Genomic DNA, 140,125 nt, shown 5'->3' on the forward strand with positions numbered 1-140,125 from the left:
GCCGTACCCGTCATCCAGGCCCCCTGGGGCACCATCCAGGGGTTGGAGGTGGAGGGGGACGCGGGGAGGAAGATGAACGGGTACCTGGGTATCCGCTACGCCCTGCCCCCTGTCGGGAAGCTGAGGTGGGAGAAGCCACAGCCCCACCCCGGCCCTGGGGAAGGCAAGGTCTTTAAGGCAGACACCGAAATCCCCGCCTGCATGCAGGTGAGACATGTTGTTTTTTGTTTGTTTGGTGTGACTTTGTCCCTGTTTTTGAAAGTCCCTCCTGTATACAGAGTTCAGCTCCCCGTCTCAAATTTGGCCAGTCAGGCTTGCGCATAGAATAAGATCATCGTTTGGTCACTTAAAAAAAAAAAAATAAATTACAGCCCGGGCTGTGTGTTCTTTTGGGGTTTTGTTATCAATAAATTAATTTCGTAAAAGCCACTAGTGAGCAGTCAATGTGTTGAGTTTTGGTATGTGACCAAGTGGAGGGGTGGTCTTATCCCTTGCAGAAGCCTTGACAGATCTGAGACGCTTAGCCGAACAGTTCACATGTGAAGAAGTGTGCAATTCACGATCCTAACCCTCGTCATTGTGAGCTCTGATATGTATTATTATCGAAAGAAAAAGACGTCATACCGAGCAGACACCTGACCTGACCTGACCTGACCTGACCTGACCTGACCTGACCTGACCTGACCTGACCTGACCTGTCCTTATACGTGTCAATAGCACAGACCAGGGCTGATTGAATCCACGCGAGAAATGGGCGAGGACTGTCTGATGCTGAACGTCTACGTGCCGACAGGGGCACAGAACTCGGCCAGTCTCTATCCTGTCATGTTCTTCATTCACGGAGGTGGACTGACCATGGGGGACACGACGTTCTACAGGTATTAATCCTGCATACTTCAGAGAGACCACTCATTAGATAACTAAAGCATATATACCCACACGTGTGTATATCATGTAAATGAGGTCGTGATGTCACGGAGGTGGACTGATCATGGGGGACACGACGTTCTACATGTATTTATCCTGCATACTTCAGAGAGACCACCCATTAGATAACTAAACAATATATTTTCACACGTGTGTATATCATGTAAATGAGGTTATGAGGTCACGGAGGTGGATTGACCATGGAGGACACGACGTTCTACAGGTATTTATCCTTTATTCCCCCCTCTGCTTCTTTACCTCTGTAAACTTGTAGAGCTAGTTATTTTTCGATAATGACCCAGCAACCAAACAAATAACGAGCCAGCAACAGCCTGAATCCTCGATAGTGCAATGGGTTGAGAAGCTGTTCTGTTTCGGTACTACTTTTGCGACTGAAAAGTTCCGAACGCTCTATACGTACGAAGTATACATCTCTGGAGCAAACAATACAAACATACCGCATTTAAATTAACAACTACAGACCTGAACACATGAATATCCATATAAAATCCATGAGTTCGGTTGTTTTCTGAATCTAGATCTGCCGTGCACAACCCGTTCATCACAAGCAAATTCCCAAGGCAAGTAACTCATACTCTAGCGACAAGAGTAGTTCCCCTTCTTTTAACTCAGTTTCTTCGACAACACTGACTGCAATCCGACGGTCAGTTTTCCACAATATTTCATTTTATAAACAGATCACACGCAACCAAATGCACACATCTCATCAATTTAAACAACATAAAGCGGTTTCATACACTATTTTCCACAGAAAAATGAACTTCATACAGTAATTAACGTTGGAACACGGGTGCAAAAGTTCGTCTGCTAGTCCCATTTGACGAAAGAACATTATCTTAAGCGATACTAAAACATAAACAGAACACACAATACCTGCCTTTACCGCCACAGCAGAATAACAGCATATCTGTGTACTTGATTTTAGTCCAAAACAAGGAAACTGACAAGAAGTGTTAACAGAATGGAATGATTTGCACGGAACTATACAACCGCGCATCAATCGATCGCCTGCGCAGGTTGACTGGTTGAGTGAGTCGGATTCGATGAAACTTTCGCACAAAAACTCCTGTTTTCTTTGAATAACTGAAGAAAGGAGGAATAAAGAGGTTACACACCTCGTCTCAGTGATTATTAAAAATAATGGTCTCAGTTCGCGGTCATGAAAAAGCTCGCTGAAGCTCGCATTTTTCATGATCCGCTAACTTCGACCATTATTTTTAATAATCACTGAGACTCGGCATGTAACCTCTACGTATACTTCAGAGAGATAACCCATTAGATAACTAAACCACATATACTCACACTACTCACATCATGTAAATGAGGTGACTGACCATGGGGGACACTACGTTCTACATGTATTTATCCTGCATACTTGCCGAGAGACCACCCCATGAGATAACTAAACTTTATATACTCACACGTGTTTATATCATGTAAATGAGGTCGTTTCAAACTAGTCTGGCGGGGACCTAATCTTATGGTAAAACTTTGGACGCGATTTTAAGGGCCTTTCTTTCTTTTGTTCTTTTAATTGTCTGTCTCTCTTTTTAGCAGAGGTCGCGTCAACATAGTCTGGCGGTGACCAGATCTTATGGTATAACTTTGGACGCGATTTGGGGGCCTATTTTTCTATTGTTCTTTTAAAAAGTATCTCTTTGAGCGTGCAGAAACATTAATTTTCTCCCATTTTCAGACCATCTAAACTTGTGGTGGACGCTAAAGTGATCATGGTCACCGTCCAGTACCGTCTCGGATCCTTCGGGTTCTTCTATTCCGGCGATGGCGTGCTTCCGGGAAACCAAGGATTCTGGGATCAGAACCTCGCCCTTCACTGGGTCAAAGACAACATCCGGGCGTTCGGTGGTGACCCTGACCTCATTACTGTCTTTGGCGAATCAGCGGGGAGCTGGAGCACGGGCGTTCAGATGATGAGCCCCCACTCTAAAGGACTGATTAAGAGAGCTATCTTGCAGAGCGGCGCTCCACATACTGTTTCCGACTCCAAATTCTATCAAAAAAATAAAGTGTTGGAGTGGACGGCCGAACAGTTTGGTTGTCAGCGAGAAACTACCGCTGAGCTGGTGAAGTGTTTTAGGAACGTACCAGCTGATGAGTTCTTCAACAAGACCATGCAGTTATCCCCAGGGTCACCGGCTGGTAGTTTCTTCGTTCCTTTAGTTGATGGTAAGAAAAAGTCTTGATCCTATTAAATAGTAAGCGTATTTTGAAACGACACTGTTAAACTTGCCAAGCGCAACATCCTTCCCCCCCCCCCCCTATTTTTATGAATGATAGCACGGTGGTTTACAAGATCGTCATGGAAGCCTACGTGTAGGAAGGCACATCATATGACTATTTTAGCTGACGTTAAAACCAGACATGACTCTGTTCTCTATAGAGTAGTAAGAAGACACTTTGTCGTACATACATGAGAGAGAGCACTTGTCATAACTAAACCATATACTCACTCGTGTGTATATTATTTAAATGAGGTCGTATGAACTACAGTCTGCCAGGACCCTTTTTTGTCGCTGCTCATGATTACCCAGTCACCGAGACAAATGTCATTCTCGAAACACTTTTGCGTCTGCTTTTTCCTCTTCAAGAATGTACGAGTGACTCTTTAATCTCTTGGGTGACGACTTTTTGCTTTGTCGTCAAAGATTTCAGAAGACTTTGGAAAAGGTCGAGGTACCGTTAGACGCGTGTTCAATTTGGACGTTTGGAGCAGAAGGAACGCAAGTACAGAATCTAGGATACAAAATAAATTGCATGGCTTGCTGTGTGCTGTCGTGTATATCTGGTATCATACAGCAAGCCATGTTGTATTCTATATAAAACCATACACAATCTTGACATCCACAGGCGAGTTCATCCCACGAGCCCTGACGGAGCTGATCATGGACGAGCAGTACGTGCAAGAGAACGGCATCGGGGACATTGACGTCATCATGGGCTTCAACAATAGGGAGGGTGCCCTGGCGCAGTTGATGCTCATGTTCTTCCAGCAGCCCAAGGAGAACTTGTACACCCCGCAGTTCTTTCGCTCCTGCATGAACATGTGTTTTGTCTTTCTCGGGCTGACGCCGAACGAAGTTTTGAAAAAGGTGAGTAGATGTTTAGTCTGCAGCAGTGTGCTGATTGCAGTAAGTGAGGCGGAACATGTTCAGACTTTGAAAAACAAACAAACACACGCGCGCACGCACGCACGCACGCACGCACGCACGCACGCACATACGAGCGCAAACACGCGCGTACGCACGCACGTAAAAATGCACGCACACCCACACCCACACGCACGCACGCACACACGCAATCACACGCGCACGCACGCACGCACGCACACACTTACTCACACGCACACACTTACTCACACGCACGAACAAACAAACACACACGCACGCACACACGCACGCATTCACACACACACGCACGCACGCACGCACGCACGCACAAGCACACACACACACCGTCCACACACACATGCACACAAACACACACACACACACACACATTCTCTACCCATCCACCAGGCCACCCCTCTTTTCAAGGTATCCCAAATCTCACTATTCATAAAGAAAAATCATTCTTTGCTCTGTCGCAGTCAGTGGAGTTTTTCTACCGAGGCGCGGACATGGACGCCAACCAGACCATGACTGCGGACACGGTGGCCGACATGTACGGTGACTGCCTCATGAACGCTCCCATCTTGGAGTGGTCAAGGTATCTGGCCGCCTCCCCCCATACCTCCAACAGGTATCTCTACGTTCTGGACCACCCGTTTGCATTCAATGCTCAAAGTGGGTACAACTCTGTGTGTGTGTGTGTGTGTGTGTGTGTGTGTGTGTGTGTGTGTGTGTGTGTGTGTGTGTGTGTGTGTGTGTGTGTGTGTGTGTGTGTGTGTGTGTGTGTGTGTGTGTTTGTTAATGTGTTAGTATAGTGTGTGTGTGTGTGTGTGTGTGTGTTAGTGTGTGTGTGTGTGTGTGTGTGTGTGTGTGTGTGTGTGTGTGTGTGTGTGTGTGTGTGTGTGTGTGTGTAAACGTCCATGTAACTGCTTATCGTGTAAATGACAATAGATCTGGCCAGGCTCTGACCTAATAATGGCGTCACGGGATAATTCTGTAACTTGTTCTACATGTCCCCCAAGAAACTACCAAACAAACAAAAAACAAAAGTCGCGTAAGGCGAAAATACAATATTTAGTCAAGTAGCTGTCGAACTCACAGAATGAAACTGAACGCAATGCCATTTTTCAGCAAGACCGTATACTCGTAGCATCGTCAGTCCACCGCTCATGGCAAAGGCAGTGAAATTGACAAGAAGAGCGGGGTAGTAGTTGCGCTAAGAAGGATAGCACGCTTTTCTGTACCTCTCTTTGTTTTAACTTTCTGAGCGTGTTTTTAATCCAAACATATCATATCTATATGTTTTTGGAATCAGGAACCGACAAGGAATAAGATGAAAGTATTTTTAAATTGATTTGGACAATTTAATTTTGATAATAATTTTTATATATTTAATTTTCAGAGCTTGTTTTTAATCCGAATATAACATATTTATATGTTTTTGGAATCAGAAAATGATGGAGAATAAGATGAACGTAAATTTGGATCGTTTTATAAAAAAATTGGTTTTTTTATAATTTTCAGATTTTTAATGACCAAAGTCATGAATTAATTTTTAAGCCACCAAGCTGAAATGCAATACCGAAGTCCGGGCTTCGTCGAAGATTACTTGACCAAACTTTCAACCAATTTGGTTGAAAAATGATGGCGTGACAGTGCCGCCTCAACTTTCACGAAAAGCCGGATATGACGTCATCAAAGACATTTATCAAAAAAATGAAAAAAATGTATGGGGATTTCATACCCAGGAACTCTCATGTCAAATTTCATAAAGATCGGTCCAGTAGTACAATCGAGATCAACGGCGACTTCTCAAAGCAGCAGTAAAACATTACTATACTCCTTAGGTCACCACCAGGCTGATCAAGATTCAATAACGCTGTTGGTGTCACGTGCAGGTGTATATCCCGGATCACACCACGCGGACGAGCTGCTCCTGGAGTTTGACAACGAGCGAGAGTTCGAGGACAACTTTCTCCTGAAGAAGTTCAACACAACCGCACTGGCGGCGGATGAGGTACCCTTGGCCAAAAAGTTTATCCAGATCATCACCACCTTCGCCAAAACTGGGTAAGTTCATTAAGTGGATGTTGTGGACATAGTTTCTTTTTTCCTTCCTTTCCTCCTTCTCCTGTTCTGGTTTCTTCGTTTGTTCGGTTAGTTTGTGTTCTACGTGAGTGAACCAGGCGTCCACCAGGCTTCAAGCCTGCTCCCTGCTTTTCTGCTTGTCATGTATTATAATTTTGTATAATAAAGATGCAAGGACAGGTTGTAAGAAAAGGCGTAGCCTTATTAAACCTCTATCCTTGTAAAATAAAGTTTGATCCCTCCTTTTCATGTTTGTGCTTCTCTTCTTTCTCTTCCTCTGCGTTGACGTAAGACGTTCGTGGTTTTTTTTGTCTAGACTTCGCAGAGCTAACCTTCGTTTATATAAATATACATATTTGACAGTATAGGGACAAAGGAACTATTGAATATGTATTTGTTATATCGGCATTCGCTTGAGTACGTATCCATGGTGTCACCTCTGTACATGATACTGCAGTTGAGTTTCCTTCAACCCTATTTGAAATTAATACATAATAATGATATTCGCCGTGTGGTCGTTTTCCGAACTTTTCCATTGTCATACATCTGTTGTGCAGAAATCCCAGCGCACCTGTTCGAGATGACCTCGGGGGTGACTGGCCAGAGTTCACAGTCGAAAACCAAGCCTACCTGTCCATCTCAAATACTCCTCGCGTTGTATTAAACGCCGGACCTTACAGAGACAGCGCAGCGCTGTGGAACAATCTGCTACCAGCGCTGGACACTCTGACGTCACAGAGGGCGACAGACGCCGAGGACGAAGAAGAAGCAAAAGGAAAGGACGAGTTATAGAGCCGGATACATGGTCGCCATTACTGCTATTACACTCACCATTCCATTTGTTGGAGCCGGATACATGGTCGCCATTACTGCTATTACACTCACCAGTGAAATTGTAAAGGCATACACGCCGTATAGGCGGGGCTTCGGGTAGCGTTTGCTGTACATAATTCTGTACATGATTTTATCCTTATTTGTCAACCTCGTAGCCCCGGAAAGTCATAAATAGACCACAGCTTTAATCAATAGTTGCCAGTCGCGTTGCTGTTCATTTGACCGCGTTGACCCGAGGTCAGTTATGACGCCGTTTAAGCCACAGAGTTAGTAGCCTGCACTGCTAGGGGGAACATCGATATAAATATATTGTTTTGGTAATCAATATAAATATTGCCAACAAAGTTAATATGCTCATTATGTATTGTGCCAATTAATTGTTGAATACGATAACCTAGAACGACACGAGGATGAAATAAGATAACACTCAACGCTGGCGGCTGACAAGAATTAGTGAGAACATTTTCTATCAAATGCTCGGCTGAGTCGCTGTCACCGGTTCAAGTGTGCCCTTGTCTATATTTTCTCATGTGATGCCAGACTTCTAAACGAGAGCTTTAAGCCAATTTTGATGTTACACCGTGAATCCATTTTAACTTTGACAAAGATAGCCTAAACAGGAACCGTTACAGAAACTAACAAAAGAAATAGGTAGGTAGGCAGGTAGGTAGGTTGGTAGGTAGGTAGCAACTAGGTAGGTATGTAGATGTTCAAGTGGTCATAAAGTGAACCTACCCGGATTAGCGTAGAAAGCGTTAGAACCAGGGCCCAATGGTATCACGGGGAACTGAGTCACTGTCATGTCTAAAATCCTTTATCGCATTCATTAAGTTTTTGCGTGTGCTCCTTCATGTCTTCAACATCAAAAACAACAGTAACAACCACCCACCAACTCACACGGAATCACACACACACACACACACACACACACACACACACACACACACACACACACACACACACACACACACACACACACACACACACACACATGTATACATACACTTAAACACTCACACACACACTTAAACACTGACACATGCACACACACACACACTTAAACACGCACACACACACACACACACACACACACACACACACTTAAACACACACACACACACACCTCCTTCCTCTCTCTATAGCACCCTCCTCCCCCAACAATTCAACCCAGACAGAAAACCCAAATGACAAAGACTTATTACCTTGTCCATATGTGTCAACCTGTGGAACAAACATGTTGTTGTTGGTCTGACCCATATCCAGCTGCCTACCAACTGCCGAATTGTCAGCAGACTCTCATCTTCGTCTTCGTTTCCCTTGCCATTTCCTCCCATAAAATGAAAGAGACTTGCTGGCCGTGTCCAAGCCATCGTCACCTGTGTCACAATAAGGGAAAACATTTATGTTAACGGCATCAACTTGATTAACACTGTTAACTCCTATAAATGTGGGGTTTTTTTACACCCAGAACACTCTCATTAAATAACAGAAACAACTTTGGGCTGAGTCGTAAAGTACAATTCACAGTTGTGCCCTTTTCTTATTTTCTTATTTATTTGTTTGTTTGGTTTACTTGTTTGCTTGTTTTCTATCAAAGAGAATTTATTTCAAGATAAGTCAGCACAGTGAATTACTGACTTTCTCACCAATCGACTAAACAATCGATTTGGCTGCCATTATATTATCAACTGGCTCAATGGCAGAACGTTGATTGGGTGGCCGAGTGGTAACGCACTTGCGCTCGGAAGCGAGAGGTTGCGAGTTCGACCCTGGGTCAGGGCGTTAGCAATTTTCTCCCCCCTTTCCTAACCTAGGTGGTGGGTTCAAGTGCTAGTCTTTCGGATGAGACGAAAAACCGAGGTCCCTTCGTGTACACTACATTGGGGTGTGCACGTTAAAGATCCCACGATTGACAAAAGGGTCTTTCCTGGCAAAATTGTATAGGCATAGATAAAAATGTCCACCAAAATACCCGTGTGACTTGGAATAATAGGCCGTGAAAAGTAGGATATGCGCCAAAATGGCTGCGATCTGCTGGCCGATGTGAATGCGTGATGTATTGTGTAAAAAAAAAAAATCTCACACGGCATAAATAAATTCCCGCGCCTTGAATATGTGCGCGATATAAATTGCATAAAATAAAAAAATAAAAAAATAAATCCCTGCGCTTGGAACTGTACCCACGGAATACGCGCGATATAAGCCTCATATTGATTGATTGATTGATTGGTTGATTGATTCATTGATTCATTGATTGATTCATTGATTGATTCATTGAGTGAGTGAGTGCTTGACTGAATAATTGATTGATTGAGTGAGTGAGAAAATGATTGATTGATTCAACATTATAGTAGTGCTGCCATCTGCCATACAGTCAAGGAAAGAGTTCAAGGCATGGTTCTGTTTTACTTTGACCTTGGCCTTGAACTTGGTTTTGACCTCCCTGACCGCTCCCAAACTGCAATGGCGGAAACTGCACTCCTCCAACACCGTTGTTTCCCGTCTGTTGATGCCCCTGACTGTAGAACCCAGTGCCCGATCCACTGTTCAATGACCCGAAGCTTTGCTGTCGTAAAGCGTCATAGTTTTGCCAGGGAAAAGCTGGATTTGGGGCGAGTCCAGCAGAAGAAGTGTCAACTGGGGAAGAAAGTTGTGCCGTGTTGCCGCGATTGCTGTCTTGCGGTGATGACATCGTGACTTGTGGTTTAGGTTGCACCATCATTCCTAGAGAAAACAGCAATCAAGGACAGACAAGGGATTTGACCTGCTTGATCAACAGTGTACATAAATATGCACCACTAATCTTGCACTTGCGTGACTAATCTCTGACGGAAGTTATCCGTATGTTCTGTATTAAACGTTTTATGCTCAGTCGTCAAAAATGAAGAACAAGTCGCGTAAGGCGAAATTACTAGATTTAGTCAAGCTGTGGAACTCACAGAATGAAACTGAACGCACTGCATTTTTTCACAATGACCATAGTCCGCCGCTCGTGCAAAACGCAGTGAAACTGACGAGACTGTTTAGCGCGGTAGTGGTTTCGCTGTGCTGCACTTATAGCACGCTTTTCTGTACCTCTCTTCGTTTTAACTTTCTGAGCGTGTTTTTAATCCAAACATATCATATCTATATGTTTTTGGAATCAGGAACCAACAAGGAATAAGATGGAATTGTTTTTAAATCAATTTCTGAAATTTAATTTTGATCATAATTTTTATATTTTTAATTTTCAGAGCTTGTTTTTAATCCGAATATAACATATTTATATGTTTTTGGAATCAGAAAATGATGAAAAATAAGATGAACGTAATTTTGGATCGTTTTGTAAAAACAATTTTTTAATTACAATTTTTAGATTTTTAATGACCAAAGTCATTAATTAATTTTTAAGCCACCAAACTGAAATGCAATACCGAAGTCCGGCCTTCGTCGAAGATTGCTTGGCCAAAATTTCTATCAATTTGATTGAAAAATGAGGGTGTGACAGTGCCGCCTCAATTTTTACAAAAAGCCGGATATGACGTCATGAAAGACATTTATCCAAAAAAAGAAAAACTGTCCGGGGATATCACACCTAGGAACTCTTATGTAAAATTTCATTAAGATCGGTCCAGTATACTCGTAGCATCGTCAGTCCACCGCTCGTGGCAAAGGCAGTGAAATTGACAAGAAGAGCGGGGTAGTAGTTGAGCTGAGAAGGATAGCACGCTTTTCTGTACCTCTCTTCGTTTTAACTTTCTGAGCGTGTTTTTAATCCAAACATATCATATCTATATGTTTTAGGAATCAGGAACCGACAAGGAATAAGATGAAAGTGTTTTTAAATTGATTTCTAAAATTTAATTTTGATAATAATTTTTATATTTTTAATTTTCAGAACTTGTTTTTAATCCAAATATAACATATGTATATTTTGTTGGAATCAGAAAATGATGAAGAATAAGATGAACGTAAATTTGGATCGTTTCAGAATTTTGTTAATTTTTTTTTTTTACAATTTTCAGATTTTTAATGACCAAAGTCATTAATTAATTTTTAAGCCACCAAGCTGAAATGCAATACCGAAGTCCGGCCTTCGTCGAAGATTGCTTGGCCAAAATTTCAATCAATTTGATTGAAAAATGAGGGTGTGACAGTGCTGCCTCAACTTTTACAAAAAGCCGGATATGACGTCATCAAAGACATTCATCCAACAAAAAAAAATGTCCGGGGATATCATTCCCAGGAACTCTCATGTCAAATTTCATAAAGATCGGTCCAGTAGTTTGGTCTGAACCGCTCTACACACACACACACACACACACACACACACACACACATACACACATACACACACCACGACCCTCGTCTCGATTCCCCCTCTATGTTAAAACATTTAGTCAAAACTTGACTAAATGTAACAAAAACAAACAAGTCGCGTAAGGCAAAAATATAACATTTAGTCAAGCTCGGTCAAACTCACAAAATGAAACTGAACGCATTGCATTTTTTCCGCAAGACCGTACACTCGTAGCATCGTCTGTCCACCGCTCGTGGCAAAGGCAGTGAAATTAACAATCCAGAAAAGCGCGGTAGCGGTTGCGCTGAGGAGGATAGCACGCTTTTCTATATCTCTATTCTTTTTAACTCTCTGAACGTGTTTATAATCCAAACATATCATATATATATGTTTTTGGAATCAGGAACCGTCAAGGAATAAGATGAAATTGTTTTTAAATCGATTTCGGAAATTTAATTTTGATCATAATTTTTATAATTTTAATTTTCAGAGCTTGTTTTTAATCCGAAACCCATTGCACTATCGAGGATTCAGGCTGTTGCTGGCTCGTTATTTCAGTGTTTGGTTGCTGGGTCATTATCGAAAATTATTCCCCCCTCTGCTTCTTTACCTCTGTAAACTTGTAGAGCTAGTTATTTTTCGATAATGACCCAGCAACAAAAACAAATAACGAGCCAGCAACAGCCTGAATCCTCGATAGTGCAATGGGTTGAGAAGCTGTTCTGTGTCGGTACTACTTTTGGGACTGAAAAGTTCCGAACGCTCTATACGTACGAAGTATACATCTCTGGAGCAAACAATACAAACATACCGCATTTAAATTAACAACTACAGGCCTGAACACATGAATCTCCATATAAAATCCATGAGTTCGGTTGTTTTCTGAATCTAGATCTGCCGTGCACAAACCGTTCATCACAAGCAAATTCCCAAGGCAAGTAACTCATACTCTAGCGACAAGAGTAGTTCCCCTTCTTTTAACGCAGTTTCTTCGACAACACTGACTGCAATCCGACGGTCAGTTTTCAACAATATTTCATTTTATAAACAGATCACACGCAACCAAATGCACACATCTCATCAATTTAAACAACATAAAGCGGTTTCATACACTATTTTCCCCAGAAAACTGAACTTCATACAGTAATTAACGTTGGAACACGGGTGCAAAAGTTCGTCTGCTAGTCCCATTTGACGAAAGAACATTATCCTAAGCGATACTAAAACATAAACAGAACACACAATATCTGCCTTTACCGCCACAGCAGAATAACAGCATATCTGTGTACTTGATTTTAGTCCAAAACAGGGAAACTGAAAAGAAGTGTTAACAGAATGGAATGATTTGCACGGAACTATACAACCGCGCATTAATCGATCGCCTGCGCAGGTTGACTGGTTGAGTGATTCGGATTCGATCAAACTTTCGCACAAAAACTCCTGTTTTCTTTGAATAACTGAAGAAAGGAGGAATAAAGAGGTTACACACCTCGTCTCAGTGATTATTAAAAATAATGGTCTCAGTTCGCGGTCATGAAAAAGCTCGCTGAAGCTCGCATTTTTCATGATCCGCTAACTTCGACCATTATTTTTAATAATCACTGAGACTCGGCATGTAACCTCTACATAACTAGCTCTACAAGTTTACAGAGGTAAAGAAGCAGAGCTGGGAATAATGGTAATGATCATGATCCTGGTCATGATAATCACTAGTGAATCCAACTGAATACAGTTTTTGCCTCTGCGGGTCTTCAAATGAGTGTTCGAGGTAACTGCAAGGCTTCCAGCGTACATATAAAATATTCGAAAATCTGCTCGCACAAAAGTTTTGCATACTGTTTTTTATTGACCTCAGTTCCATACATTCTGGAACACCTGCCCGTTCACACGTGAGGGGTCAGAAGGCGAATTGGCTGCAACACATAGAGAACACCAGCAGTCTTTTCTGACACAAACTGATGTATAAGTACATTGAAATGTGGCTATATCACGCAGATGATAACAATAATATATGATACCATTTAAACATAATATTAAACGTTCCAATAACTTACAATTCTTGTTTTTTTATTCTGAAGTTTGGAACGTTAGTTAGCAGTCAATCTGTTTTTGGATGTAATAACATAATAAACAAGAATGAGAGCAAACGCCAACGATAGCCTATACTATCATTCTTGAGCTTAGCTACTTGTTCAAACTCCTGCTGCTAATCTTGACGGATATTTCCAAAACAAAATTGGTCCTCTGGGTATTCCTTGCTCTTAGTAAAACGCCATCTGATATTGTCAGGGATTTTTAGATAACCGACCCAGGTTTAAATGTAACTTTGTCACACGGACACAGACAGACATACTGACAGAGACACATACACATACACACAGACATGTACACAAACACACACACACTCTCTCTCTCTCTCTCTCTCTCTCTCTCTCTCTCTCTCTCTCTCTCTCTCTCTGTGTCTCTGTCTCTATATGTGTCTCTCTGTCTGTCTGTCTGTCTGTCTGTGTCTCTGTCTGTCCGACTGTCTCTCTCTCTCTCTCTCTCTTTCTCTCTCTCTCTCTCTCTCTCTCCCTCCCCTGACAAGGAAAATAATCAGATTGGCCAGTTCTTTCCTCCGAAATCGAGACGTGCGAAGGTAAAGTTACTCACAGTTTTGAGGACGAAGTCCAAGGAGAGGATAATTTATTTTGCCTGAAAGTGACATTTCCAAGCATGATTAACACAAAGTGCTGATATGCGTTTTGCAGTATCTGTGTGTGTGTGTGTGTGTGTGTGTTTGTGCGTGCGTGTGCGCGCGCGCTCGTGTGTGTGTGTGTGTAAATGTGTGCGTGCGTGTGCGCGCGCGTGTGTGTGTGTGTGTGTGTGTGAATCTGTGTGTGTGTGCAGAGACAGAGAGAGAGAGAGAGACAGAGAGAGATGCGGAGACAGATACAGAGATACTAATTGACGGACAGACAGACTGGAGGACAGACCGACGGACCAACATCGAACAGTTAAAAAGAAGAAGAAGAAGAAGAAGAAGAAGAAGAAAAGAAGAAGAAGAAGAAGAAGACCGTCAGACGGACAGACAGACGAACATAGAGCGAGAAAGTGGGGGTAGAGAGAAAGAAAGTGAGATACAGACAGACAGACAGACAGACAGACAGACAGACGGACAAGGAAGCAGACAGAGACAGCGCACGTGTAAAGCCTGTCGTTAACTGGGCGAAGTCGACTACGCGAATTATACTTCGCAAGAAGCTTTAGCACCGAGTTTTGGGTAGAAAGACTTCGCAAAGTCGACTTCGGGCTCAAGTAAGGACCGCCTTAAGCAAAGGGTCACCATGGGGGGGGGGGGGGGGGGGTCTGTGCACGGGCACGTTGAGGCCAAAAGTGCCAAAAAGTGCCATGCACGGTGATCCACGGCGGTGCACGTTACGAAAAAGCTCCATGCACGGTGCACGCCGGACCTCTCAGTGTGCACGGTGCGCACGCTGCGAGAATTTCCCCATTCCCATGCACGTTACGTCCAAAAAGCCCATTCCCGGTGCACGTGGTAAAGCATCGCCCCCCCCCCTTCTTAGCAAGAGCAATGTTCAGAGCAAACTATTGGTATAAGAGCAATTTTGTGTTTCCTCTCCCAGTCCAGTGTACTCTTTTGCCATTAGCGGTTTTCTGTGCACTGGGAGTCTCAGTGTAAAAAATATCTAAAAGATTCGACAAGCACTGGGCAAATACGCCATAGCGCTAAACAGTTACTGTCCAAAGTTACCAATGAAGTCACCATTCGGGCTGACGTTGAAAGGGTTAAATGGTTGGAGAGAATTAGGGTCCAGGTTCTGTCTTCCAGGCATCGCACCAAAGGGACCCAGACCCAGACTCTGACCCAGTGGACCCAGGGGATCCTGACCAGCCTGGTTGGCGTTGTTAGAAGGTGCTGTGGGGAAACGCACAAGGATGCGTGACGTTGACGATTGTGAAACATGTCTTTGTGTTGTTGACGACCTTGTTGACTGTAAAATGTCTGTCTTTGGTGATGGCCTTGTTGACTGTAAATCATGCCCGTGTTTTGTTGACGACCACGTTGACTGTAAATCATGCCCGTGTTTTGTTGACGACCACGTTGACTGTAAATCATGCCCGTGTTTTGTTGACGACCACGTTGACTGTAAATCATACCCGTGTTTTGTTGACGACCACGTTGACTGTAAATCATGCCCGTGTTTTGTTGACGACCACGTTGACTGTAAATCATGCCCGTGTTTTGTTGACGACCACGTTGACTGTAAATCATGCCCGTGTTTTGTTGACGACCACGTTGACTGTAAATCATACCCGTGTTTTGTTGACGACCACGTTGACTGTAAATCATGCCCGTGTTTTGTTGACAACGTCGATGACTGCAAACGTTGTGCGTTTGGTGATGGCCTTGTTGACTGTAGATCATTCCCGTGTGTTATTGACGATCTTGGTGATGGCTGAGTTGACTCTGAAACATGTTCTTGTGGTGTTGGTATTGACTTTGTTGACTGTGGAACATGCACGTGTGCTGTTGGTGTCGACTTTGTTGACTGTACAATTTTTGATTTGGGCGATGACTCTTCTGACTGTAAAACATGCCCGTGTGTTGCTGGCTTTGCAAATACTGCTGTTGATGACTGTAAAACATTCACAAGTACAGCCCTCATATATTACCTCTTTATATGTTAGCATAAAAAAAAACACCAACATTTATTTTCAATTGAGCAATTTCATAAAAGATTATCCCATTAAAAAAGCTACCTTTTTTTTTAGTGTCTACCTTCTAACAGCTATCGTATTTTCCTTGAATTTAAAATATAGGTCATCCTATAAAAACAATCATTGAAAAGAAGAACGTTGACAAACCATACTGTTTCCATCACCTTAAAGGCTGCCATATTCGTAGCGTTCATTAATTAATTCATATTGTTTACATGTGCCAATAATGTTATAAAACTGTCCCTAAGGGGATATAATAACGATTGGCTGTAGCTTTCGAACACAGAACAAATTATTTCAATATTGCAAAGTGGTGTTGATAGTGTCGAATGTAAACAGAACAGTCTCAAACGCCATCTTTGGTTTACGAAACGTCACGAAGTGACGTCACCGGTCTAAAAATAGCCCAAGTCCTGGAGAACTGTTGCAAAACAATGCAATAAAGAATTAATTATTTCTCGTAATTGGTAAGGACTTCAAATCTAAAACTTTGCAGGAAGCTTAATTCATACATCCCCGCAACGATGGGAAAAGCCTTGGAAGTAATTAAACTAATTAAATAGGACTATGTGAGCCTTTAAAATCAAGAAAAAGATAAATAACATTGAAAAAAAATATTGACAAAACTTTACAAACCTTTAAGAATGAACAAGCTCAAATAAAAAATAAAGCTCCGAAAAACACTCGAACAGCGCATTTTGGCTAAGCTTCACTTTTGGACACGACTCTCCTCCCAAAGAGAAAAGTCATTTAATTTGTTTAGAAGCTTCTTCCCGTCATCTCTTCGATACGGGCTTGAGATGTGCAGATGAAGCAAGGGGGTTTCCACGAATGGCCACGACGTTCGGATAAAATGTTCGATGCCTACTAGAGAAAGTTTGTAAATGTATGCAAGTGCGCGGATTGAAAGTAGCCCTGCCGGAACCGCGATGCTGGAAACTAGTGAGCTCAATAGCTAAGCTAAGCCATGAGCTGGAAACCAATGACCACTCCTCCTCAGTTTTTCATCTCTTCGCACATATTTTTCTCCCATCTTTTGTAAAGACGATCGTACTTTGTTTGGTTCAGTGTCTGTTTCGAGTCAGTATACGCTGCTACAGGTGAAAATGCAGATTGAAAAGAAAATGCCAGTTATCTAAATTGGCGTTATAATGAAAAACCATGATCATTAACTGTAAGTTCAATCTGTCAATTTGCCAAAATGTGGAAGACAGCGAATACGCTAACCCCTGTTTTATCGTTTACTTTCGCTGGATAATGAGTAATAGTGACTGCATGAAATATCGCTGAAGAAGCGGACAGAATGTTCGAAGAATAAAGTATGTGTGTGTGTGTGTGTGTGTGTGTATGCGTGCGTGTGTGTGTGCAGTGTGTGTGTGTGTGTGTGTGTGTGTGTGTATGCGTGCGTGCCGCGTGCGTGCGTGCGTCTGTGTGTTGCTTGCCCCCCCCCTCCCCTCTCTCTCTCTCTCTCTGTTTCTCTCTCAGTTTCTCTCTCGCGCGTGCGCGCGCAGGCTCATCATAGTCTCGGTTGTGTTCTCAGTCTCTGCACTATGCATTATGAACACCCCCCGCGGGTTAGGGGGAAGAATTTACCCGATGCTCCCCAGCATGTTGTAAGAGGCGACTAACGGATTCTGTTTCTCCTTTTACCCTTGTTAAGTGTTTCTTGTATAGAATATAGTCAATGTTTGTAAAGATTTTAGTCAAGCAGTATGCATTCTCCCAGTAAGGTAATATACTGTAGGCTACTACGTTGCAAGCCCCTGGAGCAATTTTTTTATTAGTGCTTTTGTGAACAAGAAACAATTAACAAGTGGCTCTATCCCATCTCCCCCCCTTTCCCCGTCGCGATATAACCTTTGTGGTTGAAAACGACGTAAAACACCAAATAAAGTAAAGCATTATGAACGATCACCCGGTCAATGTATACGCTTCAAAGTGGGTATGTCTAAGTCACGGGCCCTACTAATCAATGGTGCTTTTCATGAAGTGTCTGAGCTTACTGGTACAATGTAGAGCCGCACTCGCCTAAACGAAACACGCTTAAGCAAAAAACTCGGATATCTGGAACCAAAACCAATTCCCCGCCAAACCCCCCTCTTTGTAAGACTATTTTTAATTCGGATAAGCCAAACTCTGTGAAAATATAGCTAACTCAAACACGGATATATATCTCAAACGTGATTTTGACAGATAAGCCAAACTCTAAACACTGTCGGAGAGAGAGAAAGGGAGAATGTACGTTCTGGCTCACCGATTCCGACAGACCCTAAATATTAACGCAAAATAGGCTTCTGGACTAAACTTTTACTAAAATGAAACATGCGACAAAATCAGAAAAATACTGCATAAATCCATACAAAAAAAATACAGTAAAGTAAGGTTGTTTTGAACCAATGCCGGGTCTGTCGGAATCAGTAACCCAGAACGTACATTCCCCCTTTCTCTGATACAACGCTAAATAATTTATTTAGTTTCCATTGAAATATTAATCCAATCTGCCCGTCGTAGCCAAGCCCAAGACTACCGTATTGATCTGGTAAAAACAAACAGCCAGCCTGCAAGCTTGTCTTCTATACTGATTCCTCCAATGGCAAGACAAGATTAAATCATGTGATAGCAACAGTTACGTCACGTCCGCCCACCACTTGGTGTTGATAGTAACATAGCCTAGTGATTTTGCCATTTCATTCCGGACTCGCCTGCCGTGCAGTTGTGTTTTCTGTGAGAGAAGTGTTTTTACTGTCACTATATTTGCTAAATATTTATGTCTCAAGATAGCATTTCTGAAGAATTAGAGAGAGAAATTCTTGAATCACAAGTTGCTCATCAAAATCTATTAGATTTTTCAACACAGTCATCAACTTTAATTTTACATTCACCAACTATGGATATACCGGAATCATTGAGTGAATGGAATTCTGAGCAGTTTTTAACTATTGAAGAGCACCTCAGTTACCTCAACAATTTTGTTGAAGTATTATCGCAAATGAAAAATGAAGGGCCATCTCAGAGTGGAAAACTACCTAAATTTCCTTCACGCCCAAAACGGAAACTTTCAGATTTGTATGGAGGAAAACCAAAGAAAACCAAAACAACAATGACGTTCAATGAACTCCACGAATATTTAAAGTCAAAAATTGTTGATGTAAGCATGAAAGTTAGGAAGGAAGTGTTCTTTTTTAATCCGGAAGATATCACATCATCAGCAAGTGCCATTGAAAAGTTAGTTGAGGGATATAGACACATACAAAGACAGGAGGCAACTTCAATGGGCTTCAATTTGCAATATGGAATGGTTCTAGAAATCGCATTTAAGTTTTATGAAGCAGAACAAGGCATTCATAATGAGACCTGGGATGGCTGGTTGGAAAGAAACGTTAAAATTTCTTCTACGTATGCACGGAGATTGAGGGAGATTGCCCGTTTACTATTTCCATACAGAGCCAAATTCAGCACAGTTGGGATGTCTTTTTATGAAGTCTTCAACATGAGAAAAGAACTCAAAACCATGTTTGAAAAGAATGAGGATATCAGGCTTTATTGGGCTGAGAAAGTGACGTCAATGGTTCCAAATATACATCAACAGCAATCACAAGAGTAGGAAAAAAGAGTTAGAGCTAACACTGCAATCAGGTCACGCAACTGGCAGTTGCGCCAAAATAGGTCAACACCCTGCTTCGCGATTGGGCTGAGAAAGTGACGTCAATGGTTCCAAATATACATCAACAGCAATCACAAGAGTAGGAAAAAAGAGTTAGAGCTAACACTGCAATCAGGTCACGCAACTGGCAGTTGCGCCAAAATAGGTCAACACCCTGCTTCGCGATTGGGCTGAGAAAGTGACGTCAATGGTTCCAAATATACATCAACAGCAATCACAAGAGTAGGAAAAAAGAGTTAGAGCTAACACTGCAATCAGGTCACGCAACTGCCAGTTGCGCCAAAATAGGTCAACACCCTGCTTCGCGATTGGGCTGAGAAAGTGACGTCAATGGTTCCAAATATACATCAACAGCAATCACAAGAGTAGGAAAAAAGAGTTAGAGCTAACACTGCAATCAGGTCACGCAACTGCCAGTTGCGCCAAAATAGGTCAACACCCTGCTTCGCTTCGCTTCGCTTCGCTTCAAAGGCTGCCTTCGGGCGGCCGCCGAGTGTTAACTTATTCAATTGACTTGTTTATTTGATTCAAGCTTTTGATAAGTGTACTTGGTGGCTGCTTTGAAACTCAACAAAGCCTTCTCCCCTTTCACAAACACTCCCCTTTCACAAGCAACGTTCTCTTCCCCGCTGCAGTCAAAACAAAGCTGTCATAGCGGGTTTTCCCGATTGACAAAAATTCTTATTACACACTCAGACTATTTGGAGTCGCGTTTGTCCTCCAGTGTCCAATTGCATAAGAATATTCTGGTGATGAATAAACGCGCTTTGTGTCATTAGCATCTAAAGATTTCTTGTTTACAATAGTTGTGTTGATCTGATGAAGCGCGGAACTGATCTTAGGGTTGTCATGGTGAAACAGTGCTTCCTTGTAGTTATCATGCGATATGCTCGACTTTACAACCTGTTTGCTTACACCCTTTGCTTTTTTAACCACCCCTTTCTCACTTGCAACACTGTACATCTTTGCACGCAATCCAACATACTCCTTAATTATCTTCCCATTCATTTCATCTTTCATCTTTCCAATAACCTTCTTGTTAACATTTGAGTGCAATGGTGATTCTTTAGGGTAGTCGCAAGTGTCATAAAAAGAATCTTTTCCTTTTACTGCAGGACTTTCAGCTTCTAGATCTTTGTAAATGTCATCCGCTGGAATGTCAAGTAAGAATGAATCTGTGTCTGTGTAAAGTACTCTCGATTTGGGATATCTTGGTTTCAAATAATCATACAAAAACTCAAGCATCAACAGTTTTGACAACTCTAGCACAGTAAAGCCTATGAATACTGGTTTGTCAAGCTTGACTACAAGTTTTTTCATTAAGATACCATACAGCTGTTCATGAAAGTATTTAAAGTCTTGATACTGTGGTTTGGATGTCAGCTTGATGGCCTCATTTTCTCTTGTAACAAGTCTAACATCCTTTCTCTTGTGTGGGTTTTCCATTGTCTTACCAAAGCAACTGTTGTTCATCAGTTTAAAAAAGTCTTTCTCTGATGCATCAGCGGCTTTGGTTCTCAGTTCTGTGTTTTTCATGATGTAAGGTTTCATAAACTGTTCTTGATCAAATAAAATTATACGATGAACAGCCTTCAAAATTAATCCATGTCTAATGTAAAACTGTAACAGTCTGTAGTGACACACATACTTCTTTTTGTGAAACAGATTGGGCACCAGCTTTGGAGGTTCTCTTGGGTTTACTTTTAACCTCTCAGCCGCTAAAGGATAATCATTATGTAGATCATGAAGTGATAGTGGATAGTCTAAGTCAACTTCTAGTATCCATCCCTTTCGACTGTCTGGGCCTGCTTTTAATATTGTCAGCACAACACATTGTGAAAATGGTCCTGAATAGATCTTAAAGTTCCGAAGTGGAAGCGTCTGACACATTGCCCAACCATACAAATTGTTTGCATCTAGATACATGATGTAATTAGAAGGTTTCATAGGATCAAAGTCGTCCAAGTATTTGTTGTTGGCTTTGCAGTAATTGTGTGAAGCCATACTGATTCCTCCACGTAGTCCATTTTCAATCATCTGAAGTGTAGGTAGATCTGATAGCAAGTCAATCTTTACTCCTGTAAATCTAAGAAATGCATCCCAGCTCATGCCTGGTGCAGATATGTAATGTGAAGGATCTAGATTGTAGTGCTTCATACATGTTCTTCTGTAATTCTCAAATATATCTGCAAGTAAACAAACATCAGCCAACAAATATTGATCATGATAATCACCCATTGTATTACATCCTAATTTATTCCATGCAGTCTTAGCGTGTTCATAGTCTTCGTCACTTATACCTTTACCCTTCAGCCGTGAGAAGTAAGCATCCTTTGGCGGTAACTCATCTTCATCAAACCTCTCCCACGAATCCATGTATTCATATGGATAGACTCCCTTTCTAACTAAGTCACTGTCAAAGTACTTACATGTGATTGGGAAAGCAGTTAGTGATGAAGATAAAGACTCAAGTGTTCCCATCAGATGTTGAGCAGAATCGTAGAAGTATAAACTATTCAGAGTAAAGGCCATGTACTTTTCTGAAGACTGCGCAATGCATCTTGCTTTGTATTCATCAGTTACTGCCTGCATGATCAGATGTGAATCATAACCGCGCAAGTTATGGAAGAAGATTGGAAGCTTCCAAGTCTTAGGATCAAACTTTAATTGTAGATTACATTTGCTGTGTGCTGCTCCTCGGAACTGCCCACTTACATGATCATGATCTCTTACTATTGGATTGTCTGTGTTTGGTGTTAGACTTTGTTCGCATATCCAACACTGTGTGGTAGAGTTAAACTGTTCTTGGTCTTCAGGTTTCATAACAATGTCTGAAAGATTCAGTTGTTTGGAGCAGTCATTTCGCACTTGGTTCATTTGCTGTAAGAAGTTCTTTGCTGCATTAGGTCCTCTGTACAATTGCGGTTTAGAATGTTTACCATCTGAACTAACAACAATAAATGCATATGAACAGACTTGATGATTACTTAGAGTTACTGTTTTAGGTAGGTCTTTTGGTAAAGGTCCTTCATATGGCACAATGATAGATTCAAAGTCAGCATAAACAACATAAGGACTTTTCTGTAGTTTGCATACATTCTTAAAATACACTTTGCTGTCTGGCGGCGGTGTTGTTAACTTCACGACCGCATCATCAACGCTCTTACAATGTTGCTTGTGTATAAGTGCTGCATGAATTGATGGAATACGCAAGAGACATCGCCTACAAAAGTCTTGTTTACTATTGTGATTGCTTGTGCTCGCCATCAGTCTACTCATTGTACGAATCAAAGTGTAATGATATTTTACACCATCAGTCATTAGTAACATGTCAACATGGTTAGTATCACAATCACCAATCGTTGGTGAGTTCTTTGATATTCTGACTGGTTTCAGTTCATCTTCCTCATCCCACGTGTAAACATTTACGGTGATGGGTTTGTTTTGCTGTTCAAATTTGTCAATGCTTGTAATGCTGACAGGAAATTCAATACCAGTAAAGTTTAGTTTATTTCTGTATGCATGATAGTTAGACACTCTTTCTGCATTTTTCTTTACACTGTACAGTCTTGCCAGAACACACCACATAAAACATTTGTCATCATCATTCTTTATGTTCAGCACAGCACGTTTTTTGACAAGAGCAGGAGGTAAAGGTATGTAACTTCTACCTCTGATGGGGGCAAATTTACTTAGCTTCAATTCTATTTTTAGAATTTCACCTTCTGACCATCCGGATCCTTTCATCTTTGCATCCTCTGCAGCTTGCTCAAACCGTTTCATCATTTCATCTGCCCAGTTTCCATTCAATTCTGCCATAGAATTAAGTGCTAGTTGTCTGGTTGAAACATGAACTTCTAGCACCTCATCACTGATTGTTTTGTATTTTATTAAACTGACTATCTGCACTTTTACTGGAGGTTCAATCAACAAATTGTTTGGAATTTGTTCAATGGCGTCTTGCACACTGGACTGCACATTTTGAGGATCCGTTACTTGTAATTCAACGGTGTCAAATACTGTCGATAAAGATTCTAATACAGAGTCTTCCATCGCTGTGAGTTTGATTTTATAACTCAAAATAAAAATATAAATTAAAAAAATGAAGTTGCAATTCTTTCTCAGAGCTTCCAATTTTGTTAACACTATAAAATCTGAAATAAAAAATCATTTAACATTTGTACCACGTGGAACTAATTGTAATTCCTCTTTTACAAAGGCTCTTTGCGGTGCTGGTTCTCTCAAGTAATATATAGGTGGATTTGTCTCTACTACTCTCTTGATTTCATGAATGTCAATACTCCAGATTGGATCCGTTGCACGCTTCCTGCTGTCACCCTCAGCTTCACCGGGTGCATATAAATATCTGACTTTCTGATTGAAAGGTAGTAATGCCACTGGTGTTGTTGACTTTGGAGCAACAGGTATTGTTTTCTGTTTGATTGCATCAACTGGTCTTAACCCTGTAGCTTTAAATACCTCCAGATTCATTGCTCTAAGTACTGATGGTAATCTTTTGACCCATTCAGTGTTACGCAATTTACTTTCTGTGTCCAAAAATTCCTGATGGTACTGATATGAAAACAGTTTTTCTGCCAACTGTTTGTTAAAGCTCTCAACAATAGCCTGTGACCTGTGGTTTCCTGGAATACCTCTCTTCACTGTAACATGATGTTTTAACAGAAGCTGGTTGACAGCTCCTTTAAACTCCTTACCATCATCGCACTGAATCATTCTGGGATACTTTAGTGGTCCACGTCTGTAAATTTCTTGCAGGGCAACAGCTGTAGCTATAGCACTTTTCTCTGTCAACGGTTCAGCATCTTTGTATCTTGTTGCAACATCAACTACAGTCAGTGCATACTTATATTTCTTCCTTCTGACTGTGTCATGCGGTAAATACAGCAGGTCTATTTGATGAGTGTCATTCGGTTTAATGTTAACAAAGTGTGGTCGTGTAATTTTTCTTGGTGCAGGTAAATAGATCTGCCAAACTGCCTGCTTTGACAACCATTTCTTTGCTGTATCTTGAGAAACACCTGCTGCGTCACTGAGCTTGTCAATAGCAGTTCTTCCTTTCCAGTATCCTTTTGGGGAATAATATATTTTAGATAACAAAGCATCACTCATGGTTTTTTAAATGACAGAATATTAAGATTTGACAGCACGCGCAATAAAGTAAACAACAGCCATACCAATAACAATGAAAACAATCTCGCCCACCTTCTGCTCTTCTGAAGGCTGATAAAAGTCACCCAGTTTTGGAGGAGCACTTGTCTTCATTTTCTTTCCAGTTACAAGATAGTATTCTTGAATGGCTGCATCAACATTGGCAAAGGTTTTGTTTGCATGCCCTTGCTGCCTGAGTTTATCATTCATAAAGTCTAACTGCGCAATTCGTTTCTTCTCGTATTCATCCTGTGCTTTCGCCAGTTGTTCCATGGCTTTGTTGTGCCTTTCCCTCTCTTCACCATTTTGCAGTTTAGAAAACAAATAGTTGCTGCCAGAAAATGCAAGCGCATTTACAATCGCACCTCCCACCATCATAACCAAGCTAGCCATTTTATTGTCTTACATGTTTATATTTTCTGGAATAATTCCTTGCTTCACCAGGAAGTCTTTTGTTGCAAAGGAAGCTGTCACAACACCAATTAGTTTAGCACCGTCTTCGAAGTCTAACTTTCCCAAGTCGGCTGGTTTCATTCTGAAGAGACTTTTACCCAGCATTGTGTAACCTACACTCAAGCCTCCAATCACTGCAGCGTGATAAACTAGATTAACTATTGTCTTTTCAGAACTCATTTTTATGTTATCAAAATTAAAATATTAAAATTATTCCATATGAAATGAATCCACTGCAGGTACTACTGTGGGCTTTGTTATTGTTTGTACTGCTTTGTTTGTTGGTTTTGGTGTTTCTGATTTTGGTGTTTCTGATTTTGGTTTTTCTGACACTTTATATTTGCCTTGCCAAAGTTTGTAAAGCAAGTATCCACCTCCTCCAACAACAGCTGCTACAGCTACTTTTCTGTATGATAGAAATGAAGATTTTAATTCTTGATCAGTTTGTGTGACCTTAGTCACTTCAGGAATGTTTGGTGTCTGCTCAACTTCAGACATAATGTTCTGCTTTGCCTTTTGATTTAACTTTTTTTGTCTGTTCCATTCGGCTAGTTTTTTTCCTGCTTCTACTCTACCAGGTTTCTTTGTCACTGTGTTCACTTCTGGTATTTTCGTCTGCTCCACTGTCTGCTTCAACTGATCCGTCATCTTTTTTATTCTGAAAATTAATGTGTTTGAAAGTAATTAATCCAGCAACAAATGGTACTAATAAAGCACCAAATCGATAATACAGGCCACAGGCAAGAGATTCGAGGGACTTGGAAACAACAGGGTCATGAGTTAGATCATGTGTTAAGTCTTCCTCCGAGTCGAGAGGTGTAAAATGTCCAAAAATCTTTGTGTACAAACCTATAACAGTCTGTCCAATACTTCTAACCATCTTAGAACCAAGCACTGATTCATACCGTCCATGATACTTTTCTATATCTTCTGAGGAAAGATGTTGTACTTCTTCCACAGTTAACTGCTGCCCAAGGTAGTGTTTTGTTTTTCCACAAACAGCAAGTGAATACAATCTTTCTTTTTTATCAGGTATAGTCCTACTGTCACAGATTTCAATATCTGTAGCAGTCTGCATCAGCAATTCATCACAGTTCATTTTATTTTGATGCAGAATAAAATTAAAATCTAGTAATTAAACTTGAGTAAGAACTTAGGTAGGAACTTAACAAGAACTTAGGTAGGAACTTGAGTAAGAACTTAGGTAGGAACTTAACAAGAACTTGAGTAAGAACTTGACAAGAACTTGGGTAAGAACTTGGGTAAGAACTTGTGTAAGAACTTAACAAGAACTTGGGTAAGAACTTGACAAGAACTTGGGTAAGAACTTGAGTAAGAACTTGACAAGAACTTGACAAGAACTTGAGTAAGAACTTAGCAAGGATTTCTACAAACATACATACTGAACTGGTTGATCAGTTTTTAAAACCAGTTTCGAGTGCTTAGAAGATTTCAGATTATTCTTTATTCTTTCTCTCTCCTGTTTGTTTTCAATGACATCATTTTCTCGAAGACACTCTTCAAAACTGTCACGGTCCTTTGAATAGAACAATGTTATTGTTTTGAGTTGCTCTCTAAAGTCTTTCAGAACTGCATTGTATTTTTGTGTTAATATCCAAACTGATATTAATGCATGTCGTCCACTGAATGCAAGCTTTGCTAGTGCACTTTTCTTTCTAACAATGTCACGTTCTGCTGCACAGTCATCAATAATAAACAGTGTTGGCGTGTTCTGAAAAAGATCGAAATAATGCTCCAAGCAAACATTTAGACGATCAGAAGGATTTACAATAAATATATTTTGATCAGACCATATGAATTTTCTCTCCTTGTATGTTCTGTTATGCTTTATGGTTGGACAGAATATGACTATGTGTTCAAAGTGATTTATGTAAACAGTCTGTAATAAATCCAAAACATATCTTGTTTTGCCGCAACCTGTTGCCCCACAAATCAAAGAACAGTGTGGATCTTTTGGAAGAAAATCTAGATACTTCATTTTAACACGTTCAATAAACAATATCCTGTAATCTGCTTTCAGAGATGTTTAACTGCGCATCTGACACAACAAACACGTAGATCTTAACTGATTTACTACTACTCCCTACTTCCTTTTCAATTTGTATTGTGATTCCTTCTGATCCGTTTTCAATTCGCCTTCCACTTCCATGCAGTTTGTTGTCGTCAGTTGTTCTGAGATCCAGCCATAACGCATATTTATTTGTTAAGAAATCTTCTACGCCAACACCGTGTAAATGTAGATCTTTAGCCACAAGATCAGATGTTGGGTCTTTCAATCTTCCTCCAGTAAAGTACTTTCTTGCTTCATCATAGTGTTGGTATGGCAGCATGCCAGATGCAAATATTTGGTTTGGCTGCCCTTCAATTGTGCAATATACTCTATTGATTAGTGGATTGTAAAACTTTTCTATTTGCCTTTCATATGAATCTTTTGGTTCCTCAAACAACATAAGTATTCCCTTCATTGACCTAGCTGGTGTATTCAAGTTAATGTTCCAGATTGGATCAGCCTGGCTTTTTGAAAGTGTACTGTGATTCAACACTCTTTCATAATAGATAGGCAGCTTAGAACTGTACTGATTTTCTATAAGTCTAGCCAGTTCAGGATGGTTTACAACATCAAACTCTAAAGAAATTCCAGACACCTTATACTTTGCTTCCGGGTCTTGTGAAAGCATAACACGATCATAACTATTGAAAGTCAGGTCGTATGACAGCCTGTCACGCAATGCTCCTTGATAGAAGGGAGGATGTGAATTTATGAGTTCAAAGTCAAGTGGAATACAAAATTTGTTTCCAAAAGCAACATTGACAGCGTTATCTTTTTTGTTATTGTCAGCTTTATCTCCTGCTCCTATTCTAACTTTTATCCCATTGTCTGACTGAATCCCTTGAAACACTCTGTTTTTCTTTTCATTGTCAGTCAACCAATTATCTGCGTAAACTAAAAATACATCTGCATTATTCAATGACATCACTTCCCGCCCTTCCAGTTTGACAGTAATCTTCCTCACAATTGCTCTTCCTACATTATAAGCCAAAGTCCTATTTGCATCTGAGCCAGATTCTAATTCTAATTTGAATGATAGTCTTACAGTGCCTGGTACAATAACATCGTTCTTACCTAGATTAGGAAACCTAACAGTAAGTATTTCATTCTGATCAATAGTAGAAGGATTATTTGTAACTATAACTGTTTGCCTTATTCCTTTTACCCCGAGAGGTTCTTTCAGCCTTCTGTAAGGATCAAGAACAGAACCGAACGATTGTGCCATCTTTTTTTATTTTCAAAATAAAAAATAAGTTACAAATGGCAGAAGGTGGATTTGAAGATTTATTTGAGCCAGCGGACGACATGAGCGAAGCAATCCCTTTGGTTCCCTACCATCATTCACTGCATTATGAGGTGGCACGACATGAACTTCTGGAAGGTAAAGTTAGAGATTTCTACAAAAGTTTAGGAGAAGAACCTGATGTTTTAGATCCAAACCAGTTCAAAATGGAAGCAAATCATTTATATACAACTAGCGATAAAGGAGAAAAAGTCCAACTTACATATAAATCTAATCCTGCTAAGTTTCTATCAAAAGTTTCACTAAAACAAAAACTTACTGCTAATCGACTTAGGCAATTAGATATTGTGCCTAGCACACGGTCATCATCTTCCCATGTTGTTTCCTTACTTCAACAAGCAGAACTAGGACTACCAACTGCTACTCAAATAGAATCTGTTCCATTGCAAGATCTTAATAAACTTGCAGATGAGGCTGATCAACTTATACAAGAAATAGAGACTTCTTTTTCTGAGGAAACTTCACTGAAGACTCCACATGAACTATTACCTATGAGAGAAATAGAAGCCCTTAATCAATCACTACAAACCATCAGAGGTGAAATAGCAAATAATCTGTCAAAACTAGGTCAGCTGGATGAAGATATAAACAAAGAGAAACAAAAACTTGCTGATGCTGATGATTTGAACCTAGAACAAGAAGTAAAAAACAGAATTTCTAAGCGTTTAAAAGATTTGCAGGAGGAGAAAGCCATAAGGTTAGAAGTTCTAAGTAACAATAGAGAACAACTGAGAACACAGGTCAGCAGAATAAAAAATACAATTCAAAGAATCCTTTACGAAGACACAACTCTTGCTGAAAGAATTAGAACGCTTTTCAGAGAGCAGGGAATCACAATAGCTAGTATACTAACTGCGTTAGGATTTGCAATAAGCACATTAGTGTTAACACTCACAGGTGGCACTGTCACACCTCCACCTCCACCTTCACCTTCACCTCCATCTGATCCGGGATGGGTAAAGAAACAACTCAAACACATTGCAGAACTATTAAAGAAACTAGCAGCAAAAGCTTTGGATGCACTTCCAGGAATCATTGGTTCAATTGTTAGCTGGCTGTTATCTTTTGCAGGTAAAGTTGTTGGTTTCATGGCTGAACATCTCTGGACTCTAATAGTTTTAATTGCGGGTGTTCTGCTAACGAGAATAAAGCAAAAGTAAGCCTACACCCACTCCACCAATTACTAGAGCAGTCTTCTGCGATTCATGATCATCACTAATACTAACAGCTTGATCATCACTAGTGACAGAATGATCTTCACCTGCAGCCCGATCTTCACTTGTCACGCTTTGTTTCTGTTCATTGTGATATGGCTGTAACATCGTTCTGATTTCTGAATTCAGTTCTTCACCCTTTCCAAGCGGCTGGGTGTCACTAGCAATAATGATTTCATTGTTATAATTTGTTATTGTTCCAATCTGCAGCTGGAGATCAGAAGGTAACATGTAAAGGCCGTTACCAACAGCAAAGTCAACTTTTGATCTTGCATAACGGAGAGAGTCTTGATACCTTTTGATGCTGGAAGGCAGATCAACTGCAGAGTTTATGACATCTTCTAAATTTGATAACAACTGTTTCTGTGCACCAAACCCTGTGCTTGTTCTCATTATGTTTGATCGTGTCTGTGCCTGCGAGCCTAGCAAGCACCACGCATATGTTCGGATAGATTCATTGATCCTTTCAACACCTGATCCAGTGAAACCTTTGCCGGTGTCTAATATAAAAGTAGTCCATGCATTGTGGTGCTCTTGTTCTATTGATCCTAACTGTACCTGCACATTTGAAGAAAAAGATGTATGACCTGGCCAGTAATCAAAATTATACCTCCTGTGGACACCCCATAAATATAGTGTTCCCATGCCATGGTTTTTGTCTTGCTTTTGCCTAAAGTCGGTCTTAAAATCTATATTGAATTCATTGCAGAGACGCTCATACACTTTCATGTTTATCCTATTGTTGAATGGGTTCCAGCTCTTTTCATGCGGCATTGGTGCCTGAAGTTCAGACAAGATTCTCCTGCACTGATAGTAAACGTGAAATGTGTACACACACTTTGTCAGTAAGTTTGAATTATTCATGTGGTCTGCATAGGACACTCCACATCCTGTGGTTGCACAGAATATTGCAAAGTTTAACTGATTCTGATAGAACTGCATTGGGTGAGAGTTCCACATCTTTGGAACACTATCATTTTTGATTGGGGGATTTAGGTAAGAATGGAATGGGTCAGGCACTTTAACGCGAATGGATTCTGTTTCTGTTACAGCAAAGTCCAACTCATGGAAAGAAATAGTCTTTGGATTGTAATATGGTCCAGTTTTGTATTTAATGTCTTTGTTGAATTTATACTGAATCATTTTTGTTGTTGAATAAAAAATGTTTATCACACTAACAAATGTGAAGACTAGTGTGCCAGTTAAACTTGCAAACCCTATCAACAATCAAAATGGAAGAATGAAAGTTGCACTGCATGAAATTATGTACAAGGTTACTTGGTATAATATCAGTAAAAAAAAGGCTAACAACTGGGTTAGAATTAATGGTAAAACACATTCTGTAGAAGATGGTTACTATGACTTCTGCACTTTAGAGAAAGAATTGTTTGCTCCAGTAGGTATTACAGCGAGTTTAAATCATGCAAGTCTCATTGCTACTCTTACTATGCCCAAAACTAGAGAAGTAAACGTTGAGTTTCCAACCAAACTCCTTGATATGCTTGGAATTACAAAAATATACAAGGGAACACGTCCCATTGACATGGATGTTAACAGTGTACTGTTTGTTCACATGAGAGAGCTTAACACATCCTATAATCTGTTTAATGATCAGCGTTCTGATCTGCTTAGGATTCTTCCACCGAGTGATGCCTCTTTTTGTAAAATGCACGTGCCAACATTTAAGACACTTCAGTTCAAGGACTTGGAGGAAGGGTGTCATGAATTCCTACACATTGATCTGAAAAATCAAAGTGGACAACCAGTTGATTGTTTGTTTAACATTACATTGGAAATAGTTCCATAAAATATTGAGTATTAAAATGTCGAGTGGACCTACAATAGCTTATCCTGTTGCATGTTCAACTATAGAGTTGAAAGATTTAGCAGACGCTATCGACTTTGAGAGCAATGCTGAAGTTGGTGCAGTGTATGCATTCGAGTTTACAGACACCGGTCATTACAAGAGAAAGGAAATCGACGATGAAAAGAAACCAAGATTCCTCAAACTAGGTCAAATCCGTGATGTTAATGTACCTGATCCAATTGTCGATGACACATTCTACATGTGGAAACATCAGAATAAAAAATGGGTACTTAGTCCTGTTATGAAAAAGATTGACTGGGAAATGAAGTTTGAACTTGTGAGTCCATACACTCTTGTTGGAAAAGACGACACATTCCGTAAGTCAATCAATGCTGGACCACTAATTGTTAGCCTTGTTCCTGCGATTAACAGCAGGGGAGAAGTTGCAGTTAAACCTTTCCATAAGAACAACTATCTCATTCACAGAAAACAAAGTGTTGAAAAGGACGCTGACACCATTGTCGATTTTATACCCAAGCTTCCAATAGGGCAGAATGCAACTATGATATTTGATATAGTTGTCAGGAAAAGGGAAGAAACCACAAACACTGTTCTAATGAGAGGAATAAATCTCAACTGGAGACCATTAAATGTTGAAGAAGTCAGAGTATTTATTGCTGTTCAAAAGGATTCTAACACAATAAAAAAACAGACGTCAAACCAAAATGTTGTTGTTAACGCAGATATAAATAATTTAACAGAAATAAGAAGTATTAATCTTACTTATCTTGATTTGATTGCTTTCTACTATACAGATAAGGTGTTAAGCAATGAACAGCTTCAAAGCTTAGCAGAAACACTGGCCAGTGAGAATTAAGATAAATATTTTATATTTTGCATTAAAAGATGACTAGCAGTGTGAAGCTTTATCCTAATATTGATGAAAGTGCAGCAGAAAGTCAACAATTCAGACTGGCACACATTAGTAATATACAAAAACAACTAGAAGATGAATTAGAAAAATATTCTCGCGCTAGACGTAAGTACTCAACAACTTACAACAGCCTTTCTAATGCCAGCACTGGTTCTACTATCCTTGCATCAGCTGCAGGTGTAACGGGAACAATTCTGTTAGCTACCGGAGTAGGGACTCCAGTTTCTCTAATCCTAGGTGGTGTCGCAGCAGCAGTTGGTGGTTTATCATTTATAGCATCAGCTATAATGAAAAAAATTGTGAAAAAGCTTGAAAAACACGAATCCATTTCCACTCTTGCATCATCAAAATTGTCTAGCCTAAAACTGTCTATCAGTAAAGCACTTGAAGATTCAAAAGTTTCTGACGAAGAATTCAAACAGATACAAACAGACTTTGATGACTACAAAAGTAAGAAAGCAAGTATTCAAACAAAAACACGAGCTGAATATAACAAGCCACTCGATATAGAAGATCTGAAAAAGCAGTTTTTAAAAAAGGGGATTCAAATAGGACGGGAAGAAAAAGTAAAAATAGAATCACTTGTAAAGAGTTAACTATTCGTTTAGACAGTCACATTGCATGTATCAGATATAATTCTAACAGTGAAAGAACATATGAAGTAAAGTTTGTAAATGAGAGAGCGTATTGAGCTTAAGAATGTTGTATAAGAGAAAGGGAGAATGTACGTTCTGGGTTACTGATTCCGACAGACCCGGCATTGGTTCAAAACAACCTTACTTTACTGTATTTTTTTTGTATGGATTTATGCAGTATTTTTCTGATTTTGTCGCATGTTTCATTTTAGTAAAAGTTTAGTCCAGAAGCCTATTTTGCGTTAATATTTAGGGTCTGTCGGAATCGGTGAGCCAGAACGTACATTCCCCCTTTCTCTGAGAGACGTTGTTTTTTTTTTTTTTGCTTGAAAAACACGTCAGGAAGATAAAAATATTTCGTCAACGCTATAATTATTCCACGGAAACGAACACGTCACCTGTTTTTGAATATGCCGGGAAACTGATGACGCGGTGTGCTCTCAGACCTAACTCTTGGGGGTCCGACCGTGACGTTGAAATCCTTGCAGCTGCCAGCATGTTCCAAACAACTGTTGCGGTGTTCAAAAACGAGTGGCTCTCATACAAACCTATTTTTCCAATCGAAGGAAGAGATTTTTGTGAAGAGCAAATCTACCTGAGGAATGTATGTGCTCATTTTGAACGAGTCAGTGGTGAAGATCAAACCACAATAAACATGCAGTGAAACAAAACATTTTCCTACAATCTATGTTTTCGGAAATTTGATCTTGATTTATGACCACAGAGACAAATTGTCTAATTTTGTTTCTGTTCTTTTTTTAATGGAGAGGGTTTCATTAAACATTACATTTATTATGATTTACTTGGAATCCTTTTAACAAAAGCGTAGTTGCTTTTGGAATCTTGGTTTTGTTTCTGAGATGTGTCACTGTTTTCACCCTTTATTTTTACAGTTGGCTTTGAGGTATTAAAAAAGCCTCACTGAAGAAAGCACTTTTAACTTGTCACTGCTTTGATCTTATTCATTTAAACACACACACACACACACACACACACACACACACACACACACACACACACACACACACACACACACACACCACGCACAGGGAGAGACAGAATTTTTGTTTGTTTGCTTAACGCCCAGTCCACCTGACAAAGGGTTATATCAGCGCGGTGCTGCTTTGATATTTAACGTGCGCCACACACAAGACACAAGTCGCAGCACAGGCTTCATGTCTCACCCAGTCACATTATTCTGACACCGGACCAACCAGTCCTAGCACTAACCCCATAATGCCAGACGCCAGGCGGAGCAGCCACTAGATTGCCAATTTTAAAGTCTTAGGTATGACCCGGCCGGGGTTCGAACCCACGACCTCCCGCTCACTGGGCGGACGCTTTACCACTAGGCCACCGTGTTGCGGTAGAGAGAGAGAGAGAGAGAGAGAGAGAGAGAGAGAGAGAGAGAGAGAGAGAGAGAGAGAGAGAGAGAGAGAAAGAGAAAGAGAGAGAGAGAGAGATTCCAAGGGATTTTACAACTTATCCTGAAAAAACTCGCTTAAGCCGAACTGCACGATAATTTTTCGGGAAAGGTTTGGCTTATCCGAACTCGGATATGCAAAAACTCGGATAAGCGAAACGATTTTTTATTCCCCGGGCGAGTTCGGCTTAAGCGTGTTTGACTGTAATACTATTGACAAGCGGGAGTCAGTGGACCGTGCAAAGCTGAGTCAGACCACAACCCGACTGTACTTATGTCTCAGTCGTTTTTACTAAGCGACTTCAAGGTTGTCGGCCGCGTGTGTGACCTAAATCTTTTAACTGTCAACTATAAAGGCTTTGTTATACAACTGTCCCTCCCTTTTACATGAATAAATTTTGTCTGTAAAACTGCATCTTTTGACGAAAACACTGATACAATAATGCGGAATATCGAGTCAAAATAGTCAGGCAATAATTCTGTGTGTTTTTCTCTCCATTTCAGTTTTTAAGTCATTAATTTTGAGGTCGTTGTTTTTATTTGAACTTTAAATAAACATTTTAAATAAATATTATTTCTTCTGTCACACACTCCTATCAGTCAAAAACACTACCATCACAGTCACAGACTGCAGCCAAAATCACTACTATCAGTCAAACAAGAGGCGAAGCCTTCAAGGCTCACGTAAGAAATCGACAAACACAATCACTCCGTCACACACACACACACACACACACACACACACACACACAGTAAGCATAGGTGACACTGTGCAAGAAAGCGAGACACTAGATCTAGATCTGTCTGTCTGCATGTGTAGCCTACTTACAGGGACACGACTGCCAACTAGTCTCGGCCCGCTCAAAATAACAATGACCGAGACTTTCAGTAATTCCTTCGCGTGACGTCTAACCCTCTTACGCCATAATGTGACGTCTTCAAATGTTAAAGTTTCTATCACACAACCATCACAGCGGTCACAGACTCAAGCCAAAATCACTACTATCAGTCAAAAACACTACCATCACAGTCACAGACTCAAGCCAAAATCACTACTATCAGTCAAAAACACTGACTACCATCACAGTCACTGACAGACTCAAGCCAAAATCACCATTAGCACTGAGAAAGCGCTCTTTGTAATATGCCGCTCAGCCTCAAAGTCATTACCACTATTTAATACAGACCACATACTAGAAAAACCCGTCGCGATATAACCTTCGTGGTTGAAAACGACGTTAAACACCAAATAAAGAAAGAAAGAAATACTAGAAAAAGGTGGAATCTTCTGAGACCGAATGAAAAATGTGTTTCACATCAACAGCCGTATGACTTTTTGGAAATACTGACTTGCAAGTGATGAACTGTCTGTACAATGTGACACACACGCACACTCACTGACACACATACGTACTGAGTCAGTGACAGTGAGTGTGGGGGCTGTGTAAACTGACAGAGGTCATAATGTCGGTTTAGCACCTGGCACTATCTTACATACGATCACATGATACACATGTGCACCTGAATAATATTGCGAGTCAAGAAGGTGGAACGTGACTTGGCGCGGTGTGGACAGAAAATGATTTTCAATCAAACATTTTTTTGTCTCCATCAGAAGCGTAAAATGTGACATAAGAATATTTCAATATACTCTGACTTAAAAGCGAATACCTAATTTGTGTGTGTTTTAGTTCAATTTGTCTGGGGGGGGGGGGGGGGGGGGGGGGGATGGAGGGCAGAGTAACGGAGAGAATGTCTGGAGGAATAATGAATCATTATAGAAATAATGATTGGGTGGCCGAGTGGTAACGCACAAGGACTGGGTGGCCGAGTGGTAACGCACTTGCGCTCGGAATCGAGAGGTTGCGTGTTCGACCCTGGGTCAGGCCGCAATTTTCTCCCCCCTTTCCTAACCTAGGTGGTGGGTTCAAGTGCTAGTCTTTCGGATGAGACGAAAAACCGAGGTCCCTTCGTGTACACTACATTGGGGTGTGCACGTTAAAGATCCCACGATTGACAAAAGGGTCTTTCCTGGCAAAATTGTATAGGCATAGATAAAAAATGTCCACCAAATACCCGTTTGACTTGGAATAATAGGCCGTGAAAGGTGAATGTTCGCCTAATAGGCTTGAAGTTTGCTGGTCGATGTGAATGCGTTATATATTGTGTGTAAAAAAAATTTCTGTTTGTTTGTCTGTCTGTAAACAAATTCCATTTCAAACGGCAGAAATTAATATGTAAAGCGCGGAGAGCACATTTGTGGTTCGCGCTATATAAGCTCCCCATAATAAATAAAAATAAAAAAATAAGTCGTGTGCCTGTTGATATAGGGCCTACTGATCAGCGGTGACTGAGACTGAGGGAAAGTAACCCGCAAATCTCAAATCATCATCGCAAAACTGACCGCCGTCGCCCTGGGAATGGGAAATGGTACATTTTACTGTCCATCGCGATTCGCAAGCTTGATACTAATGGTCAGTGGTTGTGGCTCGAAACAACAACAAAAGAACACGTGCGAATATTTGCCGCCTTGAGCGAGGTTGGGTCAGAGGTTAACTAGAGCGCCATCTTCCGGTTTATGCTGGGACAACTCGCTGAGTTACTCAGTTGTGAGACCGCGCGAACGACTTTTTGTTGGGTTCTTAGTCTCATTATGTAACAAAAAGACGTAAAAATGGATGAATATTTTGGTCCAAAGATTATATTTTTCACTGACTTACGTTTTAATGCTATGCAAACATAGTATATAGAAAAATACTTCGATAGTTGTGTGTATCACACTTCGTGAAAATGCAAACAAATATGGCGGACGATCAGGAGAATGGTTTGATGGAAGAAACAGGAAACCATTCTTTGAATACTAACTCTGTCGTGGTTACTTCCTCTGAGATTGCTGAAGGAGAGTCAGAAGGAGTAAGTGAGGACATACTGCAGCAGGCTTTTGTTGGTACCGAAGACTTCGAGCAAGAGGCAGTGGCTTATGCTGTCCAGGCTGATTCGGATGACGTTTCTCAGTCAGTTGCCCAACAAATGGTAAACACGGTTGTTTCAGACTCTGTGTTAGGCGCAACAACACAACTTGTGGCAGCAGACGGTGACTTTGGTACTACAACATACAGGGTTGTGACCACCCTGCCCGATGGAACGATTTCCCTCCAAGACGATCTGATTGCACACACTGTTGCATCTCAAAGTGAAGGCACAGAGCAGATTGAAGAAACTGAGGCTGAAGTGCCACTCATCGATTCAGAAGGCCATCAGGTTCTTGAGGGACAGCAAGTGCTGTTAACTGTTGATGGTGAAGGGCAGCAGTTTCAGGAAACGGTTGAACAACATGTGCAAGATGGCCAAGAGGAAAGCCAGCAACTGGCAGGAGAACAATCAGAGCAGCAAACCCTGCGATTCACTATTATGGAAAGCAGCAACCAAACAGGAGCACCTCTTGGTTCAAGTCAGAACCCTATTCGCATCATTCAGCAGGGAAACAATTACACGCCTGTACAGCAGCTTACTAGTGATCAGCTGCATCAGATTATGCAGGTAAACATTCAAGACCAGGGCAGTGTTGTTGCCAGCCTAAGAAGACAATAGGTCATTTGGACCTCCCTAAAAAAAATACACAATAGGTCTAAATGTCCTGGCTTTAAAAAAACAATAGGTCCAAATTGTACCGCCATACTTTGTTGCAACTTTTAGCAACTTTTTTTGCAACATTTTCAGGCTATTCGCGTTTTTTCCTATCCTTCTTATTCTGAACCTGTTTCAAGTCCTTTCGCATTGCTTTGATGTCGCTTCCTAGTTTTAATTGTTCATAAACTTTGTGAGGAGAAAGAGCCTGACATTCCTGGCCTACCCTTTCCAATATATATAGTCCCCAGTGTGCGAATGTAGGGATCCTGCCTGATCTTCGCATTACCATGCTGTAGTATTATATTGATGAAATTTCCGCTGTTTGCGCCATTTTCGGTAAATAGGTACACCGGCTGGATAGCGTATTTCCGTAAACGCAGCCTCGAGTGTCAATGACGACAAACACGGACTGACTCGGCACCGAATGCATTTTTACTTGTAGCGAACATGAGCATTTCGATCGGGGTTTGTTTTCCGACTTTGCAACTCCCATTCCATTCATTGCAGACCTTGTCCGCCTTGTACGAATATATATGCATCGGTCAGTTGACCACCAAAACGTAAAAACTATCGGTCCATCGACCGGACAAGGCAAGGTCCAATGCGTCAAATCAGAAAGGAATGCGTCAGGGACCGAATACCGAGGCCTGGCAACAACACTGCCAGGGGGTGAATTTTATTAAAAAAATGTCATTGATTGATATTCCAGATATTGCTTATCCTTGTTCCTGACATAGTGGACCTGGATGTTGTTCGTGGAGTTTACGTCACAGGAGCCAACTATACTTGATGGGTGGTGTGCGCATCGAATTGATCATTTAATGCCTATGGAATTAATGCTACATGAAGTATTGAAAGGGATAGTGTTAAAAGGCAGACACATAATTAATGACACGTTGAACATTGTTACTTTAGTGTTATTGATGATAATCCTGGCGCTTTATGGGGCATTTTGTCCCATCCAACTGATCTGTTTCACAGGTTTTAATTTAATACTAGTTAGAAACATACAAGCACTATCGGTATCTGATCTATGAATGTGTGTTAGCATGTTGTAATGTGTTGACAGTGTTGTATTCACATAGATTTGTTTTGTTTACTGTGTCCCATCCAACTAAACTATGTTTCACAGGTTTTAATTAGAAACATAAGTATAACGGTATCTATGAATCATTGAATGTGTGTTACTGTTACCATGTTATGATGTGTCTGCATTGTTGTATTCACATAGATATGTTTTTGTTTCTTGCTTAAGTTGGATGTTCTAGAAACAGCAATACTTTAATATTTGCAGGTGGTGCAGCAGCAGCAGGTGGCCAGAAACACCCAGGAGGCTGGAGGTTCGGTTCTCTTCAACCCCAACACAAACACACGAATCGTGTACCGTGTCATTTACCCGTCTGAACTACACAAAGGTCAGCAAACAGTGCTTCACGTCACACCACGAGGGACAACCACAACGACCACCGCCATACCAGTGCAGCAGGCTCAGCTCCCCAAGCGACAATATCGCAGGAGAAAAGACGAGGAGGAGGACAAAATGGATGGCCCGGAGATGTCGAAAGAAGAGAAGGAAGAGAGGAAGAAGCACAGGCCGAGGACAAGATCTGGCCGTGTTTCCAAACCTCCCAAACACATGGTGAAAGACTACAAGCACATTCATGTGTTGGACTGGGATGAGGACTATGATGATTCTGATGGGGGCTACTCTGACTACAAAGGCAGTGATGAGGAAGGGAGAGCTAGAGCAAGGGAGAAAGGAATGGGCCCAGAGCTCTACTCCGGTAAGTCTGGACAGTATTTGTCCTTACGACTTAAAAAAGTGTACTCCTTTCCTCAAAGTATTAGGAGATGCTTGAGTAAAAAAAAAAAACAAGCTAATGTTTACTATGCATGCTGAAAATGATACAAATGACGCAAGCTCTGGATCTGGATGCCCCACTTGGTGTAGGTCGTGGGAAATACGTCACAGGAGCAGACTTCCGCTGTTTCGTGAGGGGAGGTGTGCGCATCGCCAGTTACGCCACATTGTGTGGCCTTGTGTTTACAAGATTAAACACTTTTAAAACATTTTACGGGGCCCGGGTTGACTAGTTCCAGGTCTGAACCCACTGCCTCCCGATTGCAGATGTAAAGGCGTCAGGGGTAGGCAGTCCGACTATGGAGTCGGGGAGACAGTTCCATTGGACAATGGTTTTGACAAAAAAAAAAGGATCAAAATTGTTCTGTTTTGAAATTTTTGACTTTGAAGCAGCGGCTGTTGTTTTTTGCTGGAATTAAAGACTGGACGTGTAAGTCGTGACTTCAGAGGATGCTGAACTAAATTAATGTTACAAAGATTGAAGAAGCAGAAGAACTTTACTGTTACTGGTGTTAGTGTAACTACCAAAGAAAGAGCAGTTCAAGTTCAAGCTTAAATCTCTGTGTTGAGTTACATCTTGGCTCCATATTTCTGGAATTATGAAGTACGCTTATCAATACACTTCTGGTTTTAGATAAATACCAGAAGCAGAGACTTTTTTTCATAAACTGTAGAGTGTGATCTTCTATTTAACAGATAGTTCCTTTTGATTATTAATGTAAAGGTGTGATTGCTGTTGGAAAATGTAATCAAGCCTTAGACTTGGAACAAGTTGATTAGATAAAAAAATAAATGGACAGGTATAGCTAGCACAGGTATCTAGCTAATATTGTGCCTTCATATTGTCATTGAGGACTTCTGCAGAAGGTTACAGCATTTTCCCTCAGCTTTTCAGGGTTCCATTTATGCGCCATTGGCACATAACATCTCAAAATGTCCCATTGGAATTCCCTTCAGTGCGTTGAAGGGCGCACTGAGATTACGTAACGCTGCGCCACCCCATGCACCGCTTTTCACGAGAGTACAGTGTTCGGAAAGACCTAAGCAAAAACGGGCGCCAAGCCGAGCAACTTGCGAGTTTGTGAAACGCGCTGTGATTGGCTTTTAAAATGTAATTCATTAGTATTCAATCAATCCCACTAACTATCTGTACGGAACCGATCTGTGCTTGCGTGTTTACCTCTGTGGAAACTGTCAACACAAGCGATATTGATCGAAACACAGACCCACGTAAAAAAAACAATGTCCCAACTCCCATTAGAATTTGGTTGAGGGGGACAAATGTCACATTATCTTTTTCTTCCAGGCTAAACCCTGGCTTTTAGATTTTGTGTATTGAGTCTTGAATGAGTTTGAGTGTGACACTGACAGCAGTATTTGAACGAATTTGTAGATTTTGATTGCAATGCAAGTAATATTATTAATCAGCAATTTCTGTCTTTTTACACCTAAGGTTGTGCAGACATAATTTTGCAGCAACTGTTGGTGATTTATTAATAATAACCGTCATAGTTGTTTGTTTGCAGGTTTGGCTATGAGCTCTTCTCGCCCCAAAAATTTCAAATGCCACACATGTGACAAGAGCTATATTGGGCAGGCAGGGTTAGGGAGACATTATCGCCTGAACCCCTCTCATGGTTCTCTGCCAGAGGGTGCAATGGAAGAAGGATGTGAGTATTGTTAGAATCTTAGTTTCTGGTTTTATACAAGTTTTACAACATTTTTGGCACTCATTCATAGTCATATATGGGGATTTATGAATACATACAATGATACATGTGTTAACTGTTAGTGGTTGCTAAACATGTTGATGTCATTGTATGCCTTTCTCAGTTTCTGTGCTTGTATAATTTCTATATTTCATCTTTCATACAAATCATACCCATGATACCGACATGTTTGGATTTTGAAGCTGGTATATATATATATATGTTTAGCTTAGATGCCTGCATAGAAATTAGAATCTGATTTGCTACAGACTATTTTGATTCTTTGGATGTGTGTGTGATTTATTTTTGTCCTCCCCTCTTTTTCCCCAGGTCATTTATATGGATTATATTTAAGATTTTCCATAGTAATGCAGCATATGTCCTTGACGTTTCAGCGCTAGATGAGAAGCCCAATGGTGACACGGCTAGCACAGAGAGCACCCCGGTGCTCAACAACGGGTCAGCTGCTACCAGTGGCACACCTGGCGTGGCCGGCCTCCCCACAGTACCCAGCAGTGTCGGCAGCAGTGCGTGCGGCAATCTCTCTGAGGACAGCAACACGCAGGATTCCATTCCCAGCAGCAGTGGCGCCATCTCTCCCATAACGACCAGGACGCCACGACGAGGGAGAGGCGGGTACCGGGGTAGGGGAAGGTGGGCGTTTCACCACCACACCGCTCCTGCTAGGAGGAAGCAAAAGTTGAAGGAGGTAACGCTACATGAATAAATCACATTTGATGAGTTTTACTTTTAGTTTAGGTAAAATTCATCTCGGTTATCCTCTATCCACGAGTATCTAAAAGTTGAAAGATGTACGAATGAATTGTTTTCTTTGAGCTAGAAATAATGGAGTCTGGTTTTCCTGACCAATTATCCCAGCGAAGCTGGAGGTATCCCACGAACGCTATACTGTAATCGACTTGAGAAATGTTCACACCGATAATACATGATAAAGAAGGATTCGTTGTGCCCGATTATGGGCTACAGTTGGAGATGGAAGTTCACCAAAAATTGGGACCATACTAACAAAAATACGGTGGGTAAAATTGGCGCCCCCATTTTTTGAGCAAACGCCACCCAAGGCCGCTTTGGACGGGTAGAAATTCTGTACTTTCCAAGTCTATTTGCCAGCCAGCCAGCGACAGCGAGACCAGGCTTTGAGTGCGTGCGTGCTTTGCGTGCGTGTACCACTGTGCGCGAGGAGTATAGGCATTTGAGTTCACTGGCGAATGATGGAGTTGGTGACTTGGTGGAAAACGTTTCCGACTATTGCTAAAGTGATCCGGGTTCGATTCCCGGCATGGGCTGTCTATTTTTTTTATCCCAGCGAAGCTGGAGGTATCCCACGAACGCTATACTGTAATCGACTTGAGAAATGTTCACACCGATAATACATGATAAAGAAGGATTCGTTGTGCCCGATTATGGGCTACAGTTGGAGATGGAAGTTCACCAAAAATTGGGACCATACTAACAAAAATACGGTGGGTAAAATTGGCGCCCCCATTTTTTGAGCAAACGCCACCCAAGGGCCGCTTTAGACGGGTAGAAATTCCGTAGTTTCCAAGTCTATGGATAAAGCTCACGTAAGAAGAATACGTCACGGTCGAAAGTCTTTGACGTCAATTAATGCATCATGACGTCATGCCTCCCTGTAGTCTTTCTCTCTCGCGCGGTGTGTGTGTTTGTGTTCATATTGTGCACATGTGTTAGTGTTACTGTTTGTGTGTGTGTGTGTGTGTGTGTGTGTGTGTGTGTGTGTGTGTGTGTGTGTGTGCGCGCACGCGTGCATAAGTCTGTACTCGTGTGTGTGTGTGTGTATTTGTGTGTGTGTGTGTGTATGCGCATGCGTGCATGAGTCTGTACTCGTGTGTGTGTGTGAGTGTGTGTGTGTGTGTATTTGTGTGTGTGTGTGTGTGTGCGCACGCGTGCATGAGTCTGTATTCGTGTGTGTGTGAGTGTGTGTGTATTTGTGTGTGTGTGTGTGTGCGCGCACGCGTGCATGAGTCTGTACTCGTGTGTGTGTGTGAGTGTGTGTGTGAGTGTGGTGTGTGTGCATAAGTGTATGTGTGTGCGTGTATGTGTGTTTGTTTGTAAAGGTGTGTATGTCCGGCTGTCCATATGTGCGTATGGGTGTGTGTTTTGTGTGTATGAAGTTTTTGTGAGATAGTGAGTGAGTGAGTGTGTGTGTGTGTACGTGTGTGACTTGGGGTGTGTGTGTGTGTGTTTGAGAGAGAGAGAGAGAGAGAGAGAGAGAGAGAGAGAGAGAGAGAGAGAGAGAGAGAGAGAGAGAGAGAGAGAGAGAGAGAGAGAGAGAGAGAGAGAGAGAGAGACGGACGGTTGGTCTTTCGCTGGGGGTATGCAGTGCCTTGGCAATGCACATCTACTTAATTCTTATGTTTTAGAAAGCACGCACTGTGAATAAACCAACTTGCAAGAAGTTAGGACATGCATATGTTGAGTTAATCTGGTTTGGAAGAAGGTCTTGAAGGTGATCCTTTGTTTTCTTTACATACCTGAGTGTGTGTACATGTGCATGCTTGTGTGTGTTTCTTCTCGAAGAGTAATATGGACACATATTTAGATTTTAAAGTGAAACAAGTCGTGTAAGGCGAAATTACTACATTTAGTCAAGCTGTGGAACTCACAGAATGAAACTGAACGTAGTCCGCCGCTAGTGCAAAAGGCAGTGAAAGTGACGAGCCTGTTTGGCGCGGTAGCGGTAATTGCACTGTGCTTCATAGCACGCTTTACTGCACCTCTCTTCGTTTTAACTTTCTGAGGGTGTTTTGAATCCAAACATATCATATCTATATGTTTTTGGAATCAGGAACCGACAAGGAATAAGATGAAAGTGTTTTTAAATTGATCTCGAAAATTTAATTTTGATCATAATTTTTATATTTTTAATTTTCAGAGCTTGTTTTTAATCCAAATATAACATATTTATATGTTTTTGGAATCAGGAAATGATGAAGAATAAGATGAACGTAAATTTGGATCGTTTTATAAAAAAAATATTTTTTTTACAATTTTCAGATTTTTAATGACCAAAGTCATTAATTAATTTTTAAGCCACCAAGCTGAAATGCAATACCGAAGTCCGGCCTTTGTCGAAGATTGCTTGGCCAAAATTTCAATCAATTTGATTGAAAAATGAGGGTGTGACAGTGCCGCCTCAACTTTTACAAAAAGCCGGATATGACGTCATCAAAGACATTTATCGAAAAAAATAAAAAAAACGTCCGGGGATATCATTCCCAGGAACTCTCATGTCAAATTTCATAAAGATCGGTCCAGTAGTTTACTCTGAATCGCTCTACACACGCACAAACACACACACATACACACACACACATACACCACGACGCTCGTCTCGATTCCCCCCTCTATGTTAAAACATTTAGTCATAACTTGACTAAATGTAAAAAGATAAAGGATTCTTACGATTATGCTTAGGTTCCACAAGCTATTCTCCTGTCATTGTGTTTCTGTACATTGGAACCCCACTGACGGGCACAGTGGTGTGGTGGTAAGACGTCAGCATCCTAATCGGGAGTTCGAATCCCGGTTGCTGCCGCCTGGTGGGTTAAGAGTGGAGATTTTTCCGATCTCCCAGGTCAACTTATGTGCAGACCTGCTAGTGACTTAACCCCCTCCGTGTGTACATGCAAGCACAAGACCAAGTGCGCACGGAAAAGATCCTGTAATCCATGTCAGAGTTCGGTGGGTTATAGAAACACGAAAATACCCAGCATGCCTCCCCCGAAATCGGCGTATGCTGCCTGAATGGCAGGGTAAAAACGGTCATACACGTAAAAATTCACTCATGCTAAAAACATGAGTGAACGTGGGAGTCTAAGCCCATGAACGAAGAAGAAGAAGGAACCCCACTTTAATTTAAGACCGCTGAAAATCTGAGCAAATCGCTTTGATCGGGTCTTAAAGGGGATGGAGGTAAATTTATAGACATTATTGAGAGGTAATCTGGAACCTTAAAAAACACGAGGGGATGTGTCTTAAGGGGGGGGGGGGGGGCCTCTGTACAATGGAACCCCCCTTTTAGGATCTCAAACAATCTGAGAAAATCAGGTCTTATAAAGGAAGGGTTCTTAAAATGGGGGTAAATTTACAGAGGTTCTGAACAGAAAGTCTGAGAAAACAGGTCTTAAAATGGAGGGAGTCTTAAATTTGGGGTCTTAAAAGGGGGGTTCCACTGTATTAAATCTTTCACTAAGCATGAATACACCCCGTTCTCTTGTGCAGCTGGTGAAGACAGTGGAAGACGACGACCTGATGGAAGTGGTGCTGCCTCGGCTGGTGAAGTTCGTCACACTGTGGGAGTTCATGCTGATGAAGCTGGAGACGTGTAACGGTGCTCACCCGCGCGCGGACCAGATTTACAGGGAGTACCTGGGTCTGCACAAGCGAGTGAAGCAGGCGTGTCACGAGGGGTTGCAGGCAAGGCAGGAAATGGGGCAGGCCAACGGGCTGGATGGTCAGGATAGCAGAGACGGAGATCCGGAGACCTTAAAGGTCAGTCTGAAATGTTTTAGGGTGTCACTCGTTGAAGCTCCTAACGGGTTCGGAGGCCTGTAAGGTTGCACATTTAATAGTCAGTTATAATTGTCCGCCTTTTAAAGATTACAGGGGCTCTTTTTGTCTCACGCTAGTTGCGTATTAATAACATGCCTTTCCTTTAGTAAGTGGGCCAAAGAAGACACTCTAATGGGGTGGTCACTTCTAACTTTGTCCTCCTATTCATCCAGTAATGAAAAACAAGCTATGATGAAACTGTGTGCGGTGCTATAGTAGTTTTCGGAGAATACAGTATGTTCTATTTTTTGTGATTCAATTATCAAAAGTCAGAACTCTCTCAGTCTCAGCCATGTATCTGATCGTGCCTTCGAGGCCTTCACATCGTAACGTACACAAAATGGCGACAGCATCAAACTGCGTCTCTTTGTCTATTGAAAACTCAATCTTTACTAAGATGTTGAAACATTCCAGGCACATTCTACAGTAGCAAACTGTGAGGTAATCTACCTACAGAAAACAAAAATATTTATTGCCCCAGGTTGGGAATTTGTCTTGACAATAACACGCATCTATAAAACTAATCAACAACATCAATTAAAATATATACACTAAAATTAAGTTATTAACAACATATTGCCATTCAAAACTCTTGTCACACTGTTTCAAGTCTTAAGCATGCCTGAAAGTGGTGAGTATTTTACTCGCCATGGCGAGTAGAAACATGTAAATGGCAAGTAGAAATGTTATTTACTCGCCAAATGCGAGTCAAGTTCCTGAATCAAATTGTTGGTTTGGCTAGTAAAGTTTGCTCTCTGGCTAGTACATTTTCGGAATCGCTTGCCAAAGGCGAGTACACCATTTGTTGGACTTTCAGGGCTGTTAAGTATTTAAAATAAAGTGTGGTGGTGATCAGGTTCTTTCTCTGGGTCCTACTCTTATCTGTTAGCGAATAATAGAGAACACCTTTGTCAGGGGGAAAATCTGATTGAAATTGTGGATGTCAGCATCTGTTTATTGAGACTGAGAGTCTCAGGATTTACACGTGTTAATACTGTTATGTTGTCCAGGTGAAGGCACACAAAATATTTACTTTCAATTTTTGGACTTACCTGAGCAATGAGGAGAGTTGGTCATGAGCAGTGTTATACTGCCCAGCTGAAAACACTTGCCATCACATTCAAAAACTTCAAAATAGTATGAAAGAAAACATTTCTGATTTATGGCCTGACACTGTAAAAAGACTTTTGTGTTTGTGTGGCAGTACTTGTTTGGCGTGCAGGTGCTTGTGAAATATTCCCTCTTTTGAATGTATCAACTATCATTGTATAGCAATAATGGGGGAAGGTAGGAAGTCAGTGTTAACTGTTTGGGACAGAGAGGGCGAGAGAATAACTGTGCACACACCCCGCGGGTTAGGGGGAGTCCCATATTGGTTGGGACGAGAAAGAATTTACCCGATGCTCCCCAGCATGTCGTAAGAGGCGACTAACGGATTCTGTTTCTCCTTTTACCCTTGTTAAACACTGAGCGCTGCATTGAGTCAGTTAAAGACTGGATGATAGACAATAAACTTAAGCTGAATGACTCAAAAACTGAGGTGATGCTGTCAGGCTCAAGGCATGCTTTAAATCAGATTGACTGTACTTCCCTGACAATAGGCGACACTCAGATTGTCTCCCAAACCGCTGTTAAGGACCAAGGCGTGTACCTGGACTCTGCTCTGACAATGCAAAAACACATTAGTTTTGTTTGTAAATGTTCCTTTTTTGAGTTGCGCAAGATTTCCTCTGTCAGATCATTCCTGACACTCCAAGCCACTGTTCAACTTGTCTCCTCTCTGATCCTGAGTCGACTTGACTACTGCAACTCATTGCTTGCCGGCCTCCCCACTGAAGAACTTGATCGCTTACAGAGAGTCCAGAACAGTGCTGCTAGGCTAATTCTGCAGAAGTCTAAGAAAGACCATGTCACTCCCCTACTTACCACCCTTCACTGGCTTCCTATGAAGTATAGAATCGAGTACAAGCTGGCTCTGTTAGGGTACCGCTGTTTTGAGAAATCACTTCCCCCCCTATTTGTCCCATTCCCTCAGTATCAGTATGTATGAGCCATCCCGTTCTCTCAGATCCTCCTCTGAAAAACTCCTTCGCATCCCCAAAACCAGGACCAAGACCTTTGGTGAAAGAACCTTTAGGTACCAGATTCCGACCGTCTGGAACTCGCTTCCAAGTTCTATCCGTGACTCCAGCAGCCTTTCCTCCTTCAAAACACAACTCAAAACATACCTGTTTCGTAAAGCCTTTGCTTAGCCTGAGTAGACTCTCCACAACTCTATTCTGTTTTGGAACTCTCTACCCTGTATGTGCTTTATGGTCTATTTGTCAATGGTATCTTTGTGTGTAAGCGTGCGTGCGTGCATGTGTGTGTGTGTGTGTGTGTGTGTGTGTGTGTGTGTGTGTGTGTGTGTGTGTGTGTGTTTACTTTTAACATTGTACGCTAAGTTTTGCTTAGTGCTTGGGATCTTGGTGTTATGTCTCAGTTAAATGTATGCTTTGTATGCTTGTTGATTTGTGCTAGTTTATTCTATAATGAATTTGTAAAGCGCCTGGAGCCAATTGATGGGACTCGCGCTATAGAAAAGTTATTTATTATTATTATTATTATTATTAAGTGTTTCTTGTATAGAATATAGTCAATTTTTGTAAAGATTTTAGTCAAGCAGTATGTAAGAAATGTTAAGTCCTTTGTACTGGAAACTTGCATTCTCCCAGTGAGGTAATATATATTGTACTACGTTGCAAGCCCCTGGAGCAAATTTTTGATTAGTGCTTTTGTGAACAAGAAACAATTGACAAGTGGCTCTATCCCATCTCCCCCCTTCCCCCCGTCGCGATATAACCTTCGTGGTTGAAAACGACGTTAAACACCAAATAAAGAAAGAAATAACTGTGCACATGAAATAGAAATCTTATCAGAACATAAAAAGATACCTCAAGTTTTAGGAATAGTATGTTTGATTTATTGTGGATTCAAAAGGTGCTCTGCAGTCAACCTATCAAGTATCATGCAACAACGGATATTGAACGCTTTGGTTTTGTTTCAGTTGGAGGATGACGCGATCGCCAAATCTCTGGGACTGTCTGCTGGTAGCTTTGAGGTGAAGGATCTTCCTGTCAACGAATACACATCCTTCCGTTACAAGTACCTGACCTCTGACCCTAATGGGCCGCCCGGTGTCTCAGCACAAAAACGCACAATCCAAGTGGTGACGCCTGGCGAACTGGTTTCACAGTCGCCCAGCAAGCGCAGCAAAGTGACGTCTCTCCTCCATTCCAGCGGCAGTGCTGTGGCTCTGGCTCCTGCAGCCGCCCCCGCCAGCTCTCTGCTGACCTCCATCGTCACCAACTCTGGGTTGAAAGGCCCTGTCAACAAGCAGCACAGTCTGTTCCGCACTGTGGCCATCCAGCAGCCGCAGACCAGCCTGCTGCAGACTGTCACAGTGCAGCAACCTCACGGCACCTTGCTGCAGAATGTGGCCGTTCAGCAGCCTGGTACCATGTTGCGAACTGTGACTGTTCCGTCACAGCAGCCAACCACTGCGGTGTTGAGAACTGTCAGCATGCCGTCCCAGGACCATTCTGTGTTGAGAACTGTGACCACGCAACCCCAGGCCCAGACTAGCTTACTGCGCTCAGTGCAGCAGCCGTTGATAGTGTCTCCCAGCAAGCAGCACGGTCAGCAGACGGTCATGGGGGTCTCCCTCCTCAACACGTCTGGCGCGGCCATGGGCCAGCAGCCATCCATCGCTGTGCTCAAGGCCGCCCCCGGTCAGGCCGCTGGCTTGGTGGTGGCCGCTTCTGTGCCGTCAGCAGTGACACTGGCAGGCTCTACCTTCAGTGAAATCCCCACGTCTCAGACAGCTCAGGTTGTGTCAGTCCTGCCCTCTAGTGTCACAGCCTCCTTCTCCACTCTCCACCACACCTCAGGCAGCGTGACGTCAGACATCACTTCTGTGGCTCCGGACGATTTCATGGACACCAGCTGTGACAGCCTGGTGGGGTCCTTGTCTGGCCTATCCTCGGCCAACTCCAGCGGTCTAGTCACGTCCATCAACTCTTCACTGCCCAACGGTGAAATGTCCGAGCTGGGTTTTTCTAGCGTTGTGAAAGTGAACGGTGTATCTGACTCGACCAAGCCCAGCAGTGTTCTGAACCAGGGCAGCATAGTGACCTCTGCCATAACCACTCAAGACAACCAAGAGCAGCTAACCATCAGCAGTGCAATACAGCCAGAGAATGGCGAGATGAATAACTTGGTGAGCGCAGAGGAAGTTTTTCAGCTGCCGACCACCTCCGCCCTATTTACCACAGCTAACAATTCCATTACCACTGTGTCCATTGTCAACGGACAGGTGAACGGTTCACAAACGGCGGCACAGGTAGTGACAGACTACAAGCGAGAAACGTGTGACGGTGAGGACGAGCAGCAAACTGTACTCCTCCCGTTGTCAGAAGGGTCGCTGAAAACAGAAATAATGGATCACGGTGGTGCCCTGGCGGATGCAGGAGATGCCCCTATGGAAGAGGAGGAGTCTGGTGATGGGGGAGCCTTTACGCTGCATCAGAACGCCACGCTGTTTCAGACAGACGACGGCACTGTGATTTTGCAGAATCCGGACGGCACCACCTTCCAGCTGCAAGGGGTTGGGGGTCAGGGCCTCACCCTGGAGTCCGTTCAGGAACTTCTGGGCCAGATGATGGCTGGCGACCAGCTTCACACAGAACCGCAGCAATAACGCACTTTCGCCCCTCCCCCCCCCCCCCCCCCCCTTTTTTTTTTAGTGTCCCCTGCACGTTACTTGGGTTGTTAATTGTACATGTGTACCAATTACCACTGAGGATTTCTTTTGTTGTTTTTTGTTGTTGTGGTTGTTTTTTTCACCCACAGATATCGACCAATTTATTAATATAAATAACTTAATCCAATCGTTCTGAAGACTTTTTTTGTTACCTTGTTGAAAGTTACAAAGCTTAATGTTTAAATGTTCACATTTTGAGAAAAGGAAAAATTTCGATGAGCCCCTGTACTGTAGTTGTAGATTACAGAATTAGTGAAGGAAAAATTTAAGAGAAAAGATTGCCAGCCTTCAGGCTGGTAGTTTGTTTGATTTTTGTTTAAGTAAATAACGGAAGTTCTTTTACAGTTGTATATTTTTGTCTGTTTCAAAACACCTGGTTTTGCAACTTGTATGCAATCTGCCTCTTTCCATCCACTATTTTTAACTTTTAAGTATCATGTGAGTTTGTCACTTCCTGGGTTCTTATTTGATTTTTTCTCTCGAAACACTGCCGGCTACCTAGGTACACATATGTATGCATATAATGCAATGTATAGCCTTCAAACTCCTCCAACTCCAAGATAGCAAGTAGTAACCTGAATGAAAAAGAATGATCCACTTAGATACATCTGATAAGTGATATATATGTAATATATATCTATATATATACTTTGAATGCATATAATTGTATGCAGTTGATGTTGGACTTGTTACTTCTTTAAACACATTCAGTTTTTTTAAAGAGGTTTCATTCTGTGAAAACAGACAATGTTGAATGTTCAGAATGGGTGTTTTAGAAGTGATGAATTTCGACATTGTGAAAATTGTAATTAAATGGCAGCATTTTGGGTTTGAACAATATTTTATTTCCGTTAGTCTGTCAGATGTGTGGATGGGTTGTATGCTCTGCTTGAAAATGAATACAAGTGTATATGTACATCTTGAATTTTCCTCTATTATATATATATAAATATATATACTGTGCTGTATTTGTGTGAGTCGAAATCTGAGGCAGCAATGAATGGTAAAATAATTGGTGAAACTCTTACAATTAACAATTGATGAATCAACTTGATTTGATAATTAGTACAACTACAAATATGAAGTCATGTAAAATGATGTTTCTCTTCTCTGCAGTTTTATGACTAATACAAATAGTGGTTACTTGCAACAGTAAAACCTTCTTTCTGTTTTGTTTTGATTTGTTTTGTTTGTCAATTTGAATGTAAATAACTATTTACAAAGAGTTATCGGCACATGCAGGTAGCCGTTTTATTTGTAGTTGTAGGAAACCCATGAACAGAATTGCATTTAACCTAGCGAGCACTGTTTTGAGTTTGAACAATATGGATCTTCATGGAAATGTTTACACTTACAACTTTTAGATACCTTGCACTCAGAGGAAGACAGGTCGTTGGGTTGCTTACCCTTGCAGGGAGAATGACAATACAGGCTAGCAAAGATCTGGTGTTAACCGATCTGCAGATGGTGGTTTGTTCCTTGCAAAAGCTTGCTGATGAGACCAGTCTGAAACCTTGAAGTGCGTCAGTCATGCTAGAGATTAAGAAATGTGCTGTAACGAAAAGCACTGCAGGTTCTGCTACATTTCTTGAATATAGATGCATCAGATTTGTTCTATCATCTATATCATACTGAGCAGGTGTGAGTCAGAATATACTTTTTGACAGGCTTTTTTTAATTTTATGCAGGCAGGTGGAACCTTTGGGTGGTCAACCATATATCAGAAACCTTTTGCAAGGAAGAAAATGTTATCATTGATTAAGTCAGTGACAGCGTTATTTTTTGTCTTGGAATTTGTACTTTAACCTTACCGATCGCAGAGTCCACTCCAACTCCAAGGTGGAATTGTTAGGTGCATCATTCACAACCAAGTACCTGGTATTTTGTGTATCGGAATCAACATCAAGACTGCAGTAAGAACTGATCAACAACTGGCATTACACTAAAGAGGTTTTTTTTCCACAAGAATCAGATAATGGAAATGAAGATGGTTAAGTTTTGTGTTTATTTCTCCAGACTTACCTTCAAGTTAATATGCCCTCAATAAGGTTACATGATTGACCGTGCTTGTCAGTCAGGTTCCAAGACTGCCTAGTGTTTGCTACTGCTCGTTTGTTTGGCAGCAGAAATGGCATAATAATGCTAATTAAGAATCTGTTGTCGAGTAAGTCGCTTCACTGCACAGGTAGCGGTTAGCCTTTACCTGGCTATTTGGAAATATATATTAGTGGCTGTGAAGCCAGAATTACCCTTCAGACCAGTCAAGGTGTTCCTACATTGCAGGTATCCTTTCATGACAAGTATATATATCTTGGCCAAGTTTATAGATAAACAGACAACAGAAAGTGTTCTTTCATGCCAGTGTCACTGTTAAGTAAGTGCAGGACGAGACCGTGTGTCAAAATAGAAACAGTTGAGGTTGATGGCTGGATCACGTTGTTAGTCTGTCTGTTAAAAAACTAAAATCTGTTGCACTGCAGAGATAAGATTAAATTATTGCTTTGCATAGTTTCTTGTCTGACTCTGACTGCAGATTTTTTTTATGGATAAAATCAATATAAACATTTTTTTCTCAGTTGAGAAACATAAGTTTCAGAAAAAGCACATATGTGACCCTCCACCACGGAATGAGTCGCATGTCACCTTTGCATGATTTTCATATTTTTACATTTTTCCAAAGAGTTTTTCATGCTCTATTCAGGGGTGAAAACCGTTTTTAGAAAAGAGCGAAAACTTTTCGAGTTATAAGCCTGTGACTAAGGTGACCCTCACACTGTTACCACAGTCCCCCCCGGACTTACATTAAGCCTGGCGCAGAACCGCGCGAGGTGACATGGGACTCATTCCGTGGTGGAGGGTCACATATGTGGTATATCTTTGGAAGCCAAAGGCTACAGTCTGTTAAGATCTGTGGCTGTTCAAATGTATGATCATTGTTGTCCTTACATTTCACACAGTTGTATCAGGTTGCAGCATGCTGATATTCACACTTCTGCTAAATAATATGAACAAGATTATATGACTTTTTGACACAGTGTCTGTTTGGGTGATGCAGTCATGAAAGAACACAGAATTAATTTAGAAGAACTGCTTGTTACTGTAAGTGTAATGAAGAACCAACTTTACCATGTATAATATTACTGGTATTGCAATTTCTGATGAGTACGTCAAATTTGTTTTGTGGAATATTGGGGTCGAGCTGTATAGAAGTGATGGTCAGTTGTTGTACACACTATGTCAAGTGGGGAACAAAAAAAGGATTTAGGAAAGGCGGAGGTTTTGTACAGCTGACAATGTGTGTGATGTTTGTGCCTTTTGTTTTGTTATGACCTGAATGCTAACCCAGATGTAAGTTATCCATGTCAGTAAATTGCTGGAAGTGATACTGAACACTACTCTGAAATGACTGGCTGCAGCTCAACGCTGAACGTGCACCATGCTGAAAACTGCTTGTATTTCACTCAAAAGTAATTTGCAATCCCCCCACCCCCACCCTCCTTTTAAGTTCTTCAGATGACAGTAAACAACCAACCGCCACATTTTGCAATGACCTTTTGCTCTCTATGCTAACCAGTTACCTGCCAGTGCTCCTGCTCCAGACCTCTGCCCCACCCAGTACCACCTAGCCATTTGGCTACACAGTCTGTATGTGTATGTGTGCAACTTCTCTTCCACCATTGCCAATCATGCATCTACTCTGTGTGTGTGTGTGACTTCTCATTCACCATTGCCAATCATGCGTCTACTTCCACCATTGCCAATCATGCGTCTACTTCCACCATTGCCAATCATGCATCTACTATGTGTGTGCGTGCAACTTCTCTTCCACCATTGTCAATCATGCGTCTACTCTGTGTGTGTGCGCGCGCATGCAACTTGTCTACCATTGCTGGGTTTACAATCTCGTTTGTGCTACTTTTTGTAAAACCCCTTCTTTTGTTGTTTCATCAAAATCCTTGTGTTGTGGTTTGGTTGAATATGCCCTGAATTAGGGTGCACAGGTCTTGTGTGTAGTATGGCTTGGTAACAAATTTTGATGTTGCTCACGGGTCTCTGACAGTGACACTCCCTACTCTCTCTGGAGTCCTCAAATAATTGCATAGCCTTTAGTAGTCAATTTTATCTACACTCCTGTCCCTCAAGGACCCCCCGCGGGTTAGGGGGAGTCCCATATTGGTTGGGACGAGAAAGAATTTACCCGATGCTCCCCAGCATGTCGTAAGAGGCGACTAACGGATTCTGTTTCTCCTTTTACCCTTGTTAAGTGTTTCTTGTATAGAATATAGTCAATTTTTGTAAAGATTTTTAGTCAAGCAGTATGTAAGAAATGTTAAGTCCTTTGTACTGGAAACTTGCATTCTCCCAGTAAGGTCATATATTGTACTACGTTGCAAGCCCCTGGAGCAAATTTTTGATTAGTGCTTTTGTGAACAAGAAAAAATTGACAAGTGGCTCTATCCCATCTCCCCCCTTCCCTCCGTCGCGATATAACCTTCGTGGTTGAAAACGACGTTAAACACCAAATAAAGAATGTCCCTCAAGCATACCATCAAAAGAGTGCAATGTAATTATATCACGTTAGATCGGTGTCACTAAAACGCGAAAAGACACGAAAAGACGCGAAAAATCCTGGTACATGTAACTGTTTTTAGTCGAGATTGGTGATTTAATATAAACAATCATCAAAACATGCACACTCTCTCTCTCTCTCTCTCTCTCTCTCTCTCTCTCTCTCTCTCTCTCTCTCTCTCTCGCACGTGTGTGTGTGTGTGTGTGTAAGTGTGTATGAGCTTGTGTGTGCGTGTGTGTGGATGTGTGTTGGTATTTGCTAGCCGTGTCCAGCCAGCTGCACACAATTAACAGTCTCCTTTGGGTGAAGGAAGTTTTTATCTGTTTGAAGTGGGCGGTCATTTGTGAAAAGCTCGCCATAAACGGATCGCTTGGGCCCCAGGTGGTCGTAATGTAATGTGCCGCCAGCTTGACTGGGTACGTATGTTGGGGGAATCGGCGTTTTGTCAAGTAGATGTTAATTCCTTTGTCGGATCGGATGGATAGAATACCAGCTCAGCTGGCGTGTGGTCAGTTGCGTAACTTTTATAAGTTACCCGGGGTAGCCGCTTGGCGGCCTATACCCCAGACGGGGTCACAGGCGTAGGTGAGGTGAGGTGAGGGGTAGCCGCTAATAACACGTTCGTGTGGGAATGTTTGATGCGCTCAGATCAAAGCCTCATTTAAGAGATAGCGAATTCCGTTGCAAGCCCCTGGAGCAAATTTTTGATTGGTGCTTTTGTGAACAAGAAACAATTGACAAGTGGCTCTATCCCATCTCCCCCCTTTCCCCGTCGCGATATAACCTTGAATGGTTGAAAACGACGTTAAACACCAAATAAAGAAAAGAAAAGTAAGGAGGTGATTGTTACCAGAAGGTGTCTTTTCGCGTCTTTTCGTGTCTTTTCGAGTTTTAGTGACACCCCGTTAGATTGCTGCAAGATAGTGTTGTTAGTAAGAGTATTTCAATTATGCAGCACTCTCACGCAAGTGTGTACAAAGCAGACAAGGAAAAACCAAAGCTTTAACAAGAATTTGTCATTTTATACACACTGTAAGTTGACTTGAATGAAACACAAGCAGTACACTCAGCAGTGCACTTCCAGTGGAGAAGAGGTGGTTTTAATGATATATGGACTGCATTATCATTATGTAACCTAACACTACAGATGGGAAAATCTATTGAAAATGTATTACATTTTTCACACTGTATGCGAATTTCTAAATTATTTTATACTTCAAGAGCACAATTGTTCGTTGTATGAATACATGTATAATATTTTACACATGGTGTTGATTAGTGCAGTGTCATTCAGGTCACGAAAAAAATGTTAGATTTAGGCGAACCTTGCAAAATGTGCATACTCTGGTCAAGAAGTAAAACTTTTTTTTAATACAAGACATTGTATAAAATTGGAATTTATCCATCTGAAGCATGCTAAACACAGTGTTGGAAGAAATGGAATTTAATATAATGTATTTGATTTTGTTTTCCTCTAACCACACCTACACATCTGCATACTGAAGTGGTTTTCCTGCTTCAAATGATGCAGTGTTAGAAGGTAGACTTTTAAGATTATTATTGATATAATTAAAGACGAGGAAGAAACAATATTTTGCTGTGTGTTTTTGTATATAAGGTGTTAAAAACATGTTCCGAGGCCTGTAGATTCAAAGAAAAAGTTAGCACCAGACAGGCATCGCACATATATTTTTAAACATCAATTTGTGCATGCATTTGCACAGGTATGCAGGAAAATTCAGACATTCTCTCCCCAACCCCAAACACACACACACACACAACCACACTCACACCAAAATAATAAAACACATTCAGAGGTCCTTACATTTCAACAAGACGCTTGATTATTGAGGAGGTGAAAACAGTGTTTCAAAAAAGAAAGAAAACATGACGCTGGATCAATTCATCACGTCCCTAGCTCACCACATCAAGTTAATGAATCACCACAAACACAACTGCATTTTGATTTTCCAGAATCATATGAGTAGGTCAATCTCATAAAATGCATTGGTGTCACACCTAGATAACTAGGTCACAGAGTAATGTCACGTGACAAACTTAAAAAAAAAGTAGTTTCCATACTGTTAAGTGAGACTGTCAGATGACTAGATCACAGACTCATCTCAAGTGAGGCTGTTAGACAAAAAGGTCACGGACTGAATACTGGTGAAACACCCAGGCAACCAAGTCACAGACTAATGTCAAGTGAGACACATAGCCAACTAGCCCTATGTCCTCGCTGGTTGCTCTCTTTGCTTGGAAAACGATATTCTTTTGTGAAAGTGCTTTCAAGATGGCGAAGGATATGTCAGAATGAGAGGTGCGATCGAGTTTGACAGACGAAACAGGCATTGATCAATATAGTGTAGAAATTTGTGATGACAACGGCGTAAAATACGATCGTAATCGGAAACATTTACAATCAAAGTTTACTTCAAAAAGATCTAGCGTTAAAATAGTTTTTCATCATCCCTTAATTGGTGCTATTCATGCGCTATAACTGTCAAAAGAAAGTTTCTTCGAAATAAAAGCTAAACATTACGGTCGCCATTTTTATATTTCTGAGCACTAGCTAGCCCCCTGTTTCGCACTCGCGGTGGTAAAACGTTCCTGGGACGCTTTCGCTGCGAAATGACAGGCAGGTCACAAACAGCCTGTTGTAAAGTGAAACAACTAAGTCACAGACTAATGTCCAAAAAGACACCCAGGCGATTAGGACACAGGCTGATGTCCAGTGCGACACCTAGAAAACCATGTCACATGCTGATGTCCAGTGAGGCGCCTAGGCAACCATGTCACAGGCTGATGTCCAGTGAGACGCCTAGGCAACCATGTCACAGGCTGATGTCCAGTAAGGCACCAAGGCAACCATGTCACAGGCTGATGTCCAGTGTGACACCCAGGCAACTAGGTCACAGGCTGATGTCCAGTGTGACACCCAGGCAACTAGGTCACAGGCTGATGTCCAGTGTGACACCCAGGCAACCATGTCACAGGCTGATGTCCAGTGAGACGCCTAGGCAACCATGTCACAGGCTGATGTCCAGTGAGACGCCTAGGCAACCATGTCACAGGCTAATGTCCAGTGAGACGCCTAGGCAACTAGGTCACAGGCTGATGTCCAGTGAGACGCATAGGCAACTAGGTCACAGGCTGATGTCCAGTGAGACACACAGGCAACTAGTCACAGGCTGATGTCCAGTGTGACACCCAAGCAACTAGGTCACAGGCTGATGTCCAGTGAGACGCATAGGCAACTAGGTCACAGGCTGATGTCCAGTGAGACGCCTTGGCAACTAAGTCACAGGCTGATGTACAGTGAGACACCTAGGCAACCAGGTCACAGGCTGATGTCCAGTGTGACACCCAGGCAACTAGGTCACAGGCTGATGTACAGTGAGACAACTAGGTCACAGGCTGATGTACAATGAGACACCTAGGCAACCATGTCACAGGCTGATGTCCAGTGAGACGTCCAGGCAACTAAGTCACAGGCTGATGTACAGTGAGACACCTAGGCAACCATGTCACAGGCTGACACAGGCTGATGTCCAGTGTGACACCCAGGCAACTAGGTCACAGGCTGATGTCCAGTGAGACGCCTAGGCAACCATGTCACAGGCTGATGTCCAGTGTGACACCTAGGCGATTAGGTCACAGGCTGATGTCCAGTGTGACACATAGGCAACCATGTCACAGGCTGATGTCCAACAAGACACCTAGGCGATTAGGTCACAGGCTGATGTCCAGTCTCCATCAGCACGGCTTTGACCATCATTTGGCTGTCAATGTACGGCTGATGAATCCATGCTGCTGAATAAAACATCAGTGATTCCCTCGTTTCAGCAAGAGCAACTGTCTTCACAATTTCTGTTTTCAAATGTAGCTCCTTGGCGTACATGGAATGCAAAGCTTTGAATGCTTCAACTGAAACAAAAACAAAAACAATTCATGTACTGTAAAGGCAAAACTGTTAAAGTTGTAACAATAAGTAAAATTTACTTAACTCTACCTTACTCAAGTAATCTGAATCTAAAAAACAAGAAAAGTTATTTAGTGGAATGTTTAATTTTTGACAAAACACAACATTCACAAGTACATTGATGGTATTTATTGTGGACAGCAAACAAATAATTATGAGACAAATGAAACAAACGGAAGAAACTTGTCTTCATATATTTTTGATCTGATCTCCGGCAAGGAAAACAGTCAAAACTTGACAAAATGTCAATTAAATTCTCATTCTTGATTTAGCCATAGTTTCAATTTGAAAACTCCTCACAGTGAACGAATATAGAAGGAGAAAAAAAATACCCTGGGCAGTAAATGCAAAACTGGTCTGGAAAATAATCTACAACTGTGACAGCAGAAGGGTTTGGAAATATTAAACCAGTTAACAATGTGCCACATTTCAGACTGTACATTTCTGAAGTCCAACTGAAGCGATATACACAGTCCACATGTCATAATGTCTCCTAATTATCATGGAAGGTCAGGTTTAATAACGGAAAGTCTTAAAATGGAGGTGTATCAAGAGAAAATCTGAGAACAAGAGGCGAAGCCTTCAAGGCTCACGTAAGAAATAGACAAACAGTAACACAAACTCAATCACTCCGTCACACATACACACCCACACACACAGTAAGCTTAGGTGACACTGTGCAAGAAAGAGAGACACTAGTCTGTCTGCATGTAGCCTAGTTACAGGGACACGACTGCCAAATAGTCTCGGCCCGCTCAAAATAACAATGACCGAGACCACACACACCACGCGAGAGAGAAAGACTACAGGGAGGCATGCCGTCATGATGCATTAATTGACGTCAAACACTTTTGACCGTGACGTAATCTTATGCGAGCTTTATCCATAGTCTTGGATAACCACTCACACATAGACTCGGAAATGTTAAAGTTTCTACCACAGACATACACACGCACAAACACACACACACACACACGCACACACATACGCACAACGCACAGACAGACAAAGTTACGATCGCATAGGCTACACTTCGTGAGCCAAAAAAGGAGAGCTTTAAATGAAAAAAATTAACCACACAATGTATCTAATGAACAGAAAGAATCTTTATTGACTGACCAAAGTTGTGGATTGTCCACGTGACACCAAGGATGTCATCGGCCTCGTCTCTGTGTTGGCAAAGAGAGTGGAGTCCTCTGGCCGTGGATGCAGGAAAAGGCTTCGGGAAATGGGTGCGGAACAGCCATCTATCCTCTGCTTCACACTCAGCCGGACGGATAGTCCTTCCGGAAGCAACTTCAATTAAGAAATGACATTTTGTTAGTGACGTTGTGAGTTTAAATAATTAAGTAGAAGTGCAGTGCCTGGCACTGCATACCCCAAGCGAAGGAGCCATCATTGAGAGAGAGGAGAGAGAGAGAGAGGTTCCACACCTAGAAATCTTGTCAGTTGTTGTGGTTGTTGTTGTGGCTGTTGTGTTTGTTGTTGTTGTTGTTTTGATGACAATACTGTCCTTTTTTGTGTGTAATGTTCTTGTTGTTGTTTTGTTGTTATTGTTTCATACTTGTTTACTCTCTCTCTCTCTCTCTCTCTCTCTCTCTCTCTCTCTCTCTCTCTCTCTCTCTCTCTCTCTCTCTGTTTATGATGATATCTTTCCTCGGAAAATGCAGTGCTTTGGATGGTAAATGCATATATGTTTGGCAGAGAGAGAGAGAGAGAGAGAGAGAGAACGATTACAAGCAAATGACGAAGTCTCGTCCAACATCTCGTGCTACGAGATATGATGTACACCTAGATTACCTGATTACAAGTAAATAACGAAGTCTCGTCCAACATCTCGTGCTACCAGATTTCATGTACACCAAGATTACCTGATTACAAGCAAATGACGAAGTCTCGTCCAACATCTCGTGCTACGAGATTTGATGTACACCTAGATTACCTGATTACAAGTAAATAACGAAGTCTCGTCCAACATCTCGATATCTTCAGTAAGGGACAACGGACCTTTTCACAAATGTTCATAAAAATCGGTTGAGAAATGGAAAATAACGGTTTTTAATGGATTTTTGTTGTTGGTGGTTGTGGTGGTGGTGTCGTTGTAGTTGTTGTTGTTGTTGTTGTTGTTGTTAGTGGTGGTGGTGGTGGTGTTGTTGTTTTTTTGTTGTTGGTGGTGGAGGTGTTGTTGTTGTTGTCGTCGTCCATCATATCAACCAACTCACCAGGATTGCAAGTAATTCACGGTGTCTCTTACAACATCTCGTTGTTGGTGGTTGTGGTGGTGGTGTCGTTGTAGTTGTTGTTGTTGTTGTTGTTGTTGTTGTTGTTAGTGGTGGTGGTGGTGTTGTTGTTTTTTTGTTGTTGGTGGTGGAGGTGTTGTTGTTGTTGTTGTTGTTGTTGTCGTTGTCGTCGTCCATCATATCAACCAACTCACCAGGATTGCAAGTAATTCACGGTGTCTCTTACAACATCTCGTGCTACCAGATTTGATGTACACAAAGACTTTAGCTTGGAAATGGAATCCTCAAGTTTGACGTCATGGAAGATGTCATAACATTTTGAATTCAGCTCCTTGTGTTGAAGAGAATGATGTCATGAGTTTGACGTCATGAGTTTTGATTGTCTTCTTGACCTGGGTTTGACCTCCTTCTTTGTTATGACTTAGAAATTGGAAGCGCTTGTAACTGCCGTTGTCGATGTCGGATCAAAACGATTTATGTCTTAAAACCTTCCTGGGATCAATAACATTGCCTGTGCCAATTTTTGTTGTAGTCGAGTCAAAACTGTGAAAGTTTTAGGGGTTCTAACACACACACACACACACACACACACACACATCATTTGGTTGAAATCAACTCTAGTGTGGGACCAACCTAGCTTCGCTCGCTTCGCTCGCTTCGCTTGGATAAAAAAAAAATTCATGACATATGTACCTGTAGACAAATTATCTGCACATTCTGTAAAGTATGTTTGCAAAATAACATGGAAGTTAAAAAGAAAAATTGTTATTTTATTTGAGCCATTTATTATTCGGATAAAAAAAAATGGAGCCCAAATTTTTGTCAGTTTCCCCCCTGTTTGGGGCATATATCGTTAGGCCAAAAAAAAAAATAGGTCTGTTTATGGTAACCCGACCGACCCTAGTTTTTAGGCCCGACCCTAATCTTTTTTTTGGATCGTCTGAAAAAAAAAAACGCATCCAAAAATAATAGAGCTGTTTGCGCTCAAACAGCAGACGACAGAAGGGAGGTAAGCTCAAAGTACTGTTTATAGTTATGTTGGGCAAAAAAAGGGATTGATGAGAAGAAATGAACTGTGAAACATCATAGAGAGGGGAGAAAAAAAGAAAAAAAAAAGCCGACCTACCGATCCTATTTTTTCACCCTATGTTACCGTAAACAGACCTTTTTTTTTTGGCCTTATACAGTGAAACCCTCCTTTTAAGACCTCCAAACATCTAAGAAAATCAGGTCTTAAAAAGGGGGTAAATTTACAGAGGTTATGAACAGAAAGTCTGAGAAAACAAGGTCTTAAAAGGGAGGGAGTCTTAAATTGGGAGGTCTTAAAAGGGAGGTTCCACTGTACATCTTCAACATTGATAAAACTTCAAATGTTGGTTGTGTAAAATAAGTACATGTAATTGTAAGAGCTTAAATGACAATCACCATAATTATATCAGTATTATTTTGAATTTGATAAAAAAATAAACACGAAGAACCAGAGGGACTCCAAACTGTGACCAGCATCATATATAAATATACGTGTATATATCTAGATATATAGCAATTGCCCATTACACTTTTGTTGGGATATTTCCCTAATCATTTTGACCTAAAAACCTGTCTGAGAGACGTTACCAGATCACGTGAGATACGTAACGTGAGTATAGGGTGCACGAATAACTCTCGTTGTCGCAAGCAAGATGGATGTTGTCGTGGTTGGTGGCTGCACGCGTGACTTAGTCAGGTTTGTTTACCAAACGAAGCATACTTCGGATGCTACACTTATGTCAGAACGTGTAGAAATGACTTTAGGTTCATAATTATTGTTAACAGGCAGTGCATGTCGTATTTTATAGTGTTTTGTGACACCGTATGAATCATGGGTGGAGCAAGGGTAACTGGCGTCTATGTTGTGCATGTTGTTTATCAAATGGGTCAAGGATACTGCTGCGAATAATAGAGTGTTGATAAAGTGCGGTGTACATGTCACTTTTGCTCTTACTTTTTGTTTGCTTATTGACTCACATGCGAAGCAAAAGTGAGTCTATGTACTCACCCGAGTCGTCCGTCCGTCCGTCCGTCCGTCCGTCCCGGCGTCCGTCCGGAAAACTTTAACGTTGGATATTTCTTGGACACTATTAAGTCTATCAACACCTGATGTGGCCTGATGGTGTATGGTTACAAGATCTCAAAAAACATGTGCGGCAACTTGACCTCACTTCAAGTTCAAGGTCACAGGGGCCGTAATTGTTGTCTTAAAAACGACAATTTTTCACATTTTCGCATTTTTTTCTGAAGTTATCGAGAATGGCAACCTTAGCTATGTATGCTATACAGGGCAATGTAAGCCCTATCTTTGGACACCAGTTTGGTTGACCTTGCTTCAAGGTCAAGGTCGCAAGGGTCCTTTAAAGTTGGATTGTATACATATTTTGAAGTGACCTTGACCCTGAACTATGGAAGATAACTGTTTCAAACTTAAAAATTATGTGGGGCACATGTTATGCTTTCATCATGAGACACATTTGGTCACATATGATCAAGGTCAAGGTCACTTTGACCCTTATGAAATGTGACCAAAATAAGGTAGTGAACCACTAAAAGTGACCATATCTCATGGTAGAAAGAGCCAATAAGCACCATTGTACTTCCTATGTCTTGAATTAACAGCGTTGTGTTGCATGACCTTGGATGACCTTGACCTTGGGTCAAGGTCACATGTATTTTGGTAGGAAAAATGTGTAAAGCAGTTCTTAGTGTATGATGTCATTGCTAGGTTTAGTTATTTGACCTTGACCCTGAAGGTCAAGGTCATGTAAAGGTCAAGGTCAAGCATGTGAGTCGTATGGGCTTTGCCCTTCTTGTTTTTGTAGTTAATTTGCAGTCAGAGATTTGTTTGTGTGTATATATATATATATATATATATATATATATGATATAGAAAAGATATAGTAGTTAGTACAAGTGTACTCTTTCGATAGTAAACAAACAAACAAACTTGAAACAAATGATCAACAAACAAATGATCAATAAACAAATGATCAACAAACAAATGAAGATACAGTTTTGTGTGTGAATGTTCACTGTTGATTTTAAGGGAACATATTATATCTTACTGTAGAAGTAAAAGAGTTTTTGAGGCAAAACACTAGTACAGTATAAAAATATGAGTTAAGTTATCATGCTGCAATGATGATTGGAGACCTTTGAATTAAATGCTGTTATTTCATAACTAGAGGAAGAAGAGAATACTGTAGTGTACGAGATAAGCAGTAATTTTGAATTGTCATTTCCTCAAAGCGTGTTTTCAAACTGATGTTATACAGCATGACATTTAATCATTTGAAGAAAAATACAAACAAAATTGTATAGTTTCGCAGTCAAACAGGTTGTTCTTGTTTGCTGTTAAAACCCTGTTAAAAATCATGTTTAAATGCGCATGCATATACTTATTTTGTTTGTACAGTCAAGACTTTGTATTATGACCAGCCAAGGGACCGGCCAAAAGGGGTCATTATTTATAGACAGGTGGTTTCTGTGGAAATGTGAATTATATAGAACTAACCTCGTTGGAGGATTCTTTGGGGTGGTTGTTGTGGGCAAGTGCTTGTTATGGACAGGTTGTCACCAAGGCAGGTTTAACTGTACAAAGTTTAAACTGTCAAAATGTAAGCAGAAAACAGAGGGTCCTGTTTGTGAGAGATGGCTTGCAACATTTCAGCTTCACTCAGAGGCAGCCCCGGCCAGGGGAGTCAATCCATGGCAACAAATTCCTGATGGATTTTGGCGGCAAGGGAGCCAACCAGTGTGTGATGGCAGCAAAGCTCGGTGCCAAGACAGCCATGGTGGGCAAGGTCAGTAATCAACCATGCTGCATTGTTTGAGAAAAAAACACACACACAAAAACAGATAGAATGTGAATATTTCAAAATCAAGAATCAAAAGCCATTGACACATTTAATTGTAAACATTCCCATCATAGACAAAACAAAATCAAATGTTCCCTGGTTTCGTTTTGTCTGTAATCAAATGTTCCAATAACTAATCTTGCTTGTTTTTGATTCTGTAATCTTTAAAGCCACAGAAACCAAACATGCATTATCGGGGTCACATGGGCAGTCAGACTTCTTTTGATTCGAAAATGTTCAAGCTAAAAGTTCTTTGCTCAAATATATTTTAAACAAAATTGTGTGTATACTGTTGTAAAGAACTGTGAGGTGCATTTTCATGCACTGTGACTTGCCCACTAAAGCCTTCTGCGGAAAGATATTTGAGAAAGCATGAGAGCAATGTTTGATTGTTTTCAGAGCAGTTTAAAACTGTTTCAGTGTGTGTGCACTATTTATTGATTGTGATCATTAACTTGCATTAATTTTCTTTTTGTTTCAGCTTGGTAAAGATTTTTATGATGACAAAACACTTGAAAACTTCGAGAATGTTGGTGTCAATAAAGGTAAACATTATTCTGTTACGTTGTTTTTCTCTTAGTTATAGCCAGCATTTTCAGCTGGTTATTTTGCATATTAGACCTATCCTTACATATCTTTTGGTAGACACTTTGTAATTTTTACACTCATATAATGTTAGGCTTTAGACATAAATTATGTAGGTCTCCTACTGTATGTGTTGAATATGTGTTATCTTTCAGACTTATTTCTTTCCATCGCTTCATGTAGTTAAACAAGCGCACGTTATCTTATAGAAATGTCAGAAGAAAAAAGCAGATCCGATTATTGTTTTTGTACTGAATAAGCTATGTAAAGGAAATTTTAAATCTGAATTTAGATTTATTTTTGCATGCAGAATATGTTTACTGTTTCTGGTATTGTCCTTAGAAATGGTTTTAAAACTAAGAAAGCAAAGCAAAACAGGCAGTTGGTAAGCGTATTTAGTGTTCGATGCTCAGAATGCCTGTGTTGATCCTTTGTCAAATATTGTTTTTCTCAGATCATGTGTCTCAAACAGATGAAACCTCATCAGGAGTTGCTTCTATCATCGTCAGTGAAGATGGTGAGTGACTAAAATGGTTAAGTTGAGTAGTATATGTACAGACTGGGTTTTTTGTGTGTTTGTATTCCTTTGTTATTTTTAAAATTTTATCTACCTGATGTGGAGACTTTTTGTTCTGCTTTTTTCTCGTGTGATTAACATCTCATGGAGCATACCTACAACCAAGCCATTAATGAGCTGAAAAACACCACATTGAACATGTACAGATGTAGGCTGATCACACTGAATTAATTTTACTCATTCGTTTATTTGTTCATGAATTTGTTGTTGACTCGTTGACTTATTCATACAGAAGATGTATATATATTTTCAGGTCAGAATTCCATTGTCTATGTTGCCGGGGCCAACCTGCTGTTATCAGAGGGGGATGTTGCCAAGGCAACAGAGTTGATCAGCAATGCCAAGGTCGTGTTGTGTCAACTGGAGGTACCCCAGGCCACCTCACTGGCTGCACTGAAGCTGGCAAAGTCCAGCGGGGGTCAGTTTGTCTTTGTGAGATGGAGTTATCAGTCCTTGAAATCCTCAGCTATTGAAAGCCTGTTTATCACCTCTTATTACCAATTCAGTGCCCCATATGGCTTTTTGACCAATCAGGACGGGTTCTAGGTGACCCTCTAAATGTTATAACGTTCAGGCAGGGACCCTTTTTGTTTATCAAGCTAAAAATGAACAAGACAAAGTAAAAATTTAAATCAGCAATATCAGTGTGATTTATTCTAAAGAATGACACTTCAAATGCTGTCAGATAATACTCTCTTTATCTAAAAAATACCGAAAAGCGAGTTTTGTCGGTGGGTGCTTTACGGAACAGCGAGGCACCGCGAATCCTCTGAGTATGCAATGCCGACTCGCTCACTTGAAATCTAAATTATCAAAGTTCGAAAAATCAAGTGAAATTGGGTCACTCGCTTTACGTCAAATGTATCTTTACGTCATTTCCCATCCGTCTGGAGTCGGTTCTAAATCTGCCGCTCTCTTTTCAACAAGAAAAAGCGAATCAACCGAAACGCATGTGTGTCAAACGCATTTGACCTGTGAATATTCATCACGTAAGGCGTGTTACTCTGATTGGTTGACCCAGGTCACGAGCATTCTTTGACTGACAGGCATAATCAGGCAGGAGCGCTCCAGTTCCCATTGCGGCTGTCCTGTCTAATTCGCGGGGTCGCTTCGAAATTTCTTTTGGTCGAATTAAACGGTAATAAAACCGTTATTTCTAATATGCTGACTGTTAGCAAATGATAACAGACATGTCTCACAAACGATATCAGCATTTGCCTAAAAGGCTCATGCTTGATATCTTTTTTCTTGACATGTCTTATCATTTGCTAACAGTCAGCATATTAGAAATAACTCATACTAAAAGCCCACGGCAGTCCTTAGTTGAGCCCGAAGTCTACTTCCCAAAGACTACTCAAATTATACCGAACACTCAGTGCTAAAGCTTTGTGCAGCCAGCTTCGCGAAGTCTACTTTGTGTAGTCGACTTCGCCCAGTTAAGAACAGGCTTAAGTCTGTTACCCTTATCTCTCATTCGCTCGAAGTTGCACCCAGAATGCGCCAGATTGCATAGATTTGGTTCTCATTTTTGGCTCACGTAAGTGTAGCCTATGCGATCGTAACTTTGTCTGTCTGTGCGTTTGTGTGTGTGTGTGCGTGTGTGCGTGTGTATGTCTGTGGTAGAAACTTTAACATTTCGTCATTTGAAGACGTCACATTATGGCGTAAGAGGGTTAGACGTCACGCGAAGGAATTACTGAAAGTCTCGGTCATTTTGGCTCATTATTTTGAGCGGGCCGAGACTAGTTGGAAGGCACTATGGCGAAAAAGAGAGTTATCTTTTCATGTCTTGGCGTCTCAAATCTTATTAGTCAGAAAGCGCATGCACGTAGTCTCGACCAGCGCGTGGTGTGCTTCTTTCTGAGTACTTTACGTCACAAATTGTACTTTACGTACTTGATGATGACGTAAGTTAATTGTATGTGTTCTATTTCGTTGACTGAGCACGGCCGGGACCAGTTGGCGTGAGCGCTGGGATTTCGAGTTTCATTCGACATGTCAATGCATCGCAGTATGAAATAATACAGGTAGGAGGTTAGTCGATATCGACCAAAGTCGATAAGTGCATTCTTCACTTTGGTATTGAGTCTGATTTCGTCGTCCATCTTGAATCAAAAAGCACTCTTCTTACACAAAAAAACCAACAACTTCGTTGCGAGCTACGGCGAAGCTTCGCATGTCAAAACTTGAGAAGCGATGTTGGGGTCAAAGTACCACGCCGTAGCTGCGGGTTTTTGGTATTAAGACTTTGCGAAGCTTCGTGTAGTCGACTACGGGCTCAATTAAGGACAGGCTTAAGTAGGCTAGATCTAGATCTAGTGTCTCGCTTTCTTGCACAGTGTCACCTATGCTTACTGTGTGTGTGTGTTTGTGTGTGTGTGTGTATGTGTGACGGAGTGATTGAGTTTGTGTTACTGTTTGTCGATTTCTTACGTGAGCCTTGAAGGCTTCGCCTCTTGTTACATATCTTCTGAAAGGGAGTGCATACCTTGGCTCAAAAGTCCACAACACTATGTTCTCCTGTTTTGTTGTGTAGCATTTCAAGCCTTGAATTATGTGTGTATGTTCAGTCTATAGCTTCTGTGTGTACAATATTACTAATAAATGATATTCTCATTTTATTTTGTACATATTTACACAAGTAATTCGGCATGTGTGAATGCGAGTTGGCATGCACACAAATTGATACAAGTAATCAACATTTTGGTTTTTGCTCCTGTTGCGCTCTTTCTCTAGCACTTGTGCGCGAGGGAACACAGACATCACAAGACATTCATAAAACAGAAAATAAACACAAACAGTATGTTCACACAAAACCATTTGTGCAGCCAACACCAATGTAAACACCATTAGCCAATGAAATCCTAGTAGCATGTATCTACTGTCTGTATGAATATTGATGTGATTTTATCGGCTTTTTTGTTTTAGTATTCACCATTTTCAACCCTGCGCCAGCAGCAGAAAATCTGGATGCAGACTTTTACACATCCTGTGATATCTTGTGTGCAAATGAGAGTGAGGTGAGTGATTTTATTCAGTAACAACAATCACAATGATAACAACAGCACCAAGTTGCATATCTGTCTAAAGCAGTTTTTTCCATTCTGTGACATTCACGTCTCCTTATTCTTTCTTCCAGTATTCAAATAGGTAGAGACCGTGGAGTTTAGTTATGATGTACAGTGAAACACCCCTTTAACCCTTTTCTGACTGACACAGCCTTTATCTAGCAATCATGCTTGCCTGAGACTGCCTTTTAGAAACAGCCAAAAAATGGATAACTTCAAATAAAAGCAAATAACTAACCGTTCATCACTTGTGCTGGGCTGTGGTTCATTCGAGTCGTCCATCGTAACTTTAACACCGTGCACTAATTCCTCCGAATCGTCTATTTCTGCTTCTTCAATATCATCGTCGTCTTCAATGTCACTATCAGAGTCAAGTTGGAGCTCTCTCACAACCTATTGTAAAGAAAATCTTCGATTTCGATTCATTTTCGGCAGATAATGCTCCAAATTAAACGTGATCGGGAAAACACAGGAAGTGGTCAAGGGAAGTAACCACTGAAACACTTTTATGCACTGAAAACATGGACTGAGATGTGGATTTGTACGGAGTTTTGCTGTTACGTTTATATTCGTAGCCCGGCAGTAGAGACTGTTTAGCTGTTACGACTATAGTCGTAGCCCGTCAGAAAAGGGTTAAGAGACCTCCACGGGGCGGGGATGTAGCTCAGTCGGTAGCGCGGTGGATTTGTATCCAGTTGGCCGCTGTCAGCGTGAGTTCATCCCCACGTTCGGCGAGAGATTTATTTCTCAGAGTCAACTTTGTGTGCAGACTCTCCTCGGTGTCCGAACACCCCCGTGTGTACACGCAAGCACAAGACCAAGTGCGCACGAAAAAGATCCTGTAATCCATGTCAGAGTTCGGTGGGTTATAGAAACACGAAAATACCCAGCATGCTTCCTCCGAAAACGGCGTATGGCTGCCTAAATGGCGGGGTAAAAAACGGTCATACACGTTAAATTCCACTCGTGCAAAAAACACGAGTGTACGTGGGAGTTTCAGCCCACGAACGCAGAAGAAGAAGAAGAAGAGACCTCCACAAATGTTGAGAAAATCAGGTCTTGAAAGAGAGGGAGTCTTAAAATGGGGGTAATTTACGGAGGTTATCAACAAAACATTTCTTAACATGGCATTTCCACTGTACTGTCCAAACACTGTAAACCTAGAAGATGTACATTCACAGTGAAGGTTACAAGAAGTTCATGTGGCGTCGAACATTTTGTTTTGTTTTTAGTTTTCTGTTTTTTACCTAAGTTTTGCATATCGCACTCTTTCCCATCTCACAATTTAATGTTTTATCAACAATTTCTTTTATTATTTCTCAAAATCTAATTAAATACCATGGCAACTTAGACTAAAAACTTGTTTTGCTTCCATTTCTTTCTACAGGCAGAGTGGTTGACAGGTGTTACTTTAAGTGATGTGGACAGTGCGCAGCGAGCAGCTGAGATGCTGCGCAGAAAAGGGTGTGAGACTGTAATCATCACGCTGGGAGATAGGGGGAGCGTGCTGACCTCAGCGCAGCATGACGGTGTGCTGGTGCCGGTCTCCTCCATCAAGGCTGTGGATACTACGGTCAGTACATTGCCTTCTGTGTGTGTGTGTGTGTGTATATCTGTCTGTCTGTCTGTCTGTCTGTCTGTTTCTCTTACGTTACCATTATTCTCTGTACATGTTAAATGGACAGGTTGGAAGATTAGGCTAAGCCTAAAAACCTTTATTCTTTCGTAATAAAGTTCTGAGTTCTCTCTCTCTCTCTCTCTCTCTCTCTCTCTCTCTCTCTCTCTCTCTCTCTCATTGTGTGTGTGTGTGTGTTTTAGTGTGTGTGAGCGTGTGTGTGTGTGTTTTTTTTATACACGTGTCTTTGTATATTCACTTGTGACAAATACTCTTGAAATGAATAACCCTGTATATTGTAACAGAATTATATCTGTTAACATGTACACCAAGTGTACCTTAAAAAAAGCAAACAAGCAAACAAAACAAGTTCAGGAGGTAAAGTTTGTATATTGCATTCCTCATTTTACTGGTGCACAGCACATTCAATTTGTACCATGTATATATATTTTTTTTTTAGATAAGAAGGGAACTAATAATCTTGCAACACATTCACAGGGAGCTGGCGATTCCTTTTTGGGTGCACTAGCATACTACAGAGCCCTCATGCCAACCCTGCCCCTACTGGATGCCGTCACACGAGCAAACACAGTGGCGTCTATAAGCTGCCAGGCCGCGGGAACACAGAGCAGCTTTCCTACAGCCAGTCAACTGCCGAAAGACCTCATGGCTGCACCAGTAAACCACTGATAAATTTTGCGTTGACCGGAATCTAATCTTGTGTCCAGTCAAAGAACAAGAGACATGATGGCAGTGCTAACAAATCGCTGATAATTTTATTTAGTTTACCAAAGTCAGGTCTTGGTGCTAGTCAGCTTCTTGCAGACCTTGTGATAGCACCAAGCAAATCACTCGTAAAATAGTGAAAATTAAATTATGATAGTGGTTGTATAATTAGTTTCCCAACCTTGATGAAGTCCTGTAAATTCAAATGTTCAGCTGTGCTGCGATTTTGTATACATGTACTTGCATATTCACTTTTAAGATTTTCATTTCATGCTGATTTTTCTTTTCTTTATGAAATGGCTGGTAATCAAAAAAGGATGCAAGCTTATTTGCAAAGGTTTTGATTTTTTTAGAGTGGTAATTCAGTTGACTTATTCATTAGCAATGAATCATATAACTATTTTAAAACATTGCAAAATAATATGTATGCTCCAGTTCTTTAACTAAGGCAAATGTCAGGTTCAGGGGCAGCCTGAATGTGTGTGTGCTTAAAATTAAATATCTAATTTCACATTTATTTAATGTCGATACATGTATAAGAGTTGCATCTTCAACTTTTTAACTTTTTTTGTAAATTTCACAGCAAATTGTATTACTAAATATTGCTTGTTCGATCATTGATATTGTTTTTAATTGAACATTTTCTGGGTATTGCAGTTTACCCTGCTTTCACTGTTCTTTAATGACATGAATGTCTGGTCATTTCTCTCACTTTTACCATTTATCTATCTTTTTGAGTTTGTGACATGATTATTTTATAAGGGCATTTGACGTGAATATTGTACAAGGGCATTTGACATGTGATTTACAGTTCATGTATTATTGCATGGGTGGGAGCCCAAAATTGTTCCAAGACTGAACTTTTTTTAAGGCCGGGGTCCAGGGGCCGCGAAGGCCCCCGGCCGAAAACGAATTTTATGAATTTAAAAGGGTTTCTCTGGCCTCTCCTGAGTTTAATTCTGATAAATAAGAACCTTGTTGGAGATACAAAAAGTAACAAAAACTAAAAATTTTAGGGACCTGGCAAGCATTAGAAACAACAAAAAGTGCACTATCAGTCCATTTGGCATAACACAGTATGAGATGACTATCAATGAGGGCGCAAAAAAAAAAAAAAAAAATTGTCAAAATTTCTCTGAGACGGAAATCCGTCTGAGACGGAGGAACTCCCACCCATGTTATTGTGAATAATTAAAATGAGGCAGCAAATACTCGACACATAACACATTTTAAAGATACTTTTCTTCTTGTGTAAGGGAACATGTACAACACTACATACCTGTCCATCCAGGCTTTCACGCGAGATAAAAGCAGCCATCTGCTTGCACACATACCAAACATCTACACACTGGCTGCTTTCTGTGCAGACTAGGATTTGTTTGGTGGAACTATTTTTGTGACTGGCACCTCTGTTAATCTTTGACAACATTTATTCAGCAATGCATGTAGTTCCTACACAGCACACAAAGCAAAACTTTTTGAAATGAGTCCAAGTGAAAAAATGCGCTCATCAAATGTAAAAGCGTGGACACGTCTGTGATGGCTGGCATGATTATTTACAATAGAAAGAGGGTACTTGTACCTTTAAAAACTGTTGATAAATAATTATTTGCTCAGTTATTCTATGTTGAAAACTGAATATGTGGTTCCTCTCTTTATATTTTTTCTATTGATTCAAACATTGGTGTTTTTCTCCTCAATAGATTGTATACGGTTTTATATGATTATGACACTTCTTTATTTTAAAGAAAAAATGGTTGTCAGTTCAGCCTGAATGTCTGTTTTCAGAATCAGTATTACTGTTTTGATATCAGGGGGAAAAATATATGTATTAACAGTGTTGATTTGATGCAAAATTGAGAGCATGTTAATTAAGATTGTTGATTGCGTATGCTTAATGTTTTAGGTCGCCACTGATCAGGAATGTTACATAAAGTACATGTAGTTCCAAATTTGTGTCCACTTGCAAGACATTAATGATATCTTATTCTTTGTATAAATGACTATTATTTATTTTCTTTCCATGTATCAAATGTAATAATCTAAATACTTCTGCCACACGTTCTTCATGTTGGAAAGTGTGCAGTGAGAATGAAGGGGAGTGAACTCTTTACGCGACATGCCAAAGGTATCTGCTCTGAAGTATGTTAGCTACCTTGCTCCAAGCAGCCAGTCTCTAAACAGTATGTTTATTCACACACACACACACATATAGATAATTTGTTCTTTGAACATTCTGTCCTAATTCAGCGACATTTGTCTGTCTGTCTGTCTGTGTGTGTCTCTTGTCTTCTTCTTGTCGTTCGCTGTTAGATCGTCAGTTCGGACTGCAGGGCGAAACGTGCTGTCCTCTCCAAGTGTCTCTGTCTGTGTCTGTCTCTGTCTGTCTGTCTGTCTGTCACAGGCTGATGTCCAGTGTGACACCTAGGCGATTAGGTCACAGGCTGATGTCCAGTGTGACACATAGGCAACCATGTCACAGGCTGATGTCCAACAAGACACCAAGGCGATTAGGTCACAGGCTGATGTCCAGTCTCCATCAGCACGGCTTTGACCATCATTTGGCTGTCAATGTACGGCTGATGCATCCATGCTGCTGAATAAAACATCAGTGATTCCCTCGTTTCAGCAAGAGCAACTGTCTTCGCAATTTCTGTTTTCAAATGTAGCTCCTTGGCGTACATGGAATGCAAAGCTTTGAATGCTTCAACTAAAACAAAAACAAAAACAATTCATGTACTGTAAAGGCAAAACTTTTAAAGTTGTAACAATAAGTAAAATTCACTTAACTCTACCTTACTCAAGTAATCTGAATCTAAAAACAAGAAAAGTTATTTAGTGGAATGTTTAATTTTTGACAAAACACAACATTCACAAGTGCATTGATGGTATTTATTGTGGACAGCAAACAAATAATTATGAGACAAATGAAACAAACTTGTCTTCCTTTTGGTTAAGTGATGTCCTGTAATGTACAGAATTATATGTATGTAAAAAAAAATAAATAAAAAAAAAAACTTCACCAAAAGAGAATTAAAAAAAAAAAAAAAAAAACCAACTTGTCTTCATATGTTTTAGATCTGATCTCCGGCAAGGAAAACAGTCAAAACTTGACAAAATGTCAATTAAATTCTCATTCTTGATTTAGCCATAGTTTCAATGTGAAAACTCCTCACAGTGAACGAATATAGAAGGAGAAAAAATACCCCAGTAAATGCAAAACTGGTCTGGAAAATAATCTACAACTGTGACAGCAGAAGGGTTTGGAAATTATATTAAACCAGTTAACAATGTGTCACATTTCAGGCTATACATTTCTGAAGTCCAACTAAAGCGATATACACAGTCCACATGTCATAATGTCTCCTAATTATCATGGGAGGTCAGGTTAAATAACGGAAAGTCTTAAAATGGGGGTGTATCAAGAGAAAATCTGAGAAAAAAGGAGAGCTTTAAATGAAAAAAATTAACCACACAATGTATCTACTGAACAGAAAGAATCTTTATTGACTGACCAAAGTTGTGGATTGTCCACGTGACACCAAGGATGTCATCGGCCTCGTCTCTGTGTTGGCAAAGAGAGTGGAGTCCTCTGGCCGTGGATGCCAGGGATGCAAGCTTGGTCACAGCTCCCTCCTGTAGCACAGAACAACAGAATGGTGCACATCAAAACTTCACCCAAAGGTTTGTACAGGTGACCTACAAAAATGCAACTGGGTACCCACAACCTACAAACTTGCCACTTAGTGGACTTGTCATGCATAAGCTGAAGGTAATGTACACCAAATATGAAGTAATGAGGTCAAGAGATCCAGCAGTTTTCAGGGTTGCATTTTTTGGGGTTGTTACTGACCCTTTGTTGGTAGGTCGGTCATCAGAAAAAGGGTGGTGTTGCCATTCAACGGTCAGATACAGTGCAAAAAGGATATGTGCCCAGAAAACGGGGGAGGGGGGTATTAGGTTATTAGCCTGATGGTTATTAGGAGGGGTCGTTATGGGAGATTCCACTGCAGTGAAGTTGCACGACTGCCTTCATCAGCTACAGATTTGCAAATAAATGTGTACATGTGGTTTACAATTATCCACACTCACGAACAGCTTTTTTACCCTTTGCTCATCCCCAAATAATCCCACCTGCTTAAACAAAAACTCTGCATGACAATTATTATGCCAGTTTGATAAATTTACCCTCGTATACAAAGAAGACAACCAGCATTCTTTCTACTTCGCCTACCAACCATGGTCATGGCATGTCGAGTTTAGCAGTTTCATCGCATATTAAAAGACTAAGTAATTTCAAGATGGTGTATATAATAAATAAGTCATCTTTGTAAGGCAGAATAGCTGGTTTGTCAATTCATTTGAACATAGCTTGCCTCTCCCAGGGATACAAACTCTTCATTTCCCCCGCACACTAAATCTAAGAGAATTCTCTGTCCTAAATGGTCTCTTTTGAATATGCTTGAGATGAAGAAAGTAATGCATGTGTGTACACTACATTGGGTGTGCACGTTAAAGATCCCACGATTGACAAAAGGGTCTTTCCTGGCAAAATTGCTTAGGCACAGTTAATAATTGTCTACCTATACCCGTGTGACTTGGAATAATAGGCCGTGAAAGGTAAATATGCGCCGAAATGGCTGCAATCTACTGGCCGTATAAAATTTCATCTCACACGGCATCACTGCAGAGCGCCTAGAACTGTACCCACGGAATATGCGCGATATAAGACTCATTGATTGATTGATTGATTGAATCTGAGGTGTCTGCTACTAACCATAGATTGACAGACTTGATGCAGTGCGTCACATTTTGGGTCCAGCTTTGATGACAGGCTGACAATGTCAATCTTGTTTTTGTCTCCCCCCTCTTCACCCTCCTCTGAACTTTGCTGGTAGCTGCCCATTGATCAATCAATAAAATGTCAAATAATAAGTGTGTGTGTGTGTGTGTGCGTGTGCCCGCATGTGTGTGAGAGAAGAATGAGATCGAGAGATAGAAAGAGAGAAATAAGAGAGAGAGAGAGAGAATTGTACATGTACGTAGTAAAGAAACTTCTTTGAAGAAGAGAAGGGATGCTTCCTGTATTCAGCACCCTATGAAAAATCAATACTCCAAAGTCCTAATGTTTATTTCTGATTGTAGGCGGCTTAACCCGGGACATGTTTTAACAATGTCAAGTAGAAACAAGTCCCCCACCCCATCATTTAACGACTTCCAATTCGTCAGTGTGCATCATCATTTAATGACACAAGTTGAATAATTGATTTTGTTGCTGTTATGAAGACTTGATAGTGGTGATGGAGTTTCCCTTAATATTGTATGACTTCAATGTCCTCAAGGTGGAATTTAATTACACTCACAACACTAATGAAGTGATAGTATGTTATCAATGATTGTTGACTTACATGTACTCCAGCCTGGTGTTGACAATGTCACTGAGGATGGAGCTTCCCTTGGCGTTGAATGATTCCCATTTCTCTAGCGTGTTGTGCACATCTGCCGCCATGTCTTTCAGCTTGCGGAGATGTCCTGTTACGCTGTGCTGACTCGGCTTCTTGAACTCCTTCCCCTGTGCTGCTAACAGTGATCAATATTTATACAATGCACAAAATAATATGTTCTTTTGTCGCTTACAAAAATGCAAAGATACACGGATGGTAACTTCAAAAGTCCTCTGTAAATATTAAGTATGCAATGCAATGATAACAGAAAAAGTTTAACGAAAAAATCAAGACCAAAAAAGAAAAGGCGAAGTGTTGATTAAACACACACACACACACATACGCACGCACGCACACACCCACACACACATTTGTTCATACACATTTGTTCATACACATTTGATTTGTTCTCGCGGCTAGAAATGTCTCTTACCCGGTGATTTGCAAGGAGAAAACTGTTCACTTTCAGCCATTATATGACACTGTCTTGTGGTGGAAGATTAAATGAAATAATCAGTCATTAGATGTCAAACTTAACGTCCCTCTTCAAGTTTTTAGTCTGGAAAGAATGAGTGTTAAACTTCTTCAAGCGTGTGGTGTTTGTCGTCTGCTACTTCCGGTTTTAGCAAGGGAAGTGACTCTAACAGCCATCTGCGCACGAAAACAATCGAATTCTTGTCTCTTTCTTGTAAATTTCATCACTATCAAGTGTTTTATTAGCTTGGTATTAAAGAAGACGGTATGATCGATTTGTCCTTATTGTTTTGAGAAAAAGCAACAATCCTTCATAGAGAAAGCAGGTTTGGCAAACGTACCAAGAGCGAATAACTCTCGTTGTCGCAAGCAAGATGGATGTTGTCGTGGTTGGTAGCAGCATGACTGACTTAGTCAGGTTTGTTTACCAAACGAAGCATATTTCGGATGCTACACTTATGTCAGAACGTGTAGAAATGACTTTAGGTTCATACTGTTAACAGGCAGTGCATGTCGTATTTTATAGTGTTTTGCGACACCGTATGAACATTGGTGGAGCAAGGGTAACTGGCGTATTGATTGTACTGACATCTATTGTACTGCTATGTTGTGCATGTTGTAACCCTTTATCAAATGGGTCGAGGATACTGCTGCGAATAATAGTGTTGATAAAGTGCGGTGTACATGTCACTTTTGCTCTTACTTTTTGTTTGCTTATTTTTTTAGTTAATTTGCAGTCAGTGATTTGTTTGTACATATATATAGAGAGAAAAGATATAGTACATGTGTACTCTTTTGATAGTAAACAAACAAACAAATGATCAACAAACAAATGATCAATAAACAAATGATCAACAAACAAATGAAGATACAGTTTTGTGTGTGAATGTTCACTGTTGATTTTAAGGGAACATATCTTACTGTAGAAGTAAGAGTTTTTTGAGGCAAAACACTAGTACAGTATAAAAATATGAGTTAAGTTATCATGCTGCAATGTTGATTGGAGACCTTTGAATTATATGCTGTTATTTCATAACTAGAGGAAGAAGAGAATACTGTAGTGTACGAGATAAGCAGTAATTTTGAACTGTCATTTCCTCAAAGCGTGTTTTCAAACTGATGTTATACAGCATGACATTTAATCATTTGAAGAAAAATACAAACAAAATTGTATAGTTTCGCAGTCAAACAGGTTGTTCTTGTTTGCTGTTAAAACCCTGTTAAAAATCATGTTTAAATGCGCATGCATATACTTATTTTGTTTGTACAGTCAAGACTTTGTATTATGACCAGCCAAGGGACCGACCAAATGGGGTCATTATTTATAGACAGGTGGTTTCTGTGAAAATGTGAATTATATAGAACTAACCTCTTTGGAGGATTCTTTGGGGTGGTTGTTGTGGGCAAGTGCTTGTTATGGACAGGTTGTCACCAAGGCAGGTTTAACTGTACAAAGTTTAAACTGTCAAAATGTAAGCAGAAAACAGAGGGTCCTGTTTGTGAGAGATGGCTTGCAACATTTCAGCTTCACTCAGAGGCAGCCCCGGCCAGGGGAGACAATCCATGGCAACAAATTCCTGATGGGTTTTGGCGGCAAGGGAGCCAACCAGTGTGTGATGGCAGCAAAGCTCGGTGCCAAGACAGCCATGGTGGCCAAGGTCAGTAATCAACGATGCTGCATTCTTTGAGGAAAAAAACACACACAAAAACAGATAGAATCTAAGAATGTGAATATTTCAAAATCAAGAATCAAAAGCCATTGACACATTTAATTGTAAACATTCCCATCATAGACAAAACAAAATCAAATGTTCCCTGGTTTCGTTTTGTCTGTAATCAAATGTTCCAATAACTAATCTTGCTTGTTTTTGATTCTGTAATCTTTAAAGCCACAGAAACCAAACATGCATTATCGGGGTCACATGGGCAGTCAGACTTCTTTTGATTCGAAAATGTTCAGGCTAAAAGTTCTTTGCTCAAATATATTTTAAACAAAATTGTGTGTATACTGTTGTAAAGAACTGTGAGGTGCATTTTCATGCACTGTAACTTGCCCACTAAAGCCTTCTGCGGAAAGGTATTTGAGAAAGCATGAGAGCAATGTTTGACTGTTTTCAGAGCAGTTTAAAACTGTTTCAGTGTGTGTGCACTATTTATTGATTGTGATCATTGACTTGCATTAATTTTCTTTTTGTTTCAGCTTGGTAAAGATTTTTATGGTGACAACACACTTGAAAACTTCCAGAATGTCGGTGTCAATAAAGGTAAACAATTATTCTGTTACGTTGTTTTTTTCTTGGTTATAGCCAGCATTTTCAGCTGGTTATTTTGCATATTAGACCTATCCTTACATATCTTTTGGTAGACACTTTGTGATTTTTACACTCATATAATGTTAGGCTTTAGACATAAATTATGTAGGTCTCCTACCGTATGTGTTGAATATGTGTTATCTTTCAGACTTATTTCTTTCCATCGCTTCATGTAGACAAGCCCACGTTAGCTTTGAGAAATGTCAGAAGAAAAAAGCAGATCCGATTATTGTTTTTGTACTGAATAAGCTATGTAAAGGAAATTTTAAATTTGAATTTAGATTTATTTTTGCATGCAGAATATGTTTACTGTTTCTGGTATTGTCCTTAGAAATGGTTTTAAAACTAAGAAAGCAAAGCAAAACAGGCAGTTGGTAAGCGTATTTAGTGTTCGATGCTCAGAATGCCTGTGTTGATCCTTTGTCAAATATTGTTTTTTCTCAGATCATGTGTCTCAAACAGATGAAGCCTCATCAGGAGTTGCTTCTATCATTGTCAGTGAAGATGGTGAGTGACTAAAATGGTTAAGTTGAGTAGTAAATGTACAGACTGGGTTTTTTGTGTGTGTGTATTCCTTTGTTATTTTAAAAATTTTATCTACCTGATGTGGAGACTTTTTGTTCTGCTTTTTTTTTGCTTTTTTCTCGTGTGATTAACATCTCATGGAGCATACCAAGCCATTAATGAGCTGAAAAACACCACATTGAACATGTACAGATGTAGGCTGATCACACTGAATTAATTTTACTCATTCGTTTATTTGTTCATGGATTTGTTGTTGACTCGTTGACTTATAAGACATAAGATGTATATATATTTTCAGGTCAGAATTCCATTGTCATTGTTGCCGGGGCCAACCTGCTGTTATCAGAGGGGGATGTTGCCAAGGCAACAGAGTTGATCGGCAATGCCAAGGTCGTGTTGTGTCAACTGGAGGTACCCCAGGCCACCTCACTGGCTGCACTGAAGCTGGCAAAGTCCAGCGGGGGTCAGTTTGTCTTTGTGAGATGGAGTTATTAGGCCTTGAAATCCTCAGCTATTGAAAGCCTGTTTATCACCTCCTATTACCAATTCAGTGCCCCATATGGCTTTTTGACCAATCAGGATGGATTCTAGGTGACCCTCTAAATGTTATAACGTTCAGGCAGGGACCCTTTTTGTTTATCAAGCTAAAAATGAACAAGACAAAGTAAAAATTTAAATCAGCAATATCAGTGTGATTTATTCTAAAGAATGACACTTCAAATGCTGTCAGATAATACTCTCTTTATCTAAAAAATACCGAAAAGCGAGTTTTGTCGGTGGGTGCTTTACGGAACAGGGAGGCACCGCCCATCCTTTGAGTGTGCAATGCCGACTTGCTCACTTGAAATCTAAATTAAATTACATATTATTACCCAACTCACATATAGCAATTAACTCTAGTTCAGTGCTGGTAACGCTGTACACGTTCCCCTTGGTAACAAGGGAGACCACCCTAAAAAAGAGTGATCCATCCCATAATATCAGACCGATGTCCGGTCCAACATCCGTATGCGTGCGCATACGCCGCCATTTGTATCATTTCTCTCTCAGCGGTTCAACTGGGTAGGACGCTCCTGATGTACGCTCCTGCTGTCTTCAGCTTTTCGCCAGAGTCTTTTGCTTTGGCTTCTCCCCTTGGTTGCCGCCTTTACTTTACACCTGTACCTATGCTGTGTGGTGAGATCTTTCCGTTTTTGTTGTAACTTTAGCGACGTTTTCGTCGCTCGTGTGTACTTGTGAAATTTTTCTGAAATTGTTTTCTGTGAAATTTTTCGTGAGTTGTTTGCTATGGCGGAGGCTTCGCTTGTTGATAGCGCTAAACGGAAGCCTAGTTCGAGGCAGGTAGCTGACGTTACGCCTCCGAAAAGAAGCTCAAGGAGAGATAAGGGCGCAGGGAAGTCCGCGTCTGTGTCATCTGAGTCAACTTCTGTTAAGTCTCCCGTGTTAGCAGACGTACGAACAATCTTCCAGTCAGACTTGTTTACTTTCTGACAGGAGTAGTCGTTCTGGTGTACGTAGCTTCTTCTGCTTCTGTTTCGCCTGGCTGCCCTGGGTTAGCGCCAGCCGACGTTGCTTCTTTATTGTTGACGCTGAGCTCTCAAGTTTTCGTCATTAGCGTCTGGATTATCTTCCACTCGGGAGGAATTGTGTGCGCTTCCGTCGGGTGTTTCTGATGTTTTTTCCTTAGCCAAGATCCGGCGGTCGCCTGCAGTTCCGGCTTCGACTTCCGCTAAGCCTTCGGCGACTGTGACTCGGGCGGATGTCCATGCTTCGCAGGATGGGGGTACCGACTTGGTGTCTCTCCCATGTGACACCAGTACAAGGTATGTCTACACCGCTTGCCGGTGTGCGAGCTCAGGGGGCTCTCTCTGGCGATGGATGTCGTGAGAGTTCTTATGAGCAGCGAAAGGACGAACGCCTCCGTACGTCTCTTTATGAGAATATCGGGGACCGTTTTAGTCCTCTTCCGCCCTGGGGGCAGGAAGTGGTCGGTTCTGCCGACGATAAACTGTCTGATGTTCTGCCTCCTGGCTCTGAGCTTGATCTCGAGTCGTAGGTTAGGGCGGATGACGGGGATGCCTCAGTGGTAGAGGATTCCCAGCCTTGAGAGACGGACCGCGGGTGTCCGTCTGTAGGTCAACCTCCTGCGTCTGGTTTCCAGCAGGGCGGTGTGACTGAATAGGCCGCGGTGGCCTACCTGACTCGATGGCGAGCAGGAAGGCTAACGACACCCAGCTTTCTTGCCGTTTTAGTTGTCCAGCGCAGTGACGTGGGCTAACGGAAATGGCATTTAAGTTATTGGTGACTCTGGGGCTGACCATGGGTGTCATTCTAGGGTCACCTACCTGACTACGATGGCGAGCAGGAAGGTTAACGAGGGTGCGTCCATGGGATGGACGACACCCAGCTTAACTTGCCGTTCAAGTTGTCCAGCGCAGTGACGTGGTCGGCGGAAAACGGCATTTAAGTTTTGACCGGAAGGGGTGGTTGAGAGCAGGGCGTAACTGACTCCACCTCTTTCCGGTTCCGACTTCTGGAAGTTCGGAGGAACAGGATGTTCTCTTCAGCTTTCGGGGATCGTTGTCCATTGCCCTGGAGTTGGCATATGGCCACGTGTAGCCGGGTTCTCCGGTGTAAGTGGTGTACGTTCGCGCGAGGAATGTAGCACGCATTTTCGTGGCTGGGCAACGTAAGCTTCCGCCCTGGGGGCAGGAATTTGTTGGGCTGGGTGATTCTTGGATTGGCCATGCGAGTCTCTCTGGGGGTCACCTTCCTAACTTTGATACCGAGTAGGAAGGTGATGTTTGGAGAGGTGTCCACGGTGGTGGATGTCACCCAGCTTAACTTGCCGTTCAAGGTGTCCAGCGCAGTGATGTGCGCAGTGATAAACGGCATTTAGGACTTGACAGGAAGGAGTGGCTGAGGAATTTTTTTGCCTCGTCCACCCCTGCCTTTGTTCGACGACTTCCGGAGTTCGGAGGAACAGTAGGTTCACTTCCGCGGCCGGGAATCGTCGTTCATTGCCCTGAAGATGGCATATGTCTTGTAGTTTTGACTTCCGCTTCCTCCTGGGGGGCAGGAAGCGAGCAGTAAGGCTGGTTCCTTGTTGGATATTTTGAGTCAAACAGGAAGGCAGCTTCCGGATTGCACGGTTGTGCTTGATGGCTGTTCAGATGTAGGTGCTTCCGTATTAACGATTAGCACTGTATTCAGGTTCCATTTCAAGTTAGCAAGGGCAGTGGCGCTCGCAGCTGTAATGGGTCGAGGTTCTATGGAATCTTCCGGTGTGTTTCTATACAACCGGTTGGTTCTCATGTTTACTAATCCACGGCCGGTTTCGCTTCCGCTTTTGCGGCTGCATCTTCCGGTTACAGGATGGGACAGCCTTCTACTGTTAACACTGCGTTGGTAGTCGGCACTTTTCAGCTTTTGGCTTCCGGTTCCGTTACTGCGGTTCCTTTGCTGTTATACAGGCTGTATCCACTTCCCCTTCCAGTCTTCCAGCTGGCATGGGACAGGTGGATGGAGATCTGGTCATGGAGTTCTGGCGTTTGAAATTGTTTGTTTTTTCGAAAATTTTCCGATGTTGGCAAGTTTTGCCTTATCGGGATGGGTGACTGGGTCTCATCTTTTCGATGATCATTATAATGCTTTTGAACAGGAGGGAGGCTCTTACTTCACTTGTGTCGCTGTTCGCGGCAGTTCGTAGTTGTTTTGATCTTTCCGAGGAGAATCTTTGAGTGTCAAGCCCTTAGATCCTCCGTCGGGATCCTTTGTGCTTGTGGAAGTTTTCACAAGCGAGTCTTCTTTGTCACCACTTGGCTCTTTCTTGATGGACAACGCTTGACCTGTGGCGAGGGTGCTTTGGCTTGTGTTGCACGCTCAAGTAGCGTGTCACTCACGGAGCGCTTTCTGTAGGCTTCGGTTAACGCCAAGCCTAAGAACTTAGGTTCTCTTTTTGCGTTCTACGGAACCGCCCTCGGGTTTGGCAAACATCCATCGGGTTTTTGATAGCAAGGAGAAACTGTCTGTAAGATCAAGATCTCCTAGCTCGGGTAGATTGTCTCATCTTTTCTTTTTGATGGGCTCTTTTGTACTTGTTTTTATTTTCTCTCGCCTGGGCGGTTACGTTCTGAATGGCTATCTTTGTGGTCCTACAGGACGCAGATACAAAGGATGTTGCTTTGCCGTCTTTTACCTAGGAGTAAGCCTCTGCCTTCAAAGTTTTGTTCTTTTGGCGTGACTTTAATCTCTTTCTCGTTTGAAAGTTATCTCTTTGAATCCGCTGCTATGCACGCGGGGTTTTTCCTTCTAAGAGAAGCTCATGGTAAAAGGGAAAGCGTTAGGCAGGCCTTGGCGGTTTTTTGTTTCCAAACGAAAAGCTTCAGGCTGGCTGTTGTCTATTTTAGCTTTGGCTCGATACCCTCGCTTTCACAGGGCTCTTTCATAGATCTGTTCGGCGACCTTTTGGTCTCACAGACGGGTCTTTGCAATCTTGGTTCCCAGACCTCTTAAGGCTGGCAAGAAGGCATCTTTGCTTTCTCACATTCGAATTACACGGATGTCTACTGTAGGGGTATCCTTGAGATTCTCAGGGGCTTCCGCCTCGACTCTGGATTTGGTTCAGAGTCTCTATAGGGTTTTTGTGTTTTGTTCACTTGCCACTTTGACTGGCGTGGTTCAAAGTGCTTTTTTCTTACGGAAAGAACTCCGCTTCTTTCTGTTTATTGCAGGTGGCTACCCACCTTTCTTTTTGGGTTTCCGTTTTGTCTTCCATGTCTTATTTAAGACTTTATGAGATTTCGGTCACGTTGTTACGACTTGGTGCAGCTTGGCGTTACCCTTTTTTCAAGGCTAGCCTGGCGATTTATCACGGAAAACGGCTAAGCTTACTCTAGTAGCTTCTGTGAGAAGTGGGAGTAAGCGTGCTTTCTGGCTATTTTGGATAAAGACAGCTCTTTTAAGAAAGACTGATCTATGACTTGTGGGTTTTCTTTGAAATTTTCTGGCATTTGAGCGGAAAATGGGGAAACCAGCTTCGAATTGCATTTTCAATTCATGAAGCAAGAGTTTGGCTCCTTTAGAGTCACGTTTAGCCAATTAAACTTTTCGAGGTTCGAAGATTTTTCTGACTCGCACGGATCTTGTTAGATTAGTGGATCAAAGGTCACTTGCCTTTTCTTTCATCTCGGTCGTGATTTATCCTCGGCATTTAAGCGGTAAATGGGGGCAACCAGCTTCCTATTGCACTTTCAATTCTTGAAGCATGAGTTTGGTTCCTTTAGAGTCACGTTTAGCCAGTTTAACATTTCGAGTTTCGAGGATTTTTCTGTCTTTCACGGATAATGTTAGATCATTGAATCAAAGGGCATTTGCCTTATCTTTCATCTCCGTCGTGGTTTAACCTTGAACGGTTGAAAACGACGTTAAACACTGAGTTATGGAGGGAAGAAGGTCTATCTACTCTGGTAGAGGTATGACGTTTTGTAGTCAACCTTACCTAGATGGACTGCTACACTGGATTCTTGCTCCTGGGGAGCTTGATGTGGTTATTTGTCCGGTGAGGACGCTCAGAAGGTACCTGTCACGGACTCGGCAATTGGTCAGAAAGTCAGAAGCTTTTATGATATCGCTTAACACAGCAGGTGTAAGGATATTGCGAAAGGGACTTTAACCAAGTGAGTCTCCATGTTGATCACACAGAGGTTTACCTGTTGACAATCACAGTCTGGAGATGTTAGGGCAGTTTTGCCTTTCTCTATAGCTAGAACGTTTGAGGCAAGGGCATGGGCCTCCTCTTTGGCAGTCCTCCGGTCGGGCCTTTTTGGCTGAAGTACTGGAGTCGGCTTACTGGCGGTCTGAGGAGGTTTTTATTAACTTCTACCTCAGAGGCGTCTTGATACAGGACGGCAGTTCCGCGTTACCTGTTGTGGTAGTCGCAGGACAGGTTCTAATATCTTAATTTCGCTATATACCCGCCACCTATAGTAGCAATCTGCTATATGTGAGTTGGGTAATAATATGTAATTTAATCCAAAATTTTAATAATAAATTTTCATTTAATTAATATACTTACCCAACTCACATCGTTTAAACCCTCCCGCCTCCCCGCTGTGGTGGTATTGGGTTCTAAAAAAGTAGTGAGTTGGGCTTCGTTCGAATGATACAAATGGCGGCGTATGCGCACGCATACGGATGTTGGACCGGACATCGGTCTGATATTATGGGATGGATCACTCTTTTTTAGGGTGGTCTCCCTTGTTACCAAGGGGAACGTGTACAGCGTTACCAGCACTGAACTAGAGTTAATTGCTATATGTGAGTTGGGTAAGTATATTAATTAAATGAAAATTTATTATTAAAATTTTGGATTATCAAAGTTCGGAAAATCAAGTGAAATTGGGTCACTCGCTTTACGTCAAATGTATCTTTACGTCATTTCCCATCCGTCTGGAGTCGGTTCTAAATCTGTCGCTCTCTGTTCAACAAGAAAAAGCGAAGCAACCGAAACGCATGTTCAACATGGTTTGTTGTGTGTCAAACGCATTTGACCTGTGAATATTCATCACGTAAGGCGTGTTACTCTGATTGGCTGACCCAGGTCACGAGAATTCTTTGACTGACAGGCATAATCAGGTAGGAGCGCTCCAGTTCCCATTGCGGCTGTTCTGTCTAATTCGCGGGGTCGCTTCGAAATTTCTTTTGGTCGAATTAAACGGTAATAAAACCGTTATTTCTAATATGCTGACTGTTAGCAAATGATAACAGACATGTCTCACAAACGATATCAGCATTCGCCTAAAAGGCTCATGCATGATATCTTTTTTCTCGACATGTCTGTTATCATTTACTAACAGTCAGCATATTAGAAATAACTCATACTAAAAGCCCAATAGGGCAGTCCTTAATTCAGCCCGAAGTCGACTTCACAAAGACTACGCAAATTATACCGAACACTCAGTGCTAAAGCTTTGTGCAGCCAGCTTCACGAAGTCTACTTTGTGTAGTCGACTTCGCCCAATTAAGGACAGGCTTAAGTCTGTTACCCTTATCTCTTATTTGCTCAAAGTTGCACCCAGAATGCGCCAGATTGCATAGATTTGGTTCTAATTTTGACATATCTTTTGAAAGGGAGTGCATACCTTGGCTCAAAAGTCCACAACACAATTTTCTCCTGTTTTGTTGTGTAGCATTTCAAGCCTTGAATTTATGTTCAGTCTAGCTTCTGTGTGTACAATATTACTAATAAATGATATTCTCATTTTATTTTGTACATATTTACACAAGTAATTCGGCATGTGTGAACGCGAGTTGGCATGCACACAAATTGATACAAGTAATCAACATTTTGGTTTTTGCTCCTGTTGCGCTCTTTCTCTAGGACTTGTGCGCGAGGGAACACAGACATCACAAGACATTCATAAAACACACACAGAAAATAAACACAAACAGTATGTTCACACAAAACCATTTGTGCAGCCAACACCAATGTAAACACCATTAACAAATGAAATCCTAGTAGCATGTATCTACTGTCTGTATGAATATTGATGTGATTTTATCAGCTTTTTTGTTTTAGTATTTACCATTTTCAACCCTGCGCCAGCAGCAGAAAATCTGGATGCAGACTTTTACACATCCTGTGATATCTTGTGTGCAAATGAGAGTGAGGTGAGTGATTTTATTCAGTAACAACAATCACAATGATAACAACAGCACCAAGTTGCATATCTGTCTAAAGCAGTTTTTTCCATTCTGTGACATTCACGTCTCCTTATTCTTTCTTCCAGTATTCAAATAGGTAGAGACCGTGGAGTTTAGTTATGATGTACAGTGAAACACCCCTTTAAGAGACCTCCCCGGGGCGGGGATGTAGCTCAGTCGGTAGCGCGCTGGATTTGTATCCAGTTGGCCGCTGTCAGCGTGAGTTCGTCCCCACGTTCGGCGAGAGATTTATTTCTCAGAGTCAACTTTGTGTGCAGACTCTCCTCGGTGTCCGAACACCCCCGTGTGTACACGCAAGCACAAGACCAAGTGCGCACGAAAAAGATCCTGTAATCCATGTCAGAGTTCGGTGGGTTATAGAAAAACGGAAATACCCAGCATGCTTCCTCCGAAAACGGCGTATGGCTGCCTAAATGGCGGGGTAAAAAACGGTCATACACGTAAAATTCCACTCGTGCAAAAAACACGAGTGTACGTGGGAGTTTCAGCCCATGAACGCAGAAGAAGAAGAAGAAGAGACCTCCACAAATGTTGAGAAAATCATGTCTTGAAAGAGAGGGAGTCTTACAATGGGGGTAATTTACGGAGGTTATCAACAAAACATTTCTTAACATGGTATTTCCACTGTACTGTCCAAACATTGTAAACCTAGAAGATGTACATTCACAGTGAAGGTTACAAGAAGTTCATGTGGCGTCGAACATTTTGTTTTGTTTTTAGTTTTCTGTTTTTTACCTAAGTTTTGCATATCGCACTCTTTCCCATCTCACAATTTAATGTTTTATCAACATTTTACTATTTCTCAAAATCTAATTAAATACCATGGCAACTTAGACTAAAAACTTGTTTTTCTTCCATTTCTTTCCACAGGCAGAGATGTTGACAGGTGTTACTGTAAGTGATGTGGACAGTGCGCAGCGAGCAGCTGAGATGCTGCGCAGCAAAGGGTGCGAGACTGTGATCATCACGCTGGGAGAGAGGGGGAGCGTGCTGACCTCAGCGCAGCATGACGGTGTGCTGGTGCCGGTCTCCTCCATCAAGGCTGTGGATACTACGGTCAGTACATTGCCTTCTGTGTGTGTGTGTGTATATCTGTCTGTCTGTCTGTCTGTTTCTCTTACGTTACCATTATTCTCTGTACATGTTAAATGGACAGGTTGGAAGATTAGGCTAAGCCTAAAAACCTTTATTCTTTCGTAATAAAGTTCTGAGTTCTCTGTGTTTCTGTGTTTCTGTGTTTCTGTCTGTCTGTCTGTCTGTCTGTCTGTCTGTCTGTCTGTCTGTCTGTCTGTCTGTCTCTCTCTCTCTCTCTAGCTCATTGTGTTTGTGTGTGTGTGTGTGTGTTTTAGTGTGTGTTAGTGTGTGTGAGCATGCGTGTGTGTGTGTGTGTGTGTGTGTGTGTGTGTGTGTGTGTGTGTGTGTTTTAGTGTGTGTTAGTGTGTGTGAGCATGTGTGTGTGTGTGTGTGTGTGTGTGTGTGTGTTTTAGTGTGTGTGTGTGTGTGTGTGTGTGTGTGTGTGTGTGTGTGTTTTATACAGGTGTCTTTGTATATTCACTTGTGACAAATACTCTTGAAATGAATAACCCTGTATATTGTAACAGAATTATATCTGTTAACACGTACACCAAGTGTACCTTAAAAAAAAGCAAACAAGCAAACAAAACAAGTTGAGGAGGTAAAGTTTGTATATATATTGCATTCCTCATTTTACTGGTGTACAGCACATTCAATTTGTACCAGGTATTTTTTTTTTTTTTTTAGATAAGAAGGGAACTAATAATCTTGCAACACATTCACAGGGAGCTGGCGATTCCTTCATCGGTGCACTAGCATACTACAGAGCCCTCATGCCAACGCTGCCCCTACTGGATGCCGTCACACGAGCAAACACAGTGGCGTCTATAAGCTGCCAGGCCTCGGGAACACAGAGCAGCTTTCCTACAGCCAGTCAACTGCCGAAAGACCTCATGGCTGCACCAGTAAACCACTGATAAATTTTGCGTTGACCGGAATCTAATCTTGTGTCCAGTCAAAGAACAAGAGACATGATGGCAGTGCTAACAAATCGCTGATAATTTTATTTAGTTTACCAAAGTCAGGTCTTGGTGCTAGTCAGCTTCTTGCAGACCTTGTGATAGCACCAAGCAAATCACTCGTAAAATAGTGAAAATTAAATTATGATAGTGGTTGTATAATTAGTTTCCCAACCTTGATGAAGTCCTGTAAATTCAAATGTTCAGCTGTGCTGCGATTTTGTGTATACAACTCTCCTGTGTTCACTTTCAAGTGAATAACTATCGTTCTGATATCATTTTAAAGTGAAGCTAAAGAAACCTGGTATCGGCACTGCTGTGCATCTCCTATGATCTCAATGGTATCAAGGCACGGGTCATAGAGATCAATTTAGATCTAGATCTATTTCCGGTTGTTATTTTCCTTCCACCATTCCTCGATGGAAAAGAGTTCGTGTTGTTTTTGTTTTAATTTTTGTCTTTGTCGTTGATCATTGTATACACAAATTACACAAACGTCATCTTGTGAGGGACCAAAAAATATTGAAACTCTCGGATGATTTTTTTGTGTGGTATCAACCTCGACCTACGGTCTCGGTTGATACCACAAAAAAATCATCCTCGAGTTTCAATATTTTTCGGTCCCTCACTCGATGACGTTGTGTAATCTCTATATACTTGCACTTGCATATTCACTTTGAAGATTTTCATTTCATGCTGATTTTTCTTTTCTTTTCTTTATGAAATGGCTGGTAAAAAAAAGGATGCAAGCTTATTTGCAAAGGTTTTGATTTTTTTAGAGTGGTAATTCAGTTGACTTATTCATTAGCATTGAATCATATAACTATTTTAAAACATTCCAAAATAATATGTATGCTCCAGTTCTTTAACTAAGGCAAATGTCAGGTTCAGGGGCAGCCTGAATGTGTGTGTGCTTAAAATTAAATATCTAATTTCACATTTATTTAATGTCAATACATGTTTCAGAGTTGCATCTTCAACTTTTTAACTTTTTTTGTAAATTTCACAGCAAATTGTATTACTAAATATTGCTTGTTCGATCATTGATATTGTTTTTAATTGAACATTTTCTGGGTATTGCAGTTTACCCTGCTTTCACTGTTCTTTAATGACATGAATGTCTGGTCATTTCTCTCACTTTTACCATTTATCTATCTTTTTGAGTTTGTGACATGATTATTTTATAAGGGCATTTGACGTGAATATTGTACAAGGGCATTTGACATGTGATTTACAGTTCATGTATTATTGTGAATAATTAAAATGAGGCAGCAAATACTCGACACATAACACATTTTAAAGATACTTTTCTTCTTGTGTAAGGGAACATGTACAACACTACATACCTGTCCATCCAGGCTTTCACGCGAGATAAAAGCAGCCATCTGCTTGCACACATACCAAACATCTACACACTGGCTGCTTTCTGTGCAGACTAGGATTTGTTTGGTGGAACTATTTTTGTGACTGGCACCTCTGTTAATCTTTGACAACATTTATTCAGCAATGCATGTAGTTCCTACACAGCACACAAAGCAAAACTTTTTGAAATGAGTCCAAGTGAAAAAATGCGCTCATCAAATGTAAAAGCGTGGACACGTCTGTGATGGCTGGCATGATTATTTACAATAGAAAGAGGGTACTTGTACCTTTAAAAACTGTTGATAAATAATTATTTGCTCAGTTATTCTATGTTGAAAACTGAATATGTGGTTCCTCTCTTTATATTTTTTCTATTGATTCAAACATTGGTGTTTTTCTCCTCAATAGATTGTATACGGTTTTATATGATTATGACACTTCTTTATTTTAAAGAAAAAATGGTTGTCAGTTCAGCCTGAATGTCTGTTTTCAGAATCAGTATTACTGTTTTGATATCAGGGGGAAAAATATATGTATTAACAGTGTTGATTTGATGCAAAATTGAGAGCATGTTAATTAAGATTGTTGATTGCGTATGCTTATGACATGTTTTAGGTCGCCACTGATCAGGAATGTAGTTCCAAATTTGTGTCCACTTGCAAGACATTAATGATATCTTATTCTTTGTATAAATGACTATTATTTATTTTCTTTCCATGTATCAAATGTAATAATCTAAATACTTCTGCCACACGTTCTTCATGTTGGAAAGTGTGCAGTGAGAATGAAGGGGAGTGAACTCTTTACGCGACATGCCAAAGGTATCTGCTCTGAAGTATGTTAGCTACCTTGCTCCAAGCAGCCAGTCTCTAAACAGTATGTTTATTCACACACACACACACACACACACACACACATATAGATAATTTGTTCTTTGAACATTCTGTCCTAATTCAGCGACATTTGTCTGTCTGTCTGTCTGTGTGTGTCTCTTGTCTTCTTCTTGTCGTTCGCTGTTAGATCGTCAGTTCGGACTGCAGGGCGAAACGTGCTGTCCTCTCCAAGTGTCTCTGTCTGTGTCTGTCTCTGTCTCTGTCTGTCTGTCTGTCTGTCACAGGCTGATGTCCAGTGTGACACCTAGGCGATTAGGTCACAGGCTGATGTCCAGTGTGACACCAAGGCGATTAGGTCACAGGCTGATGTCCAGTCTCCATCAGCACGGCTTTGACCATCATTTGGCTGTCAATGTACGGCTGATGCATCCATGCTGCTGAATAAAACATCAGTGATTCCCTCGTTTCAGCAAGAGCAACTGTCTTCGCAATTTCTGTTTTCAAATGTAGCTCCTTGGCGTACATGGAATGCAAAGCTTTGAATGCTTCAACTAAAACAAAAACAAAAACAATTCATGTACTGTAAAGGCAAAACTTTTAAAGTTGTAACAATAAGTAAAATTCACTTAACTCTACCTTACTCAAGTAATCTGAATCTAAAAACAAGAAAAGTTATTTAGTGGAATGTTTAATTTTTGACAAAACACAACATTCACAAGTGCATTGATGGTATTTATTGTGGACAGCAAACAAATAATTATGAGACAAATGAAACAAACTTGTCTTCCTTTTGGTTAAGTGATGTCCTGTAATGTACAGAATTATATGTATGTAAAAAAAAAAAAATCTAAAAAAAAAAAAAACTTCACCAAAAGAGAATTAAAAAAAAAACAAACAAACTTGTCTTCATATGTTTTTGATCTGATCTCCGGCAAGGAAAACAGTCAAAACTTGACAAAATGTCAATTAAATTCTCATTCTTGATTTAGCCATAGTTTCAATGTGAAAACTCCTCACAGTGAACGAATATAGAAGGAGAAAAAATACCCCAGTAAATGCAAAACTGGTCTGGAAAATAATCTACAACTGTGACAGCAGAAGGGTTTGGAAATTATATTAAACCAGTTAACAATGTGTCACATTTCAGGCTATACATTTCTGAAGTCCAACTAAAGCGATATACACAGTCCACATGTCATAATGTCTCCTAATTATCATGGGAGGTCAGGTTAAATAACGGAAAGTCTTAAAATGGGGGTGTATCAAGAGAAAATCTGAGAAAAAAGGAGAGCTTTAAATGAAAAAAATTAACCACACAATGTATCTACTGAACAGAAAGAATCTTTATTGACTGACCAAAGTTGTGGATTGTCCACGTGACACCAAGGATGTCATCGGCCTCGTCTCTGTGTTGGCAAAGAGAGTGGAGTCCTCTGGCCGTGGATGCCAGGGATGCAAGCTTGGTCACAGCTCCCTCCTGTAGCACAGAAGAACAGAATGGTGCACATCAAAACTTCACCCAAAGGTTTGTGCAGGTGACCTACAAAAATGCAACTGGGTACCCACAACCTACAAACTTGCCACTTAGTGGACTTGTCATGCATAAGCTGAAGGTAATGTACACCAAATATGAAGTAATGAGGTCAAGAGATCCAGCAGTTTTCAGGGTTGCATTTTTGGCTCACGTAAGTGTAGCCTATGCGATCGTAACTTTGTCTGTCTGTGCGTTTGTGCGTGTGTGTGTGTGTGTGTTTGTGCGTGTGTGTGTATGTCTGTGGTAGAAACTCTAACATTTGAAGACGTCACATTACATTGACGTCACATTATGACGTAAGAGGGTTAGACGTCACGCGAAGGAAGTACTGAAAGTCTCGGTCATTATTATTTTGAGCGCGCCGAGACTAGTTGGCAGTCGTGTCCTGTAAGTAGGCTACATGCAGACAGACAGATCTAGATCTAGTGTCTTGCTTTCTTGCACAGTTTCACCTATGCTCTTTCTGTGTGTGTGTGTGTGTGTGTGTGTGTGTGTGTGTGTGTATGTGTGACGGAGTGATTGAGTTTGTGTTACTGTTTGTCGATTTCTTACGTGAGCCTTGATGGCTTCGCCTCTTGTTTGGGGTTGTTACTGACCCTTTGTTGGTAGGTCGGTAATCAGAAAAAGGGTGGTGTTGCCATTCGACGGTCAGATACAGTGCAAAAAGCATATGTGCCCAGAAAACGGGGGAGGGGGGTATTAGGTTATTAGCCTGATGGTTATTAGGAGGGGTCGTTCTGGGAGATTCCACTGCAGTGAAGTTGCACGACTGCCTTCATCAGCTACAGATTTGCAAATAAATGTGTACATGTGGTTTACAATTATCCACACTCACGAACAGCTTTTTTACCCTTTGCTCATCCCCAAATAATCCCACCTGCTTAAACAAAAACTCTGCATGACAATTATTATGCCAGTTTGATAAATTTACCCTCGTATACAAAGAAGACAACCAGCATTCTTTCTACTTCGCCTACCAACCATGGTCATGGCAAATTAAAAGACTAAGAAATTTCAAGATGGTGTATATAATAAATAAGTCATCTTTGTAAGGCAGAATAGCTGGTTTGTCAATTCATTTGAACATAGCTTGCCTCTCCCAGGGATACAAACTCTTCATTTCCCCCGCACACTAAATCTAAGAGAATTCTCTGTCCTAAATGGTCTCTTTTGAATATGCTTGAGATGAAGAAAGTAATGCAAGTGTGTGAATCTGAGGTGTCTGCTACTAACCATAGATTGACAGACTTGATGCAGTGCGTCACATTTTGGGTCCAGCTTCGATGACAGGCTGACAATGTCACTCTTGTTTTTGTCTCCCCCCTCTTCACCCTCCTCTGAACTTTGCTGGTAGCTGCACATTGATCAATCAATAAATGTCAAATAATAAGTGTGTGTGTGTGCGTGTGCCCGCATGTGTGTGAGAGAAGAATGAGATCGAGAGATAGAAAGAGAGAAATTAGAGAGAGAGAGAGAGAGAGAGAGAGAAAATTGTACATGTACGTAGTAAAGAAACTTCTTTGAAGAAGAGAAGGGATGCTTCCTGTATTCAGCACCCTATGAAAAATCAATACTCCAAAGTCCTAATGTTTATTTCTGATTGTAGGCGGCTTAACCCGGGACATGTTTTAACAATGTCAAGTAGAAACAAGTCCCCCACCCCATCATTTAACGACTTCCAATTCGTCAGTGTGCATCATCATTTAATGACACAAGTTGAATAATTGATTTTGTTGCTGTTATGAAGACTTGATAGTGGTGATGGAGTTTCCCTTAATATTGTATGACTTCAATGTCCTCAAGGTGGAATTTAATTACACTCACAACACTAATGAAGTGATAGTATGTTATCAATGATTGTTGACTTACATGTACTCCAGCCTGGTGTTGACAATGTCACTGAGGATGGAGCTTCCCTTGGCGTTGAATGATTCCCATTTCTCTAGCGTGTTGTGCACATCTGCCGCCATGTCCTTCAGCTTGCGGAGATGTCCTGTTACGCTGTGCTGACTCGGCTTCTTGAACTCCTTCCCCTGTGCTGCTAACAGTGATCAATATGTATACAATGCACAAAATAATATGTTCTTTTGTCGCTTACAAAAATGCAGATACACGGATGGTAACTTCAAAAGTCTTCTGAAAATATTAAGTATGCAATGCAATGATAACAGAAAAAGTTTAACAAAAAAATCAAGACCAAAAAAGAAAAGGCGAAGTGTTGATTAAACACACACACACACACACACACATACGCACGCACGCACGCACACACACACACCCACTTGTTCATACAGTGATACACATTTGATTTGTTCTCGCGGCTAGAAATGTCTCTTACCCGGTGATTTGCAAGGAGAAAACTGTTCACTTTCAGCCATTATATGACACTGTCTTGTGGTGGAAGATTAAATGAAATAATCAGTCAATAGATGTCAAACTTAACGTCCCTCTTCAAGTTTTTAGTCTGGAAAGAATGAGTGTCACGCTTCTTCAAGCGTGTGGTGTTTGTCGTCTGCTACTTCCGGTTTTAGCAAGGGAAGTGACTCTAACAGCCATCTGCGCACGAAAACAATCGAATTCTTGTCTCTTTCTTGTAAATTTCATCACTATCAAGTGTTTTATTAACTTGGTATTAAAGAAGACGGTATGATCGATTTGTCCTTATTGTTTTGAGAAAAATCAACAATCCTTCATGGAGAAAGCAGGTTTGGCAAACGTACCAAGAGCGAATAACTCTCGTTGTCGCAAGCAAGATGGATGTTGTCGTGGTTGGTAGCTGCATGACTGACTTAGTCAGGTTTGTTTACCAAACGAAGCATACTTCGGATGCTACACTTATGTCAGAACGTGTAGAAATGACTTTAGGTTCATAATTATTGTTAACAGGCAGTGCATGTCGTATTTTATAGTGTTTTGTGACACCGTATGAATCTTGGACATGGGTGGAGCAAGGGTAACTGGCGTCTATGTTGTGCATGTTGTAACCCTTTATCAAATGGGTCAAGGATACTGCTGCGAATAATAGAGTGTTGATAAAGTGCGGTGTACATGTCACTTTTGCTCTTACTTTTTGTTTGCTTATCTTTTTAGTTAATTTGCAGTCAGTGATTTGTTTGTACATATATATAGAGAGAGAAAAGATATAGTACATGTGTACTCTTTTGATAGTAAACAAACAAACAAATGATCAACAAACAAATGATCAATAAACAAATGATCAACAAACAAATGAAGATACAGTTTTGTGTGTGAATGTTCACTGTTGATTTTAAGGGAACATATCTTACTGTAGAAGTAAGAGTTTTTTGAGGCAAAACACTAGTACAGTATAAAAATATGAGTTAAGTTATCATGCTGCAATGTTGATTGGAGACCTTTGAATTATATGCTGTTATTTCATAACTAGAGGAAGAAGAGAATACTGTAGTGTACGAGATAAGCAGTAATTTTGAACTGTCATTTCCTCAAAGCGTGTTTTCAAACTGATGTTATACAGCATGACATTTAATCATTTGAAGAAAAATACAAACAAAATGTTATAGTTTCGCAGTCAAACAGGTTGTTCTTGTTTGCTGTTAAAACCCTGTTAAAAAATCATGTTTAAATGCGCATGCATATACTTATTTTGTTTGTACAGTCAAGACTTTGTATTATGACCAGCCAAGGGACCGACCAAATGGGGTCATTATTTATAGACAGGTGGTTTCTGTGAAAATGTGAATTATATAGAACTAACCTCGTTGGAGGATTCTTTGGGGTGGTTGTTGTGGGCAAGTGCTTGTTATGGACAGGTTGTCACCAAGGCAGGTTTAACTGTACAAAGTTTAAACTGTCAAAATGTAAGCAGAAAACAGAGGGTCCTGTCTGTGAGAAATGGCTTGCAACATTTCAGCTTCACTCAGAGGCAGCCCCGGCCAGGGGAGACAATCCATGGCAACAAATTCCTGATGGGTTTTGGCGGCAAGGGAGCCAACCAGTGTGTGATGGCAGCAAAGCTCGGTGCCAAGACAGCCATGGTGGCCAAGGTCAGTAGTCAACGATGCTGCATTCTTTGAGAAAAAAAACACACACACAAAAACAGATAGAATGTGAATATTTCAAAATCAAGAATCAAAAGCCATTGACACATTTAATTGTAAACATTCCCATCATAGACAAAACAAAATCAAATGTTCCCTGGTTTCGTTTTGTCTGTAATCAAATGTTCCAATAACTAATCTTGCTTGTTTTTGATTCTGTAATCTTTAAAGCCACAGAAACCAAACATGCATTATCGGGGTCACATGGGCAGTCAGACTTCTTTTGATTCGAAAATGTTCAAGCTAAAAGTTCTTTGCTCAAATATATTTTAAACAAAATTGTGTGTATACTGTTGTAAAGAACTGTGAGGTGCATTTTCATGCACTGTGACTTGCCCACTAAAGCCTTCTGCGGAAAGATATTTGAGAAAGCATGAGAGCAATGTTTGATTGTTTTCAGAGCAGTTTAAAACTGTTTCAGTGTGTGTGCACTATTTATTGATTGTGATCATTAACTTGCATTAATTTTCTTTTTGTTTCAGCTTGGTAAAGATTTTTATGGTAACAACACACTTGAAAACTTCGAGAATGTTGGTGTCAATAAAGGTAAACAATTATTCTGTTACGTTGTTTTTTTCTTGGTTATAGCCAGCATTTTCAGCTGGTTATTTTGCATATTAGACCTATCCTTACATATCTTTTGGTAGACACTTTCTGATTTTTACACTCATATAATGTTAGGCTTTAGACATAAATTATGTAGGTCTCCTGCCGTATGTGTTGAATATGTGTTATCTTTCAGACTTATTTCTTTCCATCGCTTCATGTAGTTAAACAAGCGCACGTTAGCTTTGAGAAATGTCAGAAGAAAAAAGCAGATCCGATTATTGTTTTTGTACTGAATAAGCTATGTAAAGGAAATTTTAAATCTGAATTTAGATTTATTTTTGCATGCAGAATATGTTTACTGTTTCTGGTATTGTCCTTAGAAATGGTTTTAAAACTAAGAAAGCAAAGCAAAACAGGCAGTTGGTAAGCGTATTTAGTGTTCGATGCTCAGAATGCCTGTGTTGATCCTTTGTCAAATATTGTTTTTTCTCAGATCATGTGTCTCAAACAGATGAAGCCTCATCAGGAGTTGCTTCTATCATCGTCAGTGAAGATGGTGAGTGACTAAAATGGTTAAGTTGAGTAGTAAATGTTCAGACTGGGTTTTTTTTTGTGTGTATTCCTTTGTTATTTTAAAAATGTTATCTACCTGATGTGGAGACTTTTTGTTCTGCTTTTTTGTTGCTTTTATCTCGTGTGATTAACATCTCATGGAGCATACCAAGCCACTAATGAGCTGAAAAACACCACATTGAACATGTACAGATGTAGGCTGATCACACTGAATTAATTTTACTCATTCGTTTATTTGTTCATGAATTTGTTGTTGACTCGTTGACTTATTCATACAGAAGATGTATATATATTTTCAGGTCAGAATTCCATTGTCATTGTTGCCGGGGCCAACCTGCTGTTATCAGAGGGGGATGTTGCCAAGGCAACAGAGTTGATCGGCAATGCCAAGGTCGTGTTGTGTCAACTGGAGGTACCCCAGGCCACCTCACTGGCTGCACTGAAGCTGGCAAAGTCCAGCGGGGGTCAGTTTGTCTTTGTGAGATGGAGTTATTAGGCCTTGAAATCCTCAGCTATTGAAAGCCTGTTTATCACCTCCTATTACCAATTCAGTGCCACATATGGCTTTTTGACCAATCAGGATGGATTCTAGGTGACCCTCTAACTGTTAATATAACGTTCAGACAGGGACCCTTTTTGTTAATATCACGTTAAAAATAAACAAGACAAAGTACAAATTTAAATCAACAATATCAGTGTGATTTATTCTAAAGAATGACACTTCAAATGCTGTCAGATAATACTCTCTTTATCTAAAAAATACCGAAAAGCGAGTTTTGTCGGTGGGTGCTTTACGGAACAGGGAGGCACCGCCCATCCTTTGAGTGTGCAATGCCGACTTGCTCACTTGAAATCTAAATTATCAAAGTTCGGAAAATCAAGTGAAATTGGGTCACTCGCTTTACGTCAAATGTATCTTTACGTCATTTCCCATCCGTCTGGAGTCGGTTCTAAATCTGTCGCTCTCTGTTCAACAAGAAAAAGCGAAGCAACCGAAACGCATGTTCAACATGGTTTGTTGTGTGTCAAACGCATTTGACCTGTGAATATTCATCACGTAAGGCGTGTTACTCTGATTGGCTGACCCAGGTCACGAGAATTCTTTGACTGACAGGCATAATCAGGTAGGAGCGCTCCAGTTCCCATTGCGGCTGTTCTGTCTAATTCGCGGGGTCGCTTCGAAATTTCTTTTGGTCGAATTAAACGGTAATAAAACCGTTATTTCTAATATGCTGACCGTTAGCAAATGACAACAGACATGTCTCACAAACGATATCAGCATTCGCCTAAAAGGCTCATGCTTGATATCTTTTTTCTCGACATGCCTGTTATCATTTACTAACAGTCAGCATATTAGAAATAACTCATACTAAAAGCCCAATAGGGCAGTCCTTAATTCAGCCCGAAGTCGACTTCACAAAGACTACGCAAATTATACCGAACACTCAGTGCTAAAGCTTTGTGCAGCCAGCTTCACGAAGTCTACTTTGTGTAGTCGACTTTGCCCAGTTAAGGGCAGGCTTAAGTCTGTTACCCTTATCTCTTATTTGCTCAAAGTTGCACCCAGAATGCGCCAGATTGCATAGATTTGGTTCTAATTTTGACATATCTTTTGAAAGGGAGTGCATACCTTGGCTCAAAAGTCCACAACACAATTTTCTCCTGTTTTGTTGTGTAGCATTTCAAGCCTTGAATTTATGTTCAGTCTAGCTTCTGTGTGTACAATATTACTAATAAATGATATTCTCATTTTATTTTGTACATATTTACACAAGTAATTCGGCATGTGTGAACGCGAGTTGGCATGCACACAAATTGATACAAGTAATCAACATTTTGGTTTTTGCTCCTGTTGCGCTCTTTCTCTAGGACTTGTGCGCGAGGGAACACAGACATCACAAGACATTCATAAAACAGAAAATAAACACAAACAGTATGTTCACACAAAACCATTTGTGCAGCCAACACCAATGTAAACACCATTAACAAATGAAATCCTAGTAGCATGTATCTACTGTCTGTATGAATATTGATGTGATTTTATCAGCTTTTTTGTTTTAGTATTTACCATTTTCAACCCTGCGCCAGCAGCAGAAAATCTGGATGCAGACTTTTACACATCCTGTGATATCTTGTGTGCAAATGAGAGTGAGGTGAGTGATTTTATTCAGTAACAACAATCACAATGATAACAACAGCACCAAGTTGCATATCTGTCTAAAGCAGTTTTTTCCATTCTGTGACATTCACGTCTCCTTATTCTTTCTTCCAGTATTCAAATAGGTAGAGACCGTGGAGTTTAGTTATGATGTACAGTGAAACACCCCTTTAAGAGACCTCCCCGGGGCGGGGATGTAGCTCAGTCGGTAGCGCGCTGGATTTGTATCCAGTTGGCCGCTGTCAGCGTGAGTTCGTCCCCACGTTCGGCGAGAGATTTATTTCTCAGAGTCAACTTTGTGTGCAGACTCTCTTCGGTGTCCGAACACCCCCGTGTGTACACGCAAGCACAAGACCAAGTGCGCACGAAAAAGATCCTGTAATCCATGTCAGAGTTTGGTGGGTTATAGAAACACGAAAATACCCAGCATGCTTCCTCCGAAAACGGCGTATGGCTGCCTAAATGGCGGGGTAAAAAACGGTCATACACGTAAAATTCCACTCGTGCAAAAAACACGAGTGTACGTGGGAGTTTCAGCCCACGAACGCAGAAGAAGAAGAAGAAGAGACGTCCACAAATGTTGAGAAAATCATGTCCTGAAAGAGAGGGAGTCTTAAAATGGGGGTAATTTACGGAGGTTATCAACAAAACATTTCTTAACATGGTAGTTCCACTGTACTGTCCAAACATTGTAAACCTACAGACAGGTTTCACAGTCTTCAGAGTCGGGTATGTCCCTGACTTTGATATTAAATAAAATGTTTCGTTTTGTTTAGTCGTGAATTTTCACTGGTCTGTGTCGAATGTCTTCGGAATTTACATATGAAAAATAAACTTTGATCGAATTTAAGTCAAGTTTGTATTCCCCACCAGCAAAAAAGGTAGGTCGGTCGTGAGAAATGAGACAGACACGATTTCCCTTTTTAGCCACATTGCAATAGACAAAGGCACCAGAACAAAAACACACAAAGAAATCCCGTGAAAAGTACATTAGAAACCTAAGAACAGAGATAGATGAACACACTTAGTTAAAAAAAACAATGAATGTGTTTATGTTTAGTCGATACAATCGCATGTGAAGTAAACGGTCTTTTTTCTAAATGTGTCTGTCTCAAAAACGTTAATTACAAATCTGTTCAGTTGGAATGGCTGTTAAAAGGTTTGGACGTAACATGCTTTTAATAAGTAGCAATTTCCATCAAATCACGACATGAAAGGGTTTTGAAAGGCTAACTACGGCTTATTCTACTTGCGCTTGGTCATTTTGTCACTCGGGCAAGGTGTCTGTCTCATTTTTTCTCACGACCGCCCTGCAGACAAATCGTCTGCTATAACCGCCATACACAGCAAATTGTCATGATGCAACCAATTTTACACTTCCTATCCGTTGTCAGGCAGATAATCAACTGGCTGACTAAAGAATTTTTCGGCATGTGTTTAATTCAGAGCACGTTATTTACTGTCTAGTAACTCGGGCAAGGTGTCTGTCTCATTTTTTCTCACGACCGCCCTGCAGACAAATCGTCTGCTATAACCGCCATACACAGCAAATTGTCATGATGCAACCAATTTTACACTTCCTATCCGTTGTCAGGCAGATGATCAACTGGCTGACTAAAGAATTTTTCGGCATGTGTTTATTTCAGAGCACGTTATTTACTGTCTAGTCACTCGGGCAAGGTGTCTGTCTCATTTTTTCTCACGACCGTCCTGAAGACAAATCGTCTGCTATGACCGCCATACACAGCAAATTGCCATGATGCGACCAATTTTATACTTCCTATCCGTTGTCAGGCAGATGATCAACTGGCTGACTAAAGAATTTTTCGGCATGTGTTTATTTCAGAGCACGTTATTTACTGTCTGTCTCTGAAAACCTTGAATTCTCACGACCGCCCGGCACTATTGACGGTCATTTCTTACCAAATGTTAAGCAGATTCATTTGTAAAATAACAACATTCAGTGACTGTGTCTGATCAATGCCAGTGTTTTTTTTCAATCCTTGAATGCACTGCATTGTGAATGTTGTGGTCAAGTGAGAGTTTTATAGGCTCCGCTTGATTGGAATCCGGGCGATCGCCCGGGTGCGCCCGGGTGAAGTATTTTCAATCAAGTACAATCGGGTCATCAACCGGCTTAAGCCGGCGGGCTAGCCCGCCTCGCCCGACCAAAACACATCGGCTGATGCGAGATCAAAATGGCCGCCACGGGTGGAAAGTAAGTGAATCTTTTACTTCTGAAGAGAAAGTTGTACCTTCAGGCCGTGTTCACGCTTCTGTGCTTAATTATTGGGTTGAATCTAAGTACTCGTGATTGTTTAAAGTGTGTTTTGGGGCTTAGATAGGATTCATTGAAGTAATTTCAAGTGAAGTTGAATGTGAATCGATGACGATTCCATGCAGATGACTTGTCAAATGACAAGATCACAAGATTCGAGGCTTTTGACCAGTCAGCCAGTCCCTTCAATTGGTCAATATCTTGCAAACCATTTCAACCGGAGATCAAACATAATTATGTGTGACTTCCAATATATATGTGTGACTTCCAAGCATTCACACTCCATATTGTAGGCGTACTCCGCATCACTATCATCACTAAAGAACAACTCGTCCAACAGCAAGAAATTGGCAGCCATGTTTATGGCCCGATTGCGCTTGATTGGTACTTTAGATCAAATCGCCCGCGTCACGTGGCGGGCGATCGCCTGGTCGCCCGCTTTGAATCCCAATCAAGCGGAGCCATAGACATCGCCGTACGTTTTTCAACACTTTGATGACGTCAGACAGCAGATTGAAAACGTTCCAACTTGGAAAGAGAGCCAGTCACGATCATATAATCGTAGGGAATCAATAGTTGCTTTGTTTATTAACTTTCAAGTGCTTTTAAAAGTTTGATTTTTGTCATTGTTATTGTTGCATATGTGCGTGCGTACGTGCGCGCGCGCCTGTCAGTGTGGAAGAGTGTAGGGTAAGTGTATCCAATTCCGACCGACTTCGGGGATACCTAAATCCGACCGATTTTCCAAGTCACTAATGATGAGGTTCACACGTCATCCCAACAGAAAGAATGCCATTCATACAAGGGCCATTCATGAACGGTTGATGACGCGACGTCACGAACCAATCGTTTCGTCACGAGAGTTAATTGCGTCATCTGCACCGCGGCGCGAAATGTGCCTTCGCCATACGTTTCTTGCAAAGGGTGAGATAATTTGATGAACAGAGTTGTGTTTCTTTTACATGGATGTTAATAAGTGTTTTGGGAAGAATAATGTTATGGTTCTGACTAAATCTCATTGTACTTTTTAATCGAAAAGGGGAAAATCTTATCGGTCGTGATTAGATACCCAGTTTTTGAGAGAGTATTTAAATCCGACAACAACGCAGATAATACAAAACGCTGCACAAAATCCCAGTAAAACCATTCATTGTTTACGTTTATGACTTGAAAAAAGCATATGAACAAGGAAACATATCAGATGATGTATTATCTAGCTGTGTGTGTGTGTGTGTGCGTGCGGCCGAGCGTTGCGCGCACGTGTTCGTTTGTGTGTGCGTGCGCGTGCGTGCGTGCGTGCGTGTGTGTGTGTGTGTGTGTGTGTGTGTGTGTGTGTGTGTAAGCGTGCGCGCGAGCGTTGTGCGCACGTGTTCGTTTGTGTAAGCTTATGTGTGTGTGTGTGTGTGTGTGTGTGTGTGTGTGTGTGTGTGTGTGTGTGAGTGTTGATGCGTGAGTGTTGATGCGTGCGTACTTGCATGTGTGCGTGCGAGAGGGGTTGGGTTTTCTTATGTGTGCAGAGTAGTTGTAGAAAATGCATGACATTAAGGTTCAGTCTGAAGTGGATATTCTGGGACAGCGTCCATGTACTATGCCACAGTTCAGTCTGTAGTGGATATACTGGGACTGCGTCCAGGTACTATGCCACAGTTCAGTCAGTAGTGGATATACTAGGACTGCGTTAAGGTACTCTGCCACAGTCTTTGATGACGTCATTTCCGTTTTTGTGATAGTTGAGGCGGACCTGTTAAGTAATCTTTGATTAAGTCGGGACTTTGATATTGCATTTGAGCCAGGTAGCTTGAAAATAAGTGAATTAGTTCGCTCATTAAAATTGTCATCAAAAACGAATATTTCATTACAGATTCAAACACTACTGCATTGTACTTCTTATCTTCTCCTGATTTAAAAAATATATATACATATGTTATGTTTACTTTAAAAACGCGTTCAGAATTAAAGAAAACAGGTTGAGTATGCTTCGCGGAGATGAGTGTGATCCGTGACGGTTTTCGGGTATGGTTAGCCGAGACTATCTGAATTTAGTCTCGCCGATCGGACTGTTTTTTTTTTTAGTTTATCCTTCAATTTGATGCCTATAGATTGACTACATGTTTTTATATCGCTTTACGCGACTTGTTTTACATTTCGTCAAGTTATGAAATGTATTATAAAATTTGGTACATAACATTCTAAAAATTGCAAATAACAATAACACTTTTGATTACAGATTCAAAAGTTATTGCATTGTATCCTTTGGATTTCCTGGATCCCAATGTATAAACAGATATGTCATGCTTAGTGTGAAAATCTGCTCAAATGAGAAAAATCGCCCGTTTTGTTCATATGCTTCGCGGAGGCAACCCGTCTCGGTCTTCTGGTTTCGGCTAGCCAAATCTCACTAGCATTGTTAATGACTCGTCCCTGATTCCAATGTTGATCTTTTAGTTTCAAACCAACTTAATGTTTTATTATCGCTTCACATGACTTGTTCTGTATATTTTTTTTCGCTGTCATGATGTCACCATTTAGAGGGTAGGGTTACATTTTCAGGTATTTATTCCCCAAGAATATGCAAAAAAAATTCCAAACTCGTTTTTTTCTATTGGTCAATGATTCTACTTTTTTTTTAAAGTGAGAAATGGAGTGCAATTAACATTGTTACTTTTGAAGGTATGCTCATGACGTGCATCACAGCGAAATAGCAGTTCAGAAGAACGGAATTCCCATAATTAGTCCTTATCTGCTGCTTTTTTCACTGAGCTCGGAAATGATATTTTGCTTGCATTGTTATTGCTTAATTTATTAAAGCCTCTGGACAATATTCTTTGAATAAATCGTTACCCAATTCTGTTTACGTCTATCCCTTTGTTTGATAGAGTACTGTAACAAGCTATCACATTATGTCGACAAGAATACGTCTCCATACAAGTTTTTGTCTTGATTCCATCCAGGAGGACGTAAGGCTTTAATAAAAACACTATTTCAAAGATCTCTGTCAAGATTGATTTTGTTGAAAAAAAAGGAAGTCTGTGATTGAAGATTGTGAAACCTGCCTAGATGTACATTCACAGTGAAGGTTACAAGAAGTTCATGTGGCGTCGAACATTTTGTTTTGTTTTTAGTTTTCTGTTTTTTACCTAAGTTTTGCATATCGCACTCTTTCCCATCTCACAATTTAATGTTTTATCAACATTTTACTATTTCTCAAAATCTAATTAAATACCATGGCAACTTAGACTAAAAACTTGTTTTTCTTCCATTTCTTTCCACAGGCAGAGATGTTGACAGGTGTTACTGTAAGTGATGTGGACAGTGCGCAGCGAGCAGCTGAGATGCTGCGCAGCAAAGGGTGCGAGACTGTGATCATCACGCTGGGAGAGAGGGGGAGCGTGCTGACCTCAGCGCAGCATGACGGTGTGCTGGTGCCGGTCTCCTCCATCAAGGCTGTGGATACTACGGTCAGTACATTGCCTTCTGTGTGTGTGTGTGTATATCTGTCTGTCTGTCTGTCTGTTTCTCTTACGTTACCATTATTCTCTGTACATGTTAAATGGACAGGTTGGAAGATTAGGCTAAGCCTAAAAACCTTTATTCTTTCGTAATAAAGTTCTGAGTTCTCTGTGTTTCTGTCTGTCTGTCTGTCTGTCTGTCTGTCTGTCTGCCTGTCTGTCTGTCTGTGTGTGTGTGTGTGTGTTTTAGTGTGTGTGTGTGTGTGTGTGTGTGTGTGTTTTATACAGGTGTCTTTGTATATTCACTTGTGACAAATACTCTTGAAATGAATAACCCTGTATATTGTAACAGAATTATATCTGTTAACACGTACACCAAGTGTACCTTAAAAAAAAGCAAACAAGCAAACAAAACAAGTTGAGGAGGTAAAGTTTGTATATATATTGCATTCCTCATTTTACTGGTGTACAGCACATTCAATTTGTACCAGGTATTTTTTTTTTTTAGATAAGGGAACTAATAATCTTGCAACACATTCACAGGGAGCTGGCGATTCCTTCATCGGTGCACTAGCATACTACAGAGCCCTCATGCCAACGCTGCCCCTACTGGATGCCGTCACACGAGCAAACACAGTGGCGTCTATAAGCTGCCAGGCTGCGGGAACACAGAGCAGCTTTCCGACAGCCAGTCAACTGCCGAAAGACCTCATGGCTGCACCAGTAAACCACTGATAAATTTTGCGTTGACCGGAATCTAATCTTGTGTCCAGTCATAGAACAAGAGACATGATGGCAGTGCTAACAAATCACTGATAATAGTATGTATACAACTCTCCTGTGTTCACTTTCAAGTGAATAACTATCGTTCTGATATCATTTTAAAGTGAAGCTAAAGAAACCTGGTATCGGCACTGCTGTGCATCTCCTATGATCTCAATGGTATCAAGGCACGGGTCATAGAGATCAATTTAGATCTAGATCTATTTCCGGTTGTGTATTCACACGCCAACGTTCGTTCTTTTCCTTCCACCATTCCTCGATGGAAAAGAGTTCGTGTTGTTTTTGTTTTAATTTTTGTCTTTGTCGTTGATCATTGTATACACAAATTACACAAACGTCATCTTGTGAGGGACCAAAAAATATTGAAACTCTCGGATGATTTTTTTGTGTGGTATCAACCTCGACCTACGGTCTCGGTTGATACCACAAAAAAATCATCCTCGAGTTTCAATATTTTTCGGTCCCTCACTCGATGACGTTGTGTAATCTCTATTTAGTTTACCAAAGTCAGGTCTTGGTGCTAGTCAGCTTCTTGCAGACCTTGTGATAGCACCAAGCAAATCACTCGTAAAATAGTGAAAATTAAATTATGATAGTGGTTGTATAATTAGTTTCCCAACCTTGATGAAGTCCTGTAAATTCAAATGTTCAGCTGTGCTGCGATTTTGTATACTTGCACTTGCATATTCACTTTGAAGATTTTCATTTCATGCTGATTTTTGAGTCACTTGAGAAAAAGTGACTCTATGTAATCGGTCAGTGTTAGTCTGTCCGGCCGGCCGTCCGTAGACACCACCTTAACGTTGGACTTTTCTCGGAAACTATCAAAGCGATCGGGCTCATATTTTGTTTAGTCGTGACCTCCAATGACCTCTACACTTTAACGATGGTTTCGTTGACCTTTGACCTTTTTCAAGGTCACAGGTCAGCGTCAAAGGAAAAATTAGACATTTTATATCTTTGACAAAGTTCATCGGATGTGATTGAAACTTTGTAGGATTATTCTTTACATCAAAATATTTACATCTGTAGCCTTTTACGAACGTTATCAGAAAAACAAGGGAGATAACTAGCCTTTTCTGTTCGGCAACACACAACTTAACGTTGGGCTTTTCTCGGAAACTATAAAAGTGACCGGGCTCAAATTTTATGTGAACGTGACTCATTGTGTTGTGAATAGCAATTTCTTCCTGTCCATCTGATGCCTCATATAATATTCAGAACTGCGAAAGTGACTCGATCGAGCGTTTGCTCTTCTTGTTCTTTTCTTTATGAAATGGCTGGTAAAAAAAAGGATGCAAGCTTATTTGCAAAGGTTTTGATTTTTTTAGAGTGGTAATTCAGTTGACTTATTCATTAGCATTGAATCATATAACTATTTTAAAACATTCCAAAATAATATGTATGCTCCAGTTCTTTAACTAAGGCAAATGTCAGGTTCAGGGGCAGCCTGAATGTGTGTGTGCTTAAAATTAAATATCTAATTTCACATTTATTTAATGTCAATACATGTTTCAGAGTTGCATCTTCAACTTTTTAACTTTTTTTGTAAATTTCACAGCAAATTGTATTACTAAATATTGCTTGTTCGATCATTGATATTGTTTTTAATTGAACATTTTCTGGGTATTGCAGTTTACCCTGCTTTCGCTGTTCTTTAATGACATGAATGTCTGGTCATTTCTCTCACTTTTACCATTTATCTATCTTTTTGAGTTTGTGACATGATTATTTTACAAGGGCATTTGACGTGAATATTGTATAAGGGTATTTGACATGTTATTTTACAGTTCATGTATTATTGTGAATAATTAAAATGAGGCAGCAAATACTCGACACATAACACATTTTAAAGATACTTTTCTTCTTGTGTAAGGGAACATGTACAACACTACATACCTGTCCATCCAGGCTTTTACGCGAGATAAAAGCAGCCATCTGCTTGCACACATACCAAACATCTACACATTGGCTGCTTTCTGTGCAGACTAGGATTTGTTTGGTGGAACTATTTTTGTGACTGGCACCTCTGTTAATCTTTGACAACATTTAGTCAGCAATACACAGACCTGTTTACCAGTACGATTTGGGCGTATTTTGTACGCCAAATTATTATCGGTACGACAATACGCGACACACGCACAAAATACGACTAAGAAAAAGTCCAGAATACGTTTTCCGGTGTTGGTGTGCTGATTACGGGATGGTACAACTGATACCGGTTTCGGTCTAAGGGAGATAATCCTGACAGCGAGTCTTCAGCTGTGGAAACCTCGTTCCGTGATTGGCACGTGCGATCGTCTGGACAATCGTGGCAAAATGAAGCGGAACAATTTGCCAGTTTCGGATGATTGTACCAAGTCTAAACAGCAGAAGCAGCAGATTTTCTTTGAGAAATAATGTATAAGAAAGAGCCAGGAATTGTGGAGTCTACTGTGGGAAAAAGTCATGCACACTGCAAGTTTTGTCAATCAGATTTCTCCGTTGCCCATGCTGGGAAATATGACATCGAACGACACTGCAGTTCCAAAACTCACCTAGACAAGGTTGCTGCAAAGAAATCCGCTAAAAGCTGCCAAGGAATTATGAAGTTCATTCTCGCAAAGCAAATCCTGCCAGAAGAAAAGGCTGTAGTCTGTGCTGAAGCAATGTTTTCTGAGATGATAGTAAAAATGAACTTGCCACTGTCAACCGCAGATGTTATTTCACGAACTTCATCTTTTCATTATCAATCTGTTTGGAAGACACTGGTTATAATGCTACAAACTGACAGACAAATAAAATTGTTTTATCCCTGTTGTATTGGAAGGAGTTACATTCTGAAGGTGTTCACAAGACATGCTATTCTTACACAAACACGTTTGCACCCACGCATACATTTTCCCAAGCCCATATGGCTTTGCTTGCAAAGTACACCAACTTTTTGAAAAATACACTCAACTTTTGGGGAAAGTACTCTTGCCTCGGGTTTAGGGTAAACAGGTCTGAATACATGTAGTTCCTACACTGCACACAAAGCAAAACTTTTTGAAATGAGTCCAAGTGAAAAAATGCACTCATCAAATGTAAAAGCGTGGACACGTCTGTGATGGCTGGCATGATTATTTACAATAGAAAGAGGGTACTTGTACCTTTAAAAACTGTTGATAAATAATTATTTGCTCAGTTATTCTCTGTTGAAAACTGAATATGTGGTTCCTCTCTTTATATTTTTTCTATTGATTCAAACATTGGTGTTTTTTTCCTCAATAGATTGTATACGGTTTTATATGATTATGACACTTCTTTATTTTAAAGAAAAAATGGTTGTCAGTTCAATTCAGCCTGAATGTCTGTTTTCAGAATCAGTATTACTGTTTTGATATCAGGGGGAAAAATATATGTATTAACATTGTTGAACTGATGCAAAATTGAGAGCATGTTAATTAAGATTGTTGATTGCGTATGCTTATGACATGTTTTAGGTCGCCACTGATCAGGAATGTAGTTCCAAATTTGTGTCCACTTGCAAGACATTAATATTTTATTCTTTGTATAAATGACTATTATTGATTTTCTTTCCATGTATCAAATGTAATAATCTAAATACTTCTGCCACACGTTCTTCATGTTGGAAAGTGTACAGTGAGAACGAAGGGGAGTGAACTCATTACGCGACATGCCAAAGGTATCTGCTCTGAAGTATGTTAGCTCCCTTGCTCCAAGCGTCCAGTCTCTAAACAGTATGTTTATTCACACACACACACACATATAGATAATTAATTTTGTTCTTTGAACATTCTGTCCTAATTCAGCGACATTTATCTGTCTGTCCGTCCGTCTGTCTGTCTGTCTGTCTGTCTGTCTGTCTGTCTGTCTGTCTCTCTCTGTCTCTCTCTCTCTCTCTCTCTCTCTCTCTCTCTCTCTCTTCGTCTTACCCACACACAAACACGCAGAGAAGAAACAAGTCGCGTAAGGCGAAAATACAACATTTAGTCAAGCTGTCCAACTCACAGAATGAAACTGAACGCAATGCAATTTTTCAGCAAGACCGTATACTCGTAGCATCGTAAGTCCACCGCTCGTGGCAAAGGCAGTGAAATTGACAAGAAGAGCGGGGTAGTAGTTGCGCTGAGAAGGATAGCACGCTTTTCTGTACCTCTCTTCGTTTTAACTTTCCGAGTGTGTTTTTAATCCAAACATATCATATCTATATATTTTTGGAATCAGGAACGAACAAGAAATAAGATGAAAGTGTTTTTAAATTGATCTCGAAAATTTAATTTTGATCATAATTTTTATATTTTTAATTTTCAGAGCTTGTTTTTAATCCAAATATAACATATTTATATTTTTTTGGAATCAAAAAATGATGAAGAATAATATAAACGTAAATTTGGATCGTTTTATATAAAAAAAAAATTTTTTTTTACAATTTTCAGATTTTTAATGACCAAAGTCATTAATTAATTTTTAAGCCACCAAGCTGAAATGCAATACCGAAGTCCGGCCTTTGTCGAAGATTGCTTGGCCAAAATTTCAATCAATTTGATTGAAAAATGAGGGTGTGACAGTGCCGCCTCAACTTTTTACAAAAAGCCGGATATGACGTCATCAAAGGTATTTATCGAAAAAAGAAAAAAACGTCCGGGGATATCATTCCCAGGAACTCTCATGTCAAATTTCATAAAGATCGGTCCAGTAGTTTGGTCTGAATCGCTCTACACACACACACGCACAGACAGACACACACACACACACACACACACATACACCACGACCCTCGTCTCGATTCCCCCTCTATGTTAAACCTCTATCTTAGGAACCAATACCTGCTCGATCATGTTTTAACATTTAGTCAAGTTTTGACTAAATGTTAAAACATAATCGAGCAGGTATTGGTTCCTAAGATCAACTTGCTGTCGGAACACATAAACACAGTTCTGGATTTGTTCTTCATGTCTCCGTTGAAGTGAGAAAATGTACAGAAAATGTTAATAAATGTTAAAAAAAAAAAAAAATTCATTATAGCCTATCGGCTTGTGAAGCGTATTGCAGATGTGTGACAAGATAAGTTGGTATACTGTAGGCAACTGTGAGGCTAAACACGAAAAGCACTGGTGTGTACATGTGTCGTGTGATGGGGGAGGGGGTAGCATCACGGTGTCTGGCTGGACTTGTACATGACCTCACCCGGTCACCACGGCCTGACACCTGCGTAACGTCTACGTGCCCCCCCCCCCCCCCCCCCGCAACACACACACACACACACACACACACACTCCTCGCTACCTTCACAACTCCCCCCCCCCCCCCCCCCTGCTCCCATTTCAAAGTGTATTAACCTCATACACTCTCATTTCAACCCCAGCCTCCTCAGCTACCCCCAACTGCCCTCCCTATCACTGACTAAAACATTTGGCTTATTTTATTTTTTATTTGTTTTATTTTTTGTTAAAGCAGAACTAGAACCGTTGCCACGGTTCGCAACACCTCCACCAACACCCCCCCCCCCCCCCCCCCCCCCCCCCCTTCCACCTCTCCGGGCTGCCGGTCTGTCTGGCTGTCGTGCCGTTTGCCTCTCTGTGTCTGAGTATGTTTATTTCTGTGTGTTTATTCAATGTGTTCCCTTGTGTCTGTGTCTTATTTTCTTTTAAATTATTTTTTAATTTCATGTTCTCTTCTTGTCTACCTAGCAACAGAATACAAAATGAGGTCAAGTATTTTACTCAAACAAAGCAATGGTTGACTGACTGATTGGCTGATTGACTCGCTGACTGACTGATTGATGGATTTGATTGATTGACTGGTTGATTTCTTGATCTGTTATCGTTAAAATGCTTATATCCTGGAAGTATGCATAAAACTGTTTCAAGCTTGTTTTTGTGTCTGTTATCTGTTCACCGTTCCTAGATCAGCGGTGATTGTGTAACTTGATTATACATGTAGCTGCTTAAAGGCACAGTACGCCTCCCGTAAACCATCACAGATACTGTCAGGCTTTTACACACAGTACAAACACCCTTCCATTTGAACGCTCACCGAACGGGAACATCCTAGGTGCCCTACGTAAAGAGCGAGCAATTTTCAAAGAATTAATTTTGCGGATTGTCTGATAACAAAATCGGACCGTGGTGCGTTTTGGCGCTAGACCTAACTTTTAAAATCTAAATAATAAATTGACAGCTTGTTACACAAACATTCTTAAATCATAAAAGAATTCTTTTTTCATCAAGACAAGATCAGTACAATTCGAAGTTTTGAAAGTTTGAAAAAAGAAAAGCCCGGAAGCAGGGTCACGCAAGGTCGTGGTTCTCGTAGCAGACGACGGTTTATGCCTATCGCCAATTCCTCTGAAAAGTCAAAATCTATCGCTAGAGTTCTTGTGAATCACAGCCGTTTGTTTCGTTTAGATTCAGAGGTACATAATAACGTGCCATTGCAGATTAGCTTACAGCGAGTCGCATTCAAATTACAAACTGACGACTACATTGTGAAAAAAGGAAACTGGATCATACGGGTTCACGATGGCTCAGGGGTAAGATAAACCACGCAAAATTAATTCTTTGAAAATTGCTCGCTCTTTACGGAGGGTACCTAGGATGTTCTCAAGCGGTGAGTGTTTAAACCAAAGGGTGTTTGTACTGTGTATAAAAGCCTGACAGTATCTGTGATGGTTTACGGGAGGCTTACTGTGCCTTTAACCTACATTTTCGTTAAATTTCATCTGGTTGCGTGTTCTGACGGTTTAGCAGATCTCAAAGACGTTTTAAAATGCTGTATTAATTGATCATTGGACTGCTGGTTGGATGTATGCGGCATGGGTGTATGTATACGCGGATGGACTAAACAAATTCGATGGGGTGAACTTCGATTTCGCCATTCCCTCGAATAACTCTATTCTATTCAGCTTAATTTATTGAAAAGTTCGCAACTCTTTAACAGAAGTCGCTGTGTAACACGAAAGCAGTCCTAACCAGGTACAGCAAAGGAAGGTTATACATTCAGTTATGAACTATCAGCTCGACTGACTAGCCAGCGCTTACGTCATTACTCGCCCACATAACTGACCACAGCTGAGTAGCGCAGGGCAGCATGGCGATTAGTGTAACAGACCGCTGAAACTGACCATGCCGCTAGCTTGTCAGGCGCTTTCTAGGGTAGTTACGCTAAGGTTACGCGCGATGTAGGTTAATAGCTGTGAAGGCCGCACAGGTAAACGTCAGAGTGACCGACCGACTGTGGTCAGTGGAGGTGTCCCCTGCAGGTGAATTGGTCATTCACATGTCGCCAGCTTGCGGTCAGCCCGACTTACTGGACTGTCCTTTTAGTCTGATAGCTATCTGACCCCCCCCCCCCTCCTCCCCTCGCCACTATCCAGTTGGTTTCCACTGCTGCGCACAGTTATTACAGTATCTAGTTATTGCCTTGATTGGGTGCAAACACACAGGAAGGCGAACAGACAGACAGACAGACAGACAAACAATATATTATTTCTAAGCGTGGGTGTTATCACTACCATAAAGTCAAAAGCGTAATTAATTTTGCTTCCCACACACTGACTCACATACACTGTGACGCACGCACGCACGCACGCTCTCTCTCTCTCTCTCTCTCTCTCTCTCTCTCACACACACACACACACTCACACACACACACACAAACCGAGCACCAGTCAGGTACATACTACACCATGTAACGTTCAGATAGGACTGTGCTTACAAAAAATAAAAACTTGGCTAGCTGCCACACATGTACGGTAAACCTGACACAAAACAACAACTCCAAAACCCCTCGACCCGTTGCCCACTAAATAGCCACTGACTGACCCGGTCACTTCGTTGCTGGCTGACCAGCGCACACCTCCGGCATACATGTATTATTATGCCCAACACGAACGAGGGTGGAAGACACAAGCCGAATTCCGACGATAATCTCACTGGAGCCTTTGGTACCCTAGTCCGCAGGGGCTACATTATGACTTGACCCAGGAGTCAGGTAGTTTTAGAGTGGAACCTCCCTTTTTTTTCTTCCTCTGCGTTCGTGGGCTGAAACTCCCACGTACACTCGTGGTTTTTGCACGAGTGGAATTTTACGTGTATGACCGTTTTTTACCCTGCCATTTAGGCAGCCATACGCCGTTTTCGGAGGAAGCATGCTGGGTATTTTCGTGTTTCTATAACCCACCGAACTCTGACATGGATTACAGGATCTTTTTCGTGCGCACTTGGTCTTGTGCTTGCGTGTACACACGGGGGTGTTCGGACACCGAGGAGAGTCTGCACACAAAGTTGACTCTGAGAAATAAATCTCTCGCCGAACGTGGGGACGAACTCACGCTGACAGCGGCCAACTGGATACAAATCCAGCGCGCTACCGACTGAGCTACATCCCCGCCCCAACAGAGGTTATGAACAGAAACTCTGGAAAAGTAAGGTCTTAAAGGGGGGAGGGTTTAAATTGGGGGGCGTCTTGAAAGGGGGGTTCCCCTGCATCAGTGCCGGTGTAACACGAAATTTTTACTCCACGAAAAATTTACTCCAGAGTAAATATTTCGTACGAAATTCTTACTCCGAGTACACTTTTCGTACGAGAAAAGAACTCCCCAAGGCACGGAAAAATTACTCCCTCCCCGAAATTTTTACTCCCCATTTTTTTTACTTCCAGTAAAAATCTCGTAGGCCTACGCAAAAATGGGATGCGGGCGAAGGGATAATGCCAATAAGTGATCTCGCGCACACGAATGTCGCGCCACCCTCCTTCCACCCCTTCCACCACCAAGACTAACAGGGGACAAGGGAGTAACAATTTCGTACACCTGGCATGGGAGGTTAAATTGCTCGTGTTGGGGTGAAGTAATTTATTCGTTATTTATTCGTCAGGGGAGTAACATTTTTGTACGAAATGTTTACTCGGAACTCACCTGTCTTGGGGAGTAATTTTCTCGTGCAATGGGGGAGTGCTTTTTTCGTAAAGGGAGTAACTTTTTCGTACGAAATGTTTACTCCGGAGTAAAAATCTCGTGGGAGTAATTTTCTCGTGTTACACCGGTGTATACATGTGAATGAGTTGTGCTTTACTATGCGGGTACATGTGAAGAAAGTTAGTGTTGCGGAACTCAGGGGCAAGGTCCAGGTTAGAGCTTGTGTTGAGTTCAGTTTGGATCTGCGGGTTTGAAAATAGTGCATATGCAGTGACTTTACTGAGAATCAGGTTAACTTAGCAGAAGAGGGTTTTAGGTGGTATATTTCTGTTGGATTTAAGCACTTAACGGCTTAACGATCGAGGAGTCAGAAACGAGAAACACTGACACACACGCACGCACACACGGCACGCACTGGGACGCGCGCACACACACACACACACACACACACACACACACACACACACACACACACACAATTGAATTTAATGAAACCTTAACATGTGTTTTCAAACTACCTAACTTTGAATTGATCTATTTCCGTCATTGTTACATGCAGAACCACCAAAATCACAAGGTGCACTGAGCATAAGCTAGTCCACGTCTCTATTACACGTAGTGTGTGCTTGGGTGCATATCATATTAATAAAACAGCTTTGAGTGCAAGGTTTTTGTTTCTGACAGCAACATTTGTCAAGAAGTCTTTACACACGGGCACTGTGAGCTATATTTTCAATGATCACTTTAATGCAGCAAAAAAGGGAATATATGAGATACATGTTAGACACCTACTTTAGTTACACCATGCATTTTGTGAAGCTGTTGAAGTATTAGGGGAAGGGCTCCTAATATGGACCACTTTTTGTTTCACTAGCTTGTTTTCTTGCGAAGAAGTTTCCCTTTGTGTTTGGTAGTCCTTCTCTCTTAAGTGAACCGTTAGGCCTAATTAGAGTGAACTAACTTTGGTAGACATTCAGCAAAAATACAGAAAAAATCACAAATGGTCCATATTAGTCGCCCAGGCTCCTAATATGGACCAGTGAAGTGGCCTTCACGAATCACTGTCAAAAGCCCCCTATACTTCAAAATAACATGATACAACTTATTGTGCATGTCAGACTAATTCAAATATGCTTTAGATTTATCTGTTTCGGGTTGATGAGAGCATTATTTGAAGCACACCAGGAAACTAAAGAAGCATATCAAAAACAGAGTGAAAATAAGTGAAATTATCAACTTCCACAAAAAGAAGACTATTTGTTATATTCTTTTGAAAGCTCGAGGGCTAGTTATATGTTATTTTCAGCAAGCTTCTTAATGAATTAATGAAAATAGCCTTTAGTTTTTATTTTCTTCGATTTGTTGAAGGTGGTCCATATTAGGGGACTCACACATAATAACATAATACAACTTAGTGTACAAGATAGCCTAATTAAAATATGCTCTAGATTTATCTGTTTCGGGTTGATGAGAGCATTATTTGAAGCACACCAGGAAACCAAAGAAGCTTATCAAAAACAGAGTGAAAATAAGTGAAATTATCAACTTCCACGAAAATAAGACTTTTTGTTGCATTTTTTTTAAATCTCGAGGGCTAGTTATATGTTATTTCCAGCAAGCTTCTTAATGAATTAATGAAAATAGCCTTTAGCTTTTATTTTCTTCGATTTGTTAAAGGTGGTCCATATTAGGGGACTCGCATATACTTTGAGATTTTGCTATTATTTTTTGTTTGCAGTAGAAACTCGGGGTCAACACTGCTAGAATGTAACAAATACGGTTTTAGCTGTCATATATAGCAATTTTTGTGTGATAAAAGCTTTGGCTGTGGACAGAAACGAGTCCGTTTTAGGCGGAAAATTTAGAGTGAACGCTGCCAAAAGTGAAAAAAAGAGAAAAAGCCTAACGGTTTTGAGATTTCTGTTTCTGCAACTGTTTTGACATGTGCAAGTTATCCAGAGAGGGTGAATACAGCGAATAAAACTTTTTTGAGCGCTCTAGCGCCGTTAGTTTGTCAGAACAGAAGGTGGTCCATATTAGGAGCCGGTCCATATTAGGAGCCCTTCCCCCTATCAAGCCAAAAGGGTAGAGTTTGAAAGTAATTGTTTTAGTGTATCAAACCAAAAGGGTCGAGGTTGAATAAAATATTGAGTACATTAAGCCAAAAGGGTAGTGGTTGAAATTATTCCCCCCTCTGCTTCTTTACCTCTGTAAACTTGTAGAGCTAGTTAGTTTTCGATAAACACTCAGCAACCAAACAAATAACGAGCCAGCAACAGCCTGAATCCTCGATAGCGCAATGGGTTGAGAAGCTGTTCTATGTCGGTACTACTTTTGGGACTGAAAAGTTCCGAACGCTCTAATGTACGAAGTATACATCTCTGGAGCAAACAATACAAACATACCGCATTTAAATTAACAACTACAGGCTTGAACACATGAATCTCCATATAAAATCCATGAGTTGCTGCTGCATCTCGGACACTTCGGCATGGAACGCATGAAACAGTTGGCAAGAACTGCTGTTTACTGGCCCGGTATCGATGCTGCTATTGAGATGGCTACTCGACGATGTGACTCGTGTGGTGAACATCAGAACAAGCCATCCAAGCCTCCAGTTCACCCATGGATGCTACCAGAAAAGCCGTGGAGCCGCTTACACCTGGACCATGCAATCAACTTCATGGGTAGAGACTGGCTGGTGATCACGGATGCTTACTCCAAGTATCCATGCATTCATCCTACGTCATCCACGTCCTCTAGAGCCACTCTAGACCTGCTGGAAGAAGATTTTGCTCATTTTGGATTGCCTCACACACTTGTCACTGACAACGCGCCGACCTTCACTTCTGAAGAATTTCAGAGCTGGTGCAAGGAACGGGGGATCACGCACCTGACAGGGGCACCATATCATCCTGCTACCAATGGAGCCGCCGAACGTTTGGTGCAGACATTCAAACAAGCACTGAGAAAATCTTCTTTGCCACCGAAGCGTGCTCTTCAAGAGTTCTTGATGCAGTACCGGAGAACGCCGACATCCTGTGGTTTCTCTCCGAGTGAACTCTTGAATTCCAGGCAGTTACGGACAAGGATCGACACTCTGCTGCCCTCGCCAGCCCACATCGCTCAGGGCAAGCAATCCAAGGAGGCATCCAAGTCTCAGATGACTCCAGACTTGAAAGCTGTCGTCAAGGTAACCAGACAGTACAAGGCCGGAGATCCTGTGTATGCTCTGTACCATGGACCTCGCCGAGACAAACAACCCCGATGGGTACCAGCAGTCATCAAGAAGTCTCTGGGTACTCGCTGCTTCAACGTCATGGTCATTCCTCATGGTCCAGTATGGAGACGACACTGGGAACAGCTACAGCCACGCTACACCACTGAGGAAGACAATGAACCTGGTGAGGAAGTGGACACTGTTTCTGAACTTGTAACAGATCACCCCATGGAGATCTTGGAAACTGTGCCACAAACTCGGAGACAGACCAAACCCAAAGGTACTCCATCCGTTCCAGAGTATGGACCAGACAATCCAAGACGGTCAAAGAGAACACGCAAACCCACAGAGAGACTTTGCTGTTGATGCTTGAGGAGTAGCATCAGTTTAGGTGGGGAGGTGTTGTGGAGATCGCTAGATACCACTGGAATCGAATGGAAGGATAAAGAACATTATGGAACTTACTTTGATTAAGTGCGCAGTCACTCATGACGTAAGCGTAGACGCTCATCGAACAGATGGAACTGTGTAGATCTAACCAGATTAGTGTCGATGTTTCCCGAATATTCTCGTATGTCCATTAACTATATAAGTAGGGCTGCGCACACGTATTGTTGTTCTTTACCAGTCTTGCACTTGTTCTTTCTTACACTGTGCTGAGAGATATTGTCACCGTTGTTCCAGCTGTTAATAAATCTACAGAACCTACACAAATCGTTGTGTCTCCTTTGCGACTGAGAGTGACGAAAGGAAAAACACGACAGTTTGTTTTCTGAATCTAGATCTGCCGTGCACAAACGTTCAACAAAAGCAAATTCCCAAGGCAAGCAACTCTTACACTTTGTCTGGCGACAAGAGTTAGTTCCCCTTTCAAATTTCTTTTCACTCAGTTTCTTCGACAACCCGACGGTCAGTTTTCAACAATATTTCATTATATAAACAGATCACACGCAACCAAATGCACACATCTCATCAATTTAAAAAAAAACATAAATCGGTTTCATACACTATTTTCCCCAGAAAACTAAACTTCATACAGTTTTTAACGTTGGAACACGGGTGTAAAAGTTCGTCTGCTAGTCCCATTTGACAAAAGAACATTATCCTAAGCGATACCAAAACATAAACAAAACACACAATATCTGCCTTTACCGCCACAGCAGAATAACAGCATATCTGTGTACTTGATTTTAGTCCAAAACAGGGAAACTGACAAGAAGTGTTAACAAAATGGAATGATTTGCACGGAACTATATAACCGCGCATTGATCGATCGCCTGCGCAGATTGACTGGTTGAGTGAATTGGATTCGATCAAACTTTCGCAAAAAAACTATTTTCTTTGAATAACTGAAGAAAGGAGGAATAAAGAGTTTACACACCTCATCTCAGTGATTATTAAAAATAATGGTCTCAGTTCGCGGTCATGAAAAAGCTCGCTGAAGCTCGCATTTTTCATGATCCGCTAACTTCGACCATTATATTTAATAATCACTGAGACTCAGCATGTAACCTCTACGTAATATTTGAAAGTAATATTTGAGTGCAGCACTGAGCCAATGTGTCATCTTCGGCGTCTGGAGACTGTTACCGCTACCATACTTCCCCACTGACCACGAAAACATCCATAATTAGTCCTCGCCAGGCTGGGGCATTAACTGGCGGGAGTTAATGAATCTTTGACTCTCGCAGACACGCTATCACACCCATAATCAAGTTTTAAAGGGCTTCTAATCTTAGCCTCAGTCTTGTTCCCCTCTGCCCAGGTGATGAAGAAAGGGAGAAGAAGGGTCACGTGAAAAGTGGCAAGATGAAAATTGCATGAGAGAGTGGCCTGGTGGGTTGGGGTGGGGTCGGGGATGTGGGGTGATGGGAGGAAGGGAGGGGGGAGAGAGAGACAGGGTGGGAATGGGGTGGGGTACGGAGGGCAGAGCAAGACGAGTTACCCCGACCCCGGCCGTGGGAACGTAACCGCCACATGACATTGACCTGGTGGTCCATAGCGTTAGATTCTCTTCACAGCAGCCTCATCAAGTTATTTTCAGCGCAAAATCACCCACAGCCAGTAGCGCTGTGGACTGGAGGGATACAAAGTGGGCGTGTCTCTGTGACTGGTCACTGGGCAGAAACCTAATTAATTATGGCAGTTACGCCTTCATTAGCCAGTCTGAGACTACGTGAGCTTTGCCGACGCTGACACTCTTAATTGATCAATTTCTGACTGGCACTGATTCTGGCACTGAGAGTAATATTCTGGGGTTATTTATGACTGATGTCATCGTCATCCTCATCGTCACAGTCGTCGTCGTCGTCGTCGTCGTCGTCGTCGTCGTCTGTTGCAATCTTTCCTCGAAGATACTTTTTTTCTTCAGCCGTACTGCTGCCCAATGGGTTATTGTGCTTTTTCTTCCTGATAATTATAAGGTTACTGACCGTCAGTCTTCATACGAACAAGATTTCCCCCAGACTGCAAGATTGTTATTTAAGAACTGAATGTTCTTTTGTCGCTTTTCGAGAACAAGAAATAACACTTTACTATTCGTATATTTATAAAAAAAAAAAAAGCAACAGTGCCCCCCCCCCCCCCCTCTTTGTAAGAACCTCGTTTTAAGTCCTCCCTACTTTTTAAGACCCTAGATTTTCAGACTTTTATTGTTTGATAATAACTAACAATAGACCTCAATGTTGAGACTCCTTCCTGACTCTAAAAGGTCTTAAAAGGGTTGTTCCATAGGACTTTGAATCGTTGAATCTGTTCCTACCTGAATTGAAGAACAGGAAATGGCCTTCAGGTAGTGAATAGAAACTTTTATATTGCCATAATCACCAGCCCCGTCTGCTTGACTAAGCCGGAGGTCAGGGTGCTCCCAACATGCCATTGTTCATGATTTCGTCGTCGAATGCGTCCGAAAAGGACTGAAGAGGACAGTTTTGGTCTCATTTCTTTTCGGACTATCGTGGCCTGGTTATTACGGTGTGTGACATTTCCGACGAAATTGTGACATCTCCCCTACCCCGCCTAGCAGAACACATTGGAGGGGGGCGGGGGGTTGGAAGCAGGGAGAAAGAAAGGAAGGAAGGAGTGTCGTTTTCATTGTAGTTGAGGTATCAAAGAAATCTACTTGCGGACGACCCCACCCCTCCCCCGCCCTACCCCCTACCCCGGCCTCCAAATACCTGAAATAAATCTGTACCAAAATAATTAGGCCTCAAATGAAAGCCGGGTTAATCTACAGACGTGATTATCAGAAAATCTGACAAAACTAGGGCCTTAAAAAGGGGTGGTTTAAACAAACAAACAAAAAACAAACACACAAAAAACACCAAACACACACACACACACACACACACACACACACACACACACACAACACGGGGGTTTCAAAAGGGATGTTCCGTTGTATTTTGTACTCTGGCGAATTTTACTTCCAGTTCAATTTCGGATTGTACGTCAGATTCGCTAAGGTCTTGCACGAGAAAGGGGACTTTTTCATGCCTTTGACCACTGATTCACAGCAGCACCCGCCGTTCCTCTCACCAAACAATGACTGTTGGTGCTGCTCAGTCAGTTTCTTGCGTGGACAATGAACACAAAGAACATGGACAGAGGGGTTTCCTTGCGCTGTTATTTGATCAGCAGTTGAAGAAGGAAGTTCACTTGCATGGTCCGAGTGCACAGCCAACGAAGAGCTTTCTTCCACTTTCGAAATCCCCACAGCAGCATTGACCGAACATTGTGTTGAAAATGCGTGTATTGAAAAGCGTGTAACCGTGGGAAATGCTAAACAAAGTTTTCTCGAAAAATAAAATCCATCATGACATCTCATGAGGTCGTGACCCACGGAGTCATGACACTTGGGGGAAATTCAATCTTGGGGTTGTCGTGAAAGAAGAGGGTTGAGTTGCAGTCGTAACGTGTTGTTACCCCCTCCGGTTCCCACCTGGTGACAGCTGTTCCTCCTCCTCCTCCTCCTCCTCTCTCTTCCTTTCTTGTCGACAGGTAGTCACCACCAAGTTATTGTTGTCAAAAATCAGGGGTTTAGGTCGTAAAACACTCCATAGTGTCTTCTTACACCATGTCCATTTCTTCACAGCATCCGCGCGCGTCTCTCTAGTTCCTGAGGAAAAAAATGTCTTGCTTTTTTGCAGATTAGACAAATACATGCACACCAGAGGTTGTGGTTTGTTTCTGCCGAGACTGGGCCGACTTGCAGACTCTTGGCCTATCTAGCTAGCCATCGTGTAACGATGTTCGTCATGAAATAATTCACCCGATACTGCGGTTTGAAACATTGAAATCTGAAACCTTGACATTATCATTTTTAATAGTTCATCCTAGAAAACCGTGATTTGCTAGTGAGATACGAACGTACGTCACATCCTTGCTCATGACTTGAATGGCATTAATTACATGTCTCGACGGTGCGTAAGAATATGAATTACCTCGAGCCATGACTTTATTTTCTTTCGTACAGTATCGACATGGGTGAAAGGCATATGAAAAAAAATTCTGTTTGTCTTACATTCAGATAATAAAGATGAATTGAATTGAATTGAATTGAATTGAATTGAATTGAATTGAATTGAATTGAATTGAATTGAATTGAATTGAATTGATTTGAATTAAATTGCATTGAAATGAAATTAATTGAATTATATTGAATTCAATTGAATTGAATTGAGCTGAATTGGATTGAATTGAATTGAATTGAATTGAACTGAACTGAACTGAACTGAACTGAACTGAACTGAACTGAACTGAACTGAACTGAACTGAATTGAATTGAATTGAATTGAATTGAATTGAATTGAATTGAATTGAATTGAATTGAATTGAATTGAATTCAATGAGCCAACAGTTAGGATGCCATGTAACCTATACTGAACAGCTCAGTGCGCGCAACCGACTGCCAACCAGAGAGGGGTCACATTCACAATCCGTCGCATTCAACTTCACTGAGTAGTGTAACTCTGATTGAACCATGCATTTCAAGGTAAAGTTGAATCAGTATTCAGGTGCGCGCAGTGTCCAGTGTTGGCAGAGAGAGTCCATTGAGTGCAGGACCCTCCAATACTCCATACCCTGACCCCGGCCTCTGGCCTCTTCGACCCCCGCCCCCCTCCCCTCCCCCCGACCCAACGGGTGGCGTTGTGTTTGTCGAGCAGGATTTCAGACAGCAGCCTCATGTCAGTGAACACAACGTTCACATCACAGGTACAGTGGAACCCCCATTTTAATACCTCCCAAAATTAGAACAAATCAGGTCTCAAAAAGAGACATTCTTAAACTGGAGGTACATTTACACACCCCATGAAAAGAAAATCTTGGAAAACAAGGTCTTAAAATGGGGGAAGTCTTGAGACAGGGGGGGGGGGGGGGTTCTACTGTACACGGTCCAGGGGCAGTGTGGTGTGCCGGTGTGGTGTAGTCCTGTGAAAATCCCTGACCCCGGTCACATCATCCTTTGGTCACTGACCGAATACTTTGAGGATTTTGTGGCGGGTGAGGTGGGGGTATGGAACTGAAGGTGGAGGAGGGGTGAGGAAGGACGTAGGGTGGACAGAAAGTGCAGGGTAAGGGTGAAGCTTCTCCATAACGAATGAAACATCATGCAGGATTACTCTCATAGTTTTATTTATTTCATAATTGTTTTCGGTTTGGCTGTCCCTTCTTGACCCAAATCAGGGTAATAATGGCAATGGCTTGGACGTCTGTTTCCTGGACTGATTAGGATAAATATGTTCCCCTGACACCTGTTACCGAACTAAGAGTAAATCAGCCTAAATGCGATATATTCGACCTCGAGTAAATTTAGTAATAATCCGATAACACCCTGTGTCCAATTAGTGTTAATGAACTGCATTTAACAAGCATTGTGACGAAGATGTGATCATTGTGATGCAGGATTACTGTCATAGTTTTACAATGTTGGTAGACTTTTTTTCTTTTTCTTTTTAATGTTGTATCGATATTACTGGCACCCCTTTTAAACTGATATGGTTTTTACCTTTACAAGGCGACGATGTGAATTTGTGATGTAGATAATTTTATGTGGCTGGTTATGTGTGAGTATGTAAATAATTGTGTGTGTGTGTGTGTGTGTGTGTGTGTGTGTGTGTGTGTGTGTGTGTGTGTGTGTGTGTGTGTGTGAGTTGTGTCTGTGTGTGCATGACAGTGTAATGTACGTATGTATGCATGCATGGTGATGTGTGTCTGCATATGTGTCTGGTTGGTTTTTATTTTATTTTTACCGTGCCGTGCCAAGATGAAATCCTTTTGCAAAATTGGTGAATAAATATCTTGTATCTTGTATCTTGTAAGTTTTACGCCCTCAAGGCAAAACCAATAGGGGCATGTGAGACGGAAAAGCTCGGCTTTTTTAAAAAAAAAATTGTTGGAAGAAAATATCCAAACAGTGAAGAACATCCAAACAGGATATACTTCCACAGACACATTATGCAGCAAAGTTTCGATATAGACAACTTAATTATCAATTTCTTCGTAACCCGCCCGCCAAATTTAAGGGTGAAAGTGCCTATGTTGGACATGAGTTGGTTTGTACGATTTGTTTGTTTGTTTGCTTAACGCCCAGCCGACCACGAAGGGGATCAGGGCGGTGCTGCTTTGACATATAACGTGCGCCACACACAAGACAGAAGTCGCAACACAAGCTTCATGTCTCACCCAGTCCCATTATTCTGACACCGGACCAACCAGTCCTAGCACTAACGGAGCAGCCACTAGATTGCCAATTTTAAAGTCTTATAATTTTATGACCCGGCCGGGGTTCGAACCCACGACCTCCCGATCACGGGGCGGACGCCTTACCACTAGGCCAACCGTGCCGTGCCGCCCGCTCTCCTCCTCAGCCCGTATGGCACTTCTGGTATACACACTACGTAGGAGATGTCTGGGAACACCTCCGCACGGAGGGGTTTTGCAGCCAGCGCAGCAAAGAGAAAGAGGGAAATTTTTCTTGGGCTCGCGCGGCAGCAAGCACTATGTCTCTAAACTGTACATTACATGTACTCCACAATCCCACCCCGTCGCTAATCTTAGGCCACGCTCACAAGGTTAACGCCATTTATTTTATTTTTTCCCTCGGTTTGGTCGTCATGCACCTCGTCACCCATATCAGGGTAATTATGGGTTTAACTGGAACTTCTATTTGCTGGATTATTGTCAAATTGTTACCCTGACGGCCGTTACTGAACCAAGAGTGAATCAGGCTTAATGCGATCTATCCAACATAAATAAAATGTTACTACAAATCCGATAACACCGTGTGCCTAGTTAGTGTTAGTGAACTACACTTAACAAGTATTGGGACGAGAAGTGAACATGATTTTGTGTTAATTTGTTCGTTAGGATCGAGTTATACAATCAAAAAAGCACGTGACAGCGGAAAACTTATAACTCGGGTGTTTCTGGGCCGATTTGCCTCAAATTTGGCATGATATATGCCATTATGATATATATGTGGGGAAAGCTCTAGTTGTTGCGAAAGGACTACCTGTGAGAAAGATAGCTATGCATCTGAAGCTACAATTAACCAGGTTGTAAAGCTTTGCGAGTTCGAGTTCTTATTATAACAGAAAGTTCCACACTGACTGATCTTGGATGCAAGATTTCTTTGTCTTGAAGGCTTTTGGGAGGGTGGGGGGGTATAACATTAGCCCGGGGCAAGACAGGGAGGGCAGGTGAGGGGAGGGGGTGAGCGAGCGGTCAGGTAGATGGATTCCTGCAGGCCCTTACCTGACCCGTGACTATTTGATCTTTTCCGAGTCTGCCGCGGTCTTCAAGTTGCTCGCATTCATCCCGTCTGACTCATGGGTTTCATCTGTGTGTACTGACCGTCATGACGTCACTGACACTGAATTTGTCGGCCTTTTCTCTCATCAGTTCTCTGTGTGTCTGTCTGTTTGATCTGTTGTCGTGTCGATCTTCTGTCGTCGTGTTCATATTCTATTCGTTCGATCTTACGTCACCTCGATCTTCTGTCGTTCGATATTAATCTTACCTCGCCTCGATCTTTTGTCGTTCGATATCAATCTTACGTCACCTCGATCTTCTGTCGTTCGATATTAATCTTACGTCACCTCGATCTTCTGTCGTTCGATATCAATCTTACGTCACCTCGATCTTCTGTCGTTCGATATCAATCTTACGTCACCTCGATCTTCTGTCGTTCGATATCAATCTTACGTCACCTCGATCTTCTGTGTCGACCTGCTGTCGTTCGATCTCATGTCATATACCCCATTCTGTAGCATCAAGATTCCGAGTCTGTGTGCGTGCAATGTGACAGGGCAATTGATGATATTAGCCAGCAATCTGACTCATTTGTCACATGAAAATTGCTCCTTTGATAACAGCCAAGTAACAAAGACTAAACCAGGCTAAAATCAAATCATAAAAGATAAAATAGTGAAAATTCTCAGTGCTGCACACTTAAACAATAATAATAATAAGCGGGCCGAAAAATTCTCTCGTGAATCGATACGCCCAGACTGTAATAAAATATGTGAAAGAGTTAACAGAAAGCAACGTTTTAGTTCTAAATTGATCTCAATTCCGTATATAAATCAGACAACACTTGTGTGTTTCTTCTTTATTTTTTTCGTGTTTCTTTGTGGTTTTTTTGTTTTTTGTTTTTTTTGTTGTTGTTGTGCCTGTTCCGAAGGACAACCATCATTGCTGCGACATCATGACCTCACTATGACACTCTTCTTCTCCCTCCGCTCCCTCCCCACCCACCCCCAACCCTCATTTCAATGGCCTTTTCCAACTCCTTTTTTCACCACAAACACACACACACACACCCAAGTTTGCATTGGCTGTGATTATCAACGAGCTGCAACGCATGCTGCCCAGTGGACACTTCAGACACAATCTGACCGTTCCTTGCCCCGCGACTTCTTTAAGCAGTTGACCTTTCCCCGTGACCTTGACAGATGGAGCTTCAATCAGAAAACGGCCATCTTGTTTTTTAAGACCGGTTGGGTGATGCTGACCGGTAGTTGCCCCGCAAAGAACAACATGCAGACGGTCAGCCGTCCAGCGGACACAATGGCCAAAACAAAAGCTGCTTTCCAGATTAGCTTTTTGCAGTGTGCGGCCGTGTGCGCTTTATTGCAGTCGGTTGTGTCCTCCAGGACTTCTGTTCGCCTCCGGGGCCGCCGAACGGTCGAAGGGAAATGGAAATGATTTTCTTTTTTAACGAGCTTTTTTTCTGATTGCAGCTGGACGGGTCCGGAGAAGGAAATGGACGCAGTGATTTATGGAACGGTTGACCTTTCAAAAACACCAGGCACCCGCAACTACTACGGTGCCCAGCGCAGCTTGCCACGACTTGAGTGGGATGTCGATATGTTAGGCCAACAAGTCAACCGTGCAGTGTCTTTCTCGTGTGTCACATGTGTCATATTTGCCCTCTTTTGTCCCCTCTTGAGAAAATACTGATTAGAAAAAAATAACGTGAATTTCAGTTTGCTTTGTTTCTGTTTTTAAATTCGCATTTCGTCAATGGCCAACTGCAGGACATGGCTCACTGCCAGTGTAGCTATATCTCATTATGCCTTTGTCAGATCGAATTGTTTCTGTATTGGTTTTTCTATTTATGTTCACGTGCTCTTGTTTTTTGACGTGCAGACAAGTGTCATCCCAATTCTCTTTGTGTGAGCCTTCTATTAAACCTTTACCCAAACACACACACACACACACACACACTAAAACACACACACACGCGCGCGCGCACGCGTAAGATCACACACATTTACCCTTACCTCCCTCTCCATTACCCGGCAGTCTGCCGAACAAGACTTAATCAAATATTTACTAAATGTTGAACGGAAGAAATAAATCATTCAATTTCTTTTCAATCCTACCACATGTATTCACAAAACGCAGCCAGGAGGTAGATGTTTGGAATGTCACTTTAAGTTGAAGGATGCTTTTAAACCAATGTGCAGGCTTGTCAAGATATTCTTTTTCTCCTGCGCTTATGGGCTGAAACCGCATGTACAATCCACAGGAGCTTGTATCGAAGCGCCGGTTGATCTACTCCTTTATCCTTCCTGTACTATTACTACTAGTGTAGTGAATACTAATAATAGTAATACTGGTGTAGTAATAGTACAGGAACGATAAAGAAGTACATCGATCGGCGCTTTGATACAATCGTCTTCTTTTGCACGACTGGGTTTTTACGTGTTTGGCCGTTTCTACCCCGCCATACAGGCAGCCATACTCCGATTTGGGGGGAGTCCAGCGTGTTGTCATTTCTACCCCGCCATCCAAGCAGCCATACTCCGATTTTTGGGGAGTCCAGTGTTTTGCCATTTCTACCCCGCCATTTAGGCAACCATACTCCGATTTGTGGGGAGTCGGTCCAGATAAATGTGATGGTGAACATGACTGCGTACGCAAAAAGGATGATACGCAACAAGTATGGCCATCGCTTCAGCTAACAGGACCTCGATGTTACGGTGGCCTTGAAGGCAACACCTGACATCTTCCACCTGCACGTCACAGCCGAACCTATCCGGGTCAGTGATCAACATCACGTTACACCACTGAGTGTCCAGGAACTGACCCCAAGTCCTGTGCCCGGTTTCCAGCCGGAATTTTGCGTAACAGGGACGTTCCATTCAGACGCTATGAAAGACCATTGCGGTTTTCATCTCGGGCTAACCTGCTTGCTGGGAGTGGCCATCACATTCATTGAATGATGGCAGACGAGTCGGAGATTCAGTGGAGGAGCCTTCAGCTGGGAAATTGGCCGTGACAGCCGTAATGTTGGGTCTTGTGTTAACGTGCAATTACAGCATTCAGGTTGACCTCCCTATGCCCACCCCTCCCCCCCCCCCGCCACCCACCCCCTTCTCTGGCCCTTTGTACCCCAACCCTCCCTCGGTCAGTCCTCGACCGGTGATGTCTCTGAAAAAGACTACAGGAACGTAACACTACGAAAGTATATTTTTCCTAGTAAAAAGGATACTGAAATTGTGTTATTTTCCTCGGCGAGTACCGAAACCTCCTATCCGACGATAAGATACCTTCTAACCAACAAAGGCTCACTTTTCCCTGTTTGAGAAATTATTCCTTTTTGAGAAAATATACTTCAACGTACCTAAACTTTTCATTCCAGTCCAAAAAACACATTAAATTGGTTTATACCCTGATGAAAACAGGTAAAAGACACAAATGCAACGCAGTCATTTATATTCCCGGTGATCTTTTTACCCCTTACACCGGTTTTACAGGGCCAGTCATTCACAGGGGCGGGGACGTAGCTCAGTTGGTAGCGCGCTGGCTTTGTAGCCAATCACTTTGGTCGCTATCAGCGTGGGTTCGATCCCCACGTTCGGCGAGAGATTTATTTCTCGGAGTCAACTTTGTGCAGACTCTCTTCGGTGTCCGAACACCCCCGTGTGCACACATGCGCACGAAAAAGATCCCACGTTCACAGCGAAAGTCTCAGGGCTTGGAAAACACGAAGACACACATGCATCATCTCTCGTCTTTGATTATCATGATCGTATTGCAATACTTTGACGAGACCAACCCAATGCTGGTGTGTCGAAGAAGACAGCCACAGCGGGCTTGTTCGAATCAAAGTATCACACCATATCTTCAGCGTATTACCAATACCTGTCCTAATATAGACCAGTTGGTCTAAGAGGACGTTAAACCCTAATAGTCAGTCAGTCAGTCATTCACTTGTGAAGGATTGCGAAACGTTCATCGCTCCGTTGACCACATTGTGATCAGTCTTGATCGAGACACACCCGGCTCAAGTCACGGTCAGCATGCCCTGCTCTGGCATCCCCAACCTCAGCTCTCAACTGACCAGAGCCCTCCGCCATCTCCAGACAATGGCCACAGTGACGGTCAGATTTCCCGTTTGATAGACTAGTCAGTGACTGATTGTTAGCCGCCCATCGTAATTCTGCGTAGCATTGTCTGCGTCGTCCGAGTGTCTGGGCGGGTCACCAGCAGTTACTTCCCGACTCGCCCCTCCCATCTCGCCCCTTCCTATCTCGCCCCTTCCTATCTCGCCCCTCCCATTTCGCCCCTTCCTATCTCGCGCCCCCAATTATCTCACGATTTCCAATGAGTGGTATTTCGCCCTTGCTCATCAGAATTCGTTTCTGTCACCGGCACCGGTACCTCGCCCATCCAGGCGCCAAGATCATAGAGTGGCTTTGCTCGATCAGGGGTACACTTGTTTCTCAGTGAGGAACATAGCTTACACCAAAGAATAGTAACCCTTCCAAAATGCGAAACGTTGCTGTGAGTTGTGTGCCTCGGTTAGAACTCGTTGAATATAAAATGCCTTTGGGTTAAATTCCGGGTTCTTTCCACCAATACTTCGCTCAGACACTCTTCAGTAATGGAGCGCGTGGCTAATGGTTACGCGTCTGGTAATTGCATTGTCTCATGCGCTCCATCATCTGAGACTGAGGCCCGGTTGGAGGCTGACCTGAGATGAAGATCAGTAACTATCTTACGGTAAGATTCAAGAATAGTGTCACAAATTCAAAGAAGGTTTTGAAAGATACAATACTTAACTTTCCAGACGAAGAGAACCATGGCATTATTTTGAAACTGAAGTTAAATCGTGGTCAAAAGAAATAATTTCGACTTTCAAATTTGCTTCATTCATTTCATGTTCCAGGGAAATAACTTAATGACGCATTGTCGCCAGAAAGAGTTAATTTGGGACACTGTTCTGGAATTGGACCCGGTAACCTTTTGTCTTCTTCTTCTTCTTCTGCGTTCGACGGTTGTGTCTAGGGTCGTAGTTCCGCTGCTGTCGTGAACTGGAACGTCGCTTTCAGGTCTTCTGACGTTCCCCAGAGCTTGGTCTCCAGTGTAGCTCCTTCTGGCCAGATCTGGTTCCGCAGCAGAGTGAAGTTTGTGCATGTATTCAATACATGTTCTACTGTCTGGTCGGCCGCCCCACAATCGCACAATGCCGACTCTGCTACGCCGATCCTTTTCAGGTGCGCTTTAAAGCCGCAGTGCCCTGTACGCAGCCGGAAGATGGCAGTCTGCTCTGCACGGCTGAGGCGGTGGATGGGGTCTTGGTCTGGCTTGTAGCCTCCGTTTCTTTCTTTGAATGCTGTCTTCCAGCGATGCTTGATGAGGGTTTTGGTCTCTCGGAAGGACAGGCTGGTTTCTGGTTGTTCCTGTCTTCCTGCATCTTTGGCCAGACCATCCGCCTTCTCATTTCCAGCGATGCCGCAGTGCGCTGGAATCCACTGCAGAACTACGGAGGCTTTCTGGGACAAGTCGTTCAGGGACTTCTTCAGCTCTTCCACGAGGTGTTCTGCAGGGGCTGTGAGGACTTGTAGTGCGGACAGGCAGTCAGAGAGGAAGACAACCTTGGGTGGGGTTTCCTCAAGAGAGATGAGGAAGTCTGCAGCTGTATGGAGGGCAACAACTTCTGCTTTGAAGTTGGAGCAGAGAACACCGCATGGTGTGGTCAGTGTCTCTGGGGGTCTTCCTGGAATTTGAATGAAGACGCCACTTCCTCCGTTCTTGGTTGCGCACTCTGCCGAACCATCTGTATAAGCGTGGGTCCACTTGCTGGCTGGGTACCTCCTGTGTATTTCTTCCAGGGCAAGGGAGCGGAGGGCTGCATCACTCTGTTGCTGTTTTCCAGAGATGCCAGGAATGGACATCCTTACATGGAATCTCTGACTCTGGGGAGACCACGGCTTTGGATTGAGCCTCTCGCACTGGTCAGGGCTGGGTTGAAGGATGTCAGCATTCTCCCTCTGCTGTGCTTTCAGCTGATGGTTGGGGCTCTGGCGCTTCAAGCGGTTCTTGGTGAGAGCTTGGAACTTGCTGTGGAGCGGATGGCTCTCGAGTCTCTTGTGCTTCTCTCCTTGTATCAGAAGCTTTGCCTGTCGTCTGTCTTCCAACGGTTCGATGTTGGCCACCTTCTGCATCTCAGAGATGGGAGTGGTTTTCATCGCTCCAAGGACAGTCCTCAAGCCGAGGTTTTGGACTCGGTCCAGTCGTGCCTTGTTGGTCCTGGCTGCTGTGTTCCAGGAGCTTGATGCATACTCCAACACAGGCCTCACCGCCCCAGTGTACACTGTCTTCAGGATTTGGGAGTTGGCGCCCCATGTTGTTCCTGAGAGCTTTCTCATGATTGCGAGTCGTCGTATGCCTCTCGCCTCGATCTCCTCAAGGTGTGGTTTCCAGGTGAGGCGGGAGTCCAGCTTGACGCCGAGAAAGGTAGGCGTTTCGACCTGTGGTAGAGCCGACTCTCCCAACTTGAGGTTGACCTTTTCTTTGGATGTGGACAGGGAGAAGACGGTCGCAACGGACTTGACTCTGTTGAGCTGTAGTCCCCAGTCTTCGGTCCACTGGTGGATGCGCTTCACACCGTCCTGGATTCGGTGAGCGGCTGAGGTGGTGTGTTCAGCGCTGCTCCAGATGGCTAGATCGTCTGCGTGAAGCGTGTTGGAGACATGGCGAGGGATGGCGCTGGTGATGTCATTTATGTAGATGAGGAAGAGCGTGGGTGAAATTACTCCGCCTTGAGGCACACCTTCCCTCATCTTGACGCTCACACTGTGGTAGCCATCCAGGACAACTCTTGCCGACCTTTCGTGAAGGAAGGATTTGACCCATGTGTACATCCTCCCTGTGACGCCGCTCTGGCGCACTTTCAGGAGCAGGGCTTCCCTCCACACTCTGTCGAAGGCTTTCGAGAGATCGAAGAAGACGCCGACCACTTTGTGCTTCTGCTGAAACGCATCTTCTATGTCTTGCGCCAGGAGCGTCAGCTGGTCCTCGGTGTTTCTTTGGCCTCTGTAGCCTGTCTGAGTGGCGGCAAGGATGTTGTTGGACTCCAGATGCCATATGAGTCTGCGGTTCAGGATCCTCTCCATCAGCTTTCCTAGGCAGCTAAGTAGGCTGATGGGTCTGTAGCTTGCTGGGCTCTTTCGGTCTTTTCCTTTCTTGAGGATTGGAATGACGTGTGCCCTTTTCCATGATGAAGGAACTGCACCAGATCTCCAAGAGTGGTTGAAGAGTTTCAGCAGGGCGTGCTTGGCGTTGTTTCCAAAGTGCTTTATCATGTCGTTGCTGATGCCGTCTGGACCCGGAGCTTTCTTGCATTTCAAGGCTCTGATGGCTTCCTCGAGCTCATCCATACGGAGTGCAGAAGACATGCAACTGTTGGCCTTGTCGTGAATGAGAGTCTGTTGAAGCTGCTCTCGTACTGCTCTGGTTCGTTCTCTGGGCAAAGTTACTGTGCTGTCTTGTTGGTACATCCTGGCAAGGGTGTTGGCTGCTATTTTGCCCGTCTGAAACTCTCCGTTGGCTTCTAAGACTGTCTGTCTCTTCTCTGGTCGGTCGTTGTTCAGAGTTTTGGTGAGCTGCCACAGTTTGAAGGTGTCTTTATCCATGCTAAGGGACTGTGTTTTCTCATGCCAGCTGTTTCTGAGTTGCTGTAGTTTCACCTTGGTGAATTCGGCTTTGGCTTTGTTGTGGGCTGTCACAAGTTCATCAGTTGGGTTTTCCTCCATGGCTTCTCTGGCTGTGCAGACAGCATCATGAAGTTGTTGAAGATGGTCATTCCATCCAGGCTTGTAGTCGCGGCGTCGTCCCCTAGGTATGGTCTTTTTTGCTGCTTTCAGGACAGCTGCTGTGAAGTGTTCCGCTTGGTCGTTCAGGTTTTCGTCTTGGAGATCTAGTTTCCTGCAGTTCTCATCCAGTTTTCGTTCAAAATCGTTCCATCTGGCTTTCTTATAGTTCCAGCTTGGTTTCAGTTTCTGCCTGGTGGTTCTCACTTGTTCTTGAAGTTGGATGATGACTGGTTTGTGGTCGCTTCCTCCGAGCTGCTGGTTCACCTCTCGCTTTGCGATGCTGGCAATATCGTCTGTAGCGATGGCCAAGTCTGGGGTGCTAGTGGTGCGCCAGGACCTGGAGTAGTAGGTGGGAGGGTCATCCGGTCTATTCAGGAGGATCAGGTTGTTTTCAAACATCCAGTCTTCAAGGTCTTCACCCTTCCTGTCCAGTTCAGCATAGCCCCAACTAGGAGAGTGGCTGTTAAAATCTCCTGCAATGAGCCAATGTTCGGAGGCAGGCTGAAGATGCTGAAGATGCAGAGGTTTGGTCGGAGGGGAGTAGAGGTTGAAAAAGGTCATTGCTTTGTCCTCGGTGAAAACTTTGATCCCCAGGAGTTCCGAGGAGTCATCGTTCGACCTGTAGACTTCAGCTGCTGGGATGGTGTTTTTAACAAGCGTAAGAACGCCGCCTTTGGGTCCACCGGCTCTGTCCAAACGGAAGCTTTCATACCCTCTCATTGTGAAGCGGTGGTTCTCATTCAGATGAGTTTCCTGGACGCAGCAGATGTCGATGCTGTGGGTCTTCAGGAATTGTTGAAGGTCTTGTTTTTTGTTTCTCACTCCCTCTGCGTTCCAATGCATAAGGGTGAAGTTGCCAGTCGCATTACTCCGTCCTTCCCTGGCGATCTCAGAAGGGTGGGAGCTGCCAGTCGCTGGGGGTGGGCTCCTTTGAGGCATGGAGCCCGGCACCGCCTCTACCTGGCTGGGTTCCATAGAGGCGACACCATCACGAACATTCGACCTAGACACAATCATTTGTCGTAGTAAGCGTAGACATCCGGTCTGCTCCCCGCCTAATGGCCGATGTCTTCCGTCTTCGGGGGACTACGTGGGTTTAAATTTGGAGTGGTCCTTCTCCTAGAGGAGTTTCCTTGCAGGGATAGTGAGCCTCCTCTGCCCTCGTTTTAATTTTGGAGTGATCTTCTCCTAGGACAGCTGCCTTCCAGGGTTGACGAGCCTGTCCTGCCCGGCTATTTAACCCATAGTTGGGGGTTGGTTCGTGGGCACCAGGGCGTATCCACACGCCGGTGGGCCTGCATGCCACACGTCTAGGGGCCAACCACCTCCGAGTCCTTGTAGTTCAGCCTGGGGCCTTTCGGTACCCAGTTCACGCCTGTCGCCACGATGGAGGCACTACAAAGGGCTTGCTGTGGAGAGGTTATGTACTGGCAGGAGAGACTGACGCAAGCAGCTGCTCTCTTTTCGCGTTGTCCTGAAAAGGACGGTGCTAGCCAGCGGTGAGGGCTGAAAGCGAGAGGTGACAAGCACGAAACACTTTGCCAACACACTAGACACATCACACAACCATTTGACAGGCGTAACCTTTTGTCAACAAGGAGGATTAGTTGGGCTACCTTTGAAAAGGAAGCACTCACACAAGGTCGGTCTGAAACAGGTTATGACGTTTTCACACGTCAAGTTGTCCCGGTGGTGTCGCTGACGACTAAAGTAGCGTCCCACAGCAAGAACAATGCAGAAACAGCCTTTAATCCCTGCATTCTGACAGAAGCTGTCACATTTGCTTGGGTGCCGCTGACAACACTCACTGCATGATATTACTATGACTGGCAGATCTGCCTCATTTTCCGAGCTGTCCAGGTACTGATATGCCAGAGACAGAAAAGCCCGGGAGGGAAGGGGGGGTTTGGGGGGTTGGGGGGGGGGGGGGGTTTCCCAGTGACTATTAAATTGTGACGGCCGCACGCGCTGCTAAACTACGTACGAGATATTTGACCCTGCAACAGTGGAATCTCCCTTTCAGGAACACCACAAGTATGACAAAATCAGGTCTTAAAAAAAGATAGTCTAAAAATTGTGGTAAATTGACAAAGGTTATGAACAGTAAATCTTAAAAGTCAAAGTCTTAAAATCGGGAAGTCTTAACGGGGGGGGGGGGGGGGGGGGATGTCTTAAAAGGAAGGTTACATCGTCGTTCATTCAGGTTCGTGTGTCACGAGACAGGAGGGATGCTAGAATTTCTTTTTCTGTGGCAAATTATGTCGAACTTCCTGGAGCTCAACGTGACCAAGACGAAGGAACTCATCATGGACTTCCGACGAACCAAGTCCGCCGTCGACCCCATCATCATCAAGGGCGAACCAGTCGAGATGGTGGATACCTACAAGTATCTGGGCACCATCATCGACAACCAGCTTGACTGGTCGCCAAACGTGGACGCCGTGTGCAAGCGGGCAAACCGGAGGCTCTTCTTCCTGAGGAAGCTGCGGCAGTTCCACGTCGACCCACAGATCCTCCACCTCTTCTACCAGGCGACTATTCAGAGTGTCGTCTCTTTCAACCAGCTCTGCTACCACAGCAGTGCAAAGAAGGGAGACATGGAAAGGTTGGAGAAGATCGTGAAGAGAGCAGGCTCCATCATTGGCTCTGAGCTTCAGCCTCTCAGCACTCGATTTCCGAGTGTGGCGCTGAAGAAGCTGAGCATGATCCGCTTTGACGACTGCCACCCTCTGCACCAGGCGCTCGCATCGTGCGAACCCACGCGTGAGTCATCACGCCGTTTGAGGTGCTGGCGGGCCAGGACGAACCGGATGAGGGACTCGTTCCTCCCGATGGCTGTACGACTCTACAACCAGTCACTGTGAATGTGATAGTATACTAGATAGACTTGAGTGCTGTGAAATTTGACTGTGAGGACTATGGGTGATGTGAACTGTGTTGTGAGGACTATGGGTGATGCGAACTGTGACTGCTGAAGGACAATGAGTGCTGTGAACTGTGGTACGTATAGGGGGGGGGGGGGGGGGTATGATGTAATGTAATTTGTGATAATGTATGGGGGTTATGATGTAATGTATATATGTATGATGATGTATTCTGTGTCGATTGTGAATGTATGGTGGGGTGAGGTGGGGTGGGGGGGTATGATGTAATTTAATGTACGATGATGTACTTGGTGTTTGATAGTGTATGATTGTTTGTTAGCTGTAGATTATAGTACGATGTTTGATGTTGTAATGTTTGTGCGTGTGTTAATAATGCAATATGTTATGATGTAATGTATGATGATGTATTCGGTGCATAATAGTGGATGTATGCTTGTTAGTTGTAGATCTAGTACGATGTTTGAGGTTGTAATGTTTGTGCGGGTGTTATAATGCAATATGTAGCCGTATGAGGGTTCCAGTGTGTGAGTTGTACATGGCCGGGTGCTAGAGTGCTGCATAAATGAGTAAGTGCATGTGGAGCTGTATGGCTGGGTGAATTGTGGGTTGCGTACGTCCGAGGGGCACATGTAGCCTGTGTGTCTGAAGTAGTGGGTATGTTGCGTAAGGGTGTGCTGATATTGAACTTCAGTTGTGTTTTGTAAATGTCTATGTATCAGTGTATTATGTCTTGCCACACACATGCCAAATTTCCTTGTATTGATGAGGACAATAAAACTTCTTGTATCTTTTATCTTGTATCTTGTATCTTGTATAAAAGTAACAACAATTCGTATAGAAGTTTCAGGCGATCCTGGGTGTCACATTTCTCCCACAG

The 140,125-nt window shown here is 41.8% G+C and overlaps 7 protein-coding genes and 1 long non-coding RNA gene across 11 annotated transcripts in view; 5 read left to right on the plus strand and 3 right to left on the minus strand.

Moving 5' to 3' along the window:
- The window catches only part of LOC138953220 (acetylcholinesterase-like), a 58,560-nt gene extending 49,472 nt beyond the window's left edge, over nt 1-9,088 (plus strand). For 2 of the 3 annotated variants that reach the window (XM_070325016.1, XM_070325017.1), the window contains exons 2-8: nt 1-207; nt 718-878; nt 2,645-3,135; nt 3,817-4,058; nt 4,556-4,751; nt 5,975-6,146; nt 6,722-9,088. The exon at nt 1-207 is cut by the window's left edge and continues 71 nt beyond it. In XM_070325016.1, coding sequence (XP_070181117.1) covers nt 1-207; nt 718-878; nt 2,645-3,135; nt 3,817-4,058; nt 4,556-4,751; nt 5,975-6,146; nt 6,722-6,956 — 1,704 coding nt within the window. In that variant the 3' untranslated portion in view covers nt 6,957-9,088. The remainder of the gene's footprint in view (nt 208-717; nt 879-2,644; nt 3,136-3,816; nt 4,059-4,555; nt 4,752-5,974; nt 6,147-6,721) is intronic. The other variant, XM_070325015.1, reaches the window with a different exon arrangement.
- A 28,182-nt stretch (nt 9,089-37,270) lies between these two features.
- On the plus strand, nt 37,271-57,429 carry LOC138952059 (serine-rich adhesin for platelets-like). The gene is made up of 6 exons (XM_070323631.1): nt 37,271-38,212; nt 39,597-40,086; nt 41,690-41,833; nt 42,268-42,581; nt 46,139-46,408; nt 49,515-57,429. Exons 1-6 carry the CDS (start codon nt 37,463-37,465, stop codon nt 51,204-51,206), a joined length of 3,660 nt encoding a protein of 1,219 aa, XP_070179732.1. The 5' UTR covers nt 37,271-37,462; the 3' UTR covers nt 51,207-57,429.
- Nucleotides 57,430-57,660: 231 nt separating this feature from the next.
- On the minus strand, nt 57,661-61,127 carry LOC138952060 (uncharacterized). The gene is made up of 2 exons (XR_011451292.1): nt 60,941-61,127; nt 57,661-59,766 (listed from the first exon to the last, which is right to left on the minus strand). It is a non-coding gene; the product is annotated as an uncharacterized lncRNA (long non-coding RNA).
- A 2,548-nt stretch (nt 61,128-63,675) lies between these two features.
- On the plus strand, nt 63,676-73,341 carry LOC138952061 (ribokinase-like). The gene is made up of 8 exons (XM_070323632.1): nt 63,676-63,787; nt 65,765-65,897; nt 66,433-66,496; nt 66,991-67,053; nt 67,367-67,531; nt 70,042-70,133; nt 71,569-71,754; nt 72,295-73,341. The coding sequence occupies exons 1-8, from the start codon at nt 63,744-63,746 to the stop codon at nt 72,484-72,486; spliced, it is 939 nt and encodes a 312-aa protein (XP_070179733.1). The 5' UTR covers nt 63,676-63,743; the 3' UTR covers nt 72,487-73,341.
- Nucleotides 73,342-73,706: 365 nt separating this feature from the next.
- On the minus strand, nt 73,707-78,568 carry LOC138952062 (cyclin-dependent kinase 2-interacting protein-like). Of its 2 annotated transcripts, none has more exons than XM_070323634.1 (5): nt 78,400-78,568; nt 77,931-78,099; nt 77,300-77,420; nt 76,038-76,158; nt 73,707-75,232 (listed from the first exon to the last, which is right to left on the minus strand). In XM_070323634.1, the coding sequence occupies exons 1-5, from the start codon at nt 78,437-78,439 to the stop codon at nt 75,033-75,035; spliced, it is 651 nt and encodes a 216-aa protein (XP_070179735.1). In that variant the 5' UTR covers nt 78,440-78,568; the 3' UTR covers nt 73,707-75,032. The 2 variants fall into 2 exon arrangements, with proteins under 2 accessions (XP_070179735.1, XP_070179734.1); XM_070323633.1 differs by having other exon boundaries at nt 77,931-78,102.
- Nucleotides 78,569-78,649: 81 nt separating this feature from the next.
- Nucleotides 78,650-93,154, plus strand: LOC138953612 (ribokinase-like). The gene is made up of 8 exons (XM_070325483.1): nt 78,650-78,858; nt 79,966-80,098; nt 80,641-80,704; nt 81,197-81,259; nt 81,576-81,740; nt 88,857-88,948; nt 89,873-90,058; nt 90,802-93,154. Exons 1-8 carry the CDS (start codon nt 78,815-78,817, stop codon nt 90,991-90,993), a joined length of 939 nt encoding a protein of 312 aa, XP_070181584.1. The 5' UTR covers nt 78,650-78,814; the 3' UTR covers nt 90,994-93,154.
- Nucleotides 93,155-93,297: 143 nt separating this feature from the next.
- On the minus strand, nt 93,298-97,266 carry LOC138953613 (cyclin-dependent kinase 2-interacting protein-like). Its single transcript, XM_070325484.1, has 5 exons — nt 97,103-97,266; nt 96,634-96,802; nt 95,998-96,118; nt 94,587-94,707; nt 93,298-93,781 (listed from the first exon to the last, which is right to left on the minus strand). Exons 1-5 carry the CDS (start codon nt 97,140-97,142, stop codon nt 93,582-93,584), a joined length of 651 nt encoding a protein of 216 aa, XP_070181585.1. The 5' UTR covers nt 97,143-97,266; the 3' UTR covers nt 93,298-93,581.
- Nucleotides 97,267-97,458: 192 nt separating this feature from the next.
- LOC138953431 (ribokinase-like) lies at nt 97,459-111,134 on the plus strand. Its single transcript, XM_070325239.1, has 8 exons — nt 97,459-97,561; nt 98,657-98,789; nt 99,326-99,389; nt 99,886-99,948; nt 100,265-100,429; nt 102,027-102,118; nt 107,674-107,859; nt 108,394-111,134. Exons 1-8 carry the CDS (start codon nt 97,518-97,520, stop codon nt 108,583-108,585), a joined length of 939 nt encoding a protein of 312 aa, XP_070181340.1. The 5' UTR covers nt 97,459-97,517; the 3' UTR covers nt 108,586-111,134.
- Nucleotides 111,135-140,125: the final 28,991 nt, after the last annotated feature.

The sequence above is a fragment of the Littorina saxatilis genome, linkage group LG17, assembly GCF_037325665.1.
Source record: "Littorina saxatilis isolate snail1 linkage group LG17, US_GU_Lsax_2.0, whole genome shotgun sequence".
In the NCBI taxonomy this organism is placed as follows: domain Eukaryota; kingdom Metazoa; phylum Mollusca; class Gastropoda; order Littorinimorpha; family Littorinidae; genus Littorina; species Littorina saxatilis.

What these genes read in the sequence shown, in the direction of transcription:
- LOC138952061 (XM_070323632.1), top strand. Translation starts at nt 63,744, where the DNA reads ATGGATGTTGTCGTGGTTGGTGGCTGCACGCGTGACTTAGTCAG. An exon ending in AGACAGCCATGGTGGGCAAG is followed by an intron (nt 65,898 to 66,432) that starts GTCAGTAATCAA and finishes TTTTTGTTTCAG; the next exon opens with CTTGGTAAAGATTTTTATGA. An exon ending in GAATGTTGGTGTCAATAAAG is followed by an intron (nt 66,497 to 66,990) that starts GTAAACATTATT and finishes TGTTTTTCTCAG; the next exon opens with ATCATGTGTCTCAAACAGAT.
- LOC138953612 (XM_070325483.1), top strand. Translation starts at nt 78,815, where the DNA reads ATGGATGTTGTCGTGGTTGGTAGCAGCATGACTGACTTAGTCAG. An exon ending in GCTGGCAAAGTCCAGCGGGG is followed by an intron (nt 81,741 to 88,856) that starts GTCAGTTTGTCT and finishes TTTTTGTTTTAG; the next exon opens with TATTTACCATTTTCAACCCT. An exon ending in TCAAGGCTGTGGATACTACG is followed by an intron (nt 90,059 to 90,801) that starts GTCAGTACATTG and finishes ACACATTCACAG; the next exon opens with GGAGCTGGCGATTCCTTCAT.
- LOC138953431 (XM_070325239.1), top strand. Translation starts at nt 97,518, where the DNA reads ATGGATGTTGTCGTGGTTGGTAGCTGCATGACTGACTTAGTCAG. An exon ending in GAATGTTGGTGTCAATAAAG is followed by an intron (nt 99,390 to 99,885) that starts GTAAACAATTAT and finishes GTTTTTTCTCAG; the next exon opens with ATCATGTGTCTCAAACAGAT. An exon ending in TGTGTGCAAATGAGAGTGAG is followed by an intron (nt 102,119 to 107,673) that starts GTGAGTGATTTT and finishes TTCTTTCCACAG; the next exon opens with GCAGAGATGTTGACAGGTGT.
- LOC138952062 (XM_070323633.1), bottom strand. Translation starts at nt 78,439, where the DNA reads ATGGCTGAAAGTGAACAGTTTTCTCCTTGCAAATCACCGG. An exon ending in TTCTCCTTGCAAATCACCGG is followed by an intron (nt 78,103 to 78,399) that starts GTAAGAGACATT and finishes GATCACTGTTAG; the next exon opens with CAGCACAGGGGAAGGAGTTC. An exon ending in GTGGACAATCCACAACTTTG is followed by an intron (nt 75,233 to 76,037) that starts GTCAGTCAATAA and finishes TTTTTGTTTTAG; the next exon opens with TTGAAGCATTCAAAGCTTTG.
- LOC138953613 (XM_070325484.1), bottom strand. Translation starts at nt 97,142, where the DNA reads ATGGCTGAAAGTGAACAGTTTTCTCCTTGCAAATCACCGG. An exon ending in ATCAAGTCTGTCAATCTATG is followed by an intron (nt 94,708 to 95,997) that starts GTTAGTAGCAGA and finishes TCTGTGCTACAG; the next exon opens with GAGGGAGCTGTGACCAAGCT. An exon ending in GTGGACAATCCACAACTTTG is followed by an intron (nt 93,782 to 94,586) that starts GTCAGTCAATAA and finishes TTTTTGTTTTAG; the next exon opens with TTGAAGCATTCAAAGCTTTG.
- LOC138952059 (XM_070323631.1), top strand. Translation starts at nt 37,463, where the DNA reads ATGCAAACAAATATGGCGGACGATCAGGAGAATGGTTTGATGGAAGAA. An exon ending in GGGTGCAATGGAAGAAGGAT is followed by an intron (nt 41,834 to 42,267) that starts GTGAGTATTGTT and finishes TTGACGTTTCAG; the next exon opens with CGCTAGATGAGAAGCCCAAT. An exon ending in GGAAGCAAAAGTTGAAGGAG is followed by an intron (nt 42,582 to 46,138) that starts GTAACGCTACAT and finishes TCTCTTGTGCAG; the next exon opens with CTGGTGAAGACAGTGGAAGA.